At 42.2% G+C, this 144,179-nt stretch overlaps 4 protein-coding genes and 1 long non-coding RNA gene across 7 annotated transcripts in view; 3 read left to right on the forward strand and 2 right to left on the reverse strand.

Annotated features, from left to right (window-relative positions):
- The first annotated feature begins 449 nt into the window (after positions 1-449).
- LYPD1 (LY6/PLAUR domain containing 1) lies at positions 450-14,134 on the forward strand. The gene is made up of 3 exons (XM_026040884.1): positions 450-515; positions 794-931; positions 13,412-14,134. Exons 1-3 carry the CDS (start codon positions 464-466, stop codon positions 13,645-13,647), a joined length of 426 nt encoding a protein of 141 aa, XP_025896669.1. The 5' UTR covers positions 450-463; the 3' UTR covers positions 13,648-14,134.
- GPR39 (G protein-coupled receptor 39) lies at positions 13,972-72,553 on the reverse strand. Its single transcript, XM_026040883.1, has 2 exons — positions 71,401-72,553; positions 13,972-14,516 (listed from the first exon to the last, which is right to left on the reverse strand). Exons 1-2 carry the CDS (start codon positions 72,257-72,259, stop codon positions 13,996-13,998), a joined length of 1,380 nt encoding a protein of 459 aa, XP_025896668.1. The 5' UTR covers positions 72,260-72,553; the 3' UTR covers positions 13,972-13,995.
- On the forward strand, positions 14,412-15,629 carry LOC112948621. Its single transcript, XR_003249663.1, has 2 exons — positions 14,412-15,390; positions 15,490-15,629. It is a non-coding gene; the product is annotated as an uncharacterized LOC112948621 (long non-coding RNA).
- A 27,529-nt stretch (positions 72,554-100,082) lies between the features above and the next one.
- Positions 100,083-118,049, reverse strand: SLC35F5 (solute carrier family 35 member F5). 2 transcript variants are annotated; one of them, XM_026040851.1, is made up of 16 exons: positions 117,903-118,049; positions 116,162-116,234; positions 113,453-113,604; positions 112,487-112,630; positions 110,307-110,369; positions 108,952-109,033; positions 107,384-107,574; positions 106,248-106,329; positions 105,725-105,812; positions 105,069-105,133; positions 104,628-104,732; positions 104,005-104,164; positions 103,396-103,486; positions 102,267-102,421; positions 102,002-102,087; positions 100,083-100,806 (listed from the first exon to the last, which is right to left on the reverse strand). In XM_026040851.1, exons 3-15 carry the CDS (start codon positions 113,585-113,587, stop codon positions 102,009-102,011), a joined length of 1,440 nt encoding a protein of 479 aa, XP_025896636.1. In that variant the 5' UTR covers positions 113,588-113,604; positions 116,162-116,234; positions 117,903-118,049; the 3' UTR covers positions 100,083-100,806; positions 102,002-102,008. The 2 variants fall into 2 exon arrangements, with proteins under 2 accessions (XP_025896636.1, XP_025896637.1); XM_026040852.1 differs by having other exon boundaries at positions 101,967-102,087.
- Positions 118,050-120,520: 2,471 nt separating this feature from the next.
- The window catches only part of ACTR3 (ARP3 actin related protein 3 homolog), a 34,863-nt gene continuing 11,204 nt past the window's right edge, over positions 120,521-144,179 (forward strand). The window contains exons 1-2 of one of the 2 annotated variants that reach the window (XM_026040850.1): positions 120,521-120,539; positions 142,121-142,176. Coding sequence is in view for 1 of the 2 variants with exons in the window: in XM_026040849.1 (XP_025896634.1) it covers positions 130,114-130,157; positions 142,121-142,176 (100 nt within the window). In the remaining variant the exon portion in view is untranslated. Of the gene's footprint in view, positions 120,540-130,061; positions 130,158-142,120; positions 142,177-144,179 lie in introns of those variants that run through there. The other variant, XM_026040849.1, reaches the window with a different exon arrangement.

The raw sequence follows: 144,179 nt of genomic DNA on the forward strand, positions 1-144,179 counted from the left end.
CAGGGCGAGCCGAGCCCCGTCCCCTCGGAGGCGCGGGCGGGAGCGCCCGCCCCCRCGCTCGCGGATGTGTTTTTTAGGGAATAAAGTGCAGTTCTGGGGCTGAGGCGCCGCACAGACGGCYGGTGTCCCCTCACACACACACGAGCACGCGCGCCGTGGGACCGGGCGCGATTCCCCCTCACGCGCACCGCGGCAGAGCCGCCCTCGAGGCGGCGCGAGGGCAGCGCGGGGGTTCCGCGGGCGGCGCGACGGGGCGGGCGACTCCTCCTGCCCCTCCAAACTTTCTCCCCTCCTCAGCCAGGGGAGGAGGCGGGCGAGGTTCCTGCCCGCCCCGCGCGGCCCCGCTCCGCTCCGCTCCGCCGCCATCACATGGTGCTGCGGGAGGAGCGGGCGCCGCCGCCCGCGGCCGGCAGCGGCGCGGGGAAGCGGCGCGGCCGCCCATGCCCTGCGCGGCGGCGGGAGGATGCGGCTCTTCCTCCTCGCCGCAACTTTCTGCGGATGGTGCCTGCGGACAGGTGAGAGGCGGCGCGGCTTCCCCGCGGCTCGCTGCCGTCGGGGGCCGAGGGCTGGCGCGGCGGCTCCTCCGCGCGGGAGGAGAGCGAGGCGAAGCCGCGAGGAAGGCGGTGAGCGAGCCCCGGAGCGCGGCCGTGGGCAGCGGAGCGCCCGGCACCGCGAGCCGCTCAGCGCCGGGGCCGGCACCGCAGCCGCGCGGAACGCGGCCCCGGCCGCACGTGTTGCTGCCGCGCGGGTATCTCGCGATTATTATTCTGAGCGAAACTCGCGTGTGGTGCAGGCTCCGCGCTGCAGATCCAGTGCTACCAGTGCGAGGAGTTCCAGCTCAACAACGACTGCTCCGCGCCCGAGTTCATCGTCAACTGTACGGTCAACGTGCAAGACATGTGTCAGAAGGAAGTCATGGAGAAAAGTTTCGGTGAGAGCCTGGCCGCGGTGCCCCCGCGGCTTGTCCTGGGTCGGGGCTGGTGCTTTGGGCGCTGTGTGGGCGCACTGCCCAGCCTGGAGGCTTGTGTTGGTGTAGTCCCGCTGAAAGGGGCTTCCAGTGCAATTTCTCAGACTTCGGAGCAACTTTGCAACCTGATAGCGTTAATCATTTCCATTGAAAACCAGAAAAAAAAAAAAAAAAAGAGTTATCCAACCCAAATGTTGATTGAGCTGTTAATACACCATCTTATGGGTCTCAGGTTTAGTTTTCCAGCACTGGGAAATTAATAACAACAAGCTAGTTTAATCTCATTACAGTTAATTACGTGGGCTTTTTCCCCAAGGGATGGAAGGAAAAAGCATTAAATTAGTAATTCCCTCCTTTCTGTTATTTACTCTAGCAATTCACATACTCTAAAGGTTCTTCCCAAGAGAAGAAAAGTGTAGTCATCCTTGCTTTCATCCATAAAAGAAAACATCAAGAGGGAGACAGCTATGAAGAACTTTTTTTTTTTCCAAGGTGCACACTATTGATTTTTCTAAGTCAAGGGGCTTTTCTCTTACTGTAATTAATTTTAAGTTAGCATATCTAGAGATCAATGTCTTCAAGGGGAAGCAAGCTGTGATTCTGCTTCTCTCTGGTATTGTTTTTTGCGCTGTGCTATACATGGATTTTTCCTGTTTTTTATTTGTTGTATGATGGAAGGCATTTGAGATTTYGAGAGCATTGTTTTGGGTTTTAAAACACCCAAGTTAGTTGTTCTGCAATGAGTTAAGTGAGTAGAGGACCTCAGCATCATTGGAGACTGCTGGGCTGTGTSAAGTAACAAGGAAATTGTTGTGTGCTTTCTAGTTCATTTAGCTTCCTGCTCCTACTGCAGGAGCCCCTAAGATGTTTAAGGGCAAGGTGTTAAGTGACAGGGCTTCGCCCCTTGCACCCCAAACCTTCCCCAGTGACTTTCATAGGTGTAAATGGATGATGTGGCTGTCTGAACCACTTATCAGATTGATGTATAGACAAAGGTAAATAGTCCTCTGCTTAAAAAAAAGTCAATTGTTCTCACTTCTAACATCTTCCCTGATGCCCTTTTGTTTCAGAGCCACTCAAACTGCATCCGTTTTCCAGCAGCATATCTGTAATCTCCCCTTCAAGTGACTGGTTCAGTCGATTAAGCCACTCGTAGATKAAGGAGGTGCACATGTGCCCGCACCCACCTGGGCATGCCCTAAGCCCAGCCTAGATCCATTCCCCGGGTGCAGGCAGGCTGGTTTCTCAGGCTGGGAAACGTGGTTGCACATTGGCCAGTGGGACCATGAAAACCCTAACTGGAGCCATTCTAAACATTTGAGACATACAGGGCTGTGTAACTTGGGGCTTGCTCCTATGAGGAAATCGATTTGCAAGACACTAAATAAGTAAGAAGCCTTTTTTTTTTTCACGTGTAGCTTTTGTATTGGCTTAGGCTGGCATTTGGATTTTTCCCTTTAGGAGATAACTATCTTGCTGTGCATAGAAGGTTCTGTTTTCCTTGCCTTAATTCTGTAAATGCAGTTCTTACTCTCTTTGAGAGATTGTGAATTCCAGTTAGAAAATAAATGTTTTTTCTTAACCATTTCAAATTGAGCAATATTTACATTGCAAACTCAGTTTCTCCCCTACCCTCCATCCGTTCTAGAGAGGATTAGTTGTAAAACATAGATGATTCAGTTAATCTTTTTCTATTGCTTCCTTTTTTCCTAATTGATATTTAAATGTGTGTGATGTAAATGCCTTACTCTCACAAATTTTATTTAATAATTCATTTTACTTCTGCTAGTGCATTCCATAACTTGGTTCTTTGGGTTGTTGCTTATCACTGAAAGCTGAAGTGTGTCAAATATTGATTTTAATTTATAATAGACTTGAGTTTGAATTTTTAACTCACAATATGAATTTGCATTTATTCAAAACTACAGTCTCATACATAGAGGGTTTTCCTCTTGACTAGATACAGTCAAAGGAATGTAACTTGATTTTTATAAGCAACTCCATTTTTGCCCTTAATATAGCTATGTCAGTGAGCAAAATATTACAACTTCTCCTAAACCTAACTTAAAGCTAAATGCAGTATTTTTAGATTAAGTTAATGATCAGAATCAGTAACCTCATTGATCTAGTCTGCAGTCCTTTACAAGATACATTAATCTATTTGTTTTGCAATGAAGGGGATCACTGATTCACATTCTGTGCCTGTGATGTAGAAACCAGCAGGTAGTCAGTGATTTTTTTTTTCTTTCCTATCTGTTTGTTAGTGGTTGGCTGTGCAAAGCCAGCTCTAAATTCAGCTTAAATTTCTATATTAAATTTTCTGAATGCTTCAATGGAAAACTGCATGCAGCTTTTTTCATATATGTTGTAAACAGTTCCCTATACTATGACCACAGCTAACAAGTGGCTTCTTTTCCATTACTATAGAGTCGGAATTAGTGTTTCAAACATCTGTATTTTGTCTCAGAACGTTACCAGTTTATGGGGAGTCAGTCTTAGGAAATACATTCTAGTSCAGGTGAGATACCATCCCAAGCAACTGTTGAAGTGACAATCCGTGATGTGAGTAGCCAAGGATGCAGGTATTAGTCATGAATATTTTGAATTAGACCAGCAAGCAAATTATCCCAGCAGTTTATAATACCAGATAGAAAGTAGCTCCATTGCACAGCCGAAAAGAAAATGAACTGAGAAATGAGAAGTACTTAGGCATGTGTCTGGCGAAGTGATTATGTGGATCTACTACAATTCCGCCTCCCCTGCACACAAGCACTTTGTTATGGCAATTTACATTTCAGTTGCACTTTGGGGATCTATCAGTGTGCAGAATTGGAGACTTTGTCAGGTCAATGACAAAACATTCCTTTCCTCACTGTAAATAAAGCTTAAAAATGCTAGAATAAGTTTTATGCAGTTATATTAACATCCTGTACTAGTGGGAGATGCAGAAGAATGGTACTTTGCCTGCAGTGCAGCGGCTTACAATGTAATTTGTTAGTTTAATCTTTAAAAAACATCAGTGCTTCCTTCCTTTATAGGGAAGAATGGTTAGCATGGTAAGTGGTACTGAAGACTGCACTGGCTCATTTTAGTCCATTAGACAGTAACAGTGAGGGATGTTTAGTTCATACTACAGCTAAATAATCAGGTCTTTGAAAACTGTTTGTGAGGATGAGATGTTTGATGAAGGGCCAGAACTTTCTTATAAAAATGCCTCTTGAAAATACTTTGTGGTGATACAAATGGCAGATTGTCCTGCTTGCCCCTCCTTCCCTCTATGAAGTTTCCATTCTGAGACTTCAGCTCTGCTGCTTTTTAGAGTGAATGTAGGAACAAAAAATGCTGCTGTGTGTTAGGGTCAGACAAAATATCCCAGGGATATTTTGAATTTATAATATTTATGTGGTATTTAGGAGAGMACTATATGTGTATCTGTATATATATGTAGAGAGCAAAATACTGATAAACATACTAATAATACTCATAGAAACCATACTGATAATGAAGTCTGCCTTTTACTGAGTACAAGAGCAATCTAACTAAGCCTTAAGGCTGCTCTAAACCTCCCCGAAGGCAGAATGAAACATGTAGTATGAATAGTTCATAGAAGTATCAGTCGTGAAGGGGGAGAGAATCAAAGCAGAAGGTTCAGCAAATGCAAATGTTGGAGAACTTCCTTTAAGTAAATGTGTCCATGTAAACATCTTAAATGGTACSTTTCCTTCTCTGGTTATCTCCCCTTACGTAGTTGCAAAGTTACTTCTACAAGTATTTTTCTTTGTGGGGGGAAAAAAACATTTCCATGATAGCAAGATTGGTAGTTTAAAATTTCTTTTTTATGTAAAACTAAGGTTGTTCATGAAATTCACTTTGCRATTGAATTAGGAAACAATCTCGTTGTTTCTATTATTAATCTGCAAGAAGAAACTTCCCTTGTTTGGTTTAAGAGTGGCCTTTCTCATGCATTCACGTTGTATAAAATCCTGCAATGTAATTAGAGCAATTACTGTAATTGTACACTTAAAAGCAGTGCATGGGAACATCAGGAACAGGATGACTGTCTACCTAGTGAATTTTAATGGTGCTTTTTTGCCTTTAAGACTTCTTTTTCAGTACTAATTTCCTTCTTATTTGTTTTATCAAGCAGAGGAAAGCAGCATCTAAGCTGTGCCATGATTTGCACGGTATAAAATTCRTTACCTCTGATTTTGGAAGCTCAAGTTGCTTCATACGTGGCCGTTTAGGATTACAGGAACATATACCCTTCTCTGTTTACATGTATAGCCTCCATTAGTACTAATGCTAATTGCATACTAGCATCAAGGGGAAATTATACTCTGGTGTACATTTCTTGACAAAACGATTAAAACAACAAACAAAGTTTAATGCCTTTAGAATTACTGTAGGCATTAAAGTTTTATAGGTAGTAGCTGCATCCTCAGTATCCATTTCAAAAGTAGTAAGAAACATCACCTAGCCTGCAGTGGTTGTTTTTTTCCCTTTGATACTGACTTTCTTGGTCATAGCTTATTAAAATTGGGGAGAAGACTGCTTGTTTCTTTGAATCTCAGAACATAACAGAATAGATATTTACTGCCAGCTTAAAAGAAACTTGATGTGTGACRGTGGTAACAAATATTTTGCACTGTCAGGGGCCAAATGAAATGAAGACATAATAACCAATACTCAAACCAAGTAGTTCATTTTTGATGCTAGTGTGAATAAAACACATACATTGTTGATCTTCAGTGTAAGCTGAAAATTTAGACTAGTGTATCCATTAGTGTTACCATTTAGAAACTATTTCAGATGCCAAGCTGTACAGCATAGTTTCTTGCTAATAAGTTGCTTACATACTTTGMATTGCTCACAAAACTTCCGAACAGAGAGTGGATAAACTGAATTACATGCATTAGGTAAGGTGAAATTGTGGACAGCATGTAACAGATTGCTGTCTTGAGCACCTTTAAATACAGACAAGCAACAGTGGGGTTAACAGTTGACTCCATGCAGTTTATGACTTGGAAGTCACGACAAAGGGCTAAATGCAGAAGTGATGAAAGGCTGCGTTATTTTAAGGAAGTTGTGATATCTGGTCCAGTGAATTTCATTTCCCACAAGACATGGGCAATAGCTCTTTATGTTTTTCCATTTCTTGGACTTGTATGAAAGATATACAAATGTATTTTGCAGGGATAGTGCCCACAGCCAGCTGTCTCTTAAACCTCCCTTAGGACTGTCCACCTTGTCCTTTGTGTTTCACACACAAATGAATCTGAGTTTCCACAGACTTTTCTCTGTGACCCGACCATATCTTGCCTCAGCTTCTAGAGGCATTATCAAACTTCAGCACATGTGTTTTAATCAAATGGAAGTTGTTATCATCTCAGTTTTCCCTTTGTAGATTGGATATTTGTTGGAAAACKTGAGAGATCCTCTTTTGTCAAATTACCAATGATTCTTTCCTTGGAAGGGAAGAGTGTGTGCTTCCTTCTTGGCTGTTGGTCCCCATTAGTGAGCAGAGAAAGGGGTAAGGATGGTTGAAAATAAGAGAACTAGACGTAGGTGAAAGTTGAGTTTGACTTTTAGTTTGTAGCTTTCTGTGGCCTTAAAGAAAAATCATCTTATAATACCACCACTAGCAGCAGTACTTAATTTTCTTAGTCTCTGCTTTTTTAAGCAATTTAATGCTTTGCTTGTGATTTGTCATGATGTAACAGTAATAGACTTTGTTAGCATTAACAACAATGCAATYTTCCTTCTGCTTTCCAGTATAAGAACTAGGAAGTATGACTTGATGCCGCTTTCCTCAACTTTATAAAGAAATGTCCCGATAATCCAACCCCTTGTCATAGGCAGGGTGCTGTACATCCTATTATACTTAGTTGTCCAGTTTTCTAAAAAAATATCTAATTTCTGCAGGATGTCATGGCAGTTAGGATCTGAAGGTGAAGGCACTCTTGCATTGTCAAAAGCCATCTATTGGTTTCTGGAAAAATGCAGTTCTTAAAGTGACAAATATATGGAGCTGTGATCATACTGAGTAGATTTTTATAGGGATTTATGAAGAAAATATGCTAATATGAGAAGGTAATTTCTTCCCCCTTCCCTCCCCCTGCACACCCCCAAGAATTCTATACTGTATTATAGCCTAATTGCATGGATATGCTTTCATCTCATCTACTGAATGCATCAAAGAGAGAAGATAGCATGAAATAGCTGCGGTCCTGAAACAGGATTCRAAATCAGGAAGCTGTTACCTAGCTTAGATTTCAGGTTTGTCTACCTTAGATTTCGGGTCACTTAATCTGTGCTGTTTAGAAATTAGCTTGAAATTAGTAGAAAGCAACTAGTAATTTTTATGAGAATTTCTAGCAATGTGGAAGTTATTTAAATGATTGAGTTCCAGGGATAATGTTGAAGAAATATGTATGGGAAGAGTTGGCTTAGAATGAAACACAGAGGATGTCGTTGGATGCGGTTACGCTTTACACTGGCTTAAACTTTTTTTTAAACAATGCATTTACAGTCTTATATCAAAGGTGTTGAGAAAGTCTAACTTACATTTTAAGCCAGTGTAATATAATAAACCATATACCAKAACCCAGCCAATATAATAATAAACAATATAAACAAGATCTGACTTAAGAGCACGGCCATTTCTGGGAGAAGCGTGCAAGAACAATCATTTTCAATACTCCATTATCTCCTAAAATATTTGGGACCTTATCGGAGAAAATGTTTATAACCATTCTTTTTTTCCCAGAAGCCAGAGGGCAGATCCMAGTAGGACTTAACGCATCCTGTGACTGCATAATGATAGATATAAGCAGGGACTAGCTAAGGAATAGACTGTTATCAAGTGCCAAATTACGAAAGGTATAAAAAGATGGGTTACAAAAATCCACCCAGTTGGGAAAAGTCAGACTAAAAYCTAATAAGAGAAGTAGAAACCAGAGCTGAAAAGCCTGTTCATGTGTGGCTTGGAGCCCAATTTTTAATTTATTGATATAGTAAAATCTATCTGAACATAATCACACTGTATATTTTATGTACCTCAGAAAAGGATATTAAATGCTTAGCTAGTGTTCTGGTCTTGGAATAAGTTGTCGTATTTCAGTGGAATCACACAAAGAGTTTTTGTTACTCCTAAAGGGTACTGTATTTCACTTAAGTGGAGGGTTAGCTAGTGACACAGTTTAGGGGAAGAAATAAAGAATGACATATATTACTAAAACTACAGAGAAAATACAGCTAGACAGACAAGCCATCAAGGCTAAGCACATCAAAAAGAAAAACTCTGCAGACTTATCAGGACTTGAAAATTGAAGAGGTCATTAAAATAAGAAAAATATAAACTATTTGGGGTATTGTGACAAAGGTGAACTATCACTTCATATACACTGCACTAAAGTCTTGTTTTTACCAACAGCATTAAAATAAAATCCAAAACAAGAAACATGCAAAGCAGGAGAGCATACRACAGCTCGGATGACTGTGACACGTTTCACACGGGCTGTGTGTGCTACATTGTGAACTGCAGCAAATACTTACCAGATTTTTCTGAGGGAATACAGGCAGGCAGGAAGGGGATGGGAATGCCGCAAAGGAACCAAGGACTGAATCCATAGGAATCCATAGAAAGTTGGACTGTGGTCTGTCGTCTCACCTGTAGATGCCTTCTACATTTCCCTACAAGGTATTTGTACATCTAGCAAAATAAGACACGTACAAGGATATTTAGAGTATAAGGATGCTCTAAAACTTACAATCTCAACTTTCATCCTGTGTGGTCTAAAACTGTCACCTGTTGTTGAGTTTTCTTCCTTTTCCTTGGAGGAAACATGGAAGTGGGTTTTTTTTGTTGTTACTGTATTTTTTTTGTTTGTTTGTTATAGTAAACACTAGCTCCTCAGGGTAAGGCCACATCTCAGAGCTGTTATTGCTTCTGGCTGAGAAGCCCGGAGGACTCTGCACAACAGCAAGTGCAGCAGCTTGTCCTACAGCTCGYGCTTCCAAAACGGGCTCTTTCCCAAGACCCCGGCACTGGGTCACATTAAGTTATAAGCCTACATCCTCATCTTTGCTCACTCATATGCCCRGAGGGACAGTGGTTTGTGGGCAGTACAATGCTCTTTCGTTGAACCCAAAAGACCATAGACTTTGATAATCAGATCCTTGACACAGGAGCTGGTATCTTAGTTGCCTATTGCCAATATTCTTTGTACATTTTACTAAAGGAGCCTTGAGAGTACAGGTGTGAACTAAAGCTAGTCATTCTCAGCGTTACACTGGGCTGTTAGGTTGGAGTCATGCCCACACTTGCTCTGTTTTCCTTGTTATAACTAGAAGAATTTGAGATGCTTAATAAGGTTATTTTCAAGCAGTAAGAAAATCAGGCTGGATCTGCTAGTGATTACTCTGTATACACAGAATAGGAAGCATCTGTAATGTCACTTTTTTTTTTGGTTGTTCCAGTCACAAGCTGTTACCTAGTGTCTAGAGAACATGTACTTGGCTCAGCAGACAGGGTGGATGGAAGAAGTCTTGGGTTTGGGGTTTAAATAAATTATGGCATGAATTGTTTATTACTGTCAAGACTAAATGGATCTGCATGTGGCTAAAGCTGAGTGCCAGGGTTTAGATGCGCTAGAGTAGACAGTGGCTAGGCAGAGATTTGGAGTTTGGCAGTTCTGTGGAATTGCGTGGAATGGTTCTAGACAACTTTTTTTTTTTTTTTTTTTAGTAATAGAAAAGCTTTAAGACTTTTACCTTCAGCATTTCAGTGTATGGAATGAGATAGAAGTTGTGCAGAAATGGGCAGAAATGGTAGTTTGTAGGTCTTTATGCTCTCTAAATGTGTGATCCTAAATGGGGCAGAGAAAGGTATGAGGATGGCCAAGTAAATTTTCAAAGCTTGCTTTAAGCCCAAAGCTTTCTTAATAATGTACTTATGCTAGGTGCCTGGGGAAGAAGAAAAGGTGGAATACTACTGTATTTTCACACAGATGCCTTCCTCTGTTAATCCTCTTGTAAGAACTACTAGCATTTGAACTACAGCTTTAGCCAAGCCCACAAATGTGGGGACAAAATGAATAAAGGACTTCATAGMAAAACTTCTTTACAGTACCCATGCAGAGGCAGAACCCACAGTCCAGACAGGGCTCTGTTGAATCATTGGAAAAGGCTGAATTATTTGTTCAGTACTCGCCGGTCAAGAGACTGGGCTGTAAAAATACTTRGCGTTGGATGGTGAGGTTTCAATGATTCCATCCCAGCAAAATCTTAATGTGAAGAATACAGTCTGCTCRCCAAGCAAGCAGCTTGGAGCAAACCGAGGTAGGAGAACAGCTCCCAGGGAAGTTTGGCAACTATATTTCTAGGTGATGTATTAATGTATATGTCAAATTGATTGCACAGTCATAATGAGCAGTACCATCCATGGTATGTACCTCACGAGGCAGATAACCACTTTGCAGCGTTATCTGCAGGTCAGCCTGCTCRTGGCAAATAGCTGAGGAAGATCTCAGAAATAGATTCAAAACTGGCTCAGCAGCACAATAAACCACCTCCCTTTCTGCCACTTAAGCAAGGAGTCTKGAGGAAAGACACCCTCGAGGCATAAGAGAAATTAATCTTCTAGAGCTAGAAAATCCAGAAGCGAAGCTGCTGGCTTATTCCCCAGCTGAACTCGGTAAGCAGGGAGTATGAGCCTGTTTRTTGGAGCGAGGCCAGTGCTGCCCCTGGCACTGCAACATGGATGGCACTTGTGCTAGTTTCCTACCACAATCAGGATCCCAGGTTGATGGGGAGAAGGGGAGTGTCCCTGTGACTATTTAGTTCTTACTGTTTGGGGTGTCATGCCTTTCCAGCACTCACCATGAAAACACGTGAGGACGTGGCTGTTATGTTATAAAAATAACTAAGATGCTCTTCTGGTGATAACACTTTTTTTTTTTTTCCCATTAATCTTCTGTGTCTTTCTTCCTTATAGCTAACCATAAAGAAATGGCAGGGTCACAGGGGGGAAAAAAAGAGCACAGCCTTTTTATCCTGATCAAATACAGCTTATACATGATGGTTCTTATAATCTTGGAAACGCAATTAGTGTATAATAGCAGCTGATTCGCAAGCTCCAAAAGCTCCATCAGTACTCAAAGAAAAAAACCCTTGGATGTGGAGTGCCTTTAGTCAAGCAGATATCTCAAACCTGATAAAGTGCTGACTTTTTTTTTCCTTAATGTTAAAAATCTTATTACAAGTCTGATTACTGTAGCTGGGAATGAGAATAAACAATCATTTAGGAGTGAAATTTGCTATTAGAAGAAATATTTGTACAGAAAAGCTGCAGGAGAAGCATTGCAATGGGATTTGTTACTTGCCAGAGTGTTCTTTCAGTGTGGGCACAGACATGGTCCATCTGTGCATGAAAGTACAATGCAGAAGTTATAAAATATCAGTGTGTAAAGGAATATTATGTTTTGATTTCTAAAAGAGCTCGGGATTGTTCTGTGAAATTTATCCTGGAGAAGAGAAGTCTGGAAGGGCAGATTTGTCTGGAAGGCTGAGCTGGGTGTCTGTGCGTGCAGGGAAGTGCCCTGTGCAAAGAGCTGGGTGCTGCTTTGGAGAGGAAGGAACAACCACTGGGCTGAGTTTTATGGCATGCAAGGGCAAAGGATGGCTGCAAGCTAATCCTGGCCATTGGAAGGGTGACGTTTGTCTCTGCCCTTGGAAAACTGGGGAAGAAACATGGACAAAGGACTTTGTGGGAAATGGAAGCTGGGATTTCAGTGCACGAACCTGACGGTGTCAACGTGGTCGAGGCCCCTTGGCAGCGGTGGCTGGGCCAGAGAAACCCAGCTCTGCTGCTGCAAACCGGAGCCTGTGCCGCCATGTGCCCGCCTGTGCTGCGGAGGCAGAGCAGCCTGCAGCTCCTCATCCTCCCTCAAACAGAGCCTGCCTGCCAGGCTGATGGACTGGAGCTCGCTGGAGTCCGAGGAAGATTTAACACTGGCTCTGTAGGTGCCTTTAAATTTGAACTAGATAAATAGTTTGAACCACCTTTCAGAGCTCAGGTGTGGGGGGAGGAAGGACACACGGGAAGGAAGTCCCTGCACTGCTGGTATGGCAGAAGTGCTGCGACCATGTAAGGGAATTGCTTTAATTAAAATCTTTGGAAGCCAGGAAACCCTTCCATGCGCATGTAACCCAAATAGCCAGCGCTCTGCTGCTCTGCACAGCCATTAGTGACGCAGGGCAGGTGCTGCTGCAGAAATACAGCTAGTCTGCAGGTGCCATCAGGTTTACTTCCTAATTCCCCGGGGATTTAACAAATAAACGTATTATGCACTGTAAATTCAGCACTCACAGGGCATATCCTACCTCATTCCCTCCAAATCAGTCTTTATAACCGTGTATTTAAGAACTCAGTGGAGCTGTGCTGTGAGATATCCATATTCTTCATGGGAATCCTGTGGCCATGTCCTATACAAGGAAAATCACACTTGTTCTAGAATGTGGATTCTCAAAAGTTTTGTTATTACCCATAGAAATATATTTACCTCTCGGTGTCCCACTCCCTGAAGTAACATGGGCAAATCTCCCCTGTGTATGTGTGTGTTATGTACTGGTAATACACCAGTTTCTAGTGTATCATTTGCAGGAAAATTTCAGAGTAATGAGAGGTGGAACCAGCACAGCTAGTTCCCCCGGGAAGGGGGGAATACACCCGTGTTTTACAAGCTTTATGAAACATTTTAAAGCAACAGCTGTGTGCATTGGGAAGTGCTCAGTTTCTTCAGATGAAAACCATTTCAGAAAACAGATTTTAAAAGGGGCACTTCCAACTTTTAGAAAAAAAGGTGAGCTTTTTTGTTTATTTTGCTTTTCAGAACTCCAAAGGTAGCAAGACCTAACATTTCCTGGGAAAGTGTGTTTTTCCTTCAAGTTTTGCTTTAAGTTGTGCTGCAAAGGAAATATATATATATATACACACACACACACACACACACACACACACACACACATAAATCAACAGCATAGAAAACTGATTTTGTAGACATACTCTAAGACAACTCAGGTGTGTTTAGCAAGAGAAACCAGACTCATTTTCAAACTAATTCCATTTTAATTTTAGTTCCTTCAACGTTATTCCAAAAGGTAAGAGTTTCTGCTTATAAAATACGCAATGTGATAGAAGGCATATGAATCAAGTTTAGAATTTATTTTGGTTGCAACCAGACTTCAAAAAAAAGGAAGGGAAAAAAAGGAAAAATCCCAAACCAGAGTGGTTCTCCTAGCAGGGCAGAACTTTGTCATATGGTAACTAAGGTGTGTGGCTGAGTCCCTAGGGCTGCTAGACCCAGGAGCTTTCAAACGTGATTCCTATGGTAAAAATAAGAGCAAGTTTCTGCCAAGCTAAGTCACCTTTGTTCTGTGTCCCAGGAATCATGTACCGCAAGTCGTGCGCGTCCTCGGCCGCCTGCCTCATCGCCTCCGCCGGCTACCAGTCCTTCTGCTCGCCGGGGAAGGTGAACTCTGTCTGCATCAGCTGCTGCAACACGCCGCTCTGCAACGGGCCCCGGCCCAAGAAGAGAGGGAACGCGGGCGCGACGCCCAGGGCGCGCGTGGCGACCACCGTGCTGCTCCTCGCGCTGCCTCTTGCGTCTTTGCAGCGCTAACCTTGSAGCAGAGCGTGTGCTCTCACCAGAGCGTCTCCTCCTTTCCTCAAAGACACTGCAGCTATTTTCTATTTGCTTCCAAATCCCTATGAAAAAAGAGGGGGAGTTCGGTGGTTTGGGGAAGAGAGGGGCTGGTGTTTTGGGCAGCTGATGAATGCAGTTAGCAGATTGAATTTCCAGTGTGCACTGAAAAATGAGGAGTCCCAACAGCAGCATACAGAACGCCTGCTTTTTTTTGCATATTTGGAAACAAATCTAGCGGTGATAATACTTTTAAGATGCGGTCAGTTCCCAGTCATGTTAATTTCTGTGCTTTTCGGTTCWTTACTGATCACTGACGTTGCCAAGTCACATCTCGTGTTCGCACCGGCCGTTGTGYGCCTCGGCGCCGGGCTCCGAGCCGCTCTCCAGCATCGCTCGCTCCTCGCTGGGCTCCAGCGAGCCAGGRGACGGCTCCCGCTGGCCACATCCCRCCTTGGAAGCTCTTGAGAAGGTGCTCAGGAAGAGCCCGTTGGCGCTGGCGCTGGAAGAGCCGCCCTGGGGTGCCCTGCCGACGAGCGGGCGCAGCGAGCGGGCGCTGCTGGCGGCGCTGGGACGGGCCCGCCGCAGGCGCTCCTTGCCGGCGTGCTCGAGCGCCAGGCGGCAGCGCAGCACCTGCACGAAGACGCGGCGGAACTGCCGCGACGACACGTTGTAGAGCAGCGGGTTCACCACCGAGCTCAGGTAGAAGAAGGTGTCGGCCACGGGCAGCAGCGTGATGTACGCGTGGAAGTAGGGCACCGTCCAGTCCTGCTTGGGCTTCGCCGCGGCCATGATCCTGCGCACCTGGTTGGGCAGCCAGCACACGGCCAGCGTGGCCACGATGAGCCCTGCGCATGGAAAGAGCGACAAGGAGCGTGGGTGGGCAGCGGGGCCACAGAGAAACATAACACATCAAATATTTAGCATCACTTATGCACTTACTTGTTAGGAAATAGTACCGATTCTTCAGTGGTTTTGCTTGACAGTTTTTTCTGCCGGTAGCGTTTGGGATTGGTTGGGTTTTTTTTAATAATTGTTCCAAGGTCAGTGCAGCAGCGTGCTGGGGTGAAGACTACATACTGCTTGGATGGTGTTTCTTTGTACCTACCGTCRTTTATTAATTTTCCAAGTGTTCTTTCACTGGTACTTGTATCTTTGGAAAGAATGGATTTTTGGGTTTTTTGTGTGTTTTTTATATTTCTTATGTTTTACCCTTTATTTAAGAAAACAAACAAAATAAACAACAAACTATAGCCATATTAGATCAGRCAATACCCAGAAGAGATCAGATTCTTGTTTGTACATTACAAAAAAAAAAAAGTATGCATAATAATATATTTGGTGTTATTTTTGGTAAATTTCCTCTTACAGAAGATATTTTTAAGTAAAATATGTACGGATCTTTCTATGGTAATTAAGATATGTTGGGCTTTCTTAAAAACCAAATTCCAGTGGAATTAAATGATGAATGTAATTGAGAAAAGAAAACCCTAAGCCTAGCCRTGGAAGTGTAAGCAGCTTTAAATTATAAAGTATGCTTCAAAATGTGATGCCCGACCACTTTGTATTTCCACCTGCAAGATAACTGCGTGTCGCCGCATCACGGAGCGCGTTCCGGAGGGGGTGACCGGAGCGGACGGACGCCGGGACACCCTCCTCGCAGCTCCTCGTGCCATGGGCTACTCCAAAGCTGGATGCCGCGCAGGACCACATGGTGAACGAGTAAGTCCTGCTCAGTGCCCCCTCCCCAGAGCGCTACTTCCAAAGCAGAAGCGCGTTCCACAGGTCGCTCTTTCCACTCTGTTTTTCTCTCCGCAACAGCCRGGCCGTGTCCGAAGGGCCGGGGGAGCAGGACAGCAGGGCGCCGCTCACAGCCGCTRCAGCCTTTCCTGGCCCCACAACCGCCCGCACAGCCTGGCTTTGGTCACCGATGCACAAAGCCACGGCTACGCTTACCTGTCTGGARTAAGACAGGTTTCGTATCACACCCCCATTAGACAGACTATTAGAGGAACGCAATTCTTCTAATTCGTGTTTTTTTTCAAGACAGAAAATGATACTTTGCTGGAGGGAAGAAATGAAGGTAAAGAAGAGTGAGGGCAGAAGACAAAAGATGAGTTTGAAACTACCAGGCCTATGCTAAAGTTCCCTCTAATCTCAACCCCCATGAAGCAAAAACATGTGAAATTTCAATTATTTTTAAAAATAAATTTTCTTCCTGAAAGTCATAATGGAGTTAGCAAATATTTGGCTTAACTGTTGTAATACCAAACAGAAGACTTCTTACTGATCCCTGGCTTCCTCAGTCACGTAATACAACATTTCATTTTGAAGTGCATTATTTTAGATAATAGCATACTCTTTGGAAGGATGAGCAAGTAGCATTTGAACATATGACACTGGCATATCAGGCTTGGGGGGAAAAAAAGACCTAGAAGCCTGTTTTAGCAGGCTAAAAGCAAAGGAAAAGATAAATGCATTTATCTTTACCATTACCTGCTCTTTACCTCCTGCAATTCTCCTTAGCCCCAGTCCCTCTTTCATCCTCTTCCCTTGGCTTAGCTGAGCATCTCTTTGAGCTCCRAGTCCTGCGGGTTTTCCAGTCTTCAGAGGTTTTTCTCTGCCGTCAGCCTAGCAGACACAGGGGTGGTTGTCCTGGCATGGGACTGATGAGCAGGGAGCCAAGGGGTGCTCCGGGTTTGGTGGGGGCTTAAATATTGATAGCCACCAAACAGGCCTGCAAAAGCCTCTCAGGTTTTACTTGATTATTGCTTTCAGCGAGAAGAAAAAAGCTCTATTTTGTAAATAAACCTTTGCTCTTAATTAAAAGATATCAATATACACCTTCCTAAATTACAAGAGCTGTTGTGAAAAACTGAGCAAACTGTCCATGCCCTCACTTTAAGCCCAACTAGAGTGTGCTGAGAGGTCTGATTTTTTCTGTCTGGATTTTATTTTGCTGCTGACCCTCTTCAGTTCCAGTTGCCAGGTGTTTAAGATTCCCCTTATATTTTTGAAACATTTTTGTTGTGGAGAAGTTAGTGTTTGGCTGTGTGCACAGCCAGTGAAAAAATGGGTGCCCTTGCATAGTACAGGGGTGGGTGCTTGGTCCTCGTGGCGAGGGAGCAGTTGTCTTCATAAACGTTGCATTTTTTCCAGAGATGAGTAGCTGCTCATTTTTACCCTTGAAAAAACACTCATTGTTTTAAAGGAGCTGCATCATGTAAATAAACATGCTGGCAAAAAGAAGAAAAAGAGGGTTTTTTTTTTTCCTCCAACAGTTCCCACAAACATAAGTATATCAAAGAAAGGTCTTTCTGGTTTTACTCAGACCGTAGCATCTTACATACTTGGACTGAATCACTCTGCAGTCGATTGGAACTTCAAMGCAGGTTCTAGAAATCTTGTTTTTTGTAATATGCAGAAGATGCTAAAAAAACTTTCAACCCACTTGCCCAAAAACCAGACTGCGCCTTCTGCCAGCACTGACGCGTTCTCCCCTAGACCCCGGTGCCAAGCTGCCTGCGAGGAATTAACTCCTACACGTTTGTCTCACATCCAGCTTCCCCTTGCACTTCTAAAACTGAAAGCTAATGCCATTTTTTTTCAGTTTTCCTGGCGAATGCGCTGAAGTGGCACCAGCTCCTAGACRAGAGCACACATTTATCCTGCACGTGTTAATGCTGTTGATAAACACGGGAACGCCGGGGCTCCTCAGCTTCCATCGCTGGAGCTTGCAGTTTCCAACACCCCTTTGCAAGGTGTTCCAGCTCTGCAAGGTTGAATGTGCAAAAGCCCCTTGTGCTGYGCAGGCTGAAGCCAGGAGACCCTGGGTTATCCAAGTGAATACACCCCACCTTTAAGTAAGCATTGGAGCTTATAACTCACTTAATGTTGATGCGGATAGTTCAAGGTAATTAAAAAAAATAACGTAGGAGACATGAAGAGTGTTAAGAGATTGATTAGAACCATTTTTAAAGTTAGGTCATGAGGCAGCCATGAAATAGCTCACCCAAAACAGGRAAAGTCACATTCAGTCATTAATTTGCCTAAAATCAAATAAAAAACGCTCTTCAAGAAGAAAAAAAAAAGTACAAATATAACAATGATTTAAATTGGAACTGTTATTGCAGCTTCTCAAATGTGGGTCTTAGGATATTAATTCTTAATATGCGACAAAGGATCAGTTAGGTAGTAAAGCAAACCCGGCATTTAAGTGCCAATAATGTGAATATGCATCACTGGCACGGAATGGGCGTTTGGCAGTCATCGCTCCCTTAACAATACTTTTTTATTGCTCAGAACATTCCTCTGGGCCATAGGGGACTGAATTAAATTCATTATGAACTTTATTGGGAAGGATTTTAAACACATGCTAATGTCTGGCTGAGTGCAGAGGGCTCCTTCTCCGTCCTTCCYCGTTCTGCTGCTTCTCCTCTCAAGCAGAGTTTCAGTCTATTTTCCCTGCACACGAGCATGTACATCTGTCCCATTTTATAGTCCAGAATTCCCATACACCCTCCTAGCCACCCACAGGCAACCCAGGAAACGTGGGATCTCTCCAGGACACATAAGGAGCATCCCTGGGTGGCAGCACCCACACGTGTCCTTGAGGACGGGCTCCCCGTCACAGCGCCCACAGCCCTGCTCCCCGCTAGCCTCAGCAGGGTTAAATCCCACACTTTGTTTGTTCCCGCGATTAACCGAATGGTGCAGAGCAGGGTTCTCAACATCTGCTTGTAAACTGACATTTAAATGGCAATTGCTGGTGGAACAGGAGCATATGGTGAGCGGAGCTGGGAGTCGAGTGCGGCAGCAGCGCAGCTGGTTCACAGGGAGGGCTGCCCTGGAAGCCCTCGCTTCACATGAGCAGCCTGGGCCTGGCTTTGTGCTCAGCGGTGGAGTGTGACACTGATGCCCTCTGCTTGGCAAGGCCTCCCTGCCGGTCTTGCCAGCTCCCAAAGGAGGGAAGGGCCAAGCCTGCCCCGCCGCGTTGAGCTCACCCTTGCGAAGCAACGTGCGTCTCCACARAGGCCTTTTAGCCCTTCCAAAAAAGCAAATGGCAATAAACACGGGCAATACAGACACCTTTGTACCACCTTCTCTATGTCCTTTTGCCCTCATCTGTCTGGGACAGCTCTGTCGTCTTGTTCTCCACGCCCTGGGACCAGCACCACGGTGGGGACAGCACAGGATACGAGGGAGAGCCTCTCCCTTCCCCACAGCCACTTGCTGCCTGGCCCACGTGTGGGAGGCCCTGTATTCCCTGCGTGTTAGAGAACACCCATAAACATTGGATCAGAGGGAAATCAGATGCCAAAAGCTGMAGAAATCAGAGGCTTTCTGAAAGAAACGAGCATGACACAAGGTTCCCAACAATGTCACGATGTCGCTCCTCAACGTCAGCATCACCGTTTTGCAGGCAGTGACTCACGGCGAGACCTGAGAGTCAAACCTTGTGACGTCCTGCCTTGCACGTCGCCCCTGCGGTCAGCACCTGGGCGCATCCTTCAGCCACGCGCTCCCACCGAGAGCCCCACCAAGAACCTGGTCTGTAAAAGCCAAGCAATGGTTCCTCTGCTCCCGTGCTGGTGACAGCTCACCCTACATCTGCCCCCAGCCCCTCACTCCCGCTGTCCTCCTTAGCGCATGGAGAGCCGCAGCCGTCAGCAAGTCCTGCTCGAGTGAGGACTGCAGTGTGCTCCGAGAGGGATCAAGCATTGGATGAGGTCTGGAATACTAATGTAGGTAAGTCCCCCCCTTCTCCCTTTTCCCTGCAATTCAAGAACATAAGAAGATAAAGAAACACATATTGATACATGTTGAGGTGGATGTAAAAATGTATTAACCCGAGAGAGAAATATTGACGCTGCTTTGTCTGTGTCACTCTTCAGTTCAAGGGACAATAAATGTTGATGTTCCCTGAAACTAGTCACTATGTGCAYTGCTGCACACGTTCCATGTGAGCTCAAGGTATCTGGCAGCTCTGGCCCTTGTTCCTGCCCCTTTCAGCAGCACAGATTTGCCTCTCAGAACAGGAAGGAGGGGATTTGTGACTGCGGAGGAGGCACCGAGCAGGAGATGGCGGGTGCCTGTCTCTATACTAGGCTTGTTCTGTTCACCACGCAGATCTCCTGTGTCTCTGTGACCCCAAAGCAGATCCGAGGGGCAGCTATGTGCCCACCCGCTGCAGCAAACGAGCGTTCCCAGCAGTTACCCACTGTCCCTGCAGTGAAAGACCCTGTGCCAGCACCAGGGGGTTCCAGGAGCAACAGGAGATTGGACAAAGTCCAGCCCCTTCTCCCACTGGAGCCTGTAGGGCCGGGATAACAAGGGAAAAGGGGGTTGCAAGTCAACGGCTTTGTCACCAGCACAAGCAGACGAATTTCCAAAGGACCAAAGCCAATGGACCAGCAATTCCCACGGCAATCTCCAGAAAGCCAATGGTGCAGCAATTCCCAGAGCCTTCGGAGGGACACAGGTTCGTTTGGTGCTCATCTCGGTGGCTCTCATTAGCGCGCGATGGGGACCGCGCTGTCCCACAAAGCMAAGCAATAAATGAGAGACACCAAGAAGCACCAAGCTGCCTCCTGGTGCAACATATATAACAACAGTGCAGGGTTTTGGTAAACACGTTGCTGCCCTGCTGCATGTAAAGGTGTCTCTTGCCCAGCTGAAGACACCACTGGGGGCCTGGCGAAAGCACAAGTGTTCAGGAGATGCACTGCGACCTTCCTGTGAACAGCAGCGCTGTTTCCAAAGCAGCAATGTGCTCAAGTGGCCAGAAATGAAAACACAAGGGATTTATTTTTATCCCCATTCAAAGCTTCCCTAGATAAGTGGCGCCATCAGGGGCGCTGAGAAGAGCATCACGGAAGCATYTCCCACCCTTGGCAATCTGAGAATCACCCACAGCTGCTTTTGCTGCTTCATTTCAGAGGTGCCCAGATGCCAGCGTAAGAAGCCACTGCTAAGACCCAGGAGATGTTAGCACAGGCTGCAGTTTACTCGCTCACGTGGATCAGGCTCTTGTCCCCCAGCAGTTCCCTTGAGGATGCTACCAGATCGTTGCCACCAACCTGGCTCGTCAGGGGTCTGCACCAACCTCGGGTCGAAGCAAAGACGCATCCGAATGAGTGCAGACAAGACTCTCTGCTGGCAGCCCCTGGTCACCCACCGCTGCCCACCCGCTCGCCACACCTCTTCCTTCTCCTTGACCATCAAGGAGGAGCATCTCGAGGCTGGAAGCAGCACAGCAAGATCGGAAGAACCACTCAGAGGCCAAGGACAAGGCTAATTTTGCATTGCTCACAACCCCCCYGTCTAATACTTGCCCAGAAGCCCATGAGCTTCGCTGAAGAGCCAAAGATAGAAAGAGAGGTCTTTCCATCTCCTTTGTGCTTTAGTCAGGTACATTTCCTGCTCTGGGCATCATAAAAGCTTCTAGATGCCAATTTCCATAAAAATTTCCAGCAGATTGCAGAGGGGGCTGATAAGCACAAACATTGCTGCTAACCGAGGAGAGCATCAGCAGAGCCTTCCATGGAGCCAAGCCAAAGTCCCAAGGATATGTCCCACAAACTCCTCTTCCCAGCTGGGGCTCCCAGGACACGCCGCATACAGTGCAGTCTTTCCCGATGCACCATTAAAACACAGCAGCTTCCAGGGGTCCCTCCACACGCGTCTCCAACCACGGGCAGGCAGAGCTCTGAGGAGCAGGGCACTGGTTCTGATTCCACAGTGATATCGGAACGCAAAAACGCAGGATATTATTAATCAGGGCACAAGCGTCTACGGTTTTACTTCTCGGCAAGTTCAAATACTTGACAATTACCTTCAGTTCTTAACAGGGCTGAGTTTTGCTCCTCCAGTGTTTTTGAATACTGCCATTTCCCCGTGCAAGCACCAGCACCAAGCTGAAAATGCTCAAGGATTTCTCATGGCAGGAGGGCTGTGGCKGCAGGCGAGCCGCCTGCTTGCAAAAGGAGCTGTTCAAGTCCTTTGGAAAGACAGGCATGGAAAACACAGTACGTACTGGAAATACTTCAGTGGAAATCATTATATTAAAATAATGATGGGCCAGGTACCACACTTACTGTCAATGTTACACAAGTCTCCCCAACACAAGTTCCTTCTAGGAAGACTGACCTGATGGTGTCCACCCATCGCTCCTGCTTGTTACACTGGAGTTTAGGCTTGAAACAGGGATTTACCTGATCCCTTGTCTTCACCCTTCTAATYACCACCCTCCTCTTGGTGCTCGTCATCAGCTCTAACTCAATGGGCTTCCGAACCACCCATTTCCACCCACGGTAACAGAGGCCCCAGCAAACACACACAGGCACAAATTAATTCAAGGCGCCTTTGAGGGAAAAGAAGATCAAATGTGTTGTGCAAATACACATATAATCACCACCTGAAGGCATCCTGTGATATAATAAATACATCTTAAATTGTTCCTCTTTAGAAATGTGAACGTTGCAGCTGTCAGGAAATACATGTTTATCAGAAACTGTTATTTCTGCACAGAGAAAGTATTTAAAAAAGAACAGTAATGTGGGCAAATAATATGGACAAAAACCAYTTTGTTTTTATGGATGCTCCTTCCCTGCTAAACAACTTCTTGCACTGGTTGCTTTGACATCCTTCCAGAAAGAGCAAACACTTGTTTTCTATCTGCACTGGCGAAACAATGGAAAAAATACATTTTCCATAGAAATCTCATTTAAATTCTGGATTCTGACTAGCAAACACAATTTGGAATGGACGGTGGGGTTTTTTGTTTTTAAATTAGCAAACCAGCCCTTGCAACATTAAACAGCTCATCTACTGCCGTTCGGCAGGAGGAATCACGGAGGGATCCGCAGCGGAATACGAATACAGGGAGCCAAAACAGCAGGTGAGCAGATGCCCAGGCCTCTGGGGCTCTGCCGGCCGGGCAGGCCCCCCGTGGGACCCACGGTCCCGGCGGGGACCGGCCAAGCTCCCCTCGGCTGCAGCGATATCGTCATCTCCAAGTCACATTTTTGCACTGAAAAGCATCAAATGGAAAAAGAAAACCCTTGCTGCTCCGTAGCCAGCGAGCTGGAAACGGAATTGTTGATGCCGATCGCCAGCTGCTTTGAAAGCCAAAGCGAGCGGCGCTTGCGGCCGGCAGCCGGCGTGAGGCGGGAAAGCAAAGCCAACGGCCACAAAAACCACGTGGGCTGTTCCAACGCTGCACCAGGAGCCCCAAACGGGAAGCGACGAGGGCAGAGCCTCACTGCAGGTGGCACGGGGGGGCACCAAGGCTGGTGTGGAGTGGTTGTGCCTTGGGAGCAGCCTCCAAGGCCTCCCCAACTGCTGACAGGGGGACACTACGGTGGGCCCGGGGACGGTGATACCTCCTTGGCCTCGTGGGAGGCGGGAAGGGTTCCCTGGCTGTGTCCGTCCGACCAGCCCTCCCTAAGCTGCAACACAGGAGGCTCCATCTCCAGGTGAGGAGGAACTTGTTCCTGTGGGGGTGACAGAGCCCTGGCACAGGCTGCCCAGGGAGGCTGTGCAGTCTCCTTCTCCAGAGGTCTCCAAACCCACCTGGATGCCGCCCTGTGCCCTGTCCTCTGGATGTCCCTGCTGGAGCAGGGGGTTGGACTAGATGATCTCCAGAGGTCCCTTCCAACCTCGACCATCCTGTGATTCCTCCTCCGCCGTCCAGCGCAGCCCGGCCACAACACCCACACGTGCAACCCAACGAGGCCCTGCGGTGCTGCGGCTTCCTCTGCACCCGCCATAAGACAGTGAACGTCCCTTTATCACAGTTATTCCCATTGCTGAGGCCATCTGCGTTCCCGGGAGGCTGTGGCTTCTCCCAAGGCAGGAGGTGGCCGCTGTGCGTGGCTGGAGGGCAGCGGGGTGGCCACAGGACCCTGCAACGGGGCACGAAGGACTCCTGACACCTCCTAACAGCGCTTTTTTTCCGACATACCATCAGTATTTTTCCTAGCCGAAGACATCCCTCATCTTTTCAGAGGGAAACAAGCAGGGAAAAAAAAAAAAAAGCAGTAGAAATGAAATGTGAAGTTTCACATATCTTCAGAATCCATTTGTTTCAAGATTCCAGGAAGATCATGATCTGTGGGAGAGCTCCGAGGCTGGCAGCGCTGCCATGAGGAATGTGGCAGGTCGGAGTATTTCAGGCATCCTTCACACAGAGAAGGGAAGCAGGGGGAGCTGCCGTGGGCATCGCCAGGCTCGTTATGGGGGCAATTACAAACCTGCAGGCGAATGAAGACCAAACCCCTTCCAGTGCTGCCTGCGAGCGTGTGGATGCAGGGGACAGAAAGTAACTATTAAAAAGAACAGGACAGTTTTGTTCTTTAAGTTAGATCTATCCTTCGATGGGACAGATCCTGTGTCCAACCACAATCTTCCTCTTGCAGCTCAGCATTAGAAGCCATCAGCTCGGTCTACTGATTTTCCTAAAAAAAATTAATTAATTTATTTAAAGCAAATCCCCTTATAATATTTTTTAGCTTTAGACAAAAGCAGCAGCCTCTGTTCCTGTTCCTTTGTTATCCCAGCCTCACAGGGTACGATTTTGCTCCTCTTTTACCTCTCTCAGGTTTCCTGGAGAGGGATCCCCATCTTCTGCAGCACCTTCCCAAGAAACACCAAGGATTGCAGATGTTACTGCAGACTCGAGGAAACTCATTAAAGCTCCACAGCAGCTTCCTGCCCTCCCCACCCTAGGAAAAGCAGGATGGAGACACTGTTTCAGGGCAAATCCTGTTAACATGGATGAGAAGTCAAGACGCAACCAGGCATTTGACTCAGTTATGCCATTTCTGATGGAAATTCCAGAATCTGGTGACAATTACGATGATTTCCAGAGCACAGTGAAGTACAGGATTTTAGCAAGGCCGCGACACTCTTAAATATTCCCTGTGCTGAATCTACACTAAGTCACAAAACACATTTCCCCTCGCAGCCTCTGCAGCTGCTCCAGCTTTGGGCACACAGGACCACAGGGATGGAGAAAAGACTTTGGCAATAACCCTGTCACATAAAATAAACATATGACTACGAACGAGAGACAAAAAAAAACCCTAAACATCATTAACTGCAGCAACTGAAAGGACAGCATGTGCGCTTTAGATTAGATTATGGATTAATGTTCATAAAAAAGCTTACGGAAAACCTAAATCTAAAAGGAAGCAATGTTGTTGCCTTGCTCAGAAGCCTCTTTTAGTTCTTTGTTTGCTTGTTTCAATGCTTTCTGCAGTTACAGGTGCCAGGACCTACCCGTGTGCACAGACATCCCGCGACGCTCAGCGGCTGGGCTGGGCAGAACCGGGCGACGACTCCCTGCTCCCTATGGGATCGGGTGCTGCTCTGTCCCTCGCGTCACACGGCAGCTCCCATGGCCCTGTCCTGCTCAGCCCSCTTCCCGAAATCGCTCCAACCTGTCACACGCGTCTGCGCCCTCATCCCTATCACCTATCCCGGGCGGAGAGATCCCCCAGGTTCCTTTTAGTCCAACCTCGCAAGGTTTTCACCCACTGCACACCACTCTGACTCCCACGAGCTCATAGAAGGAAAAATTCTGAAAATATCCGGGATTAAGAGATATTTTCCTCTTCTCTCGTGAGCCCTAGGCAGTAGTGCTGCCCGTACGAACACTAAAACCAGGACAGGCTCCTGCCTGGGCAAAGCCTGTGGGGCAAAGCAAGGCATTCCACGATGGATTAATCTTAAAATCCTGCTCACAGTCAATCACATTACTGTGCTCTCCAGGAGGTTCTCACTAAGCACTTACAAAAAAAACCCTCCCATGCACAGAGCACAGAAAAGCACCGCRGCGCACTATGAAGGCTCGTGCTTAATTTTACGTTTTTTTGTTTGGTCAAAATAGTATTTGTTCTGCACTCAAACTCATATTTGTAATAAAAGCCCCACTCGGCTGCTCATATACTAAAGAAACAATTCATGACTGAATAATGTGCCAATTSAAAAGCAATCTCTCTAAGCTACGGGAAACCTCTTGAGCTGCTAGGCTGAACAAAATGAAGCCTCGACAAAAATGAACCACTTGGAAACTAAATGAGACTTTAGCAAATTGATCTGAACGGGAAAATCTTATGTACAATGCAGTGTTTGTAGCCACAATAGAAAAGCCTGTTAGAGGCTACCTTTGGATAACAAAAGAAATCACACTAATAAATCAGGAGACGGTGTCACCGCCTGTTTGCTCACACTTTGGAGGCAGGSTATTTCATCTTATAAGGTTGTGTTTACAGAGCAACCAAAAACGGCAGACCTCAAAAAAGACAGGAACAGAAATTTGGGATGTTTTCTTGAAATGGATGATCCCTCCTCATGTTCTGGCTTTGCTTTCTGGCTGCCTTGTGGAGCACGTCAGGAATGTGTAGGTCCCACAGACGCTGCGGGTGCAGAGCTGGAGCCCTTGGTCTAAAACAAGGCTGGTTTGGGCACTGCCAGGCGCCAGCACTTCCCAAAGACCGCGGGTCAGAAGGAGGCGGCTGCTGGGGCAGGGTGAGGAGCAGAGGGAAGGACGGGACGCAGCGGAAGGCGCCGCCAGCCCCAGCAGCGCGACGGGCCGCGCGGGGAGGGCGCCGCGGCAGGGCTGGCGCCAGCGGTCGCAGCGGGGATCGCCCCTTCGCCTCGTCTGTACTGGCTTGTTTGAGTAAACCATGCTGTTTTCCACTGAGGTGGCTTCCAGTAAACAAGGGGCTGCTGGAGAGGGCAAAGAACRGGACAACTTGCGAGCGGAAGGTGACTTGGGAGAGGGAGCGGAGGGAAAACCTTCTGGGAAGACACTAGCTGGGCTTCACTTAGGAAGGACCCCTAGGACAGGAGATGGGGCTGCTGCAATGTGGCTCTTCTGTTTCTTCTTCTTGCTTGCTTTTGGCTTGTTTTCCCTTCTTTATTTTCTTAAAGAAAAAGGTGCAACAGAACAGGCCATGGGCTAAGGGGCAGCAGGGCCRTTCCGCACTGCAGGGGCTGCTTCACAGACTGAGGCACACGCTGCGACTGGGCTTTAAAGAAAGAAAAAAGAAAAGAAAAGCTATTTTGCTGTCTGGTCTCAGGGGCAAAATTAAAATCCTGCTGCAACAAGGCGAGCGGCAGCATGAGGTGTGTGGGGCTCCAAGGGACATGTTCGCCCTCGGAAGCATTAGCAGGAGGAATTTGCCGTGCGCATTTGCAGGGCACAGGGGATTTTTCTCCCCGCTAACGAAGCGGGATGGATGCCTGCAGATCCCACAGGCTCCCCGCTCCACTCACACGCCTGATTTACAGCTTTACTTTGAGCTCCCCACCTGGAAGCAGGAGATAAATCAGTAATAAGGTGCCAGGGCCAGTGGCAGAACGGAGGGCTCTTCACCCGATCCGCGGCTCAGCCAGACTGCGGATTAACAGGTCCCGGTGCCAACGGGTGCCAAGGGGATAATGGAGGCACCGGAGATAATGCAAGGCTGCCCAAAAAACAACTTTTCTTGGTGAAAAGCACCCACAGCAAGTGCAGAGACACGGTGAGGGGTGCGAGGGGGCACCGGGAGGGACCGGCTGAAGTTGCTCAGAGGCCGGCAGAGATCCTGCGGGACAGAGGAAAACTGGRAAAAAGGGGGAAAAAAAAGTGTCTGTGGAACAAAACCCCACAGAGAAACCGGAGGCAGCAGCCGAGATCCAGCTCTGTCTCCTAGTAACAGCGGGAACCTCGAGAGGTGCCGATCCAGCCGGATCCTTCACCTCCTCCAGCCATCGGCCGCCCTGGTGCCCGACCCCTAYAGATTCCCCAAGGAACAGGGCTGGGAAACCCGAGTGTCTCAATGAACAGCGAAAAGTCCACACAAATAGAACAGGGCCACCTAAACCCAACCCTCTGCCATCCCGTCACCCAGAGGAAACCCCTCTCAGCAGCGCACGCAGGAGCGCCGGGGAGCTCTAGCCAACTTCTCCTTGTTTATTTTGTACAGGATGGGACAGCAGCGCCAAGTGAAAACACAAAACGTGAGTTCACCTCCAATTAGGAAAACAGTAGGCTCAAAGGTGGGACAGGGAATTTTCCCGCCTTCTTTTTTACTAATCAAGAGGAAGACACCGCTGGGGTTGAGACATTAGCCCAACATCAGCAGGGAACCTCCTGGATCTCCGAGTCCACCATCCATCCCRTCTCGGCATCGGTGCGATGGGAAAGAGCCACTGCCCTTTCCTATGGACAGCGCTTTCCTATGGACAACAGACTCTGCTCAAGCAGCTTGGAAAAAGAAAAACCACAATTGTGCCATTTAATTAACAAAAAAAGAAAAGAAAAAAAAAATCCTCCATAATTTACAGAAGAATGTCTCTGTGCTTGTTGGATTCTTTGCTAAATGCCTCACCACGACAATTAAGTGACTGGGAAACAAAACTAAGTGGCAGGTATATTTTTTTTCAACATCACTGATCTTTCAACTAGGGGAAAAAAAAAAAAAACAGCTTTAATTGCACAAAGCTGCGTATCATATTTCCCTCTCTTGAGGTTTCATTATAGGCCCGAAACCAGAGAATCGCATTACAAGCTCTTGCCTGCTCTTCCAGCTATTTCTGGGTTTTAATAATTATTCATTAATTGCACACTATGATAAGATCCTTGCTGTTTTGAAACATTTTCCCTCTGGCCCCCGTACTATTAAAGACTCTGATTGCCTGCCAGCAGCGTAAAATTAAAAATCAAAGCGCTACCTCCGTGAGGTTTCCCACGTCCCGGCAGCTCGCGGCGCCTCCCGCCGACACCGCGGCCGGGTGATCGCTCCATGGATGGACCATTCACCTCCGCTCACTTTTCCACAGCCTTCCATGGCTCTTTGCTCATCCGGCAGCTGGGGAGGGATGGAGGAGCTGGGGCCAAGCCAGCGAGATGAGATGCTCTGTCCCACGGTGAAGGAGGAGGCTGAACACCAAAAGTGTCATAACCAACGTCCCTGGAGCTCCTTGTGGCAGGTTTTCTTCTGAAAAGCCTTAGGTTTCAGTATTTAGTCAACAGCTGATGTATGGGAGCTACACCCTGTGCCAGCGGCCTCCCCTTGGAGGAGTTYGCTGTTGACAGGACAGCTCAGAGTCATGTTCCTCTGGTGGGAGCCCCAAGTCTACATGTGTTTGTGCTCATCAGACAGGTCCCACGTACAGGGACAGGTCCCACAAGATGGGTCTAACACGTGTGGCTCTACCGAGGCCTGCAGAGAGTTGTGCAGTTGGGTTCAGACAAGAAGGCCTCGTGGACACGTCTCACACTGATCGAGGTACAGTCACAGTAAAGATGCTGTTTGGCTGCCTTTGATATTCACAGTGCTCTTTCCCACAAAACAGCAATTTTTATGTTCATTTTGTGGACCTTGTGAACACAGCCAAAAGCTGTGTTCAATGCTTATAAGAGCGGGCCTTAGACCAGCACACCTCTGCAAGCCCTCGGATTAAACGGAAGGGTTATTTATATCTTTGCTCATGCACCTACACGTACTTTTTTCTAACTCAAAGCCTTGGATCTATCCCACTTGCTCCACTTCCCCTCCCAGTTACGGAGGCTTCACCTTCCCGGCATTTCCAAAATTAGCTCCTGGCAGCCTCCCTGGAAAGCCACGGAATGCGTTTTTCCCAAATCCCTCCCTTCCAGGTAACCGTTCTTCTCCGTTCCTCCCATACCAGCACAGCAGTTAAACCACAGGGACTCTTCAGGTTGCGCTCAATGAGCACGTTCAGGGAAGTACCAAAGAGGAAGATGATGGAGCTGCTCCATAACAGGATAACCATTAACTTGAGGGTACCTTAAGGTAGCATGAGGGCAACTTAAGGTTAACACCAAGGAGCTAAGGTCATCCATAAACCTCATCCACGCCGTGTTGCAAAGGAATAGAGGTTTTATTCCATGTCAYGATGTCAACTCTCCATTGCTGCAACCTGGTGCTGCTCACACAGATGAGCCAGAGGCACCAGGGAGCTCCCAGCAGGGCACACGGAGCAGGTTAAACGTGAAAAGGACCATTCCTAGCTGCCGGACGGGCTCCACAAGGACTCAGCAAGAGGAGTGACTGCTTTGGGGGCTGTTTCCAGGCAAGAACATTGGCCTTTCTTATGTCTTCTGCACTGCAGCGGCTGCCTTTTTTCTTCTGCCTTTTGACAAAGTGACTGTGAAAAGATCTCCACTAACTCCTTGTCACTACAGGATCATGAAGGGTCCCCGTTACCCAGCGGTACCACAAGGACTGCGCAGCCTCTCCTTCCTTCTGGTGGAGTCCAAGGAGAGGAGCACAAAGATCTGAGGTCTTTGGTGGCCGTCGATGAATAATGAAGGTCATTAATAAGCAGGTTAATGGGCTCCCACTGCAGCGGCACCTTCCTGAGCATTGAGAAAGGCTCCTCTGCCCCCATCCTGCAAGGGGSTTTGTGTCACGTACGAATAAAACACGAATCACCCCTTGCAGAATTAGTGAGGATGACACGGAGATAAGAGAGGACGGGAAAGACCACGGTGCGTTTTTCCTGTGCTAGTCAAGTGGGAATGTTTGCATAATCGCATTAACAAAAACCTCTACTGCACGTGGTGCAAGCAACTCTCTCTACGAGCCTTTATGCTGTGTGGAAATTAAAAACATTTTTTTTTTTAAACAACTAAAACTTCACCAAGCCCAGCAACATTTCCAGTTCGTGCAGGTATTCCCGTTCACTCAATAATTCAAAGGACTATGTTATTCTCTGGTCACGTCTCTGATTAATGCTAATGAGATTTTGATGAACTCAGAAAAATACCAACAGTTGTAACATGTCACAGGTAAAATATCTTCCCCTTTTTCCCCAATATGCCTGGAAATGAGCTTGAAAGATGTCACTATCTTAGCAGAAAACCATCTAATGGGATGTGTACGCTCGGGGAGCGAACTAGCACAGTTATAATTAMAGTTTCATTATCATTTCCATTAGAAAGTAGTTTCTGAGGGATTTGCCTCTACAGTACAAATTGGCTCCGTGACGGTGCTTTGTATGCCAGGGCTCTCGCCTCGTGTCAAAACCAGGCGGCAGTTCCGGGYGGGCGGCGCAAACGCGAGCGCGGGAGCCGGGAATGCTGCAGGGTCCCATTGGATCCAATGGATCGGGATGCTGCATCTCGGYTTTGCCAGCCTCTCCTTCTGGGAGCTCTTCTCGGGGCAGAGGCCACGGGCAYGGTACTCACCGCTGTGCTGTGGATATTCCTGCTCTTCCAGGGATAGATGGGGAGCCCTGCAGGTGCATCATGGCTTGGGAATTAAAGAGCACAGGAATGAAATTAAAAAATATCAACAGTTTGTAAGGTGGAGATCCCACACGTAATAACCCTCAAAGCCTCCATGTCCAGGCTCCCTAGGGAGACGGAGCTGAGGCTTYGGGCATCCCTCTCCCGGCAGCCCTGCCCACGCGCGGCCGGTTATCCAGGATCTGCACAGTCCCTGCGCTGAGTCCAACCGAGCGGCCACAGCGGGAAAGGGGCCTCCAGGTGAAGGATCTGGAATTTGCTCAGGATTTTTGCTCGGGATTTGCATTTGCAGGGTGAATCTGCTCGGGAGCTGTAGGCCTGACCCCACGCAAAACTAACTACGTGTATCCACGTTTAATGGGGATCACATGCAGGAAAAGCAAAGCATGGACAGGAACCGCGTGACAAATCCACACATTCTGGTGTGGACCTGAAGACTTTTCCCATGGGAATAAGAGGAACAAGGTGCCAACACTTCAGCCAGGCCGAGAAGGGTAAAAACCTGTTTTAATGTTAAACTGTGAAACCCATAGGTCTCCCTGAATAACCAGCCTCTTAGCACCACGTCCATCCATAAGTGAAACATCCCGAGCCGGTTGCTCCATGTTGTATTGGTCTTTTATTTTATTTTTACTATTCTCACTTCTTTCTGAGTGCTGCAGAAGACAGCGTGGCCATTTCACTGTCTCCCTCTTGCAGCAGCACCAAATGCTCCCACATCAGTGCTGTTAACACACGCACCAGCTCAAGCCGACCCGCTCTCCCAGCTGCCCGGTGAACCAGGCACCGCTAACGAGCGTCTTAATGAAGTTCCTCATGTGGAAGAGGGAGCCGAGAGGGGGGCGTCCAACACGCATCCTGCATCCTTGAGAAGGATGCTCAGCGAGGATTCATTTTATCAATTTACTTGCTCACTGCTTGGCCTCAAATTCCTGCTCAGCCCGTGACAGAGAGGTGACAATCCTGCAATCCGGTTCGAATTAAAAAGTGGCAAATCAAAGTTAATCGGGAAGCGCCTTCCAGGTGCTCCCACCAGCCCTGCTCTGCCCTGCCTCCCACTAGCTGTCCTCCTGCTCCCCTTTTCCTCTGGTTTGTCCTCAATAAATTGTTTCTTTCCCTCTTGTTGCTTCAGTAACATCATTTACTAGCGCCGTGGCAGATACTGTTTCTGCAGTTTAATTAGCACTGCATCTCATAAATCAAGCACGGAAGAAGTTTCTCTCATGCATCAAAATATTTAAAAATAATCGTAGACTTAGGCAAAAAGTCACTTAGAAAAAAYGTCCTCCAACTGGACGTGCCAGGAATTGTTTCCGTGGCTGTCTGCAACTGCAGGCTGCAAATACATACACAGGCAAGGCGATCCCTGCAGTATTGCTGCYGGGAGCCTCCTCTGTGTCTTTATGGAAGAGAGCGTTGGGAGAGGGATGAGGAAGCGAGGACGGGGCAAGCAAAGCCCCGTCGGCATCACGGTGCCCGGCGGCACCAGCGCTGCGGGCGACGGGGACCCCRGTGCTCCGACACCTTTCTGGGCCCGGGCGGAAGAGCTGGGCCAGGCAAGTGCTGGAGAYGGTTCATACAACTATCACGCAACGATCGTAAGTCACACGAGAAGCGACTCCCCCCAAGATGTTCTAAAAATCTAAAAATGCAAAATGAGTATTCTCGATCTCAGAGTCTTGCTAGAGATGGAAAATATTCCATGCCCTAAAGCAGCTCAGCCTTTTCTGATTCCATCCTTCCTTCTTCCAATCACTGGAAACACAAACTCCTCTTTTCCTTCCTGCAGGACCCCACGGATGAGCCTGGTGCCCCCTGTCTCCGCTGGCAGCTCAAATGCAGCTCCTGTTTCCAGGGTGTCCCTCGGATCCRCCTCTCCGTGGCAGCCCTGCCTGGATGTGTCCCCACAGGGGCACCCCCAGTGTCCACCTGTCCGCAGCGTCAGTGCGAGCGCAGGCCGGTGTCACCCTCTGGCCACCACCCTCGGTCACCGCCACCTCGCTGCCCACCACGCTGTGCACGTGTCCATCCTGCCAGCTCCCCCACGCAGGCCTCATTCCCGCGGGACATCCGGATCAGGGGCTTTATTTCCACCTGCAGAGTGGCCGTTGTTKCCCGTTGTTGCCCATCCTGTGCTATTTCCTTCTTCAGCCTTAACAGCCACCCCTGGATTCTCATTAGCAGCTCGCGCTGCTTCCCAGGCTGCTGCTCACACTGCAAACATCTGCAAAAGGCAGCTCAGCCCCTGCCAGCATCCTTCCGAAATCCCTACGGGAATTACGTACCTCTAAAACTCATCCCTGCACCTYTGCTGGGTGCACTCTGAGGTGCACSTCAGCTGCAAACTTTGGAGAGGCACGTTAGGAACAGTCCTTGGAATAAAGTCTTGTCTTTCAGGACTAATTCCGCATGTCGAAATCCCTCCCAGGCTCTTCTGCAAGTCCAGTTCACAGTCACCGTGTGGTCCGGCCCAAAGTGGATGCAGAAGCACCCAGGGGTGCTGCCAGCAGCACCAAACTGCAGTGCTCAGACCACTCCATTTTGCTCCAGTTGGCAATGAAAATGCTAGAGAGTTGAATCTACAATTAGAAAATATTTATGTTTCAAATCCTATGGCCACTGGGCTGCATTCGCTTTCTTACTCCAGAAATACAAACATTAAGTATTTTATTCCTTATTTTCATATCAGTTCCCACAAAACAACCTGAAGAAGAATTTGGCCGTGCACGGAGTAGGAGAGGGAACGGGATCAGCGAGGGATCAGCTGGGAAAGCGCTCAGGAGCTGCCAAACACGGCCYGGTTGGGGTCTTCCCTGCCGACCCTTCCCCTTGGCCAGAAGGAAAACAATTTCCAAAAGCAATAACCAGCAATTTGGTTAGGGGAATAGATCATTTGGGAAACCTGGGGGATATTCTCCAGGCATATCCCCTGGCCTGCCAATTCGGTGCCCGGCATCGGGCTCAAATGCAGAAAGCTTCATTATGCAACTGGCAGAACGATGCMCCAAATCTCCTAAAATCTCCATAAACCTGTGGTGTTCTATAGAGGCACATCCTGAGCCCAGAGGTTATTTTTCAAGCTTATCTGTGGCTGTTGTGTTTTGATTTCTTTCTTCTCGCACATTCTTTGATCTGCTTATTACACCTTTTCTAAAATAAAAATGAATTCGGGGACCGGTGTTGGGTTTTGCTGAAAGAAACCTCCTGTTCAGTGTAAAATATGCCACAAGCTCAAGAGAAAAACTTGTTTTATACTACTTATACAGTAATTATTTTTGGAATTTCAGCATTATAGTACATTCATGATAGCGACTTAATTTCTGAGACCTCTTAGCCCAGAAAGAAGGAAAGTGTTGAYAGGATTTTTTACATTTGATATATCAGACAGAGAATCAAGAAGTTGTCTTCTGTTATCTAGCTGGTGTTGTGAACTCTAAGAGATGATGAATGAAGGAAAAAGAATAGCTTTTCTGCACGGTATTGGTTTTCTGTAGGCATCTGATAGCCCCCTATCCAGTATGGAGGTCTCTCCTTGCTATATCAAGCGACAGATGCCAGTCACATTCAATTAGCCTCCAAGGAGTGATTCTGAACGCTCACATTTCCAAGTATAAAACTAGAGATTTTCCTTTTTCTTTTTTAGCAGCCAACTGCTTTTTCCACTGAAACTGTCCGTCAATCAATAAGAAGGGGGGACCTTCGAGTGATGGCTCTAGATGTTCAAAGGAAAAAGGGTAAAACAATTTGTAAGTAAGAAATTGCTTTCTCCACTGCTTGAAGTGTCTACCACCATGGGAAGTGGCAGGCAGTAATGATTAGTTCCTGGTCTTTTCGTGGACAGGGCTATGTTAACATCTAGGGCATGTGATGGCAGCTTGCTGTCCTTAATCATACAGTAACCTTGAATATTATACACCCTCCAACACCTCCAGTTTCGAGAAGGCAGTATTTTTTCAAAGAGCAAATCTCAGAAATGAAATTAGTTGCGGAGCAGGTGAAAAAGCAGGTTAAATAGGTGCCCAGCACTATCCTTATCCCAGCACATTTTCAGCTTAATATGCTATTTGAAAAATAACACTGCGTCAGAAGAACGCAACGTGTCTCTCTGCTCTGTGTACTCTGGCAATTCGCAGAGAACTACTAAATACAGTATGTAGGAACATAGCACTAAAGGGACATCTAGGTCAAGGAGCCCAGTCCCTTGATATTGGAGACAACAACATCACGCAATCCCTTTAATAAACTGATTAAGATCCATCTGCAAGCTAGTTAGGTTTTTGCCCCCAAAATCCCAGTGAAAGGCTGTTCCAGAACCTCACCTCTTTGCTGATTAAAAAGCTTCTTCTAATTTCCATCCAAAATTTATTCACGGCCAGTTTATTACCAATTTGTTCTTGTGCCAGCACTGTCCTTTAGCTGAACTAGCTCCTTTCTCTCCCCRGTGTTTACTACTCTGATGTATTTATAGACAGCAATTCACATCCCTTCTCAAGTTTCATTATGCTGGGATAAATAAAGAGGCGATTCTGATATCTTCTTGCAGCAGAACTGCTCTATCCCACTGCTCATCCCAACATCCTTTCAGTTGATCCCTCCCGTGAACACCAGGAAGCCCAGAAGTCCCCACACTATTCCAGAGATCTTACTGCCATAAAAGTGACCATTTTCCCTGACTTCCCTGGAGCTTTTACCTTGGACCACAATTTCCTCATTGCTGAGAAGCCTGAAGGAACCCCCTGTAGATGCAGCTYGCTCAGCTGTAGCTCTGTCATTTGCCAGCCACAAGGCTCCAATTTAAAGCAGACTTCTTGTTGTGGACACCTCTGCTCTCTGGACATGGGACATCTTGGGCATGGCAGCACATGGAGCATCATGGACCACTTGGGCTCCCCGAACTGAAATGAGCCAAGAGAGTCAGAGCCCTGGGCTGGATCCCCTAGAGAGCCACAAAGTGGCCTTTCCTCYACCCCAAAAATCCCCTGAGGAACTTAACACCCAGCAAAGGGCTCTCAGAGAGCATCTCCCTCCCTGGGCCTCAGGAAAGGCAATGCCAGCCCCTGCTGACCACGCTCCCTGCAGAGAAGGATAYTTCTCCTTAGGGCAGTGCACTGGCTATAGTGCCAGCTGGGGTACAAAATTCCCTCCTTTAATTGTAGGGTTTCCAGCTCACATCAATAACTCATGGAGAGACTGAGCTGACACACCTGTGAGCTCTCTGGGCTATGTAATGAACTGGGATTTTAACGAAGGAGGCACCTTGTGGTGAGGTCCAGCGAGCAAGGAAGGTCGCAGAGAGGAGGATGGGCCCAGCCCTACGGCTGAGGACTCGCTGAGGTTCCACCACAGCTCCCAACTCCTATTTCTGTGTTATTAAACTTTAAAGGATGCTTATTATTATTGTCAGACATCAAACGATGCAGCACAAATCGTCCCATTATGGCCTCTAAACTCGGTATTTTCATCTCTGCTGAACCCTTCCGCCCCAGCATCAGAAAGGCAGTTTCACTGAAGTCACAACTGTACCTACAACAACTTCTGTGGATGGGGGTCATCTTCACACAACAGCAACTCCTTCCTCCTGCTCTCTCTCTCTTTTCTTTTTCCTTTTTTGACTATCTTCTCGCCTCACATCCTTCATTTGGATGAACTTACTCTAACTGGCAGCAGTGTTACAGTTTGATTTGCAAAATGTGCCTCATTCCAGTCCACTACCATTTTTCACTCATGTCTTAGTTTGCATCCACTTTCCTTCCCCCCAACAAAATTAAGATCATGGAGAAACAAACAATGTCATCATCAAGAAAAATATTTTGAGAGGAAAATGCACTACTCTCCATAGGTCTTCATTCAAAAAAAGCTCYGATTCCTGTGACTGCACATGCAGGTTAAGACTTTAAGAAGTCTCTTATTGCTTATATACCTCTTATTTTCTATTTACTGCTCATGTGCTTCCATGCAGAGGTGCATTAGGAAGAAACTGCCCTTCTGGACTTGGCAGTTCCTCAGTGAGACCCTTGGTGCCCTGTCCCTCTCCGTCTTCTCTAAACTTTCCACACTTGTAGCCTTCACCACCATCACCTTGAACAAAAACAGCGAGGACAACCCAAGACAAATGAAGACAGACAGTGATCAAGACAAAGCGATTGCTTTAAATTCACTGTTAGACTCCCTCCAACACCAGCAAATGAAAAGACCTTTTGTGGCCTTAGGAAAATCTCAAACTCCAATCTCCAGGCCAAGTAGTCCGGCAAATTTAGCTGAAAAAGAAAATTGAATTGGTTTGGGATGAATCCTTGCGTGCCGGGAAACACTTGCTATTCTGCACCTAGGAGCACTGGAGCAGCTCACAGGGCTTCGGAGGGCAAGGATCAGACAGGAGGTATCTCCAGAGCCACAGCAGGGCAGCCGCTGCTGAGGAACCTTCCTCAATTCCTCTCTGCTGCCGTTATTAGCAGCGCAGCCCTGCAAATGTGCACAGCACCCGAGCTCACCTCRGCCTCAACACTGCCGTTCATGAGCAACGTCTTTAAACCATCACCATCTGAAATTATAGCTGCTCTCCACACACCTTGGAGACTTTTTTTTTCTTTTAACTTTTCTCCTTTTCTCAGTGGTATTTCAGATTCACAATCAGGTGGTGAGCAACAAAACAAATTGCTTCAAATATAACAACAAATAGAGCATTGAACACACAGTGTCTGTTGTCTGTATTTTCAGAAAATAACTTGGATAGGTCTCACCGGACACACGTTATTGGAAGATTTTATAGCAGGAATTATTCTGGTGGGAAAAAAAATMTATATATATTTTCTGCTGAAAATATATCTTAGAACTTGTCAGGATCTTCCTTGCACACCTCCCCCTCAGAAAAAAAAAAATACTTAATATATAAATATATAGCAAAATATATATTATAATTATATATTTTTATATATACACACACATATATATAGAAATAGATATATATATATAGCTTTAAACAAAACTTTCCCCGGAAAAAGATCATCCAGTCACAGGGGAAATTTCTGATGTAACCAGAGAGATTCAACCTCGAAAGAGGCAACAGTCTGGCAGTTCAGACTAGGTCACAGCCCTGGTTCTACCGCTCATCTCCAAGAGCCCTTGCCATCAAATTATGGGTAATGAGGGATTTCTTCTGAGGGATGGAGGGGAGGAAAGGTGGAGGGAGTTCAGTCTAGTGCAGAACGGGAGAAAAGCACTGATATTTTGAAATGGAAGACAGAAGGAAAAATAGGTACTTAATTTAGCCATCGCTCTTGTTGCTGCTGCTTGCTAACAGCCTTCGGTTTATAACTCACTTTCTTTAGACAAAAATGTCAGAACTACAACTTGTAACTCGTAGCCCTTTTTTACTTCAAACAAGTCAGATTCCAGGTTTAGCAGGTTGCTCAAGAGCTCAGAACGGCAGCAGAGTCRGGCTGCAGTAGGACAGACTGATCCTTCACAGCACCTTCAGGAAATGCTACCACGGAGGCTACATATCAACATTTCAGGAAAAACATTAAAATATTCACACAAAACAGTCACTGAAAACAGAGGCACTTCAGCATCAGAGTCTGACATCTCTCAATAATCAGAAGATCAACCTGAAAAGCTTCACGTCAGGAGAAGAACACCAGTGATTGGTGTTTGGGGTACTGGGCCAATTAGTCTCTAGCTGAAYCTGAATTCAAGTTTTAGCATCATACCCAAGAGTAGAGGATTTTTTATGAGTTTTACATTTTTTAGCATGTACATAAAACAAACAGTTAAAAGGTAATGGCTGTTTTAATATCTACCTCCTTAGAGCTATGTCCATTAAGCCTAACTCTCAAGCTGTCTGAAACCAAACTTCACATCTAATGCACTGGAGGAATCTTCTTCTGTTCATGAGATTTGCTACAGAAAAATAAAGATTAGGGATTTGGGCACTGTCTCCTGAGAAGTTTGTTTCCAAAACCTTTAATATGCACCTGCAGACTAAGCAGTTCTTGTCTTGATGTCTGTCTCCCACCGGGAGGGCTAGCAATGAGAAYTTCCTTCCAGTGGGTTCATAGAAAAGCCAATAACATAAGATTTGAACTTCCTTCACAAACCTGCTCCAGGTAACTGAGCCAAACACTGCATGAGGATTTTGATATAGGGGAAAAAAGGCAATTTAAAATTTCATGTTTTCACGCTAATAAGCATCTCAAGGGTTGTTTTAAGTGCTTAACATGCACTAACATAGGTAGAAATCTGAGTGTGGAAACATCCGTTTGGTAATTTTTTTTCTTGTTTTACTATCTACAATGACTTAAAGTAACTTAGATGCTGCAGTAGCCTGTCTATAAGCAATTTCTAAATTCATCTAAATTGCAGGCATTATACTACAAATGAACCCACTGATACTGATGTAACTGATACAGTTCTTATGTACTTAGCCTTGTTAAACTCTATCTCCCTCCATCAAGCAATTAAGGCCATTTGTAAATGTGCAAAGTTGATTTGGTTATTATAAAATAAAGCTAATGGACTCAATTATAATAAATGCATGGGTCAGTTACTGTAGCAATTTCCCAACTCTTCCTTTATTTCTAGATTCAACTTAATAACACTCTCCATCTCCCACTAGCACGAGTATGGCAGGGTACCCACGCAGTGGTCACCCCTTCCACTTCTGCCTCCAAAMAGACTCCAGAAACCTATTTATAGAGTAATTCCATATATGCTGACTGTTTATTTCTTTCTATTTTTTTTTTTTTTTTATCCTTCTGTTGCCTGGAGTTTCTTTGTAGATCGAAAGACCCTGGTGATTTTATTCTCCTAAACACATCTGCTTGTTCCCGGACTGAAGTCCTCAAAATCCTTTTTGCAATGTCACACTTGGTTACTGAGAGAGTGTTTTGAAGTGAGTAGAGGGTTTTAGCTTCAGAGAGTGAACAGCAGGAGATGATTAACACTTAGGGAGCAAGCTGTTTATTGTGTTTTAAATAGTGCAGAAGAGTTTGGTTTTTAAATTGCCTCTAATTAGTGTAATGTACTTGTGTGTGCATGTGCGCACCTGATCTCGACTTCACAAGCACCAAGGTCTCTATCAGACCATTGAACAGAAGTGTTGAAATCCAGAACATGAAAGAGCGGCTGCTTTTTTCTGCTATAAATACCTGCTCAGGTGGTCTCCACAGGTGAGGCAGGAGGAAAAAGGAGGACACAGAGGGAGTTGTTCATCCTCGCCAGTTCTCAACATATATTTTCGACAAAGAAAAGCACAAACAGCAGGTTAGATCTTCAATGGAGTGCAGCTGACAGCGTGAAACATCAACTGAGCCCAGCAGTTCTTCCTCTGTATCATACTTGTTCCTYGGACACGTCGCTCCAGGGATTCTGGAGAGTTTTCTGCATCTTGCTGCTGGGAGCAATGCAGCAAAGGAAATAGGAAGGGTTGGGATGTTCTGCTCCTCCCCAGCTGCGGCCAAAGAGCACTTGGACACCTAACTCACTGGCTGAGGGTTGGGAAGCAGGCTGAGCGYCAGGAGCCCCTCCACTCTCAGTTCTCCTTGTCCCTTCTCTGCCCCTTGCTTTGCTCACACCTTCTCTTTGAGAAGGACTGCTCTCCTTGCACCTTTTCCAAGAGCCACCATGACCAGGGATCACACAAACCAGCGGGATGTTAGGCAGGAGGAGATGCCACCACAGAGCCGTGCTTAGACCACCACGCACTGCAGACAAGAGCCTGGTGAAACCAGTCCCATCTCAGCTGCAGCTCTTGGGGCAAGAGGAAACTTGTGCTCACACCACGATCCAGGCAGCTTGGCTTAACCAAACCTGGCAGTTTAGCCAGGACCACGGTGCTGACCTACCAGCGCTCACTGCAGCAGTGCATCATTCAGCTCCCCATCTGGTATTTTACTGCAGATGCTGCGAGGAGAGGCAGCGAGCAAAGCCCTTACTCACAACTGCAGGCTGTTTGCTAGCAGCAAGGTCTGTAATCCATCCCGTCATGTCATTAATCAGAAAAATACTCCAACATCTTGCTACCAGTAATCCATGCAGCTTAAATCACATCTTGCAGCAAGCAGCAAACCATCATTATCGCTATCTATTAGCCCTACAGGTRCCTGATAAGAGGCAAATTAAAAAAGGGAGATCAAAGAAATGGAAAATGATATTTAGCTGGCTCATATTAAATAAAGTTTTTGACTTGGGCTCACTGGAGACTGATGCTTAAATTGCTACAAATGGAACTGACACAAAGACAAAAGAGATTATTAAATCTCGGTGCCAATCATTCAGGTACAGGACCACAGCTCTCCCTTCGAGAGCATTTTTCAAGAAGTGAAGAGTGAGTGAAGTATCGATAAGAACCAAATCTAACCTAGAGATTTAAAAGAGCCCTTGGTACCCATTCAAAGTATCTGGAAATCTTTTTCAGAGGTGCCCTGAATAAAAGCAACCTTAAGAAACACATTTCAGAAAGGGAGGCAAAACCTAAATTAGATTAAAAGTATGTATATGCTCATGAAAAACTCAWGCACATTTCTTAAAAAAAATACTAAATAAATTTAAAAAAAATCAAAACTGGTTTATAAAATGACCAAGACCACGATTCACCCACATAAGCATCAGTGGCCCCTCAGGTGCAAGTCCACGCTGTGGGGACAGCTGCCCCGTCCTGCACGTGGCCGAAGCTGGTCACAGACAAGCATGGTTAGATAGAGCCATCCCTTTCGTTGGCTCTAGGAGAGAGTGACAGGTCAGAAGACAAGTCCGTGTAATGCAGAACTGGTGATCATAGAGAGAATAAATGCAGGAGATGAGAAGGCAAGGCTCAGACAAGGCAAGGCTCAGCTCGGAGAGGGGTGTAAGCAGTGGTTTAAGAGGTGTAAACTGTCTCTTTTATATCTCTGAGTATATGGAGAGGGGTGGTTAAGTGTCTGGAGGGACAGTAAAGTATCTTGGCTGGTTTTCAGAAGAAAACACTTGTACCAGAAAACAAGGAAGGAAAAAATATCCCGAGTCTAGCGTGATGAATCCCCCTAAACTTCCTATACGGCACATGAATAAAATAGACATCATGGATAGGACTTGACATATGTTAAATTTCCTCCGTTGATGGAGACCTAAAGAATAGAGAACATCTGTATAGCTTCACAGTGGTGCTATCCTATCCTCTTAATGGTTTCTAATTATCCTAATGATCCACTTCTCTCTGTAGATTGGAGATGAACTACGTGATCAAGGCATGGCTGAAAAAGTCACATTAAATTAAAATTAAGAACTAAACAACAACACACTGCAGCTTGCTCTGCCGTGAGACAGCCTTCATCCCCGAGGCTCTTCATCCCCCAAATCCAGGCACTCTTGGCCAAGGGTTTAGACCTTGGAGGTGACTTCTTTTTAAAAGAGGAGAGGCACAAAAAAGTACAAACGACCCTCCCGTGTGACGGTGATGGGGCTGGTGCTGCAGAAACCCCTCGGTTATCTTCTCCCAGGGACAAGGACTCCAAGAGCTGCTCCTGTGAACGGAGCTGCCTCCTTCATTGCTCAAACTCTTGTATTTTTATGAAGACAAAATCATGGAGCCTTCTGGAGCTGGTGGCAATGGATATGGCACCGTAACCACTCACCCCGTGGGCCACAAGCGCGGGGCCTCGGGCTGTGCTCGCCATAAATCAGACCGAAATAAATCCACACCGTCTTCCCGACTGTATCAAACATAGTTATTCCTTTACAGATAAATCGCRGGTCTTTTATCTAGGGTAACATCAGGGTTAAGATGATTAAGTAAGTAATTTTATTAAGGATGATAAATGTTAATGATGATAGAGAGGGATCGTGGATACATTTGCAGAGGAGAAGGACCACTGATAACCCCTGCACGGGTGACAGTCAGATCTGCCACCAGGAGTTAAAGAACCGTCTTTTTGCACCCGGGTTTCGCTCCCAGATTTTACACTAGAGATTCTTCTACTCTAGAAGCAGCTAGAGGGGATCTCGGGGACAGGCCACCATGTGCATGGGGACAGTGGGAGGGCTGCCCTGTCCTGGCAATGTCCCTCTGTCCCCTCCCATTGCTTTTTGGACTAACTTTTCCTGTCCCCATGGACTAAGCTTCCCTATCCYGCTGCCCTCCTCCAGTGGGAACCTTCCGTCTTTCTCCTCCTTTCTCCTCTGGGGAAGATGGAGGCCTGAGGAGCCAAACTGATGGGTTAGAGAAGGGCAGAGAAGCAAAGAGACACAGAGTACCAGCCTCATTCYTCCTCTTCAACGAGAGCAGCTCTGGCTTGCGGATTATTCTGTGCAAATAGGGTTTTCCCTGCTGAATTTCCCACAGCCACCTGCTTGTGCTTGAAGGCAGTCACGGAGCAGCTTAGAAAGGAGGAGGGAGAAAAATMAACACTTGCAAGCAAGGATAAGGAGCACGACGAAACCCAACGCCTGCATTCGGGGCAACGCTCACATCCGCAAGGCTGCGGTGCGGGAGACAGGGATGGCGACGGGGCCGTTGGGCAGCGTCGGGGACACGGAGCCCCCGGACGAGGCCGGCGCTCCAGAGCATCTAGGCCAGGGATGCTCAAGGGCCGGGCACGAGCTTTACATTTAGGTTATTTTGCTGGTTGTTTCCAGCCCTCCAAGGCTCTATTCCCAGCGCTAACGTCAGCCGGGCTCCCGTAGTGACGGATGGGGGTTAAGGGCGCAGGGTTTGCGGCACGTGCGGGCGCCCGCRGCGCTGCTGAGGACACGGTGACAAATTGTGCCCCACAAAAAGGATGYCTGGTGCGTGGGGCTGGCCCCAGAGCAGCGCTCGGGCCCAGCGGGGCACCCTTGCAGATCTCCATGCACCTTTCTGGTACCCCAAACCAAAGGCCAGCTGCCCCCAACCCTGTGGATTTAAAATAAACCAAATTGGTTTGTACCATGCAAGCCTCCCCTTGCATTTTGCTGCCTGATATACATTTATTTTAAAGGAAAGAAAGTGTGCGACTTTCTTCACCCATGTGTGACCAAAGTGCTTTAGCAAGGCAACTTTAACTGAATGCAAGAGCCTCCCAGCGATACATCCTTAAATACTCAAAGCGGATTCAGGTTAAAAGTATTAGGGGAAAGGAAAAAACAACAACAAACCCGAAGCCACCTAATGTGCAGACACGAAAATGCTGCCTTCCAAGGCAGTCGCAGCTTAAAGCATGGCACCAATTTTCTCCAAAGCTTGGAACTCTCCAGCGAGGGCTATAAACAAGCTAATTTGACACTGCTGGCTACAGGCAGCTTAGGCTTACACGGGTGCACAGTTTTTATTCTGAGGATGTGGGGGAAAACACATTTTCCCTGCACTTGCATAAATCAGAACCAGCGGAACCAATCTTGCTTAAATTGAGCAGAGAGGAAGAGCAAGGAAAAGCCTAAATACAAAAGCTTCAATCTGTGGAAAAGGAGAGGCACATGGAGCAGCCAGGAAGCGCTCAAGGAGCACTCATGGCATCAGCAAAAGAACACACTGCTCTGTATTGTTTTAGTATAGGGTTAACATCTCAACGTCATTGAGAATCTTCATGTTTTCTTCACGTTACATGAGCAAGCGCCTAATGTGCTATACTAAATCTTCTCCCATTCCTGCATTCAGTTATTTCCTCTCCATTTCCCCCACTTATTCCCTGTTCCTCCCGAGCCTCCTGGCTTCTCTCCAGCTCTTCCCCTCTTCCTTCCTCTTTACCGTGGTGCTTTATACCCACGATATGGATGTAGGAGTCGGCTCTGTCCATGCCAGTCCAGGTGGATCTGATCCCATCTTTCCTCATCTTGYACAGAGACCTTTCTCCTTTATGGACAACCTTGCTCCAAGTCTCCTGTGCTCTTATGTCCCCTTTACTCACAGAGAAACCCTCCTCAGCCTGTTTGCAGAGCTCTGATGTGGCTGAGCTCCCCGATGTAGGCACCAGTTATTTATGGGGAGATATTTGGATCGTGGTCATTTATGGGAGATACTTGGATCATGCTCATTTATAATAGGTGTTTCATCTCTTCCCCCTCTGCTTTGCAAGCTTATTGCTAAATAAGTGTGGAAGGTGCCAGTTGCAATACTGCATCCAGATTTTAAGGAATTCAGTGCAGGAAATGTAAATCATTRAGTAAATGAAATATTAAGTGATCACAAGAAGCATTTTTTACCATGCAGAGTCAGTTGCATAATAAAAATGAGGGCCATAATCCTCCTTTACATATAATTTTCTGCAGGGTTGTGTAATTTACAACTTACACAAAGCCACAGAAAGATTAAAGACACCTTTTGAATTAAAACTGAAGAACCCAGCAGACTCCTCACAGCAGCAGCTTATTACACCCCACGTGGCTTTGAGGAAGGAAAGAGAGTCTGCCCAGGGCACAGAGGGAGGCATTGCAACATATTTCCTTGGAAAAGGCAGGCGCAGTGGGAATAGCCCCTTCCCAGTCTATCCCACACCCCCTGTCTTGGTGTTGGATATCTCCTGAATTCATATCTGATGTGGTATCCCTGCTCCCTCTGTCTGCTGCTGCCCCCTTCTGCCGGCGAGGACCRGGAGCCTCCGACGGGTCCCAATCCCAGTCCGGGCCCCTCGGAATGTTGCCCTTCCCAGTGGATCGCTAGAGCGCGCTGGCTGCTCCGTCTGCCCTACGGGAGAACCTCGGGCGGGTGAATTCAGTGGGATGTGGAAGTGGCTCCATTAAAAAACTGAGCCATGGCCATTCGGCCAGTGCAAAATCTCCCAGGAAAAACGCGGCTCACAAAGCGGGGGCTGCTGCAAAACACTGCGTCTTCACAGGCCCTTAACCCAACATCTTCCCCCAAATTCTCACACCTACTGATTACTCTCCCACTCTACTTTAAGGAAAARAAACAACTGCAGGAGGCAAGCTTTAAGAGATTCCCACTGGGAATACTACTGCCTGAACCTGCCTGGGACAGTCCCATTCACGGACATTCGCTGCAGCTTGGACACTTTCTCTACAGYAACAGCTTTTCTTTTACAAACATTTCCTTCACACGTGTTTAACAACAAACTAAATGAACTAAATGCCWCCAAGATGGCAAACTCCTGTCACTTGCAAGTAGGAGGATGCCCCAATCCCTCCCCACCAAAGCCCAGAGAGGGCTGATGGACTGAGGAGAGAGGGAGGGGAAAAAAAGGTATTTAAGGTATTTTCAGCATCTTCAGCACTGTTTGTTGCAAAGGTAAATAAATCATCAAATGTTTGAATAAAAATATAAATTCATATAATGAGTAGTTAGGGTCCAAAGTATAGATCACAGATACCCAGCGATCCAAGCAWAGTTATCTACTCTCATGAATTCAAAACCGAACAGATTAATTAAWTTTTTACGTGTCTCTTAAGTAAAAACATCACCTTACAAACCACGCGGGTCCCTTTGAGGCAGATCTAAAGGCRGTCGGCTCCTTTCAAAGCAGCTCAGGAAGCTCCTGGGAGCCGCTYGGTGCCTCGCAAAGAGCTTCCTCCAACAGGAAAAGCCACTGGATGACACGCTACCGTTTCCTCCAAACTTTAGTACCTTTGAGGAAAAAAAAGCTAAGGAAACTAGCCCACAGCACAGTGTACCATAGGCCTTTGCACCATAAAATATTATATTCAAATAAGGAATGAGCTCAGAGTCAAACACAAAGTTTCTGCAGACTTTTACCTGCCTTGAAAGCTTGGTGAGCAATACCCCAAGGCACAGGGAGTGGGAGGGTTTTGCTGAGCGGTTATTACCCTTGGAAACCTGTTTGGAATTCATGATCCTGCATGGMGGAAGCTGGGCAGAAGGTAGGATTGCAACCCTGAACTTTAGGAGAACCAAATTTGACCTCTTCAGGGAGTTCCTTGGAGGAATCACCTGGGCCAGGGTCCTAGATGGAAATGGGGTCCAGGAGAGCTGGCTAAYRTTCAAGCACCACTTTCTCCAAGTCCAGGATCAGTGTATTCCTGCAAGAAAGAAGTCGAGCAAAGTGGGCAGCAGACCTGCATGGATGGGCAAGGAGCTGTTGGGTAAACTTAATGAGAGAAAGAGAACATACAGCATGGGGAAGAAGGGCCAGGCCACATGGAAGGAATACAGGAATATTGTCAGAGAATGCAGGGATGCAACGAGGAAGGCCAAGGCCCATCTGGAATTGAAGTTAGCAAGGGATGTCAGGGACAGCGGGAAGGGCTTCTACATATACAGCATCAGCAGGAGGAAGACTAGGGAAAATGTTAGTCCATTCCTGAATGGGGAGTGTGCCTTGGTGACGGAGGATGCCTAGAARGCAGAGTTAGTAAATGTCTTCTTTGCTGGAAAGAGCTGGAAAGCTGCTGGAAAGCAGCTTCTTGGAGAGGAATCTGGGAATCCTGGTTGATAACAAGGTTAACTATGAGCCAGCAGTGCCCTTGTGGCCAAGAAGGCCAATGGGCTCCTGGCTGTATCAGGAGCAGCGTTGCCAGCAGGACAAGGGACTCAGCTCTGGGGAGGCCGCACCTAGAGCACTGGGGGCAGTTCTGGGCTCCCCAGCACATGGGGGATACAGAGCTTCTAGAGAGGGTCCAGCAGAGGGCCACAAAGATGGTTAAGGRACTGGAGCATCCTGTTTAGGCTGGAGAATTGAAGACAGAGGGGATCTGATCAATATGTGTAAATACCTGAGGGGAGAATGCAGGGAGGAAGAGACCAGATTCTTCTTGGTTGGTGCCAGTGACAGGACAAGGAGTAATGGGTACAAGTTGAAACACAGGAAGTTCCATCTGTATGTGAGGAAGAACTTCTTTCCTGTGAGGGTGACAGAGCCCTGGCACAGGCTGCCCAGGGAGGCTGTGGAGTCTCCTTCTCTGGAGGTCTCCAAACCCACCTGGATGCCGCCCTGTGCCCCGTGCTCTGGGTGTCCCTGCTGGAACAGGGGGTTGGACTAGATTATCTCCAGAGGTCCCTTCCAATCTCAACCATTCCATGATTCTGTGATATCCTCAACATGGAGCTTTCCTTAATGCTTTTAATCCACTTTATTCCATTTATTCTCCTGCACTCTATGACCTGAGCTATGTTTTGCTGTGCGATTGCCAGTGAGTGAGAGTGCCCAGATCTGCATTAATTGGTAACCAGTTGTCACCAAGGTCTTCTCACTCCAGCACATCAGGGACAAGTGTCCCTTGGATCCTTTGCCCCAAGATGCCTCTTCGCTTAACACGTGGCATTTCCTGTGCCATTGTGCTTTTCCTTAAATCATTAATTACCAGGAATAACGATGCATTTCATGAAATAAGATGCTTTGCGTGGCTCTCTCTCCAGCAGCATCCACCGCTGGTTTCTMCCAGCAGGAGGTCCCATCTGTCCTGCCCACCACAGACCTCCAGRAGAGCCCACGGTGCCACCAAGAGCCCAAAGGCAGCGGCTCATGCGGAGCTCCTGCTCTCGGAGAGAAGGACTCACAGAAGAAATAAACACAATATTTCTCTGCTTCCCATAACAGCTACATTCAAATGTCACGTGAAAACAGCACAAAAATGCACTTGTACTAGGGTTGCCTTCTATAGGTGCCTTGTTCTGGAGGTGAAAAATCAACCCAAYTACCAGCAGTTTAGTTCTAGCACAAATAATAGTCCAGTAAAAACGTTTTACTGGAAACACCTATTTAAGTTTTTCTGGAAACAGCTCCTGGACACAGAGAGCGAAGGTATAACTGCAAAGCTCTTATTTTCTTGGGCTTGTCATCCTTTTCRTTTAGGAAACAAGGACTGAGGAGAACAGAGCAAGAAAAGAGGGGGRAAAAAAAAAGAAAAAAAAAACATTATTGAGACAGGCTTTCCAGAAGTTGATCTCCACTTCCCATCATTTATTGCATTTTTTTTTTGCCAGCCTGATGACTGAAAATCAACCTGTAGCTCAAGAAGAACATGCCAAAAGATTTAACCTAAACCATCCACCTTCTCTAGAGTAGACAAGTCTTACTAGGGTTGAGAAGTCTTTTCCTCCCTCCTTTCAACGTCTAATCCCATCCTGAGGAAGCAGAGCTTAAAAGGCCAGCACAGCCCATAAATTAAACACAGAGCAATTGTAACAGTTCTTTAGTATTCATAATTATTTTTCAGGGGGGAAAAAAAAATCATTCTATTATAGATGTACACAGAAGAGGAAAACCTGTAATATGAATGAGGACACAGCACATTAAAAATGTAAATTAAGAATTAAATAGCAAAACAATGGAGTTCTGCCAATATTTTTATAATACAAATTGCTAATCAGTATCCAGTGTCGTGTTGGCAGACTTGTTCAACAGGGAGCACAAAGCTGGAGACAAGATGATGGACTAGCCTCTCCAAAGGACRCGCTCTGGGCGCTACGTCCCGCCTCATAGGCGCTTTCATCCTTCAAAGCAGAGGTGAACACACTGGTAGCGTGAGCGATGTGCTACAAAAGGAGATGTTTTTCCCCTCCTCCTTGTAAAAAATTGGACCCAGCGCTTTGTGGACATTCATCTGTGAGCTTTTGTCATCAGGAAAGCAGCAGTGCCCGTTACAAAGCCGCCCAAGAAGCACTGCTGTCAAAACATTAATACATGCTCAAAGACCTTTTTTTTCTCCTTTCAAATGACAGGGAATTTAGTGGATGCAACATTTTTATGCCAGCGCCATGGTACAGAACACAAATTCTTACACTAGAGGAGCAGAGTTTGCCAAAAACCTACACAAATAAAGTATCCACACTCCCAGGTCTCTTTCTTTTTCTTTATATAGTGGAGAAGAACTGAAAGCTCTCASGAGCCATCAGCTTCCTCAGTCACACACCTTCTTCACCAGACCCAGGTGAACGTTGGTCAGTCAAGCGCCCCAAGCGTCTTTGTCATGCAGAATATCAACACATCATCTTTACACYGTGGTTTAATAAACAGTGAACTGCCTCTATCCAGTTGCTCAGTAGTTTTCATGTTTTTACTATTGATTTTCATCTACTCGCTGAGCAAGTAAAGGGTTCCCAATCATAAATGCGGCCACAGGATGAATAACATGGCATGTGTCTTCATGCGGTTTGCTCTCCATAGGCCAGTTTGCCTTGGGAAACCCCCTGGTTGCTCTGCATATTCCACAACTTCCAAAGRGAAACTTCCCCCACTGCCCTTGCATGCACAGAATGATCTTTACTAGTCCCGCCTTGTACATGGAAAGAGAGAAGGTCAGGCAGAACCTGGTGGCTGCCTCACTTGCAGGGGGAGCTTTAGGGTGAAGGCAGAACCTCAGAAGAGCTCCTCACCTTTCTCCAGTCCTCTTCATGCCTCTCCATGCTGCAAGATCTCTAATTTTCCCTCTCCACAGCCTGCCCTTCACACRCTCACCACGCCACATGAACACGCCATCCTGATTAATTGGGAAGAGAAACACCACAGCGGCCAAAGCACGGGATGGGAATTCAGTTCCCAGAGAAACCACACATTCCYCATCCCTTTTTATCGGGGTCTCAAGTCTACCTGACACCGCAATTCCCCACATCATATCCCGTGCAAATCCAACCTGGAAACAGCCGGAGCAGCAGGTTTAAGGCAACTTCCGATTCCAAATCCCTCCCGATAACATCCAGCCCGCGAATCCTCATTCATTGGTAAAAAGGAAAAAAAGAGAAGGAAGTTCATAACGCATGACGGCTAAACAATTCTTAGAGATATACACTGATGACATTTTAAACCCCAACGCAAACACTACATAATTCATGATGCTCAGTATATCTAAGCACGCTGGAAAACGGATGTGCCGCATTTCTCTCAGGGACCTGAATTTCTATATCATTAAAACACTTTGGAAGGTGGGAGGAGGAACCTGATAGATTTAAGGTTTATACTTCTATCCTAGTACATTGCTGGGAAGATAAATTATTTAGTGGCTTCTTTTTCCCTAACCATATTTTTGACAATATGCTTCATGCTCTATTTGCCACAAAAGTTGTGACACTGCAGTCAGTCTTCAAAGAATAAAATATGCATTTTTCATGGCAAAAGATCAAAAAAATCTCATTTTTTATTACCCTGCCATTGGTTAAGTCAAGCTCTGATAATTAGGATATTGGATATTTATGAGGAGCTATTCTGCCTTTATTATTGCTTTAGGTGCCTGTTGACAGATGCAGCAAGACAATTTACACTGATGTGTGAATTTGCCAGTATTTCAATAATAATATCCAAGTCTGGATCTATTAGAAAAAGGGTCCATATCTCACTCGTGGAATATATATTTCCAATTAATCCTGTTTCCGTAGCATTTCCTCTGGCACGCTCTCACGGAGGGGCTCTATCACTTGCTCATGCTCTGATCAAATCGTGGTTCAAATTAAAGTGCAGAGGGTAACAGGGCACGAACACAATATTAGATTCCAGGGGCCACTCCAGCCTCCTGGTCCAACCTGCTCAATCCAGGCAAGCCATGGGACTTGCCTCAGTAATTGACTTGCTGCTGAGCAGCRTTTAGGGGCTGCTCAATCGGTCTCCTCTGCATCTCCCTCAGTATTTATTTTTACGTTTTTATTGTGTTTTTTAATATAATTTTATAACTTTTTATATATATATACATATTTTTACGTCCTAAATTTAAGGCTGAGGTCTGCTTACAAATACTTATTGCATTTAGAGGACACAAGCTGTCGTGCAGCTCACACTGAGCCCTATCGGGCTCCTCATAACTGCAAACGATTTTCTTTTTTAATCCCCAAGAAGTTTTCGGYCTTGCTATTGACACCGTGCGATAAAAGTGCACCGATCCGTCCCAAGTTAATCTATGTCTGCTCTACACACAAATGGCTCAATACTCCCTCTAATGATCTGTACATTTAAGATTTACTTATGCCCAAATAAACCCCGGCAGAAGTTATGCCTGCAGGACCACAAAATCGGGCACGGAGCAGTATATAATCGCAGCAGTCCATATGCTGGAAATCACCAATTTAAGCCAAGTGAAACCTTAATACCTGCATTTACGGCCCACTTGAAAGGCCCTGCCCGTCTCCAGCATTTCCAGGGAGGCATGAGGAGCAGGAAAGCCCTATCCTTACACCCGTGGTGTTCATGCCCGTCAGCATCACCCACCTTTCATGCCTGCTGTTCGGGATGTGCAGAGGTGCTGCCCGATGTTTGACACCGGGGAAATTTGTCCCTTCCAGCCGAGGTGCCCCAGGGTCCCACATAACGTGCAGAGAGGAGCTCGTGCACACAGAGACCCAACACGGCCTCCCCTCCTAGGCTGGCGCTTGCAAGCCCCAAGGGAAGGTTTCTCAGCACTGAGGATGCTGCAGAAGCGAGTGCTGACTTTTAAAGTGGGGTAAAACCTCAGGATAACTCATCCAGACAATGGCTTTTCTTACCGTTTTCACCATCTCACTGTTAAACAACCTCCTTATTCATGAGTATGCCAGAAAAAGAAAACAAACCCAAAGAACAACCACCAGCAACACCAACAACTACAAACTTTTTTAACCGCACATGCCGTGTGCATCATAGCAAATCACTACTAACTACTCCAAACCACGTTTTATAAATAGGGCAAAATGTGATAGTATCATTGACTGTTGTAAAAACCCTAACCCTCAACACTTCTTTTCCTTCAGGAGGCTTTTTTGTTTTGTGCTGGCTTCCACCTGAACCACTTTTCTGGGTCATTTCCAACTAGAATGATTAGGAAAGAGTCTAAAAGGAATAGGCAAGTTAAGAATAACCCTGCTTCTTACTTGACCTTTAATTGGTTTTCAGAGCTTTAATATATTCTCCCAGGTTGGATAGCAACTCTGCTCCTTCGGCCTCATTGACACAGCGCTCTGTCACTTGAGTTGGTATTGAGGGGAACGTACACATGGGGAAAGCAAAGAGCAATGCCTGACCCCAGCATACAAATTACATTTGAATAAGCTTTTCCCAGATTTCCTGAGCTGTCAAGTCAATGAAGGCTGTCCAAGCATCAGAAAGGACAGAGTAGGTAGGAAACRACAATTCCATGGCAAAAAGAAAAAACAAGCAGAAAAGCAAAATTATAGATTAAAGAATTTGATTTATTCATAATAGCCAGCCCTGGAAGGACCACACAAAGGATAATGAAAGGGCTCCGTTATCACCACTTCTCCATAACACATTCATTTTGCATGAATTTGCCTGATCACATAAGTAATCACAATAGGAAATCAGGTTTTTGCCCTTGTGCTGCCTCTTCTCCTTCAACTAACAGGATTAAATAGGTACAGCAGAAGCTCTGGTTCACATTACAAGTTTTAGTTCTACCCCAGCAGCCACTTAACCAAGCAAACTTCACAAAATTAGGGACAACATTTCCCCTTCTTTTGAATAACCAGGCTTCAGATGGGAGTTGTTAGACCCCAATAATACTACACCCAGCAGATCTGAGACATCAGTAAGGAATAAACAAGGGTCAAAGCAAAGTAAGTGTCACCATGAGCACCCACCTGGCTGTGACTGATGGTCACAGACCGTGGGGAAGATGCCTGATACCTTTCCAGGACACCGCAACCACCTCCCACGTCCCACATCACACAGCAACTGCCCAGACCGAGGGAGATCCGCGTTGGGATTAAGGTTGCCACGCTTCAGAGACGCAGGGAAGCGTGAGGATTTGAGGAGCTCGAGTCCTGAGTTGGGGCGTATAAACGATAACCTAACAGCTCACTGCAAGGACATCAGAAACTTCCATTAGGGAAGCTAGCAGCTAGGGCAAGATCACTCTATTTGATGTTCGAATTAGAGGTTAAGGGCGGAGGAAAGGAAGAATTTCCCTGCTTGTGATAAAACTCATCCTTCTCTCTGGATACTGTTAAGCCATCCCTGCTGGGGATGGACTTTTATCCCTGGCTCAGACTTCTGAAGAGCAAATCTTTTTGCATTTTCAATGCACCAGATGGCATGTCTTTACAAAACCGGCCTCCAGGGAAGATACCTCTAAAATCCCTCCCTGCAAGGGCTTCACTCCCTCTCCCCTCCCAAATTACTCTGTTCAGACACTGAGTGATGCAGGACAGAAACGCATGCCTCTCCTTTGGCAACTGCATTGTGTTATGCTATTAAGAAATATGCCCAATCTGCCTTCTTTTCAGTCCTGTATATTGTGCTTTTCCTAGATTGATGTGTACCTCAGACCAAATAGTTCCGCATGGCCTGGACTGGGGTAATTGGATTACGTTTATGTGAAACTCAAAGCACTAGACATTCTCAGGAGTGATTTTCTTTTTCAGACTGCCATTAGGGTCCCAAGGAAGCAAAGTACAAGAGCTAAACTAATCTCACTTTTTTTTTTTTCTTTCTTTCCTTTTTTTTTTTTCCAATCAGGATGCACAGGGAGCTCGACTTCTAATGGGAGCTTGACTTCTAATGGGAGCTGCACAGCTTAGAGACTAACRCGCAGGGAAAAGACAACCCGCAGCTCCTTGCCCCAAGGGAACAACTTCAAAACAAGGCAAGAAGTGTGCATTAATGTCCAGGCACGTCCTCAGGCTCACCCTGCTGTGCCCACTGCTGCTGCTGGGAGCTGCTAATTCACGCAGCAGCAGAAGACAGCGGAACTGGACAGTAACAAATAAAACATACATAGGAAAGAGTCAGAATGTGTCAGATGTGTCAGGGACACAGTGCAGCCATATGCCTTGTACAAGGTCACTCAGAGGGATCATAGAGGAGCCAGGACCGGAGTCCAGGGTTTAGATGCAGTAGCCACAGCATCACACAATCATTATGGTTGGGAAAGACCTTCAAGGTGAAGTCCAACTGTGCACCCATCAACACCATGCCTGCTAAATCACATCCCTAAGTGCCTCATCTACRCAGGTCTTGAACATTGCTAGGGATGGTGACACCACCACTTCCATGGGCAGCTGGTTTCAGTGCTTGACTACTCTTTATGTGCAGAAATCCTTCCTAATGTCCAACCTGAACCTCCTCTGGAGCAACTTATGACCATTTCCTCTGTCATGGGGCAACCCCATCACAGCTTGGATGGGCACTGAGTAAAACAAGATGACAAGAAAAAGGCAAGTCTGCTGTACTAACTTTGCTGACACAATGAAAGAGTAAGAAGTCTCCATGTTGATGTTAATAAAGCAAAATCCTTGTGGAATATTCTGAACGCCAGTTTGTGACGCATTTTGCATAGCTGCTACAAAAAGTCCAATGATGCATTTAGATGTGTCTGCTAGGAAACACAAGGAAAGGAAAGCACCTCTATCACTCCCAATTCGCAAAGGACAAGTACTCAGAAAGCGACTGGAACGGTGCCACGCGGATGGCTCAGGACCAAGGTGATTTCTTTGAACTGTATGAATCCCAAACTTTAAATAACCGATTTGGACTGTGACAGGATTTTGTTACATTTCCAAAGAAAAATTTTTGTTTTTTTGTTTTTTTGTTTTTTGCTTAGAAATGCAATTCAGAAAACCCTTTCAAGGCTACTTTGAAGCAGCAAGGCAAGCACTCTTTTAGAGACATGAGCAGTATGTACTATCTTCCATTATCTTACTGATAGTCTCATAACATCCCAGCAGCATTTATTGTTCTTAGTGCAATGCAACTGAATTACATGAGAAAGCGAGAGCAATTAGACTACTCTGGTCTTTCATTTTGCTCCCCTAGTGGACTCAGACCTAATTTGGGTTCATCATTATGCCCCTTAAAAGCCCAAATGCAASTGCAATGGTATGCACCATATCTGGGGACGAACACCAGGGAATATGGACTAGTAGTAGCTTAAGTTACAGGGGGATGCAAACAAAAAACCACATAAGAATCACAGTAAAGTGGATTGAGAAAAGCTTTTCTGGGTAGATAYGCACTTGCTGCTCTGGGGTGGGAATATCTCAGTTGGGAAACCAYGCATCCTCCTCCAGAAATTAGCTAATTTGTAGCCTTTTACATGAGTTCACAACGCACATCAGAAGCACAGACAGCATCTGCAAAATTAGGAAGTATCAGAGGGAAAAAAACAACGAATCCAGCAGCAGACACACAGATCTACAGCATTTTGCATTCAGCTACTAAGCAAACACAGCGAGTACGAACCTTGTTGGCTACTCGTATGTGCAAAAGTGCAGTGATCATGTAGAGACTTGGGTTTCTGGCAGGCAAATACCTGTTTCTTTGAAAGYCGGGCCTTGTAAATCACTGCAGAAAAAGGTCACCCCAACCGGCTCCCAGGCRCCAGAAAAGTGCAGTGTGACCGGAGGAGCATTTGTCCCGTTGGGCCTCATACCTCAAGCAAAGGCACTTTTTGGGTGGCTTCCCAACTGCACTCCAGAGCTCAAACAGCTCCTCACTTCAAAACTGGAACTAAGGAGGGCTGATTTGTCACCAACTTGCTGAACTGCATTGCAGAAAAAGATGTTAACGGGGGCAAGACGAGTTGCTGTGTAAACAGGGAGAAGGAATAATCCAGCTTGCAAGAAGCTCGTTGGACCATGCCTGCCTTATTAAAAACCGCAGATAGAAAGCACCTAGCCCAGTAAATTACTTTTGGCTTAAACGTTGTATTCCCAAATTTGCTCCAAACTGAAAAAAAATGCTAGTTCAACTCCAAAGCAATACAACTGAGCAATAAAATTAATTCAGATCTACACAGCAAGAGTATTTAACTTGCCCATTACCATTAAAAATATTTGCTGTAAGAAATGTAGCAATATGACAGCTGGATGTATCAATACCACATTTACTGATGCATCTATATTATGACAAGTGTAGAGATCTACCTGCACAGCAATAGAGATCTTCATAACAGGCCTTAATAGATGGGTTTGGAGAGCTGTCACAAATACCAATATGGGGAACATTTTTGTGTTATTTAAGTAATTTCATTTCTGCTGCTTTTTGAGAGAGAAGCTTGTTGAAGAGATTTCCCAAACTCCAGCCACATCTTCTTAAGTTCTTGTCCAGTTTTTCTTATCACAGAGAGCCTGAGGGCACAGACAAAGTCCCTGAGTGTTTAAGGGGCTACAAATTTAGCCAAGTTACTGCTAGTAAATATCTATTTCAAAAGGTATAAAGAGTCAAGCTTATTAAATAGCATCCAGGACAACTGAAGATGAGGAGGGGGAAAGATGTATTTTAAGTTTGTACTTTTGAATAGGAGGTAGAAGGGGAGAGGGAGAGAGAAACTGCTGCTCCTGAGCACCAAGAAAGCTGCTCTTTGCTCAATAACTGCAGAAGGTTGAAACTACTGTTGGTTTTAGAAATCTAATTGCAACCAATTTAAATAGTAAATAACCCTGGCCAGCCTCTTAGCAAAGTGTATGCACATCAGCTGTTGGGGCACGGAAACAGTATTTTAAAAAGGGAAAGCCTTAGCTGGTTCCCAAAAATGAGAGAAGACAGTTGGACAGTAGGATGAAATTTTAAAATCATAAAAGCCTTTGCGTGCAGAGTCCTGAGTTACGAAAGGAATAAAACCTTTAGTGCACTGTGGATGGGCAATTTCCTACCCAGAAAATCTTCTCCTGCCCACTGCATTCCGTCATTAATCGTTCCTGTGTTTCAGATTACCTTCATCTGTAATGTTTAACMAGGGATATGGAGCGACACGAAGCTGCCACTTTTTTCTCCAAAAGGAGAATTAAAAATTTCTCTTCCTCTGTGCCTAAATCTCCGGTCACCGCTGCTCAGCTCCGAGCAAAGAGCACAAGGATGAGGTACGCTGGAAAAGGCCTCTTATGTACGGCCAGGTCCCGAGAGGGGGGACAGGGCTTTTATGAACATGAGACACTCTGGGCTTACAGGATTATTTAAGTCACAAAGAGCAAGTTGTTTTAGAAGTGTAAAGTGATGGGCCCATCACAATTGCCTGTGGTCAAGCTAAGCAAGGTCTTAAGGAATTCAAGGGGAAAAACACCCTCTGTGAAATCACAACCTATCTAATCCTATTTTCCACRTGTATAAACCACCGAATTGAAGGCAGGGGAGATGCTCAGGCATAAGAAACTCGCTTTGCAGCCTCGTGTATTATCTGTGGGAGCCTCCTCGCAGCTCCAGCTTGCAGCGGGCTCCGGAGGCAGGGCTGAAAGGAAGCACAGTGGTCACCAGCCTGTCATGAGTCACGTCTGGTCTCCAATCTAGTACCAGCTGCAGGCTGCACACCTTATCCCTCCGTGTTTGCTCAGCGCTGACCGCGTGCCGACGCAAAGGGCCGTGCCAAGGTGAAGCGTGAGTCAGCGGCGGGGAAGGGGAAGAGTTTTTCCTTCCCAGACGGAAGGCGTTTTCCCCATGGCTTGACTGAGAAAACCCCTCAGTCCTCAGCCCGGCGCAGAGGGGGTTATGGCCAAGCAGGAGCCGGGCAGAGCCCCCATGGCGAGGGCRAGCGCTGGGCCCAAGCCCCCGACACAAGGATGAACAGAATCCAAATCTGCATCTTTCCACCTCAAACCCATCTCTCCCAACATTAGGAATCACTGCAAAGCTACTGATTTGTGCACCACAAGTGTGAGGCAAGGAGGAGGATGGGGAGAAGAGGTTTCAGCATCATTTCTTCACATCTTCATATCGTGCACTCAGAAAACCTGCACTATTAGCACCAGGCACTGGCTTCTCAGAAGTCCAAAATATTCACCTGTGCAGCGAGCATTAACGTGACACTTGCATCTCTCACACAAATTACTGTTCTTGCAGAGTGATGTGGGCCCGAATTAAACCGTACAGTTTCATTGCTCCCTTAATTTTTTTTCCTACACTCCACATAATTCTTTTGCACGTGAAATTGCAGACCTATTAGAAATTATACGTCTACACCCTACACATCACTGGAAACCTGCCAGCCTAAGTGCATAAACGTGGCTATTTAATGCACCAGCAACAGGAATGCTCAGGACTAGGACCAAACAGGTCACTACCAGCTGTCCCCATGTTATTCCAAACGGACAGAATAGACTCACACCAGCGAGGTCACTTGCACCTCAAATCCCTCTGCCCTTGAGCACAGATCATTTTTGTCCAGCAAACCACGATAATTAACTCAAAAAATTAAACACACGTTGAAGCTGCTGATAAAAAACAGATAATGGTAGCTCTCCAAAGAGAAATAAGTGTTTATAAAGCAAACACTCCTGCCAGCGCATTTTAAGGAAATGCAAAAACTAGCTGAGCAAAACCATGCACACAGTTCATGTAGATAGGCCACTTTTCTTCTGTAAATAAAGGTATTTCTTAACTAGTTTCAAAATATTTGATACAAGTAACTAGTATGCAACAAGTGTGTTAACAAAAAACAAGGGACATCAGCTTTATCAGCCAGATTTCCTTCCCACTACTCTTTCCAGTTCTAACTCTGAGGACAGTATATGTTTTGGCACATTTGTCTAAGTCAGTACTTACTGTGTCAAGTCAAGATTGGCTATTTAATACCAACGCCCTCACTAGATAGCAGTGATTTTAAATGATCAGAATCCAGCTGCTTTGGATTCTTTAAGCTGCGTGTATAGCTGTAATAGGCTGCTTGTAGAATTACATTTTATTCGTGAATTGTCTGCACATCTGCAGTGTAGAAGATTTGTTTTAAATTTATTTATTTATTTATTTTACAACTGCTCTGGGATAAAATGCAACTCTGCCATAAAGTTTACCAGCTGCAGAACTCTTCTCTGTCCCGTAATGCTTTTTAGATGAGGTTCAAGTGCCTTGATGAGAAAACGTCAAGATTCATTTTGATTTTCCCCCAGCCTGTTTTAAAGCAGCATATGCTCCTCCATGGGTGCAAACACAGAATTTGCAAATATTAATGAGAGTTATGCATGTCTTCCTGTGGGAAGAGTCTTACTGCTGAAACTCTGCTGCTCACGTTGACAATTTCATTGCTGAAATGCTGCTCACGTTGACAATTTCATTGATTTCGGCTAGAAGTGCCTAAGATTTAGTTATTAATCCTCAAATATAATCTTCATATTGAAGCGATAGCTAATATAAGGTGGTGTCAGTTTAAAATAGTAATATTGTGTTTAAGAACCTCAGTGTTCCTTTCCTTCAGGCATGATTTTCCATGACCTGACAGGCGATTATCATGCAGGGAGAATTAAATCACTCCCAGCACCAAGTAAGCTACTACTGATAATATCTTAAACTATCTAAATATCTAAAAAAAAGACCTGGAGAACAACTTTTAGCCAAGTTCAAGGGATTTCTGTTCAGCAGCTAAGTTATAAAAACTTAATCAGGGGCTACAAAGAACAAGCCCTCAAAATCTTCCCCACCACACAAGTCCTGGTAACCTCTATCTGCAGCCGACGTTCATGCACCTCTCCATCTCAGTCCCAAGGACGGATGAGTGGGGTGAAAGAAAGATGCAATTTTATCAAAGAGAAGCTTAGGCAAAGTAACTGAATCTGGCTGGCATAACCAAAAATAGGGGAGAAGCGAGCAGTGAATAAATTCTCATTACGGTAACATAACAAGAACGGCCCCGCACAYGAGTCACTCGTCATGATGAACTGCTGGAAAACAGCTCTCACCCAAGGCACCCTGATCCACACAGCAGCACAATACAGCAAGGCAGGTTCACCTATTTTAATTCTCTTTATTAAAAACAAACTGTTTTGTTTTGCTGAAGCTATCAATTTCTAATGCAATTATGCTGAATATTGAATTCTACTCGTATAACCCCAAACTGTCAATACAGTATTTCACTCCCAAGCATTTCAGGTTCTTTCCTGCAGGCCAATTTATCAGGGTTTATTGAATTTCTACAGCATTGCCCATTTTTTCTTCTTTTCTTGCATATCCAAGTTTGCCATTATAAAATACTTACTTTAAAACTCCATTGATGAGAGAACTGTTGCCTCAGTGTGAACAAGAATAAACACACACACACAGAGCACCACAGAGCCTTCAGGAATAAATAAACTGCATGTTTATGGGATAAGAAACACAAAAATTACTCAGCTTCTTTAAATAAATTGTGGAACCTGCTTTAGTAACCTGAAAAAAACAGAAAGTGAATGTGTGTTTGTTTAGATTCATTAACTAGGCAGATTTTCTATTTTAAGAAAGATGAAGAGTTATGAAGAGATGGTTGCTATTCCTACTGCAAAATGCCAGCCTCTGGATCAAAACCATCATGTCTCACTTCAGACAGACCTTTTCCTGTCTCAGAATTTTCCCCTCAAAACCATATTGAGCAAACATGATCAGAAGTATTGATATATTAAAATATGGAAATTAAATACAGAAGATTCATGCCTTGGGAGCACTAACTTTCTCAGCGTTGCTTCAAAGGATAAAGAATTTGAAAATAGTGGTGTAAAGGCAGCAATTATCCTGACCTGAAAAAACTTGAAAGTCAAAGTTCAGGAACTTCTCAGCAAAATTTTGGACATCAAAAAGAGAAAATGCTTCCACCTCCTGCTGAGTTTGGTGTCAAGACCCCCACGCTGACACACACAGGACAGGTCTCACTTTCTAGTCTTTGGGATTTATGTTGAACGTGGCATCTTTCCAAAATGTGATGTCTTGGGCAAATCAGATCTAGAGTCCTTAAGCTGAGTCTCCTTAAATAAAATAATATAAATAAAAATCCCACAGACTCAAAATAAACCTTAAAAAGTTCCAGGTACAGGAAGAAAGGGCAATTATTCCAGGCCCAATTACTTTGGGCTGCTTGGTTGTCAACCAAGAGGGCTCTGGGCTGCAGCAATTCCCAAGCATGAGGAACCTGCACGGCAGAAAGCGCACAGCAGGACCAGCCTGAGACAGCTGATGAATGATTTGGTAAGAACAGTGTCTCTTAATTAGCCATTACAACCACAAGAACCTCGTATATTCCTCCCAGATTGACAGCTGATGGATTAGATACTCAAAAGAGAGCCTGGGAGGGAGGGAGAGAGGAAGACAGAGAAACGGTAGGAAGAAACTTTACAAATTACAACCCGGACAAGGATGCTCAGGACTCTAGTCATCCCATCAGACTTCTTTGCCTACAGACCAACATTGACTTGAGTGCCCCTTGTGTGATCAGAGGCAAATAAAACATCAGGGCAGCTRCTTTTTTTCCATGACCTTCCCATACCAGTGCCTGGTGCTTGATACCCAGGASGCTCCCCCACACCAGGAACTTTCAAGAGATCTAATTCCAAAGTGCACATACGTTTCAGTGAGGGTTTACTAAACAATTACAGAGAAAATCTTCTTTTATGACAGGAACAAAACCGAGGACGTCATGTCTATTTTCTTTTCATTAGCTTTTCACTGCCACTTACTTTYTACTACTTTTTGTTGCAAGAAGGGGCTGGCTGAAGAGGCAGAGAACACACCATAAATTCACCAGTAATGAAGAGAAGAAAACCCTCCCCAATGCATAATTTGTGTTCTAAGACAAAGAGATGCAAAAACACTAAGAATCCCAAATTATCATGAAAAATGTACTCTTTTTTTCCTTTTTTTCTTTTATTTTTTCTCTTTATTGCTCTCTCCATTAGAACACCACAGACCTTCCTGTTGATGAAAGCACTGGGAAATGTTTGAGAGAGGCAGAGTGGCGCAGGGAGTCAGGCTATCAGTTTAAAMTAACATAAAAAAAATGAACTGAAAACCGATATATTTGAAAGAGAGAAAGTAAAATGCAGAGCTCTCTTTCCTAGAAGGTAAGTCAGGAAATAGCAAACAAAGATACCTGAACAACTGAGTCGAAAGGGGTAATTCTCTTGGCTCTGCTACGGACAGAAGCCCAGCTCTGCAGATAGGAGTGCCCAGCACGAGGGACTATATCCTACAGCAAGATTAGATATCGAAGGTTAAACTGCTTTAATTCTCTGCAGATGCTTATTAATTTGCTTTAATGAGGTGGAGCTCCCATGCCCCAGCAGGTGCCCCAYAGAGAAAGGGGCACGGGCTCCCGCTCCAAGATGGGATCCACAGCAGAGCTCTGATGTCTCAACTGTTTGTGAGCAATTCTTCACCTTGATCATTACAGACCAAAAGCAAAATCAGCATAATCAATTGCAGCACACAAGACTCAGGAGGAAATTTAGAAGCCAGCTTTCAAGGCCGGCGTTCCAGCAGAAATAGATCCTGCTGCCAAGGGGCCGAGCTTTGCGGAGCCGAGCTTTGCGCTGCAGAATGACGATGCCGGGTACAGAGAACATGAACCCTCTGAGCTGATTTGCAGCACACTGAAGGGTTAACCTACATCTCATGACCAAAGTTAACCCAAATAAGGTCTAGGCTATTCGGTCTGAAGGGAAAAGAAATCAATTCTGGTTCCCTTGGGTAGGATTTCAACACTTGATTAGAGAAAGAAATGAATCTTTAAAGTGTGCTTACAGGAAAGGTATTTGCCATTTGCATGAGAGATGGGAATGGCTGCATCCCCAGTTAATGAAATCCGGTCTCCTGTGCCTGTTTGAGGATTWCATCTATTTGAATTATGCAAATATCAAATATAACTTCATTGTATAAAACTCCAAAATGAGAATGCTGCCCAGRCATCCAGGGAGGCCAACATGATCCCCCCAACTCTCCAAACTTAACATTGACTGCAGACCAGCAAGAGGTTGTGATTCGGTCCTACAGTCCCATGTCCACGCTGTGACGGTCAACTTGGAGAGCATCTCTGCCTGTTAGTAAATAAACATTAAGTCATTTTAAATGTGCCTTCCATCTGATAAGGTTAAAGCAATGCTCTCTTGGGGAAAGGCACTCGGACAGCAGGCTAGCCCCTGCATGGGAGGAGATCACTGTGAGGTGCCCAAAGCAGCTCTGCGGTGGACAGGGAGCTTGGCCCAAGCAAAGGGGCAGAGCAGCACACGGAGCCCCTTGCCCTGCCTTCGGGTCACAGATCAGGAAGCCGGTCCTTCATCTGCAGGTCAGGAATGGCATGTGCGCATCCCCATCCTGAAGGTCTCCCTTTGGCAGCAGGTTACTTGCCAAGAAAGTGTTCAGCTTGGGTAAACTCGTGGCACCTTCTTTACAAGATCAGATCCTTCCACCCTTGACATCAAGGGAGATGTCACCCAGTAATGAATCACAAAGTGAGAAACACAGCGAGCTCCTTGCAAGCCARTGGAGACCTCCTATCACAATCAACCACCTCGCAGACTTGCAGAAACTATCACAAACCCTGGGAACCAAATTCAGTCCAAGTCTCCACTCTGAAGGATGCCCTTCAAAATGTCTTTCCCATGATTAGAAATTTTCTCATTCCTGACTCTACTCACTTATGGTCCCCATAGACCTATTACTTCTTGTGCTGACACCATCATTTAGATCAAGTCAGAGAACACAACAATATTTTGTAATATCAGAGTGTTTGCACTGCAGGACAATGTTTCCCAAATTGTCAATATGCACCTTATAATGGAAAAGATCACATTTATATGTTGGCTTGGACCAGAAGACAAACAGAAATGGGACATTTGAATCGCCAGTGACTGTCGGGAAGCCTTTTAGAATTCAGCAGCAGCGAATGCGCAAAGGAGCAGGACCATGGAGGAGAACCCAGGCAATGGAAAACTTCAATCTCCCATTTCAAACAACGAGCTCCCAAGGCTGGCTCAGAGTAAACCAGGTAGAGAAAATATTTTAGGAAAGGACAAAAGAGAAAAACTGAAAGAAAAGGGGACACACTCGCAAACCTCAGCAGGAACAGAGATTAGACCTGCTCTGGCTTCGCTCAGAGGTTGCTGTCCCTGCGAGGTGGCTTCAGAAGAACCACCTYTTTGAGCTATTTCACCTGTTGCACRTGCACAGCGAGATCAGACTTGCTGCCTTTGGAGGCACTCTGCACATCCCTGTTACTGAACCAGTTCAGCACCGTTTTTAAACCTGGGTACAATCCAGACTTTCTCTCTCTTCTTTCCTTCTCCTCTACTGCCTCAGTGCACTTACAGGAGGGCCAATGCAAGCTAACATTTTAACTGCTTATCTTRAGTGGACAACATCACTTTTAGAATTCCTGCTCCCTAGTTATCCAACTGTGCTACCCATTCTGTAAAATCACAGGCTTGGGAATTAACTTGTGAACATGAAAGAGAAGAAAATAATCTTTAGCCTGTTAGTTGGCAGGATAGTTAGTACTCAGTTTTAAGATAATTTTTGCCTGCTGTAAACCAAGAAGCTACACAGAATAAAATTTGAAAGCTTCACATTAATAAATGCTCTCTTCCATTAAAATTCACAACCTAGCAATCATTGTTTAAAGATAATRGTCTTAACATCAGCTAGAGAAAAACGAAAGATTTAATTTTGTGAAATGTGGTATAATTGGAATATGAAACAATAGAGGAATAGATAATGCATTTAATTTTCCACAGGTGAAGACTTCAATAAATCGTCTGAAAACTTGCCAGAAATAAGTCTTATTTACTGAAACTGGGGAGTTGTAGGAGTAGTTCACATTTGAGTCGGTATATGGCTCAGAAGAGATGTCAAGAAAACACAGATAAAGTGGAAGATTAATGGTTAAGGCAATAGTCTCTTGACCAAAGGATGAAGGCAGTAGTCCAAAACTGAGGGGGTGCAGTTATCAAATGCAAGCAGACTTAGTTTTAACTGGGGACTAACTCTGTCATCTCATACTTGGAGCAATTCATACTTGCAGCAACACCTGTATTTCTCCACTTTAAAGGATATAAATCTTCTTGTTTCCAAGGCAGCTTCTAAGGTTTCTACTAGTGGGAAAACATGTTTGCTGTGAGCCGATGCATTTTTTGGAAGCTGAAYTTGCACAGCCAGACCTCAGCTCCTCAAACAAGGTGCACGTCCTCATGGGTTTCATGTGCCAGAGGTGAAGGACATGGGGGATGTGTCCTCAGACAGCATCTGCCAGGGTAGCATAGATGGGGAATGACATGGACCATGCCAGTGATACACTTGGCTCTCCAACTACTCTATGCACAGGGCTGGGTTGCTTCTAAAGCTGCAGGCTTTTCATTTTGGAGCATTTTTAAGTACTCTAATGCAAAGTATAATCACACATTGATTTTTCCATTAAAACTACAAAAGTCTTAAATACCCTCAGGGTGCTGGCTTCAATTAGTCCCTACTCATCTATTCTTTTTCTTTCAGTACCATTTTGCCATCCCTTGGTGCAGGCGGGAAGAGAGACCGTCTATTTAAGCTACAGCACAATCTTCTATTATGCGAGTCCAGGTAACAGGAGCTGTAGATAAGTTGCTTTCTGTATAATGGGGAGGAAAATTATGCTGGTTCTGGTTATGTTCATTTTTAAATTACAGTGTGGGAAAACTGAACATACAGATACCTGAACTGGGRAGGTTTGCTTCAGGTCTAATTTACTGTGAATGTGTTTTGAGGTTTTTCTTAAAAATCAATGCAAGTCCTACAGCTCTTCYGAGGAGGTTGGTTGTACACTGACACCCTTGGAGCGCTGTATCCCTAGTTGCATTGTTGTTGCTGAATTGCACAGCTTAACTTTTGTGCTACCAGCAGTCAGCAGCATTGATCAGCTTTGTCACTGACACCAGGTTAAGGCTTCTGTGAAGAAGAAGAAGGCAAATTTTACTGAACACCAGCAGGAAAATCCTTTGCTCAGACTTCCAGTTGCCTTTTGTAATTAGAAGCCCTGCTCGTGGAAACATGGATATGGAGACACCATATAAAAAGCAGAGATGAACATAATATCCAGACTAGAAGATAAGCATCTTCAGGCACCTCTCCAACAGTCTCTGAAGGAAAGCAGCCGCGTGGAACGATGAAAGAAATGAACTGAAAGGAGTCAACGAAGCTGAGTCCAAACTACACAGGTCGGAGCTGTGTTTTTCTAGAATCTAATCAATTAGGTAGTTCTTTCAATTTTTGTTCCATCCCAAGCCTTACCTTTTTCACTAACAACAACAACAAAGAGCCCAGTCAATTTCCAGCCTATGAAGAAACATCTAATTTTCCTGTAACAAAAGTCCTACTGTTGTGAAGTTACACTGTGCCTGAGTCATCTCCCGATGACAACCACATATTTTTAGCAGACTACTTCAAGTAATCTGTCCTCCTGAAAACCTATTTGCCAAGTGCCTTATGAAATACATTTTCTTAGTGATCTTCGGAAAAGCTATTTCTATACACAATACCTTTATTCTGAGCAAAGCATTAATCTGCCAGCACCAGTGCATTAAAAAAAAAAGAAGAGAGAGGAGAAAAAAAAAGGGGGGGATGTTCCAGCTTAAGTTCTAATAAGTTTTAACTAATTTCTAATTTTCTATTTTAAAGAAAGATTCTTGTATGGTCCCTCAAAGTTTTATCTAGCTTTATCTTACAGCCAGGCTCAGCTGTTTGCATGGTATTTACAGTGGCATTTAGTGTTATTATAGCATAAAACAGCTTGCCACCATCGTAACAGTCACTACCAAGAAGTGGCACAGGAGGGGCCAGGCAGCCCAGGGGAAGGGCACTAGCCCAAGGCTCTGCAGATGCTCCACAGCGTTTCWTTCATGTCATTTGTGGCCTTGGACCTCCACCTTGCACCTCCTTCTGTCTTTCCACCCCTCCCTTTGCTTATTATATTTGAATTTAGGGGCAGGGACTGCCTTCTATGACACCTGCTGCAGTCCTAGAGTGTCTGGCTGCTACTGTGTTCATAAGAGCAGAAACGAAGCTACCTGCACTATGTCAAACCACATGCAATCAATTTTGCTACTGTCTTCAGGTGGAGACTCATCCTGCATATCTGACAGACATAGTTAGGGGTTAGATCAAATCGAAACTTAGAAAAAGTTAGTTTTTTAAAAAGGACTTTTCAAGAAGAGGCAGTGCATGCACATTATGACAGGCAATTCCCTTTCCTGCTTATTAAAGAAGCTGGAGGCTATTTGCTGTCCAGGCACGTAGGCGAAATTCATCTTATGGGCAGAAGGTCCCGAAAGCAGCACAGCTCCAGTTCGCTTGTGATGGAGGGAGTCAGTGCAAAGAGCCGATCTGCTCCGCTCGGTACGGAGGGTCTGGCTCTGCCGGCGGAGATGGGACGGGACCAGCAGGGTCCCAATTAGGTAGCTCCAGCTCCAGCTCTGGCCGCCGCAGCGGCTCCAGCAGCGCATCTGCCGTAATGGGCAGCTACCTTAGCAGCTGGAAGACTTTGTTCTTCCTTGCAGATGCAGGAGATCAGGATGGGCAGAAGTCTCATCACGTTCRGGAGACAGAAAATCCGACAAAAATGTGGATGCCAGCAGGCACGCCATCAAGCATGCAACGGTTCCTTGCAGCCCCCCTTAGCAGCTCCCCTTCTGCCATGCAAGCCAAGAAAATCATCGTTCCAAAGGGCGAACAGGAGGTGTCCACAAAGAAAAACAGAGGGAATGTGGCCATACTAAAGGGCATTCTTATTTCAACTTGTTTACTGTAATAGGTCTGAGGTTGCTGCATACGGACTAATTAAAGTTTTTAGCAGAAGAATAGAAATGGAATCTGCCAAGGGAAATATCACAGAAGCTTGAGAAGCAACAAAGTTTTCGTCTGGCTTAGTCATAGCTCGCTTCATCACAGGACCTAAGCTCAGGTCAGTCAGATGTGGTTTGATGACAAGGCACATAGTTGCCCTTGCATTAATGCAGACCCATGCAGCCCCGCAGCAGAGAAGGAGAAGGAGCTGCACAGCCTGACCAAGGACAAGGATAATCCACATGGTGTAAATTGGACTCTGATCTGTTCCATTCACATAGACAGACCCGCTGGTGGAGTTTCTCCACATGACTCAGGAGAGGTTAAGTAACCCACATGAACAGAGAGTGCAGGAACTATGTCACAGCCCAGCCGAAACCACAGAACATCTCATTTTAGGAGCTGGATCACTGAGCAGAGACGGGATCTCAAAGCCCTGCACGCACTCAAGTGTTGCTCAGCTGTGCCCCCAAGCTCAACAGACACCACCGAGCACCYGATGCCTGCAGAGAAAACAGAGCAAACCTGGGGACACAATAACAGGGCAGGATTTGACCCTCCTCACCATCTTCCTCGAGAGTGAGAACAACCTCAGGCTGCCCCAGCACAGAGGTGTCCCCGTTGCTCAGTGCCCCTTTGCCTCCCTCCTTCATGACASTGGTGTCACCCCCAATGTGACAATGGGGATGGGACAATGTGTCCCCCAAGTCGCCTACTCCCTTCCCCAGCARGGCAGGGAGCAGGTTCGACCATCATTGACATTCACAATTCATTCCCACAAATTATGTCAAATGGCGCCAAACAGCAGGGCACTAAAAAAGCACCAGTTCCTGCATCTTTTTCCATTTATCTTTTTCTCATCGTCTGCAGATTTATGAAATTAATCTCTGTTTTATAGAACTTGGATTTTTAACAACTACAAAGCAAAAAATGCTAAATTGCTTTTATTGCTGTTGGATGTTCGAAGACATCTTGCTATATCCTGTCATTTACATTTCACATTAAATGTGAAATATGTCGGAAATGAGCAAATATTTGTTTTAATTTGACCCATCTGTTAAATGAAAAACAAAGAGGATTTCTAAATCACTATATTTAAATGCAGCAATTTGTAAACAATTTATATTGTCTTTTCAGCTAGGTTCAAAGTGCCCTAAAGCATCACTCTTACGAAGTCTACACATGACACTGCTTTCCACTCTTCTCCTGGATTTTCTACTCTTCAGTTTATTAATTTATCTCACAACCCCAGTTAATTAGCAAGGCTTATATTAAGTGCCATCTGAAAAATGCCACAGAAATCATGTTGGAGAATTCACAAAAGTATCTACCAGCTCCAGAGAGCTGACAGCACACAGAAAGCGTCAGATATTGGTGCCTAATTCCCTGAAGATAAGAGAYGAAGCAGGGGCTTTCATTTAGCTCGTGAGCACTTCTGCAAGCAGCCTGGTCTGACCTGTGCCACTCTGGACCTCCATCGAGGAAGAGCAGTAATGAAGGAAAGGAAGAAACGCTGCAGTTATTTTACTGTCTCCTCGCAACCTGTCGAGAACTTGCTCCAGGACTGGGATCAAGCCTGTGCTTTAATGTAGCCAATAATTTACAAGGAGAGCGAGTTCCACAGACATTTAAGGATCCCACAGTAGCTCTTAACTTAAAGAGCGGAGCCCTATCTCTTGCTCCACTCTGTGCAAAGTGCTTTGTTTAGCATTTATCAAGCTTCAGCCCCAGCAGTCAGTGYATTTCAGTGGACTAATATTATCAAGAGCCCTTTTAATCACCCTAACATGAGGCTCCAGCTCCAAAGCATCCCCATGTGATTTGCATTGCTGGCAGACAGGAGCTAGGAACAGATTTCTTCTTCAGCACAGCCCGGTTCACAAGAAATTGCTCCATGGAGCATCAAGTGATGTATCTCCCACTTGAACCCCTTGTCATCCTATATAGGTCTGCACTTTTTTTCCCTAACACTCTTCAGGTCTAGGCCATATCAGTCTGATTTTTCAGTGTCTTCCTCCAGATATGTGTTGAAGTTGGGAAAAGGGGACAGATGCACTAAGTCTCCTTAGCTGCATCTTCATATCACAGCCACAGACCTTGACAAGCAAGACTAGCTGAAAAAGCACAGGATGCTCAAAAATCAATTTAACTGAAAGTCTTACCAGTGGACAGTGCCATGAGCTTCGACTGCCCCTCTGGAATACGAAGCAGAGCACTAAAAAGCTACACAGAAATCCTAGGTCTACTGTGCGCTCTTACGGAAGAYGCTTCATTTATTATATCCAAGTATCATATTAAGCAATCCAAAAAACCACGAACTAGCTGTAATTTAGCCAGGGCATGATGAAGGGTACCTCAAAGAGCATCAACAAGTACAGAGACTACATGGATCACAGCCCGGAAAGATTCCAAGCTAGTGAAATGACAACTTGATTAGTTTTTGTCTGACAAATGTGGTGAGAGAGATCAGAATCAAACATAATTCCAAAGTTATAGGCCTTCAAATAAAGGCAGGAAAAAATATCAGAGGGCAGCAGCAAACTGCAAGACCAAAGCAGCTCTACATCCCAGCTTTGGTGATGCTTGAGTGCAACACAGCCACAACTGAAGTGCAGTAAGTGCCCTCCTGGGAACACCGGGAATTAACAGGGACAAGCTTCAGATYTTCAGAGTGGGACAAGCTTCAGATCTTGCTCCACATTCTCTCCCTCATCAAGAGCCTTACTAAATATGCACATATTTTTAATTTAATGGGAAAAAATGCCAATAAAGCTATTTTATAATCAGGCTTCAGGGCCTGTCGATATCCCAAAGGTCAAGCAGCAATGCCTATTACCCATTCGCGTTTGTTTGGAGGAACGGACAGGCAGGAGCGCAATCTGACAACAAAAAATAGAAAGCAAATTGTTTTTTCCATCTGCCTCTCTTCTCACTTTTTCTAATGACAAAACAGAGAGTCAAACGCATGCAGGGAAATCAGACTACTTGAAACACCGTTTTTGATTGCAACCAAAAGCATCCCTCTCTCTTATTTTAACTCAGTTTCACACCCTGCTGCCCCTGTTTGGGTGCTCGGTAAGAGGGCAGTTTTCCTTCCAGTCTGGGAAGGACGGCATGAGAAGGAGGAAGGGAGACAAAGCAGGACACAGCTCTTACCAAGGAATATAATGATCTGTCTCCTGGAGCTCTTGCTGTCCGAGCTTTGGTTTTTCCTCAGCGGCTGCTCCTGGTGTCCCTTCACTGCAACGGTTCCTTTCTTGTTGATCATCAGGGTCTTCATCATGCTGCGGCACATGAAGGCCACGGCGCCCAGCACAATGATGTAGACAGCAAACGCGCTGAAGATGCTGGCCTGGAAGACGGGCCATTTGGAGGAGAGGTTGGTGCAGATGGTCATGTTGAGCCTCAACTCGGGGATGTGGTGCCGGGGCATAGGCTTAACACAGGCCGTCACGCCTTGGTAGCCCTCGATGATTTCCAACGGATACTCCGTGCCCATGGCAAAGAGCAGGGGCAGAGCCACAACGACAGACGTCACCCACACAAAGGTGATGAGCAGCTTCACCTTGCGGGGTCCGGAGACGGCCTTGAACTTGAAGGGATGGCAGATGGCCACGTACCTCTCGAAACTGAGAGTAGCCACATGCAGAACTGTGGCGTAGCTGCAGGCTTCGAAAAGGAAGCAGTAAAGCTTGCAAACCACGTTGCCGTTGGGGGTGGAGAAGGGCCTCCATATGGCGCTGAGGAATTCTCCAGGCATGCCAAGCAGGATCACGAGCAGGTCGGAGCAGGCCAGGCTCACCATGTGATCCGTGACCTCCTTCTGCAGGTAGCCCTTCTTCTGCAGGATCCTGGTGGTCTTGATAGTGATGCTGTTGCCCAAGATCCCCGCCACAAAGACCAGCGTGTAGAGAATGGCCAAAGTGATCTTGATCCACGGGGAAACCTCGAACTCAGGAACATGGCTGTGATCAATGACCTCAGAGCAGTCCGAGGGGGACGTTTGTGCTGCCATGAGCAGGCCCCCTGCACCCTCCAACACTCAGAGCCACCACAGGAGGATCCTTCCTTCCTTCCTTCCTCCACCCCTCTGAACACAGCCAGGTACGAGGCAAATCCCTCAACCAGCCACACCTGAAGCTTTCATTAGTTATTAGTTATGGTGGCTGCGTCCTGACACCCAGCGCTTCAGCTGTTACCTGTTTTCACAAACAGGCTTTGCCCCGGTGCCGTTCTCCTCCTTTCCTCTCGACTAAGCGAGGGAGCCGGTTTCCAGCGCGTTGTGCTGCAGAGGGCTCTGCTTTCGATCTTCACTGCTTGTCTTCACTACTTCCTCCCGGCGCAGCGGCAGCTTCAGCCCCAGGCGGGCCAGGAGGAAGCAGGCGCTCCACTGTGGTCAGACTGCTCAGTTAACCATTAACCTAAGTCTTTGCTRTCCCCAGTCACTGTGAGCAAAGCAGGGTTAGAAAGAGAGGGAAAAAAAGTCCTAGATGTGACACTCATTTCCTGTAATCAGATCTGCTGCTCGGGGACAAAAGGAGGAGTTTCTCTTGGAGCTCTGGGTTAGGGTGAGGCCTATTACGTGGCCTGAGCCTGGASGGTGACTATCTGCTTATGCATTTAACCTTAACCTGGCTCCATACTTCAGCTCCGGATGTGCTAACAGCAACGTGCTCTGCTRCTTTGCCTATCTTTAAACAACATCTCCACATCCGCTGCAGCTTCTGTGGCCACCAACTGCTATACATCAGTAGGAGGTTCTGATTTTTCAGCTGCTGCTGCTGGACTGGTGGCTTCTTAAACTGCCTGTTTAGACCATAATGAATCCTATAAGAACTTTTAAAACAGAAAAGCTCTAGATTTAGACACATTAATAGTCTGCCTTTAAATTTCCATCTCCATGTTTTAGCTGATACAAATAAGGAAGCTAGCAACCCTAATCATGCTCATCCTTTCTAATAGTCAGGAGCAGCTGGGAGTGAAAACATACTGCCCCCTCCTGTGTTGCACCCCTGGGGGAATGAATTTAATACACTCTTTAGTTATAGTTTCAAACCACAGCACTGAAGGCTCCCAAGGTAACCCCTGGGAACATTTAATTAGAGGGTGTGTATATAGATTAGGAAACCTTWAAATTACAATGCAAAATGGCAGAGCAGCCTCTGCAGTTACAGTCAGAGAGGGGCACAGCGCAGTGATCTGCTCCAATAYCAAGCCTAAGATTGGGTTCATAAAGAGATTGTTATTAATTAGACAAGCTCATGTGATGCTTTCCAGCTCATGATAAAAGCAAAATATTAGAAAGCTGTTATTAAGCAGTCTCCTCACATTCAGTGGTTACACTGTACCTCAACAGCCCAAGTATATAACGAACAAAAGAGGCCCAAAACAGGATAATCAGCACCTGTTTCAATGTATTATTTATACAGTCCCATTTCAGAGAAACCACCTCAAACCTTGCACAACCTTAAGCCCTGTAGTCCCAGTCATTTCTCCTTCTGTTTGATAATTCACATTTGTTCTGCTCAGACAAGCTTTCTATTATTACCCAATTCCTTTCACTTAATTTTACTTTATAAAAGTGTGAACGAAGATTACATATGCATGACTGAATTGTGGAAATGAAGCTAATTAAAATTTGCTGCTTAGCATCAAAGGGGAAAAAGGCAGAGAGAGAGCAAAAGAGAAAGAAGAAGGCCCAGTAGGATTAGATCTCCTCCTCCTTTTTTTTTTTCTTTTCTGCGCCAATTATATAAAAAAAAAACAGAACACAATTTTGGAGTTTTCAATATTATCTTTAGAACATACACAAAGTTTATTAAGTTTCTAATAAAGAGCTGCTGCCGCAAAGGAGATTGAAATGAAAGAGTCAATTTTGGATACTAATAAACTGAGGCGATATAAAAAAAAATAAAGATCTTACTGGGCTTACTAGACTAGATAAACCAGCAGTGAGTATTCCAGAGATAGGTATAAAATCCCTATCATGTAAAATGTAAAAATGATGTAAAAATGTATCTTCCTGGAGGGTGACRTTTCTCCCCAACTAAATGTGCATAATATCTCATTGTGGCATGAAGGTTGAGGGCTCATAGTTATCCTAGTTGTATGACAACATTTTATAGTCTTATCACTTGTGCAATTGTCCCTTTTAGGATTTCACTGTGCTTTGCTTGGTTGTCTTGTACCAATGGTACCAAAGGTTAATGTTAGCACCCCAGTTAACCCAGACTACCAGGTGCAGTTGTTCGTAAGACGCTACAAGTGGTGGGAGCCAAAGAAACATAGATATGTAACATGGCTTATTGTTGCTTTTTTGGAGATAATAAAGCTGCTGTGATTACCTGCTCTGGTCCTTATGCAACAGAGACTGCAAAATTTCCTGAACAGTTCACTTGTTTTTTTGGTCTGATCCTTGCTTAATGCTGTGGTGAACCATTCATCCCCACRGCCCTGACAGACCATGGCTGGTGGACAGAGGACAGCACCCACTAGCAAGCCAGAACAATGTCCCCAAAAGATGTGCCCAGGCTGAGCCCCTGGAAGCAGCAGCTAAGCTGAGCTGCAGCTCGAACTAACCTCAGATCAACAAGCACATCTGACGGGTGCTGTTCATTTTACATAAATCAGCTGTAGATGAATATTTTCCAGTGTGCAGGGACATCGCATCATTCCTGCTGCATTATCTCTGCAGAATTATGTCTCGATGGCTGCACTGTGAAAATGCAGGTCTCCCTCAATGGTTGTGCTTGTACTAATTGAGCTGATCTGAAGGATACCTGTTCTCAAACTTGAGGACAACAAAGAAAATCCTTTGCTTTCTTGCTCCCTTTGGTTGGAAAAGTCTAAAACTGAAATGGAAAAGGAGAGCTATCTCAAAAGAAAAGAAATGTGGCTGTGAAAAGGATTATTTTTTTTTTTTCAGGTGCCAGTCTTTGCCATTCTCCATCCCAACAAACCTCTTTTCTGCTGGAATAGCTGTCATACCTCTGTCTTTCTGGGGTTTGTGCAGAGGGGGAGAATGTGTGGCGTGTTCAAGTCTCTCCAAAATGCAAATAAACAAAAGGAGATTGCTGTTCTGCAGCTCCTGTGATCCGCTCGGGCACAGGGGACAGGACTGGGGGAATAAAGGGGAAAAAAAAGAAAAAACAGTGCAGACAACAGTGAGGAGCCTTAATGCTCTAAAACATTTTCAAAAATCAATTTGCTTGAGAGAGATCATGTTGACTTTTTAAATTATTTTTTGTTAAAAATTTAAATAATTAAAGACCAAATTCAACTTACTGAGGGTTTCTTTCTACCATCGCAAATCTAACAAGCCTATTCTTTTCTGGCAAGATTGCTCTATGTTTCTCTTAAGATTTTTGGGTGTCGTTTTTCTTCAGAAGATTATTAGTATTTTTACTAGTATAAATGACAATAAATCACTGCTTCTAGCATAAAGTGATCTCTGTGGCAAATAATATAATCGAAATAAGCTGATCGAGTCCTGCATTTCCCCCAATGTATTTTCCAATCAGCAAGCCATAAATGCAGCTAGAAACAGAGCACTGACAGAATGGGTTAGCCAAGATGCAGCAAACTGGGAGCCCCTGGGCCTCTCTGCCAGTAGCCTGGTTTTCACCTAACTTCCTCACATGGCTGGCGGCATAAAAAAGAACAGAGAAGTTTCTTGACACAGCTCTTCATTAGCAGCTCTGGTGGTTTTATCTGACACTAATTCATAATCAAAATACACTTGCAGCAGCAAAACATGGAAAAATTGTACTAAGACAAAATTAGATTTTTTAACCATGTACCATCTGTTTTCTCATCACCTTTGTAGAACTGAAGATATTAAAGCTGTTCAAAGCCTTACTCAAATACAATGTTGTCTGAAGCAAACCAAGCACACTACGGTGCGTGCAGGTTGCTGCCTTTAGGTGCCTGGCAAGAAAGTGAAGGGTTAAATCCCCACTTCCTCACAAAGGAGAGGGGATTTCTCCCCTCTCCCCTTTCTTTCCCCTGATACTGAACCCCTGAACCCTTTCTTTCCCCTGATACTGCAGTAGCTGCTAGGGGACCAAAAAAAAGTAGGCAGCTGTGGTCCCAAACTGAGAGAATCTGATTAGAAAGATTGGGTTTGGACACTCGCTGAGAAAAGAAAATCCCTTCCCAAAGTGAATCGGTCCTTTTTGCATCCTTGGGGAACAAGGTACCGAAGGAACTGAGTTCATTTATACTCCTGGCTTGACAAAGGAGGGGTAACTTTAAAACAAAATTAACACATACTCCAAGTCCAGGTCTCTGCAGTCATGAATAGACTTCATTGAATGTTTTCTTCTTGAAATAATCCTTTCAAAATCCCCTTTGCCTGTGACAGTGGCATCAGGGCACATCATCTGGCTTAAGAAATTGCCACCTTTAGCCTTGTGGTACAACCCCCTAGCAAGCTGAAACAAATCTAATTTTCTCTGTGTAACTTTTGATTTGTCCAAATAGATGCTTTTAAAATCGGTGTCAAAAGTCCTGTTTAAGAGCATACTTAGTTTCTTATGACCTATTTTGAAGATGGCAGATTAACCTCTTATGGACAGTTTACTTTTCCAGCCAGTCTTATTACTTTGCCAGCCCAGTTCCTTCTGGATATTGTCATGCTATTGCTCTAGGAAAAGCCTCATATTTCCTTCTAAAAATGTAGCTAGTTGCTTAAGCTTACCATGTATGAAAAACTTGTGTGAAAATATATTTTCTCATAATTGGAATGCTCCATAATTTTTGTTATGAATCTGTAAGACTAATAATCTATGGAAATGGCTCATACACACAGGGGCCAACACTACAATTCAAAGTACAAGCACTTTGTTTGCTAACAAACCAACAAGGGTTGTTCTAAAAATCAATGGTGCTACGCACTTGGTGTCTTGAAAATGCTGTTTATTGGAATATTAAGCTTCAGCAGCGCCAGGAAAAGCAAAAAAATATATATTTCTTGCTCCCTTCTTGTGTTTGCCATCTCAGCACCACCAGGATTGCCCTTATGCCCAGCTGAGCAGTTACAGAATCATTTTGCTTCTCTTCAGAACTCAGCTGATTGGTTTTAACCTGGAGCAAGCTAATGAGAGGGCTTTTTGACCTGCTTCTAAGTAGTCCTAGCAGCACGTCAGCACAGCGGGAGCCCTTCTGTCACCTTGTTCTTGCGTGTTTATGATTTATACCTAACACGTAGACTTAAAATATTCAACTTCTCACTTAAAGAAAATGGTATTTTGCCGTTACATAGTTCTTTTCCTCACAGGGGCTTTAACAAGATAAATGCTGAATAGCTTGTGAGAAAAAGAAAAGGAACAAATGCTTCATATGCTGCTGAAATGATGTAGCTGCATTTGCAGAGAGGGGGTGAATTAACATTACATAGCAATTTGTAGGTGTATAGGGAATCACATCAGAGTCTGCAAGTAAAATACATAGAGTTGGTCAGATATAAAATTTGGCCAAAATGGAAAACTTCAGTTCTTGCCACCAAGAGAATTTGAGGAGTTTTAGCTGCAGGGTGTCATCATTATAGGGTTTGTCAAGCGCTGAAACCTCAGCTTACTTCTCTAGTTCTTTCCAATATTTAAGCTGCCACTGAAATACGGAGGCAAATACAAACAGAATAATGGGGGTTTTGTTTGTTTGTTTTTGCAATTTAATACTACAGTGGTAACTGCAAGCCAAGCAAATAAAATACTCAGTAAGCAACCATGAAAGTGAGCAGGTCTAAATGTAGAGCGCAGCGGTTACCTCGGCGCTGACATTTACCTTATTTGCAGTGCTTATTTCCTATATTTCCAAAGGGTGTGCGGAGGGTTTCCTGGTCTGCTCTGGCCATGGGGCTAGCTCTTCTTTCTGGTGTAACTTTCTTTACTTTCGAAATTCTTCTCCTGAATGTTGATGTAAGAAGCAGTTTGCTCACTATCCTGCAAACTGGAACCCTGAAATGAACAACTAAATAGGAAATGAATTCCCAAATTGTTTTGTTCGTTTTTGTTTTGTTGTTTTTTTTCAGCAACACTGGAGCACAGCAACTRCTATTATACAATGTTTGAAGCATAAGTTTTATATCAAATTAATGTGGAAATATTTTAATTTGCACTTTTTTTTCCTCTTTGCTCTCTGAATTTGTAATTCTCTCCCTTCACTCCCTCCTCTCTAACCAACAGTTTCCTTCTCTGTTCCGTAGTGTACTATTAAACATATATTAAACAGCTAGAGATGTTAATCTCCCGCCACCAAGAATACTTTGACATCTGACAGATCACTCTAGGATTGCTTTATGCCAATGAAGATCTTGCTCAGTGAAACCAAGGCCTGGTGCTACCTAAAGATGTTCAATATACGCCCGAAGCCCTTGGAATATCTATTTTTCTTTGTTGACAAAAGGTTTCCTAATATGAATAGCAGCTGTAGATATCTACACTGTACTGACAGCACGTAAAGGCAAGTGAGATAAATCCAATCTTTGTGTATGTATCAGTTGACCAATCTTGTGTGTTTTGTTATTTTTGTCACACTGTTGAGTGACTTTTCTTTGTTGTTGTGGCTTCAATTCTTAACTTCACTTTGGCCTAAGAGCTACCAGGAAGWATCATTGCACCCAGAAAAGAGCTAGCAATAGAGGCTACTCAAGAGTCATTAGTCTTACAGGACAATCATTCAAATACATACAAGACTCTGCTCTAGGCCAAAGGCAATAATTCTTCCATGACAGGCTTTTCCTGGATTAGTCCTAAATAACCTGTGATTGAGGAATAGAAGTTCTCCAGAGATACCATCCCAGAAAGATACCATCTACAGACAATGTCTCCAGATAGTGCTGGGCAAGAAGGGATTGGAATTCATAAAAATATAAAGCTCTAACTCAGATTTATGTTCTAGCTGGAAGAAGAAAAGCCTGCCTAGGAAGAAGGAAATCTGGAGCTATAAAACATCAATCAAAATCCTTAAAGAGTTCTAAGAATCAAGAAAATATCATAGGAAATATATTGCATACAGGTGGTTGTAATTTTAAAGTCTATCTTGGCTTTTGTCTACATGCAAGTTAGATTTAAAAATGCATTTGCAAYATCTGAATGAATCTTGTAAGGAAATCTCCAAATGAATGATGGATTCAGGGGCCCTGCAGCTGCAGGGCAGTTCTTCCAACAAACTTCCAACGAACTGCATTCCAATTTTCACCATCTATCTGAAGTTCAAGGTAGGTGGTCAGTACACAAGAATATTCTTAGAGAGACAGACCCCAAAACATTTTTTTTTAAAGAAAACACAGAAAAAAAATGGRTAGGATAATGCAGTTTTATAAGCATTATCCTCTCCAAGGTGAGACATGTTAAAGGCATTACTCATATAACTTGGTAAAGAAAAGGATATAAGTAGTGAGACTATAAGAACAGGAGAAAGAGAAAAATGAGGCTGGCAGGGTGGTAGAGATTTTTATCTTCTATTTAGACCATGCTGGACAGATTTACCAATAAGGGACTCGTGCCTTTGGCCTCCATCTCTCGTAATCGTGGGCCTGGCACCCTTGGGAAGTGGTGCTGGGGCTTCTTCTCTCTTCCTTTGGGTTGTGCCTGTCACTTTGACTYCTGAAACCATCAAGTCTGGCTGCAGGGCTGATAGGAAGTACCAGAGAGAAGGTTGCTCTTCTGGAAGTTGTGTAGTGCTGCAGTGAAGATAAATGCCAGCACATAATGCAAGTACTTTATGCCTTTAACACCACTATGGGAAGAATCTAGTGAGGAGCTGAGGAAACGCGAGATGTGGTCTAAACAGCCATTTCTTTTTGTTAAGTGAAAATGCAAGCTCTTTTATTTGCTTACTTTGTTGTTATTGACTGAGATAATTTGCCTCCCACATGGACACATTCTGGCACACTTCTCAGACCTCTTCCCTTTTCCTTACTGGGCAGCGTGAAGCTCCATCGTTTCCCACTCAGCTTGACTGCAGCATCACTCGTGGAGACTGCTGCTTCCAAGGCACTGTCTCTCCTACTTCTATGCTGTGAAAAATTACACATCCAAGGGCTTCTCAAATTGAGGAGAGATGCATCCTTCCCTGGGATGCAGTCCTGAGAAATGGCCCTTGAGAAACCTCAAAAGCAGCTCCTGACATCCTGAAAGGCTCYCATGGACTGAGGGATTGCTCCCTCTGAGCAGACAGCCAAGGATCCATTCCTCCTTTCTCGTGGGATGTTTTATGGGACGGAGGCAGGAGTCAACTCAGTTTGCAGGTGCCGAGGGGAAGGTTGGAGCCAGAGGCAGCTTAGAGCAGTTGTTCCACACTGCCCATGGGRGCACTTTTTCCAGACCTCTTCCCACCAGCTGAGCTCCCGGGTCTACTGGCAGCCCCATTCAATACTAATTCTCACAACTGAAGTCCACAGTGTTTTGCTAAGGACCTCAGTCTGAGCAAAATTGCACCTTTTTTACAGCAAAGTTTCCAAAGTGGACTTTTTTCTGTGAATTTGAAATTTACAGCATTAAAAAATAAGTGTATTAGAATGCTTTGGTTGCCTTAATAACCCATAGAAAGAGTGTAATTCCTTTTTATCTCCTGCAAGATTCTTCCTGTAAGGATTTCTCAAAATTACACTGTCTATCCCCTCAATGTTGTGGATTAATAACAAAGTGAAATACTGCACTAATGAGGATTAGATAGCTCAAGGATTCTGTGATGTGTTTAAGGCAGCGTTTGCATCCAGAACCGCCAACTTTGCTCACTTTTCAAARTAACAGAATTATGCTGCAGAACTTCACCAGGCAAAATTTAGTCATCTTCCATTAAAGCTCTGCTTTTTCATTCATAGGTTCTTTAAATTTAAGTTCAGAACTGAACAGGCCAGATCCCACGACAGTCACYAATCCCTCTGCACTGAGTACATTCACTTATGCTTGGCTAAAATACCTAATTCCAGTCTTAGGCTGAGGACCTCAAGAGAAGGAGACACTGACACTTTTTTTTTTGGATGTTTCTTGAAAAACGTGACTACAATTTTTTTTTTTTGCACTTGTCTTTTTGTCTCCAGACACTGCTCCTTTATGTGATTCTAAGTTAAGTTAAATGGCGCTTGCAAGAATACTTACAGTCTAGTCACTTATATATTGTCACCTGTATGTGGTCTTTCCAGTCCCAGTACCTGATCCATCTTCTGCTGTCTGGTCCTGGCTCCTAATTCTCTCTCCTTGGCTGTGGTCCTTGATTTATAATCCTATTTCCTCTGCTCAATCCTGGTGCCTGCTCCAAGCTGTCCTCCCCTRCTCTCCAGCGTGACCTTGCTCTTGCTCCCTTCCTTTACAAGGGATGTCTCATGGCTTCTGGGCATCTAGTCTTGGCCTCTGGCGCCCCTATCACTTGGACCTTCAGCCAAACCTGTAAACATTTATTTCTCATCTCCTTGGTTTAACATACATCCAAGCTTTCCTGTTTGCCAGCTGGGAAGAGAGGCTGCAAACCCTCCATCATCACTACCTTTTAAGTCTGTCTGCCACATTTTAAGATACTCTGAACTAATCTCACTAGAGCACTTYAAGAATTCTGTAATAATTGTCACTGGTACCTTATTTTTAAGATCTATTCATTAGCTCATTTTTAATGCAAATTTTAATGAAGTTGTAGAATGCAAAATTCTCATCAAAATGTAAGGAAAATATTATCAAAGTCTGCACAGCGACCATCATCAACCACATTTACAATCTCATTCAGAATCAGGTTTGCTGGATAAGCTATATTTTTCAGAAAATAACTGTGCTGATTAGCATTTATTATATTTCTGTCCTTTAAACCTCTATCATTTAAATCCCTTATTAACTTTCCAATTATTTTGCCAAGGATTGACATCAGGCTAAGAGCACTATTGTTATGTCAGGCTTTTTAAGCTTTTGGAATATGTTATTGCCCTCACTATACTATCCCACATTTCAAGATGAAATATATATATACACACGCACACACACACACACACACATGCATATATATAAGATACACGTAATTTGAATCATAAGGCCAGAGAAGTCTCTCTTTAAAAACTTCTTTTTAGTTTTGTGGAGTGTAAGATACCCAAGTCAACTGATTTAAATCTGTTAGGCATCCTTAAGCAATATTGATCAAGAAACTTCACACTGGACATTTCTAAATCATTACGACCAACTTTACTGTCTTTGTCTGAAATCAGCCTAGTGCTTGAAGAGGATCTGCAGGAGGAGGCTGTGAATTCATTGGGATATGCCAATGCATCAAGTGGCTTTATTTCATTTCTAAGCTCTTTGTTTCTGTGCCTGAATAGTAAAGGGCTGAAGAGCACAATCCTACTGCAATCAACTGCAGCAGTTCCTTGACAGGTTTAGGTCCAACCCCAAATGAATTATGAATGAAAACTGCTGTTGAAATGAGCTTTTCCAGTGCCCCCATATCTCCTTACTACTTCACTTTTCTAAATTAATAGTAGGAAGCCAGTGCCTATAAGAGATGAATCACTTACATTTGCAGTTTTAGCAAATTGACATACTTGGTATGATTTAGATTTTCTTGTTCTTGTAAGGGTTTGGATAGTTTTTTGGGGTTTTTTTTTTGTTTTTTTTTTTTGGTGGTGAAAATGCAAATAAATGTAGGTTGATGGGGAGAAATTTTTACTTCATGTCTGACAGATAGATGTATGTTGATGTACAAGTAGGGAGTGAGGACTGGTTGCCCCATCAGGGAAGGTGGCCCAGGAGCAGTAGTGACTCCAGCAAGAGAGAGCTGGGGACCAAGTAACAAGTCTGGGTGGGAATCAGGGCAGAGACTCAGAGCCAGACGCTGCTCAGACAGACGTTTGCTGAGCCCCCAACCTTAGGTGCCTTCTCCCAATCTGCTGGCAAAGCCCCACGCAGGGCACAGGAGCAGAGGACCTCAAGAGGTGCCCATCTGGGACAGTGACACACACTGCCCTCCACAGCTGCCCCTGCTCCACCAAGAGCCAGCTTCTCCTCTCCCGCAGTCAGGGCTGGGGCTTTGCTTACACCAGATACGTACACAYGGGACAACAATTAAGCACTTGTTTAACTAGCTCACTTTGGGTGAGATCCTTAAAATAATGCTGCTCTTCAGCATTGATTGAAGAGCCCYGTGGATGGCAGAACTGGCACATCCCCAGCTCAGCTATTTCTGGGACGCTCCATGTAATCCAGGGCACCAGGCTCCTTATAACATGAAGATGCAAGGATGAAGGAACAGCTGTCCTTACCCTCTAAGGACATTTGGCTTGTCATGTTGATACTGTCAGCTTTAATGATCCTTATCTTCCCCCATCTTTTCCCTTCCTTCCTTCCTACAGGAACACCGATCAGCTCAGTGGAGATTCAGAAGTGGTCTGAGAACAACCCACACCAGAATTTCTGAAATAGATTAAGAATATGATTTACCTATTGAACAGCAATTTGACCTTAAACAAGAATATGCAGATTCAATTTTCTTGTCATCTAGGAAAATACCTGCCATCTATAGCAGACATTAGATTTATACAGCCACGAAAGAGCTGAGCAAATTGCTTCCTTCACCTTTGTAGTGGTGTAGCCCCGTGCTCAGCTCTGTAGGCATTTGCTGCTCATTTTAGACAGTTCTTGCCATTTCAGCTCGGGAGAAATCTCACTTTTTGTACCTGTATGAAGTATTATTTAAAAGTCAAAGACTGCTGGTTACCTGGCAACCTATAAATGAACTCTTGGAAAAGGAACCTGAAAGGAGGGACCTATTGAGTATCAGTGCTCTTTCTATGCTGTAAATGAAACTGTTTCACAAAAGATRTCAAATATAAATGGATCTTTCCACTCTGAGACTACCTTATAGTCAAGGGTATTAGCAAAATACGGAAATATAAATATGCTTATATGAATAAAGATGGTAAATGTATTTCACCGTCCCGCCCTAGGCTGTCACCCAGTACTAATTTCAGAAAACCTTCAATTCCAGTGCCTGGAAATGTCTAAGCAACCTTATTTAATACTACTGGCTGGACAAGGAAGTCTGGGAACTGGAAGCAGACATTTCCATCAAAGGAAACTGCCAATCTGCCTTGACCTCCCATCAGAAACACATCAAGTCCTTGCAGATCATTTCTGTCCAGTATGCCAATAAAACACTTTTTCTTTTTAATTGCTCTCATAATTCTGRAGCATAACCTTGGCTGGATGGGAGCTGTGGCTATTGGAGTAAACAGGGTGATATCTTAATGGTGAAATGCCAAAAAGACCTTTCTGAACTGGGTGGTGAGCACAGGCATGAAGTGGAAGGAGCATGAATGAAGATTTTCTTCCTTTTTGTTGCTCATTGCTCCTCCTGCCCCTTAAAAACTAAAGCAAGAATAAAGAAATACTGCAATAAGCTTAAAGAAAGAACAAGCAACCAAACAAAAGAGTCAACACCACAAACAAAAAMCAAAATGGACTAAGACCTCAGAGTCGAGTGCAAAGGCTTTTGCAGTAGGTGTAAACAAACTGATTTAATCAGCCACTTTGCTCAGCTAGCTGAGGCCCAGACTGCAGTTAATGACTAGTCTTCTTAGGAAAAGAGGTGTCTGAAGAGACTGACTGTTTCTTTTCACAGTTGCCATCAACAGCCATCCCTCAGCCTCCACGGTGTCTGCTGGCTGCGCTCTTCACCACACACTGCAGGAAGGAAGGCGTCAACAAGCCCTTTCTACAGTTGCTTCCCAGGGATACAAGGGGTGAAGCAGAAATGATGAAAGTTAGAGACTGCTCAACCTCCTAGCACAATTCCACCATTCAGAGCAGGGCAGGAGGCCTGTGCTCTTCCTTAATGCTCACATCCTTAAGAGAAGAACTGGAAGTAATTAGAACATGTTTTGTACGTGTTCCCTTTGAATCACAGGAATCACTAGGTATAAGTGCATGTAAATAGGCTGGAAGGGCAAAAAAAAACCCTCTCTGGCTTAAGCTCACCTGTAACAATCTTCTGAATAATATTCTTCTTGGAATAATACCAAATAGATGATTAAAAAAAAAAGTCTCATCCTGCTACTTCTTTTTTTTTTTCCTATATGAACAACAAGAACAAAGAGAGTTTTGCAGCAGTGCAATCAAAATTCATTCTTCCTGTGGCTCATTCTTTGAGGCTGGCTACAGACGTTCCCATGCTGGAAGGTGCTGACAAGAAAGAGGAGTATTGTAAGGTTTATTATCTACATTATAACAATGGCAAGTTCATCAATACAAATAGGAGAAAGATTTGTTGGAGCTGCTGTTTATTATACAGAACTTTGATCTCTGTCAGGGAAAGAGGACTAAAGAATCTTGTGGGAGAGTAATTACAATAACGTCAGACTCTATTTACTCATCCAGAAACCCCCCAAAACACAGAGTCGTTTTTCCACAGAAATGTCACATCCCACAAATATCATAATTACGCTTCTTGATGAATAAGAGCTAGGATGCTGAGTTCCTGAGATCAATACAGTGCTGGTCTGGGCTGCATTACTGGTGAAGAGATGAGAAACAATCGGATCACTCRCGAAGACTTGAGAAGCTTGGCAGGAGGCTTTGCCTGTAGAAAGGAAAAAGCACAGCAGAGCACTAGGATTTTACACTCACCAGGGCTACGGTGATGGACATGTTTTACTTAGCTAGTGGGGAGGAAATACCCGGTCCTGAATGATGGACTACGTTCAAGTGGATACACTGGTCAGATCCAGCAGACAAACTATGCAGGAAAGGAGGGTAATCAATGTGGACTACTGAAGTTACAAGTTAAAAGGCCATCAAATATCACTCAGCCTTAAAAATACAAAAGATGAAAGCAGAGTGCTCAACCAGTATTAATGAAGGTGACATGCATAAACCCCAAAGACCTCTTATAGCACTTGTGCAGCTGAAATAAAAACACTCCAGTTAATTTTAGCAGAAGTCCACAGGTAACCCATACAGTATGAGTCATATGGAAACTGAAGGAATAAAGGGAAGGGAAGATACTCTATTATAATAATTTTCATTTTCCAATGCAACAAAGCCCAAGCAAATTACACAATCATATTTCAAATGCCATCAGGTACACTTCTTCACAGAATCCAACGAAAAACATTAACAGAATGCAGCTGAATGCCTAGAAGATAGTTCTCTGCACCATGCAGTGCAATAATTATGCACAATTAAAACCCACTGTGCAATTTTGTTACCATAAGCACTGACTGACTCRCACCAATTTAAAAAAACTAAAACAACCTGTTACAGAGTCACTTTCCATGATTAAATGGCAATTCACAATTTCATCTCTGTAGCCTYGAAACATTTCTCAGTTTGGTATGATCTTTTCACAGTTGTGGTGTTTAAAGCTCAAGCGTAGAAAAAGAGGAACAAGAATTAGCATTAAAATAGCCTTGGGAACACTTCCATGTTTCATTTCTAGGAAATTCACTTCTGGCTCCACTCTTGGAGTCTCATAATAGGTACTGAATAATTAAGACAAGCAGGATGCTAAGTAAAAGAAGTCTTATAAATACAGAAAAGCCGTGTTCACACTGCAGAACAATGACGAGCATATATTTACTATCTGCTGCMTTCATGCTGTATGACATTGAACAGTTTATATTCATTTATCATATGAAATCCATAGTGTTTAAGGGCATTCAAAAGAATAGCCTACACACTCACTTGGAGTAACTATACTACAGCGGCGAGCTGAATATGCTGCCTTTTRGAATACATCACGGAGACCTAAAACATAAAAAGATAACCCAGCCACATTACAGAACTTGCTATTAGGTACTAGAATAAGAGGTGGAAAGGGAGAAAAGCCTTGAAGACCTAAGAGGTGCTGTAGCCTCTCTTAACAGGTAGTTCCTTAGATCTCAAGGTGATGCATAAAAAGAGATGTAATATATGCACTTATATTTATGGATGCCCAACATTTCCCAGAATGGCAGTCTTCTATCTCTGCCTCAAGAGCTGTGTCCTCCTTCATGACTTGSGACACTGAGTTCTGCCCTGTCAGAGATTATGAGTAAACAAGCAGGAGCAATTCCATGGAAGAAGAGACCAGAGATCCATGTCTGATGCTTCTTGGTACCTCGAGTTGGGTGGATTTCTAGCAAAGCAATGGCTACAACCAACGCTCCAAGGAAAGCCTTTCTTTTTATACCCCTGTGCAGAAGCCCACCTTAGACCGGTGCTATTGACTAAGATTCAGGTTCTAGCAGTTTGGGACAGAGGCAACCTCGGTTGTTGGAGCACCTACCTGCAGCAGAGCCTAAGGTAGAGCTTTCAAGCACAGGTCAGACTCATTGCTGTCAGCAGCCCATTGCCTGCCAAACTTTTAAACGAGCCAAGCAAAGAAACTCTGCCAGCGCTACCATCACAGGTGCTGGAGAATATCCTGAAGGTGAATTCTTAAGATTTCTCAAAGAAAGCACATGCTTGCAAACTTAAGAAATGACTATAGTTCCTAGTCTATAAAAGCGCACTCATTATGTAAGCTAGTAATTTTTATGTTTAGCCAATTAAGTCTGTTTGTTTACATGGTTATGTCGATTGTCAAAGTGATTACAGCTTGAGAGCTGTATGGGCTAAAGTCAGTGGTAAAATAAATTTAGCAAGCCCGTATGCCTGGCACATTATAATGTCCACATGAAATAAAGACACTGTCAAAGGACGTCTGTAGGGACCACATAAGTAGATCAGAATGAAGTAGCATCAATATGAGCTTATGTTAATAAGATAATGATTTCAAGGCAATATTTTGGCGGGTCCTTGAGAAGCACTTCATGTCATTAAGGCAGCAGGCAAAATACAATGTCCTTAGGCATCCGTGGATATGTGGTTCTGACTACAAGGTCGCAGAACAAGGTTATAGAAAGACTGTAATACTGCATGAGGGAAAATATGCTAGCAAACCAAGTGTCTATTCAGTGGCCTACCCATCTCTTAACTCCAAGCTGTAATAAAAATCACCTTGTATCTATACACGGAAGTCTGTAACAGGAGTCTCAAAAATTTACCAGCCCCTCCAGGAACATGAGGCTCCAACATTCTCAGGTGCTGAATCTCTGTTTCCTTAAGTCAGGCTAATTCCTACTTTTAATAACTTCTGAGCGTGGTGCCAAACTCAGCTTCAGAAATCAGCCTTGGTGGTGGCTCAAGTCTAGAATCCTAAAGAATTACATTGTACTGCACAAAGGCAAAATATAGATATCACTCAAGTCATAATGAAGACTTAYGCTCAGCTGAGTCAGCTGTAGAAGAAAGCCACCTGAATGACATCAGTGTGTTCCTAACTATCTATAAGTGCACGTAGAAAGAGTGAGCTGGATACCAGGTTTTGCATCAGCCAAGAGTTTATACTTCTTGTGTTTGTCCTGTAATAGCCTGAATATTTCAATAATTGTGCMTAGTATGATATTCTTGCTTATATAAGTCAACCAATACAGTATGTGTTTGATGATATGATCTCCAGGTGGTAATTAAACATCTGAAGAGTGAATCATCATCCTAACTCTTGCTTTGCTGGAAGGTGCCTTCATCTTTCTTTCACTTGGGACAAACGATCATTCAATTGAGTGAAAAAAACAAGAGTCTAAACACCAGATCAGCCTCCTAGCCCCAGGAAATCCTATATTGCTCTATCTGAGAAAGAATGAATTTTACACTGACTACAGCCAAAGGAGACCATCAGTTGTATACCCTTAGGTTAAGAAACCACAGGCAAATAAGTTTGGCCAAACCTGTATTTAAACAGCAGACTGCCGGGAAATGACCATCTGTAATAGACACGAACAACCAAGMACATTTAATTTAGAGTAAATACTTCTTAAATGAAATTTCTGCAGATAAAAGAGCTAAAGTATTGACAAATACTTACTTATTTTACGAAAGGATTAAGACCACTGACTTCAAAACAAATTTACCCTGCAGGAAAACTGACACAATATTCATATAGGTGAAGTGCAGTCYGTCCTTCTGCTCTCCTAGCATACTTTGTTATATATTATAATATACAGAAATTCAAAGATAATTAAAAATTAAAACCTTGCATTGCTTTTGGGGGATGGACAAAGAATTGAGTGCAAAYATTGAGTGCAAAGGATGAACTTGTGTGATCCACTCTGTCGCATGCAATCAGCAAGGAGACACACAAAATAATCTGTTGCTGCTACTCTCATTTTCACCGTAACAGGGAGCCCCAACTGTGTTTCCCCCTTCCAGTCAGATAAACTTTGATTTGCTAAGATAAAAAAAAAAAAAAGAAAAAAACCTACAGAAAATGAGAAATCAATCTTACAGAAAATAGACATAAAGGCGATTTCAGAGGCAGTTACCCACTGTAGGCCTTAACTGCGGATTATTCCTTGAAATCAGATTTTTAATTGTTGTAAAATATCACTGCTCCATTCAAATAAACAGGGCAGAGTCTTTTTGTGCTAGTTGATGATCCACTCTGTAACTCTMGTGGATGAAGTGGGATTTTGTTCACCTGAACAGAGACCCAGTGGGATGCCTCTAAGCTCAGCTTAAGTCATTGCTCACAGCAAGGAGAGTTTTGAGACACACCTGCTGAGAGCTTTCAACTACCCTGAATTCTCCAAAAGCCTACGTTGTCTGGAAAAAGAGTAAAAAAAGAAACAAAAACAAAATCCCCAAACCTTCCAATACAGCAGGAAAAAAAATAAAAAGGAAAAAGAAGAGTTTTTTAAAGTCCATAAAGCGCAGAGAAGTCTCAGCTCAGTGGGRACGTATGTGGGCCTGGGGTATTTTTTGAGATGTACTTCAGGGAGCCCCAATTTACACATATGTCACATATGTAAATAGACATACATGGTTCTGGTTCGTGGTCTGTGCCCAGTGGAGGGAATAATACAACATTGTTAAGATCRTTGAGTAGCCTTAGAATGCTTTTTGTGCTGAGTTTATATACAGTAACCTTTAAACTGAACCTATTAACCCATATTAAAAAAAAATCAACAAAAATAGAACTGAGCAAAAAAGTACAATTTTCTTTAAAACCGGGGTTTAAAAACAAACACTATTATGTGAAAACAAGCCATGTTATTAGGAGCTTTCTTGAAGATACACTTCCTCAAGACAAATGTACACTTCTACATTCCAACAGTCTAATATGTCAAGGGAAATATTCAAAGCTCACATCCCTGACTTCTTTGTACCTGTGTCCATATGTTACTGCTAGGATGCCTCCGTTGCYAGGTTAATGCACAAGAAGACACCAAACCACCTTTTTTCCAAAGGTATCTGGAGGGGAAAAAAAAAAATGGAAAAAAAAATTCATAAGAGGAGACACAGAATCCACAAACTTTGCAAACAGAGGAGGCAGATCAGCAGGTATTGGCAGTCCAGTACCAGCAGACACACATAATATTAAAGGTATTAATTAGTTGTTTAGGAGGAATTACTCTGCATAGAGCCAAGGCAACATCAGTATTATTTATGGTAGAAAACASTTGTCACCAAGGCAAATACATTTTTTTTTTTTTAAATAATGAAATGTTTCTACCATTTGTTTTGCTGCTTTTCTGTGCATCCATGAGAAAAGACATAAACTTAGTGGGTGACCACAGCCTCGGGAAATACTTTTGAGGGGAATCTTTTTCTTTCATCCTATTCCAGGAACAGAATACTCAGGAATGATCCTACAAGTGAAAGCCACTGTGGTGGATACACTTCTGCACGAATACAGGAATCAACCCAACTTCATTTTTAAGCGCTTCGTGCTCACAAGAACGAGCCACTGGCAATTAAACAGGATTGCTTATGGACGCCAAGACTTATTTCCATTCACTAGTGGCCGATCCTATGCAAATTCTCCCTGGGAAAGATGGTCACAAAGGAGGCTGTGGCAGATGGAGATGTATCAGCTTTTATCCAGCGACCAACAGGCGTGGCAGAAGCGAGAGCCGGCGCTTTTGTTAAAATGCATTTTTAACAAAACACATTTGTTTAATTACCAATACACTTACAGAATGCTTTTAAATATTTATACTATGAACTAATGATGTCCCCTCAATTAGTGAAATGAGCTTTCTGCACACTCYGCTGGGAGCAGGGGAAGGCATAAAAAGGGGAAGAAAGGCTCGGGGAAAGCTGCTCAAGAGACAAAACTCCGTACATCTGTGGTTCCTTCCACAAACCGCCTTCTCTTCCATTCCTGCCAGACCACAAAGTGCCCCATAGCTAGAGACCTGTCTCATGAGACACACACGTGGCTTTTGCTGCCATAATCCCATATTACCTGCAGCCCCGTGAATTCTAACGCTCCACAAAAAGCCTCAAAAACCATCTGCACAGGAGCTCGTGTCTGTCCCATTCCCCAGACCCTCCTGGCAGAGGAGCTTCTGGGCTTGCTTTCCCATTGGAACTGTGCTAGGGAGTGCTGAACACTCCTCTACGTTTATGAAGCTTCCTTTGCATTGCACAAACACACACACTTGCAGCGTAATCATGGGCTTTTCATCATCATTAACAGCATGATTCCAGTAATTAAATCAAAGCAGCCTAGTAAATGACAAAGGTTTCCCACAAAGAAYGGCCAATTTAGGTAATTAAGGAATCTTTATGGGATGAACATCTTCATGTCGCAGTGATTTGTTGTGCGGTGGGTAACACTCCCCCAAACCTCCCAAAGCCTGCAGTCCTCACAAACTGCAAGTGGATTTTCCTTTACCTGAGCTTGAATGAGGTTTGTGAGTGGAGAAGRAGGAAGAAGAGTTCACTTGGGGGTAAATGGGGAGGGTTCCTCCAAAACTTGAACCATTGTCACGTGTTTCTAATCAATATAAATGGCATGCTCTTCGGTTGCAGATGAAAGTCATAACCAAGCAGAAAGTCTTTGTCTTTCCAAACATCAGTACTATGCTTGAAAAAGGGGCTTAAATCCTCTTTCTCAGAAGCTTTAAGCCTCATCTAGCAACAAGTGACACTGAGCTGACCAGAGGCAGTTTCACATATGAAACATCCCCTTATTTTTAGGGGACATAGAAGTTTAGCTCATACTAGTCTCATCAAATATGAATCTAAGACTCCAAACTGCATAGAAACAGCTTTCCATCTCAGGCATTTAGGTCAGTGGCTTCGCTGGTGCTAGAGCAGCAAACAGAGGCAAAACGCTGGCACCCTACAGCTCTTACAGACCTCTGCACACACCTTCAGTTGAGGCTTTTTATGATGGTTCTGTGACCCGTAGCCTGGGACATTTAGGCAGCCAAGTCTCCACTTCATGAACTGTGAATAGAGCCTTAAGGAAAAAAAAAAAAATGTTAAAGAAAGAAAAGTCAAAGTGTGGAGAATATAGGGTCTGGGGAGAGAACCAACCAATAGAGGAACTCCTCTATGTATTTATATCTGCTTGACTTAACGGTGGGCCTAAAACCATTAATTAGGTTTCCAGAAAGTAGGACAGATGCATTGGTGCAGAGTTCCACTTGGAAGTATAGAGAAATTTTGAGAATAAACTTACTTCAAGATCTTTAAGCTGAGTTCCAGAATTCCTATTGCTTGCCAAGCAGCCATAAGAAATGAGCTATGTCTTAATTAGCTAAAAAGGTCTCCCCAAAACTATATAATGAAATGCACTATAGCCTTGACTAAAGTTCTGCTATGTTAAATATCTTTAAAGTTCTTCCCCTAATGAAAGGCAGSGCAAAAACCTTTCCATATTGCAAAAATGGTACATATGATAGTTAAGCCTCTTTTATGCAACAACTTATGCCAAAATGACAATTTCAGTAGAAACTTATAAATCCATTTTAGAGTAGCAATGTTACCCATGGCAAGCAAGAAAGCTTATTGGAAAAGCAAAATCAGACCAAAACCCCTCCAAAGGATGACWCATACGTGCACACACAAGCCTACTCTTCTCCATTTCATTTTCTTCTTCCATTTCCTTCTTCCTAGCCATGAAACAAGCACAAGGCAGTTTTAGTTAAAGCAACTCTCACAAAATACTCATTTGGATGACACTGGGCTTTTTTCCATTATATGTTTTCATTTTAGGCTAGGACATGGCAGTGGCATGTAAACCTATGGCTCTTCCAAGGGGATTTGGGAAGGTGAYGTTCTCATACTGGGGCTGTGCTTTCATGCCTGTGCTTTTTGTTTTTTATAACAAACCCTCATCTAAAGTTTTATATTAGTGAGTTTCTACCTATAGTGTCAGAAACATCACTGTCAACATTTTGCCTATTTTAGCAGTGTCACAGCAAGCATCTACTTCCATCCTTCCAACTAATTGGGGCAGCAACATTATCAGAACTGTGAAAACAATTCTAGAAATACACAGAGTTCTGCAGTAGGTAATTCCAAAAAAAAAAAAAAAAAAAAAAAAAACCAGAAAAACATTGGAAGCAAAATATTTTCTTATTTTTCTATTAAGTATTTAGGTGACTGCTTTCCTAGAGATTGTCAATAAATAATTAAAAACATAAGTTCAACCAGATAAAAAAAGGTCAGTGGTCCTGGGATTTCTAAGAACCCAAACTGATGAACAGATGAGTTAAGGTCTTTTCACTGCTTATGTAATTTCTGAAGTTGCAGTTTGGGAAAGCAGTAAGTAGATGGACACTACAGTAGCTCCCCCTGCTGACAAAAACATTACATTTCTCCTCGATATTTTGTACCTTTGTATTTTAGTAAGTAAAACCATCTGCAGTGAGCAAGTGGTTTAAAAACTTAACACTTTTTAACCAATTACTTGAATGAGTTGACCAGTATGAGAACAGGTTATCATTCTGCATCCTAGATAGCTTGGGGTAAAAATGAGACATCCTTAGACTTGCTTTTAAGGAGAGAAGGGTGTTAATCAGGCAAATTCTTTTTAAGACTGTGTTATCCACCCAGGGTATCCTGCCCTTAGAGACCATTACATTTTTCTTARTCAATGATATACAAATACATTAAATATCAAGCCAAATCAAATACTTATTCATGATATGAAAACAAGATTTATTTTTATTGTTTTACTTACATATAATAAATATGATACAGATCAAAAACATCACRCCCATTGATTGCATTACACAAGCGGTTCATCAGAATACATTACTTTTTTTTCCATTAGCCCTTTTATAGGGTTTTGGTATTGGATATAAAGAGAATTTATATTTTTAATCTATCAACACAAGAACAATCTTCTCACTTTCATCTTTATACATGTTTCAAATAATCACACACATACTGATCTTGTTAAAAATATAAGCAGTGTTTGATATCTGCAATATATGCCTATATTTTCTGTTTTTTAGACTTCTGTTCATAATATCAATTTCAAAATAATTGATAGCTTAAATCTGATTTTAATTAAAAATACTTATTCTATACTTTTCATTTAACTGAATCTCCCAGAAAACAAAATGACAGGACAAAGAAACACCATGCAGAAAACGCGGCTTGCTATTAAAAATGAAGTGTAGAAGCACTGGTCTTCACTTCACCAGTATAAATCTGGAATAACAAATACCAATTTGGTAGAAAGAAGAAAGGAAGGAGCCAGAAGCCACAGTTTCTGAAGAGATCCACATCTTCACTTCAAAGTTATTACTGCCRTCCGGCTATTTTTCTTGATTTAAAATATTGTGTCAAGCCACGATTGTTCTTCTCTGCATTATGCTCATCTTTTAGTGCACAAAAAGATTTAAAAGTTGGACAAAACAATCAGTAAACATCCAAGAATGTTTCAGAAATGTTTTGTTTTACTAATACTCATCCCAAAGAACTTGAGGACCCATTTAAAACAAATTTTAAAACCATTACATGACAACAGCTGCACAGGACCAATGTCCGTATTGCATATTCCAAACACTCCCTTAATTCCACTCAGATAATGTCAATTTGAACAAGTGGCTAAGCTTTCAATAGAGCTTTATCTAAGTGGTCTCTCATGATTTTCAATGAATAGGAACAGCATTTATTTGTAACTGGATTGTATGGACTTGAAGACTTCACAAAAAGAGCCAAAAATACAAATAAACCACTTAGCATGTACATTATTTCTATAAATAAAAATCTTCCCTTAATTTTTTAGAGACTGATTCACTTTTAATATGAAATGGTGACATTTAAAATACCTACATTCTGTATTAAATCAAGATCAACTACAGASAGATCAAGCCAGTATATAATTATTGCAAAGTTAAAAGCAAGCATTTCCTACATGTAGTTGTGCTATAAGAATTACTCCTATAATTTTATAGCTGATCCCATAATGCTATCCAAKAAGATTCTTCATTTCCATTAAGAATCCTATAACCTTCTTTTCCTCCCCCTCTTGTCCCATAGAAGAGGGAGACTGTCTGGACCCTTGCTGTTCCCATAGCTAAAGGGAGCGTGGAAGAGGAAAAAAAGAAAAAAGGAAAAAAAAAAAGGAGGTTCTAGCTGCTTTTTACATAGTTTTTAGAAGAGGAAAGRTGCTTTTAAAGAAGAGGAAAAGACAAAACTAAACAATGTGGGTGTTTCACAACAGGGCCGATCACTTACTGCGCTCAGCACCACAATGTGGTTCTGTGCCRTGTTCAGACCTGTTCTAACTCTACCCAAGGTCAGGTGGAGCTTCACACCTGTAGTTTTTAACAGACAGTGATGCCATAGACTATTTTTTAAAGCCAGATTTGTAACAGCTCTGAATCAGATGGTCAGAACACAATCACCACAGCTTTAACTGGAGAGGAAACGCTCTGCTGCCTTTTGGCTAAATGAAAGCAAGTGGAAATGTCAAATAAGAAATTGTGAACAGGAACCTCATCCTCAAGTCTCTAATCCTTGCACTGTTGTCACTACTATTTCCCCTAGAAATATTACAAGCAAGTCAAGTCATCAACATCTCCCATAATTGCTGCTTTTGAAGGAGTTAGATAGTAAGACAAATTCACCATTGAAATAACCAAGCCGCATGCTGGCTAGAGGGAAATAACCTTTTGTGGCCAGGTACAGCTTAATACACTTTATAGTGTTTGATCCCTACATTTATATAAAGAAGTTTACATCACTCCAAACTTATCGTACAGTATTTCTATTGTGCAGATGGAATACTATAAAGTCTTAGAGATCAACCTGACTGCTGAGTTTCATCTCAATATTTCTATTTTATTAATGCTGTTGATGACTCTGGTGGGCCTTRGATCAAATCCTACTCTAGCCAAAGTAACTTTACTGGAAAAACAAACAAAMACCCACAAAGTTAATAGACTTCATAAAAAAATTAATGATAGATGTATATATTTATGCTAGCAGATTTATACTGCCACTCTACCCCAGGATTAGATTATATTTTACTACAGCATTGTCTAACCATGAAAGTTAATGTCATGACATATGCGCAGCTTTGAAATCTGCAGTGCAACTATGAATTTATATGGTGCATGGTACAGGAAAGAGGGAAAAATGCACAAATTGCAACMTCAATTGTGAATAAAGCGTTGTCTGAAAAGTAATGAAGTATTGGGCAAAATGTATTTTATTGCCACCTTKAAATGCTCTAATACTCTCATCATGATTCACCAAGTAAATCAAGGGAAATTCAACATGTAGTTCATGTGATGCTYGAGTGAAAGCTGAAAATGGTTTTAACTTGGTTTTAAAAAAAGAATCACAAATTAGTTATCGACTCATACATCGCATAGTATCATCCACATTCCCTGAGAAGGCATGCCATGAGATAACTATGTAAAACAAAGTCGTGTTAATGCAATCCTGGATTAAAAAGGAAAAATCATGCACAACAAACTAAGAGCCATCAACATTTAAATGCACTTTTAGCTATTAAGTTTCAGACTCTTCAGATGTTATGACGTACAGTYGTAACAGAAAGGGTAATTACCTAAAGAACTTCTAAAGAATAAAGAAAATGGATTAAMGTACCATCCTGTAGTTAGCCTTATCAGTTGATGCTGTGATATTAATATTAGTTTGTGCCTTGATTTTTGAGCATGCTATTTCTTATCACTTTATTAACACACGAGCACTCTGCCTTTTGGAGCACTCAGCACCACGTCAAATTGGAGACTGTCCACGAGCTCACTGAATATCTGAATTTAACTCCTTTTTCCCCCTCCTCATGGCTGCAAGTTCAGTAACTTCATTTCCCCAAGATAAAATCCTTTTAGTAGGGAGCAGACTTTGAGGATGAAGACAGAGGAAGTCAAGAATTGAAGAAATCATTTTACCACATCATTTAAAAGCCAATAGAAGAGCAGTACCTATAGCCACAAGGCCCAACAAAGCAGCATGCCCTATCGCCACAGCACACACCAAGAGGAGTGATTCACAGGCTTCGCTGCTGCTATATGTTACATGAAGGTATGTGATGCATACAGCAGCATATGGGGTCAAGCATCACGTGCAGCACCACAATTTGTTACGTGAGGAATCCCAGTGCCACCTGATTTCAGCCAGGTTTCCTTGACACACCTGATTTCAGTACATGCAGCCTCACAGGGAACCACAGGTACTTGTGTCCCTCGCTGAAGCGGTACGAAGCCCACGGCAGCTCCTGCTGATCAACACACTTTTGCCATGAGCAAATGCTAGCAGTAGAAGGCCAGAAAAACCACCCAAATCCTTGGTTCCGGCAATGCTGGACTGCAGAACACAGTACACTGAGCTATGAGAGATGCAGCTGTACCCCAAAAGCTTGGGTTTGCTAGGTGGCTTTTGGCAAATTACTATCATTTCCTCCACACATAAAGAATAAACAACTCCAAAACCTGGGGCAAAAGAAAACAAACTGACTACTCAAACACAGGAAAAAAAAAGCCAAAAAACAACCAACAAAACACACACAAAAATTGCTTTATAGGATTGCAGAAATTCATTGAACTTATTTTTAAAGTATATGCACTTCCTCCAAAAATGAAGCCAGAATTGAGACATTCCCAACGTGAAACAAGAGCAGTGCCAGGGCAGGCGAGCAGAGGGGTAACAAAAGCTTTAACATCGGAGAGCTCCTTCACATTCCAGTTGTAATTTGGGATGGGGAGGGGATGGGGGAGAAAGAAAAATAAAATTAAGAGCAAAAACAAAACCACACCACTGTATCAGCAGTACCTGAGAATCAAAGCTAAAATCTCTTGTGCATCTATCAAGCACCCATGAGAGAGCTACACAAATTGCATTTCAAATAAGACAATATATTTATAAAATATTAGTGTACTAAAAATCACAAGATTTTATAGAAAAATCTCATCACATTCTATTAAATGCAGGAACAACGTTACACGTCTTAACTTCAGTAATTAAAATTATAACACATTTCTCGTAACCACAGGGGCACCGCTGTTTAAAAATCTAGGGCCTTTCAGAAAGGGTAATTTATACATTTTTCTTTCTATAAAGCACTGCAATTAGGTGCAAAAGGACAGCCAGAAATCTCTTCCTGCCAAAAAGATTTCATTTTTTTTTAACCAAAAAGACAAACAAAATAGAGTGGGCAGGCCTTAACTTTTCCAGTTCARCTAGAACTCTAAAATGATTCAACATTCGTGTAGTGAGAGACAGAAGAATATTCTCTAATACTTTGTTTGTAAAACTCTGAAGCAACAATGCCACTAAASATACATAGAGATTAAGATAATTTCTTTTAACTTGGACATAGGGAAACTTTTAACATGGACATAGGGAAAAAATACAGATAGCAACTTCCTTATGTTATAGCTCCAAAGTTATGATTCCAGTGATCAGCATGACCAGCTGCAAAAAACAGCATGGTGACATTGCCCTAAAAATACTGCAATTGCCTGTCTGAAAGCAAACTGAAAGCTCTGACAGGTTGGTTGCTGTAAGTGAACCCATTCAAATTTGCTTATTAAAGCCTAGTATTGTATATTCAGGACAGATCTCATTCAAATATAACTGCAAAAAGGGACATGAACACTCGCCATTATCCCTTAATAGCATTTCTTCACAACACACAGACAAAAGAAGGAAAAAGCCAACAACCTCCAATTTGTCAGAATTTAGAAAAAAAATAATAGTAGAAACTCCTTCTACCAGGAGAAAACTACAAGTTCCACTGAGGTTAATATAAAATGCTCTACATACTAATTTAAAATGCTTTGTTTGTAGTTTCAAGGAATTAAGAGATTTTAAGTCTTAAAAAAAAAAGATAACTTTTTTTTAATCCCCATTTCAGGTTTTCAAAGAGGGACTTACTATCTCTCTTACCTTAAAGCCTCCTACTTATTTCAGACATTTTGAACAACAGAAATACTGAAATTTGTAACATAATACAACATTAAGAATGGTAGGGAAAAAATTATGAAGATAAGGTATTTCTCTCTAAGCAGAATCATTCTTTTCTCTCCATAATCAACCATCATTCCTTTTCTCCATCTATAGAAYTTTGCCTTTAAATTCTATATTGCATAATCAATCCTTCTAAACATACAGACGGATAAGCTGCTTTCCTGCATTCCCTCTAGACCAGCAGTTGTATCACCAAACATACTGCTGTTATAAAGATCAAATTCATCAAATTCAAAATTATTTTTTTAAGCAGTGCCTTATAGGCCAGAACCTGGAAAATGATATTGACTAATCAAAAATATTTTTAATATAATTATTCACAGCTTTTCAGACTCTAATAGAAGTACTGCAGTAAAAAAAACATAAAAGATAAAAAATATAAGATTTAGAATAAATTTATTAAATACAGTTGAAAAAATAAACATCTTTAACTTTTATATTTTTGGCAGATTATTATTGGCCAATTGTACACTATTGTAGTGAATTGAAAACATAAGATCAAATTAACTGCTGAAAGATTTTTTTAACCTAGCTTTCCATAATCAATCATTTCGACTAATGATGGTTTAACATAACCAGTCTATTTAAAATAAGTGTTGATTTTATGAATCTACACCAGATTTACTGTATTTAGAAGTTTTAAACACTCCAGATTGCTAGGTAATAAGAGATTTTTAAACATGGGCACCCATTGCAATTACAAAGCTTCTCAAAATGGAGTAAGACRATATATATATTTGTAGTGTTCCAGAACCGTACAAAGATCCTGCCTGCATAATTACAGGAATGCACTTAATAAATTACTTTTCTATTTTCTTCTATTAATATGCAAATAGATTTTATACAACATAAAAAAGTTAATTTGTACCTACTACAGGTAACGAATCTATTTCGCTTTTCACCTGAAAGCCTGTAAGAAATGATGACCTGCAAACTTATTTACATAACTCATTTGAAAGTATTTTTTAAAAAAAATATATTCCAGCATTTAACAAAATTGTGAGTTTAAAAAAAAAAAAAAAAGAAAGAAAAATCATCTAACAGCATTCATTTTTTGATTTTGTCAAGTAACTTCACCAGCTCAGTGTTGTAAGGCAGGTTGGTTGCTTAGATGGACTAAGACTCCCTATAGCAATATGCATGTAGTAAAGTTGTCTCTTTATAAAACCAGATGAAAGCAGAAAGAGGAAAAGTTTAGAGTTTCAAAAGAACTGAAACTTCTTATTTTTACTACAAATTCAAAATAGGCACTGAAACATSATTCCTTAGGGACTTTCCAGAAGATTGTCTCTTCGCTGGGCATCATTCCATTTTTAAACTAAAGGAAGAAAAAAGAAAAAAAAWAAGAATTACCAGTGCTACAATACTAAAGAAAAGGCTATTGCTATTTATTTTTTCAGTTATTTACAAATGTAGAGGGATATTTTTAATTTCCTTATTGGATGTGGGCAACCTTAGAAAATAAAAACCTTCTTCTGATCAGGTAACTCTTGAAAATTCAGAAAGGGACTTGAACTAAATCCATCTCCATGCTCCAAGACAGCATTAACAAATTACCTACAAAATTCCTTTTTAGAGGTTTGTGCAACCTCCTCTCAGAAAAAGAAATTTTGCCAACACTCCAAGTAGTCTCCTCTAGTTTCCCTGTCCTTATCTTAGGAACTATCTTCCCTAATGTCTAATAGAATTTAGACATTAATTTTTGGTCTGACACTCACAAACACGAGGACTCCTCCTTGACAAACCCTGTTTTCAAGGCCTATAGTGATGGAGACCATTGATCTCCAAATTTCCTCAAATGGCCCATACTTTCTACGAAGAGCAAGACCTTGAACTGCAGCCTCAGGGGCATCAGAACAGAGTGAAAGGATTACAGCACATGTCCTGCAGACCCACCACACATCACAAGATATTCTTTGCCTCTTCTGCAACAGCCTGGCTTTTCTGAACKATAAGAGCTGTTGTAATGTACTGAACTAAAGGGAAAACCTTCCCTCCTTTCCCATTAGAGATATTACTTGGGGGTGATGAGGGAGGGAAAAGTAAAGCTTATTCAAAAAAAATCACAGTACTGGGAAGAAAAATGAAGTTTATTGCAAATATAAGTTTYGCTGGAACTTATGCAAGGTACAGAGGCTCTCTTTACATCACATAAAGAGAAATCTCTCTACCCCTATCCAACAAAAGCAAAACAATAAAGCAAATCACCAACCACAGAAAAAAATCCTACTCCTCTCCAAAAGGTCTTGTCTCCAAAATAATAATATTATTTAAATCTTGTTAAAAACCTTCTTTACATTTTAAAACCATCAACTCAACTAAAAAGAAAAAACAGCATGAGGAATGCTTTGTATGAAGTCATAATTTAAATAATTATGAAAATACTATTCAAAAGTCTACCAATCCATTCAGAAAAAGAGTGAACTGTAGGCTCTGTCGAAATGTATAGTATACACTGCCATAAAACCTACTGCTCACCTTTCATCACATTGTCTGAGTTTTGTTCAGCATACCTTTTGCCTATGAGCAACCTTCTCCATCTTGAGATACATTATGCATAGGAATGAGACTTTCACACTGCTCACTTTCTTCTGGCATTCTTAGAAGAAATAGATTTTTGTTAAACCACACAGCAATAATAATTGAAAGCTACAAAGCAATAACAGTAATAGAGAAACAAATATGGCAGGAGTATTGTTGTTTTTTACTGTTTTTTTAAGAGTTCAGAAAGGCAATGAAAAAAAGAAGAGATGGGCTTATACTTTGAGACTGCCCTACCTCTGAATGCGATGTTTTCTACAGATAAAGGCAAAAATTCTTCTGATTCCCACCATCACTGGATCCCAGTTGTTATAATGACACAAGAGAGTTGCAATGAAAAAAGAAAAGAACACAGGGATTGCCCCTGCAAAAAATAGCCAGGAAAATTGCACCTGGAATTAAGAGAAAATCATTGTTCGTTCAGTAACAGAAAAGTAACRGTATACTGTATATTTGGAATAATTATTCATTATTATAAAAATGATTTGTAAGTTTGAGATGCAGTTTACTGCAAACTTAAATTTTGTTTAAAGCTAACAGCACAATTAACCACAAGCAAGGCTCCCTCTTGTGGAAGAAAAAGATCCAGAGTTGAAGACTTGATGTTTCATTCTCACAAATCTAGCAAACTACAGCTGCAAGACTCACTGATTTCTAATAGAAGTTAATCAATACAGAAATTGCCAAACGAGATATTTAATCAGTGGTTACAAATYGGTTCATAAGCTTCAGAATTTTGTCAATTATTACAGATAACTTTATTGATTTATTAGGTTAATAAGTTGTTACTACTCCATAATTACCAATTTTATGAATATATACAGTCTTCTAATATTTTCCTATTTTTTCCTATATTTTTTGCATTTCTATTTGCACAGAGCTTACACTCCAAGCAAACCTGTATTTGCAAGATGACTCAGAACACCACCAAAGCAGTGCAAACAAGCAGCAATTGGCAGAGCAAGGCCAGCACTCTCCATTCAAAGTTTCCAGAAGTGTACCCTTTTCAGCCCAGAAAATACTTATCTGGCTCAGATAAGTATTACTCCCTATACTCTAAAATTTCCTGCATCCTTTCCTTGCGACTCTATTGACACCTGTAAAACTATTGAAATTAATTTTACTTTTCCTTCAAGCTGCATCTCAACCAAATGTATCTGAAGTACCGCTCAAAAGCTATCATACCTATGAATACTAAGAGAGGGTGAATTCCAGTGCAGTTCAATTACTAACAAGTAGCACTGAAGGCAAAATACACTTCATTGTATATATTATGATCATTGTCATTGAATTATAAGAAACACCTGCCCTAGCATTTTAATTAAGCTTAGTATGTTACCTTTTTAATTTAAGTTTAGTATGTTACCTTCTGCATGCACATGTCAGCGATGATGGACAGAGGTATCGTAAGGCTTAGAGCAAGTGTGCCTATCAGTGATGAGGTAAGAAAGCAGCCCCTGCAGAGAGAAAAAAAGTAGTAATAGTCTTAATTCAAAGATTAAAAGGCAGCTAGAGTAATGCATCAAACCGCAGAATATGTTTCAGCAATCAAAAATTTCAAGTGAGCTTTAATTTTTTTGTACACCTTTCAAGACAACTGAGAACTCACGACTTCGTAGTGACCTCRCTTAGCATAACCTTCATTTTGTTTTTAGTCTTTAGTTTGAAATAATTTAACGTCAGCTTACAGCAATTAAGTCTGGCTGGCCATAGTCTGGTCCATTAAAAAAACAAAAGAAAACTTACGTCCAGAAATGACTCTGCATAAGAAAATAAGTATTTTTGGTAAGGCCACATCATCTGCTCTTTAAAATTACCTTACACAATACATTGACATGTTGGGTAACACTCTCTAACTCAAAATGTRCTTACAGACAGCTAGACTGCAAAACTAGCTAGATATTTTGACATCTTAACATCTGAAAAACAAGTAAGACAATGTATGGGATATATAGGCAAAGTAAATTTCACGCACCACAACCAGAGGAACTCTGACAGAACTGTTCCAATAAGGCCATTAATGACAATGCACATCCATATGAGTTTGTTGGGAAACTCAAATGCTTCAAACCCAGTATAGTGAAGCAGGAAAAATCCTGGCCATAGCAGCAACAGGTTAAACAGCCCTACAAAACCTGAATGCAAAAACAACGGGTAAATCACAAAAAAAAGACCTTTGAGTTTCTTCAAAACTATAGGTTTTTACTAAAAAACGCTATTTTGACAACGCGCATATTTTTATATTATTTTGTTACCACTTATTGGTGTTTTAGAGGAAAGAAATTAAGAAACTTTACCAGAAACTGCCAAGAAACACTTTGGTCAGGTATTTACAGTTTTGATATTCACAAGATCCTTGGATCCAGGAGAAGTGCCTACACTGTGATGGATAATGTTACCTTTTGTCATCAAGGTTGTAAACAAAAAATAATCCATACAATCAGTCTCTAAAGCACGGAAAATGATAGAAAGAACTGGGTATTCTCTACTTCCATGCCTTTTCTGGGCCCTCAGACACTTAGTATATAGGCAAGTGCCTGAAAACAGTTCAATCACATGCTGAATTAAAGCTTTCTTCATTAGCATTATTAGTCTTACCAAAGAACATTGGTATATCAAGCTTATCTTCTCTGTCTACTTTCCTTTTTATCATTACTATGTACACAGCATACAGCATTGCTCCTATAAGGGACCAAAGGGAACCTGTAAAGATGAGAAATACAGACTTTAGATGTGTCAAATGTTATACATTTCACATTATTTTAAACATAATAAATCTCTATATGACAGTTTCAGAATTGTTTATTACTGAATCCATTACTACAGGAAAAATGCTTAAAAAGGCAGAGAGCTTGAATACCTAAAAAGTCTCATAAGTTATATCCAGAAAAATACATCATCATAAATGCCTAGTTTCAGGAGCTATGAGACCAAAATGCAAGTATGTATCTGTCTATATAATCTTCTAAGTATTGTCAAGTGTTTACAGTGGCATCCACCACTGCATTTTTCAGGGTAAAAAACAAACAAACAAAATACCTATTGTATCTCTTCCAGAAGATCTCTCAGATCCAGAAAGGTTAACAAGTACTACACCACCAATGCTAGCAAGAAAAGAAGAAATGCAAAATGCTACTTAAGTCAATCTATTTTTTTTTCACAAAGATGAAAGTAAAAACACAGGGGAAAACCCCACAAAAGTACTAAAACTTTAGATATTTTTCATTAACCCAACACACTTCTGATAAAGCCAAAAGGAATTTTCTCTTTTTAATATCTAATTCAAAACTTACGGTAAACTTACTGACTTCACTGAACAATGCCTCATGTATTTAACGAAACAGGCTGACAAGATATCAAGTGTCAACCTCTTTCTTCCCATCTGTGCAAAAACACCCACCATCATTAGACAACAAGCACAAGAATTTCCTATAGAAATTTCATTATTTTAATTTACAATAGGAGCATGAGATTGGGCAATCGTTTCCTATATGGAGTATTTTAAAAGACTTGTTCATGCATTTGTTCAACTTGTCTTAAATACTTGATTCACAAACAACRAAAAAACACGCGCCCACAAAAAGGAACAAACAAGACTGACGCATMCCATACACTGTCACAAATATTGTAGGTATATTTGCTCCCTCACTGCAATAATAAGATTTTTAATCACATGTTCCATTCCATATTCTTACCTTAAAACAACAGCTAACAATTTGGAGAGGGTGAACCTATCCCCACTGTTACTGGGAAACACTGCAGCAAGGATTAAAGTAAAAAGTCCTGCAATAGAAAATAAGAAGTGTTTATACAACCAAGCTTTGTTCAGTGTAAACTGCACTGATGTTGCTCTTCACAAAAAACACAAGCTTACATTTCCAAATAAATAGCAAGAAAATTTTTACTGAGGATCAGGGATGGGGAAGGTGGAGATATCATCTTTACTTCAGGCCTATTACACTCCACATACAGCTCTTTACTATACAGACATAACCACAAAGCTATAGCAAAACAAATAAATCTGAGTAGCAAAGAGGATGGCATCATGATAACAGCCCAATAATAGTGCAATTTTTAAATACACATATTCAATGGTTTTAAGCATTGCCTTCCCCTGGAGCACAGGTAAGACACACAAGTCCAACGTAAGCCAAATGCTCTTATGCTATAAACAACCTCATATCATAATGTACATCTTATGGTGTAAATAAAACTCACCAGAGGTTGAAGACAAGATATTAACTATGGCAACCTGTGTATCCGATAGAGCTTCTTGGTAAGAAAAATTTGCCAAGAACCACTGGAGAAAAAGATAAATAATTCAGTGAACATATGGATAGCAATACAATGGATGTTTGTCAGTGCTTTAAAAAGCTATTTAAAGAAGAAACAGTTTCTTCAAAAATATAAGCAGATCATGGCAATGAAATAACAAACTTCAGAACTGAAACTTAATTAAATAATTTCATCTGAATGATTTGACTTTGAATTATAATAGCTATTCAGCAGCAACTAAACATTTAACTTGTTCTGGAAGTGCTTTGAGATGATTATTCCACTGGGGTTGTAAAGAAATTTCTAGAGAAGCATGAGACATTAATCAATCTAATGAGTTTCTTGCTTTTCCTTCTTAATAAAAGGAGTACTTTAACCTGCACTGCTTTCCACTCTAAAAACATGATATATCTCCAAGATAYTTTGAAAAGATTCATGCCTGTAAACTCCTTCATAAACTAAAGAAACAGCAACCATTTAAACATTATTTTGATGAAGATCTCATTATGAAGATCTTTGATACAGCCCCAGGAAAGCTATCACTCTGCAGTTTAAAGCAGGATTATGTTGCCCAAGAAATACACATACACACCAGTAACAGAAGGGTACTAGTAGCATGGGTTGTGAACCTAAAATCATGATTCTAGAAACAAACAGCCAAAAAATTCCTACATCATGCAGCCCTCATTGGAGCTAAAGGACAGTAACTGCTGTCACTTCACAGCATTTAAGGGTACAGTGACAGTGAGGCATGAGGTGTCACTCTTTATATGATGGCCACAGAAGGGATTCACAGTGACATTTAAGTACAGTAAAATAATTCATGTAACCTTAGACCTTGCTACATACCTGCTGCAAACATACCTACAATGGACAGCACAACACAGCTTACAACTGACTTTATAGTTAGCTTGTGCACACAGGATCTTTTTGTTTTACATTTCATTTCTGGATTTAGTTCATAGAATGTTTACAAACTGAGGCATAATGAACACAAGGCATCTCAATACTGCACAGATGAGAATTTTCCTTATTGATATACATTTAAATTTAGTTTTTTGAAGGAAAAGAGCACATACCACAAAACAAAAGAAAAAGCTGATTTTTGCTACTTGAGCTGCAGTTAGTTTCCCTACAGTTTTTAATATTGATTCCTGCTCCTTAACGGTGGGATATGACATGCGAGACAGCTTTGCTTCCAGTGCATGGCTTGCTGGGAGTTGTCGAATCTCCATAATGTTACTGAATCTTACACGAGGCTTTTTAGGAGCTTAAAAAAAAAAAAAAAAAAACAGTTGCACATGATCATTAAACTTTTAAAGTCAAAATAACACAAAAATAAAATTATTTTAATACTACATTGATGACATTACTGCATAAACCATAGCAAGCTTTTATACAAATTAAAGACTTATTTTTATTTACGAAGGCAGTGTTTTGCTATTTTATAGACTGYTAACAGGACAAAGTACAATTACTATTTTAAATCAGTACTGTTGCCCATACATAAAAGCCTCACTGAAAAGTATCATCCCTCCCACCTCCCTGGAGGAAAAATAAAATCATTGCTGCAAGGTAACAACCAACTTTTGAGCAAGAATTAATCTGTATGGATAACATTTGCATTTAAGATATGCACCCAGAAGCTGCACACAGCTGTAGCTAACTGCAASGACAGCATTTCATTGAGAGGATCAGGGTGCCCAACAGACCTCAAAGCTTTGCAGAGGCTGTGAAGTCACTTCCTCATTCGCAATCCAACCTCTGTGAATAACTACTCTGCGCACCAGGACTGAACTGCTGCTGACTTTATTTATGAGAGTATTGCAGTGTTATTAGTATCCTGTGTGAAGAAAGAGCTGCATGCCACTTGCAAATAGTAGCCTAATTTAAAATGAAATAATACTTCATTTTCTAAAAGGGAAAGAGGAAGGGTTCTAGCTCAAAAAACCCTTAGGTGTTCGGTGCGTGTTAGCAAAGGGGGATAACAGAGTCTATTAAAATGGTTCTGATCAGGTAAGCTGTCACCTAGAAATTAAAATAAACAGAGACTTTCCCGTTCATAAGCAGGGACTTTTTTTTTTTTCAGAATATAATATAATGAATCTTTTGGACAGCCAATGTTTCATTAGTCACTCAGGACAGTTAGGCCTGTTTCAGCTACTATCACAAGATAGGGAAGCTTAAATAAAAATGGAATGCACATAGACTGTTAAAATTCTTACTTTGACTGCTTTGCTCCTGCTCTAAAAGGGACAATAGTTTGCTTTTCCAGAGGCTGACTCACTGCTGCTGGTCATACAAGCCCAGAAGGAAAGAATCACAAGTACTGAACCCAGTTGGTCCCTTGAGATAAACATAGGCTGGATCTGTAGTGACCAAGAAAGGTAAACTGAACAAGAGGCCTATGTTTCCTCTACCTGAAAGTAAATATACACAACTGCAATGCTTGTAATAAAAGATATAAAGTAAGGGGAGAAAAGAGAGAGAGAGAGAGAGAGAGAGAGAGAGAGAGAGAGAGAGAGAGACAGACAGACAGACAGACAGACAGACAGACACTTGCAACATGATAGAGGCTACACCAACACACAGGAAAACCCTTTCACCAAAAAACTGGCATTTCAGCATTCCAAAAATCTTTACTCACTTTTCTCTGCATCACTATTATTACTGCCATTTTTTTCAGTTGGCAAATCATGAAACTTTACAGGAACATATAAAGGTTCACTCTGAAATGAATCAGTATAAGTAAAATACAGTTAAGTAGGATATTTGAATTATAAGCAGAAGAATTAATTTAGCATGTTAGAAAACTAAATACAAGAGAAAAGCTTGGTGAAACATTACCACAACTGAATTTTAATTTGACACACTTGATAGCCTTCTTGTACATTACCTACATTTTAYGTTAAATAAAAAGGCAGCATTCAGTGATATTTAACTGGGTGCTTGTGTGCATATGTTCATGAACACAAAATTCACCCCCTGAAAATTCAAAACTTGAATGAAAATGAAAAATTTTTAAAAATATCACAGAAGTTTCAGTAGATCTATAGCTTTTGTTCAAATACTAAATTAGAAACATAAAATACAGAGTATGTATGTTTGTATATACAGATATAAAAAGAATCATTCCACACTTATTTTCTTCTTGTGATCCTAAGAAGCTGATGGACTATAGCTAAAGTCACACAAACTTTGGGAAAGGAACTCCAACACGCTTAGCAGATGTTTTAATTGTTTAAATACTTCCAATAAAACAAGTATTAAACTGCAAATACTTCCAATAAAACAAGTATTAAATTGCTTATTTAAATTAAAAGAAAGAGTTCTCTTAGCTGCAATCTTATTAGAAACCAGAAGACTTCTGAGTGTAGCCTCTCATTCAGGTATGCAGATTAAGCAGCAGTCTGACCAAGAGGCATAGCAAGCCATAATTTATGGACGATGAAAAACACTGCAAAGCTGCAACGCGGCACCCCAGTTTATCATCGGCAGAACGCCAGCACTGATACTTGATTCAGTCAAGTGAAACCCCTCCCCGTGCACTGGCAGGAGAAAGGCAGCTCATTTCTCATTCAAACAGCAATGAGGATCCCAGTGTGCAAGATGCTCAGCTAACTGAATGGTGCTGTTGTACGCCTCAGTCTAGAGGGACGCTTGGCTTTGCCACTAGCTCACCACACACTGCTTGGGCAGCTASTGAGCGGAACATGCAAAGGCTTCCTTTGTGTGCCATAAATATTTCTTTCACAAGCTATGAGGGAACAACTCAAGCAAATATTTTATTGAGCTGAAAATCTTATTTCTCATGAGCAGTAGTGCCATTATTCTCAACATTTTTTTTTATTAACATTAAGTTACTTATTTTCACTGTGTTGAAAGCAAAGTTAAACTAATTCCATTTGCTGAAAAAGATTTTTTAAAAAAAAAAAACAAGAAAATAGGACAATGATGTTCTATTACTTCAGAGCATTAACGTTTGCAAATTATGGAACTTACCAGAGAACTATTCACAGTGTTATCTGTTGCACACGCAGCAAAATATCCTTCAGCATCTGCAAACTAATAACAAAACCATTAAATGTAACCATGTATCAAGACGGAATAGAGTTATTATCAGCTTCTTAAAAAAAAAAACTTCAGTTTAGTAACTCCTTGTCCCTCTTGGAGAACACCAGTGGCTCAACTGCCTAACCACATATCAGTGTATGTTAGAATGCCAGAACCTGAAAAGTGCAGCCTTAAAAATTACAACACTTTTGTGCACATATTACAACAGCACTCTCAATTGTTCATTCAAATGAGGCAAGTGTCCTTTTCATGAAAGCCTGGAACGCTGCCTTCATTTTAAGAAGGCTTAAATCCGGGTGAGCTCACGTAGAATACRTTCCCCTGTTCTTTGATCTGCAGCTTGCTGTTCTGCTATGTTGGCAGGAAAGCTTTTAAATAAGTTTAAAGGTATTGAAACTAATATACAAGAACTTACGCAGGTGATCATTATTGAAATAACACAAAAGATATAAACATCTTTGTTTCAGGTTGACAAAACACCTAAAAGCATATACATTAATTATAAAGTTGAATATCTAAACGTATTCTTTAAGAAAGAAAATTCCTGCCTTATTTCAAATTGCAAACAAGAGTCCTCACTCATACTGTTCCTTCAAACTATGCTGACAAAGTTATTGGCCATTTCCTATCACTTATTAGAAAAAATACAGCATTATTAAAAAGAGGAAAAACTCATACTGGAATCCCCCAAATGCCACACATGCCCATGACAGATGCAGCAGCCTGACTCACTGCTGCCCAGTTAACACAGAGGATCCCGTTACCCATGTGACAGCACCGTGCTGGGTTCGGCTGGGCAGGACAACCCCTATCCCTGCTCCAGGCACAAGCTACCCCTCTGCTCAGATGGAGCCCTCCTGGCTTGCTGATGGTTTTATCTGCATGTATTTTGTTTACATGGCCCTACTTTAATTGAGTTGAACACTTTACATGCTCTGTATAATTCACCATCCGTTAAGCATTTCCTTTTGCTACTGTTTGTCATTACTGCCAATTATTTCAACGTTATCCATATTATCTAAAATCAGTAAGGACGTTGAACCTAACACATGGGCTATGCTACCCACAAGCATTGCATATTAAAGACTGACCAAGTGAAAACTATTTTGAGGTGTCAAACTCTAAATAGCGTATTGCATTTTGTAAAAGATTGTTTTTAATACAGAAAGTTGTGTGCTGCAACTGCAATGTTATAAGACATTATATATAAGTTTATTATTATAAGATTTTAAGCATGTTACACCTGCAACTATCATTATTAATAAAACATGCCATACAAAAGAAGCATAGTCAGTTCCTTTCACATATGCTATTTCTAAAGACATATTTATTACCAGCATGTTCTTGGATCATTTTTCCGGTCTATTTTAACGGAGATTAGTATCAAACTAAATGTCTTTCCATTTCCTGAGTCCTGCTGTTTAGCATTCCAAATAACTGGCACAGAACAAGTACTCTTCCAGGCATCTTTAATTTGCTTGGAAAATGCATCTCTTTCTGTGACATGCCAATAACTCTAGGCACCAGCATAAGATATGCCTAAGCCTAGGATGCACAATATGAAGTCACTCACATGCATGATGTCYGTCAGAAACACAATACGAATGACGAAAGTGCTTATCTACCACTYTAACTCAAATAGGACTTAAAATATATAAATAAAACCCTCAAAACCTTTTAGCACACAATGTATAGYTCTTCCTGAGAGAAAATCTTCACCAACTACCTAAGTACTACAGAGCATACTGACTGCATTGCTTACAGGTGTTGCTGAAATAAGAGAACACACAGCACAGGCAGCAGTTCTGAGTTAAGGCTCTGAAGCTCTTCTCAAAAAGAATCATCTATTCTTGGACAGTTGCAGGAGATAAGAACACAGGTCTAGAGGCCTGGCCCAATAGTGCATTTCTTATGATTCCTGCTATATTTCATAGTGCTTTTTCATTTTTCTAATACCACAATCACTATCTTTGCTTTGGCCATGATTCAGCTTTTATTACTTCACAAGTATCCAAAGTTCATCTGTCTATCCCCCTCCTACATTATTCTATATTATGGCATAAACACTTCCACAAAGATCACAACATTTATGAMGTTAAAATACTTACAAAAGCTGCATGCCTTCCACGAAACCCACGCGTGCACTGTTGCCTCCATGGTTTCCAAACAATAAATCCCAAGAGATAAAGAACAAACATGGATGTTTTTGCAAAAGTACTGAAAAAAGGTTTGTTGTACTTTGTAAAAACGTACTGTGGAAAGAAAATAATTACAGTACGCAAAATTACCCACAAATTAGGTGAGAATACACAAACAGTTTTAATTCATACAGTCTAGAAGAGCCTGGTTCCTAAAAATCAGAATGTCACAATACTGGCACATATGACCAAGAGACGCAAATGGCCCCACCTATTCTGCCGGTGCCCTCTCCCAAACCATCTTCAACATCAACAAGAAGGCATTGAACCCACTTTATAAGATATTCTGCCACTAGAAGAAAACTGTGTTTACTTCTATTTGAAGAGGCAACAAATACATTTGCTGTAGAACTAAAAGMGAACTGAATGTACATTTACATACAAATATTTTATAAATAAAAATCTGCATTTGTAACAAATATTACAGTAGCCATARCCAAAAAGAAAAAGAGGGACTTAGCTCCTCGGCCTGAAGTAAATACAAGATCAGTTTTAAGAGGGCACATACACAAACTAATGTATTTACAATATAAACTTGTCTGCAATTACATTGGTTAAGCCAGTGACTTCTTAGTCCTTTGGTCCTATAGTGTCCAAAATAAAAATGATGGAAACACTACCATACTACCTAGCTTTCAGTGCTACAACTCATTTACCTCTTCTTAGGAAAAGCTTGTGCATTATTATTGTCACTGAAATGTGCTTGGTCATGACTTCTGTAACCTGACTGACACTSTCTTTCCCTTATCCTCCCACCAAATACTGAAAAGAACATTGAATGTTATGCTAAAATACTTTATTTTGAAGTACTATTACCCTGGGATCCTCTCTTATATAGGCTTTTATTTTCTTTATGATGTGTGCAACAATACTTACAGAAGTGAGCTCTGAAGAGGCAACCCATATCACATCAACGAGGAGAAGAATGACAATTCCTAGAGCCATTCGCCTACGCTGAGTGGATGAATTGCTCTGGGAGCTCATTCGATTCATGATAAAAACCCACACCATTTGTGATCTATTCAATACTAAAAAAAAGAATAAAAATTAAAAATTAAAACAAGAGAAATTGTGTGCACACGGGTATGTGTGAAACCAAATGTTTCATGTATATGAAATGGACTCAACAACATGTCAAGAAACATGGTCAGGTTTGTTAAAAGYAGACCTTTAACTGATCTGGCCTGAGATCTACAGACATTAGGGACAATTAAAAAGTAAATACAGACTTTTCAAAAGTACATTCACTTTGAAGAAAGATTGCCACGAAAGCAAGCAAAGCGAGATAGAACATGCAATACCTTTTTGGCAAGTCTATACTGTAAGTTTGGTATATTTTGAGACTACTGCATTTTGGTAGATTCAGATACTCTGAAACTGCAGTAGGAATTAGTTTAATGAGCTGAGCGGAACATAATTCCACGAAAGATAGTCAGAAGCCTGCATTCTTAAAMTTCAGAATTAGTCAAATATTTCTGAAAACAGAAAAACACATTTGGGTGCTGTTGGGGAACTCCCCCCATCGCCTCAAGGAGAAAGAATATCCCATTGTAAGCTCACAAAACCCAATTGCACATGCCAGTGAACCTCAATAAGATACAGATCTTCCTCAGTTTTATTTTTCCACKACCATTTCTACATGGATGCAATTTAAGAATTCAGCTAATTTGTTGAAAAATAGCAAGGAATATTATGTAATCAGCATAGAAAACTCAAGAAACCCAAGCACTTGCTATCTCTGAAAGATCTCTAACAAACTAAAAACTAATCAGCTACTATTTTGCAACAGAACATGACTGCCAAAAAGATACACCTTGCTTGGTTAAAACAGGTTCATTTAAATTACACTTCATAATTTCTGCTGTACACACCAACATGCAACCATTTACTATGTTTCTATTATTTACAAACTACCTATGAAGGAGACTGTCCTACAACGTCTTCAGCGAGGAAGTAGCTGTATGATTTTTTTAGTACAGATCAGCCTGTTCTTTAGACTATTGATTAAATTTTTTAGAAATGCATAAGTGCTTTTAGAGATTGCCGTTTTCAACCTTTGACTCATTGCTCTCCTTCASTGTGCAGTCTTTGCCAAATTCAAATCTTGCCACTTTCTCCTCCTCCACACTTCAAACAGCTTCCTTCCAAAGATCAACAGAGCTACTGAAGCTTAATTGTATTGCTAGAGCTATGCTGATATATTCCATGTGTGGGCATCAGTTCTGGATAATTATTCTACTTTGCTGATAAATGAGGAGTTTGACAAAAGAAAACTTATAAGTAGGTAGGAGCAAAGCTATGAAAAACTCATCAAGGAATAGCAGGGTTTTTTAATATGGAATAAAGAAGAAAACACTTGTTCTCAAAAATAGCTATGGATATTAACTTAAGGCCGAGCGAGCCAACAGTTTTAATACTTGAAAGCTTATGTGGATTTTTTCTTTTTTYAGTTTGTACGAGTTGGTCTAATGGTTGCTATGTATTTTATATATAAGCACACATCCTAACAGCCATTCATACGTTTGGATTGCACAAATTGGAATTTGTGCACAGATGAGTTCCAAAAGAGCTAGAAGAAAGAAATCTCTTCCCTTCTCTGGCTGCAGAAACAAAAACCGCTCTAGCCTTTGGTCACTGATGTGCTGCGAGGTAAGAGCAGCAGAGGTGCCTGCAGACAGGGAGGAATCCCAGCAGTCTGATGGATCTGTTTGACTTTTCCACATTACGTATCAATTCCTCTCTTCATAGCAGCTCTGTACTGTTCTCCACAGCATATAGCACATGCAGATTGCTCATGGAGTCTGTGCTTATTCTATAGTTACTTAATATCGTAACTGAACCTACATTAGACTTGCACAAATTAGGATCCCTCAGTGAGAGAAATATGGCAGAATTTCAAGTACTTTGCAAATAACGAACTATGTACGAAATTATTCGATGTGTAAGTACATGGCGCAGCTCTTTTTCATCTATGATCAGTAGAGTTAAAAATTCCAAATAAAGAGGCCATACTTATACCCCGAAAAAGGAATACGAGCTGCAATTTGTTACTCTGACTGCAAAGTATCTGCTTAAGATTCCAACTTAATATATCCCATTTCTCCTCCCCCGCCATCCCCTAACAAGGAAAAAAAAGCTTAACACGAAAGGATGAAGGCAAGTCTACAGTGTCTTGCACAGACAGTAAGAGGTATACCTTCAAGCTACAACTTTTTGCTATAAAACGCAAAAAAGACAATCAGAAAAAAACCCATAACAGCAAAAAAGCACAACCTAAAGTCGCAATACTAAATCCAACTCACAACTAATCAAAATAAATAAAGCAAAATAACCCCCTCCACATCGAAGCTTATATTCCAAGTTTTAGGATAGAACTAAAACTTGTAAAGCTTCATGCTGAATGTACAGACAGATAAAAAAATATTTTGAGTTTTAGACAGCCATGCTATCCCAATTATTGACAAAATATCAGTATAATTAGAGAACTGTGTGGTTTTATTTTATTACATTTGGCTTAYGCACATTGCAAGTAACATGTTCTGATAAAAAAAAAAAATACAAGAATAAGATCTTCCTTGTACATACCTTCCAGAGTAAATTCAAAACAAAACAGAAAACTAGCAAACTTCACACATCACGTCAAAGTGAAGGCAGTCTCCTAAAGAAAAAAAGAAAGAAAAAAGTGTGATAAATAATACATATATATCTTTGTAAAACTTTTCAAAAATTCAAAATCAAAGAGAATCTGCTACAGTTCAGGTCCTGATTGAGAAAGACATAAAGATATAAAATCTTAACAATTTGGTCCATGTCAAAAAGGTTAACAGGACAAGTGCAAGGGAACAAGATCATTCACCAYTCCTGCCACCTCAAAGAACACAGCCCTTTCCTCATTAATTAAACAGAAGACGCTCACATGAGAATGAAGTTGATCATGTTACATAGTTATTTTTTAAGTTGAACAGAGGAAGAGATGTAACCTTTCCAATAGAACAGAAAGAACTTTTCTCTTGCCTGCATTCCCAAGCAAACAATGTAACTGTTAGATTCAAGAACAGAGGAGAGAACACATRGGTTCTTTGGCCTTAGGAAGAAAGGAAACACTTCTGTGTCATTTCTGGTGCAAGTCCAGTATCTTTCCTTAATTTGACACAATATTATCACATTATTAAAACAAAACCACTAACTTTCATAGAGGGCATGAAACACTACACATGAGGAAATGAGGAAAAGCATGCCCATRCAGTCCAAGTACTGGCAAATACATAAGGCTCAAAAAGGAGGTAAAACAACCCTGCAACTGTCATCCAAGAATAATACAATTATATGTTTTAATGCTCGGAAGTGCTGGAAGTTTTTTCTTTCTTATTCATGGAAATGTCTAATGTTTTCGAATGCTGCTAAGCCCTTTTAGGGATGTTCTATATCAACAGGATTCACATGCTGCATTAATGTTTATCCATTTGAAACATCACACATCCKAGGMTCACTGTAAATGTTGAATGCTTAGTCAGTTCAGYGCCCTTGCACATAAACAGTAGCTGCTGTCATATTTTCCTTATATTCCTAGCCTAAACAGAGATTAGGATCAGTACCTTAGATGATTAAGAACAAAGAAAAGGGTCATTTACCCACACAGCTTGATCAGCTTGTGCATGTCTAGTTTAACACACCTAGAAATAAGTATGTTAACAAAATAAACAACAGAAAAAAGATGCTTAAAAACTCCTCTCACTATCCACATTGAACTGCATGTTGCTATATACCATTCAACTATTTTCAGCTCTGCTTACTGCACATGACTCGTGTAACTAGGTGTAGAGTTTGCACCTAAATTTCATTATTATATAAAGTGTGATCGGGCCCTCTRTCAGGATACTGACTAAATGGGGGCTGAAGTCCTCAGTGGAGCTCACCAGGAAAAAAAAACTTCATTCAATGCTTAGCATCAACAAAACCATTTCAGGATAMGTAACTGCAATTATGCAAGACATTTTCCCCAGAGAACACGGCTGCATAATTACTGCACATCCAATTCAAGTACAAACAGAATTATGATAAGTTTACGCTACCAGAAGAAGCACACACTGAAATAAGAACACTGATTTTAAAGTAAGAGCAGTATTTTTACTAAAAACAGTAGAAAGTTTATTCTATGTTAACTCTTCATTTCCATTATTTGGAAATGATGATTTCCACATATTATAATTTCTAATATACAAGTTGAAAGCTAGACTTTGGGATTTATATATCAACTTAAAACAGTATTTCTCAACACCATTATGATTTTCAACAAATGACACGGAGGTGTTTTTTTCTTGTTTACCATTTTAACTTCGTTAGAGTTGGGGTTGTCATCCTGGGGAACCATTTTTCAACCAATTACGTGAAGATCATCTGCTGAAAACAAACAAGAATAAAAATCCTTAGCATTCCTTTTTCGCGACACTATATTTTGTTTTTGGTTTTGGTTTTTTTCTTCCAAATATTCTAGAGTATCATATTCCTGATAGTTTCAAGTCACTTTGATCTTTTGGGAGTGGCATAGAGTCTCACTATGTAGAGTTGTCTAGAATAGGTGATCACCCAGCTGATTACACTGAAATCAGCAGGCTGAGTAGCTTCTCCAGCTCCAAGTTTATTTTATTATAATCAATATGTAACAGATGACTTCTGAAAAAAGGGCATATAAAATCTCACATTTCATACTGCATGTACAATTATATTTCTATAACATCAAATGTTTCTTTGCAAATCATCACCTTTTTCAGGTTAAGAGCTTAACACTAGTAGAGAAGATTATAATGCATTCAAAAAATATGAAATAATTTTTGCTGTGCTGATGATTAGGGAAGTATAGTTATTAGCAAAGAAATTACCAAATTATTACAACATGAGAACTGCCTTTAGCTGATTTATGAGAAAAAGGAAGGGAAGGGAGGAGAGAGAGGGGGGGGAAAAAAAAAAAAAAAAAAACCAAGACCCAGAACAGCAGCCCAGTCACAACAAACAGTGCTGCAACCTACTCAGTGTGAAATCCTTCCTTCTATTTTCTCAAAGCTGCTTAATGTTAGATTTGAAAGCTAAGCTTTCACACCAAGGCTGGTTTGCCTGTACAAGAAATGGCTTTAGCTTTTCCAGTTATACCGGCTGCTCCAATAAGACGAGTTCTGGAGCACAAGCCCCCTCCTATGAGCATACACTGTGAGCAGGTGATTCTCATTTCATACCGGATTACTGAGAAAATAAACATTGTTTTCAATTGAGTTTCAGCTCAAAGGGGAAAGAGCCTGAAAGGAAACTGATGGATCATTTTAGATCTTTGAGTCCTTTGCTTCATTACACAGAGAAGGAAACAGAGGATATTTTTCATGACAATATTTTCTGAGTATTACAGGCAGAGATCACCATTCCACACTTATTTCAGTTGCAAGATAAGAAAACTCATCTTCTCATAAGGAAATACTCTAGGAATCCCCTAATAATACCTCCTTAAAAATACAAGTCACAGTACAAACTGCCATGGGACAAGCAGTTCCTGGTATCTAAGGAGCAGCAGGAGCACAGCAATAGCTTCCTATTCCGCACTTGCTCGGASGGTTTGCTTTGGAAACACGGCTCTCTTAGGCAGGAACAAGAACGCCTGGCGTTAGCCTGCGGCCGGCGGGCCGGGATTCGGCAGCTGCTGCGCTGCCTACCGCGGATCCCCAGGTCAGCCGCASCGCAGCCCCGCGAGGCCGGCGCTCCCGCTCCCAGGGCACGCTGGAAGGGCAGAGGGAAGCCGGCCGTGACCTTGCCCTCCTTCCCACGTTCCTCTAATAACGTTAGAGGGGAAAAAAGTCCCTCGATAAGAGCCCGCAGCCTCTTGGCGTGAGCGCACGGCGCAGCGGGCACGGCAGGGAGCGGGAAGCCGAGAAGCCTGCCCAGCTGCCCGAGGGGACGGAAACGCGGCCCGAGGAGGAAGCGCGGGCCCGTCCCGCCGGGAAAGGCGAGACCCGCCGAAGGGCAAAGCCGCGGAGGGAGCCGCGAGCCCCGGGCCGCGCGCGAGGCGCCGCCGCCGCCTTCCCCCGTGCCCTCCGGCCCCGGRCAGGCGCTGCGGTCCCGCTGCCCGCGGGGCGGCCGCTCGGGGCCGGGCCGGGCGGTACCTGGGGCCCCGCGCGGGTACCTGAGGCCGCGCCGGGCCCGCAGCTCCGTCCGCGGCGGCGCCGCCCCCTCCCCCTCCAACACAGAGGCGGGCGCGAGCGGCGGCGCAATCTATCCCCGAGCGCCTGAGCGAGGCCCGCACCGCCCCCTTCTCGCCCCGCTCTCTCGCCATCCAGCCGCTCGGGGAGCCGCTCGCCATGCCTGCGCGCTGCGCGCTACGGGGGGTGGTCCCGCCGCAGCCGCGGGGGGCAGGGGAGTGGCACAGCCGCGTGACGTCACCGCCGAGGGTTAACGGCCTCGCGAGGCGTTAACGGTGAAGCGGGGTTGGTGTTGACGTCATTAACCGAAACGAGGAGTAGCCTCTTTCTGAGGGGATTTCTCCATCTTTGCTCTCATCCGCTCAGCGGCAGCCTAGTGTGGGGTCTAAAATACCCGCGGTTTAAAATTCCCGAGATGGAAGTGCCCTGTCCCGGTAACTACCGTTTCCCCCTCGTTTTCCCATCGGGAAGGGCGGGGGGATGGCGGTGATGGTTCTCCCTTAACCGGGACACCCCCTGACGGGCAGAGAGCCCCTAAGTGCCCACAGACTGAGGGCTGCGAGTGGGAGGTGTGTGTAAGGAGCCGAAATGGGAAATAAAGGGTGTTAAGTAACTGCATTTGTTATGCATATTGGTGTAGTGCTTCTGGAAAAATTGGTGATTTTTTTTTTTTTTTTTTTTTTTTTTTTGTGGTTCCAGTGGTGTTTCAGCAGCTCCATTGCAGTTTTCAGCCCAAGCGTTCAAGAAGTGTAATAGACCTTTGAAGAAAAATAATACCCAAGGTTTTTGCTGCTTTGACTACTTTGCTACTTTTTGCTGGTGGGGAGACAGGTGGTCTCCTGCTTTGCAGGCATCTAATCTTGGTAAAAATGAGTTGCATGTTAGTGTTYAGGTAGGGAAAGATCAGCAGATCTTTGTCCTGTCCCAACTGCAGTAGCATTAAAAGACATGGAGCAGTTATAGATGGTAGTTTGATATCAGAGGCAATGAAGTTGCTTTTCTTAACTTCGGCTGGGGTAATTCCCTTATAAAAGGTAGCAAGAACTTTCATTCATCTGTTGRTATTAGCTTTTTAAAGGCAATTTATAGCATATGTGACAAAAGCCCTCATYGGAACAGAACTGAGGGGATGGGTGTATTCAGCATGCCAAGAACACTTATTTGGGGGAAATAATAATTTAAAAAAAGTGATAGTAAAACTGGGCTTTTGTTTGTTTTGTCAGATGTAATGGGGTAGTTCTTTGTTACCCCATGAAGGATAGTGGTAATTATGGTCCTCTGCTGAAGCATAGTCTTCTAAATTTAAATTGACATCTTTTTAACAAGAGAAGGCATAGGATAGCTTKGACATAGGAGAATTTCCTTTGGCTGGAAGTAATTATTGACCCTATATATACAGTTATCTTCAAAGCAATGCAAAGTGGAGGGAGATAAGCAGGTCAAAAAAGAGGAGACGAAAAAAAAAAAGAGAAAACCTTGAGGAGCAGCACACAAACTAAGGAACTAGAGAACAGAGAAGTAAGATGAAGTTCAGAACTAGCGTATTGTAAGGAGAGAACCAGGAAAGGAAAGTGATGAAGAACTGAAAAAGTGATGTATGTCCTAAAATACACTGAGATTGTGAAACCTTTGTTTCACAATTACAGTAATCTTCACAGTTTGTGATGCAATGTCTCATAGAACCAGGAAGTAGTAACAATTGAATGAATTCTAAAATTCTTAAATTACCTACTTTATCAGCACATTTTTTAGAACTGYAATTTTAAAAAAGTTTTGTAAGCATATGAACTGCATTAAAACATGGTTACCTTAAGCTGATTTTTGACATGCACAAATTGTTGTCTAACCAATCTGCATTTTAAGGTAAATTACCCTAGGCCTAGATAAATTTGCAAACTCAGGTTATTGTTTACATTGTTTTTGTAGTCCATGTTAGCACCTTGTGGTCATTGTGGATTAGTATTTACAAACTAGGCTTGTAACAGCAACCTACTTATAGMGAATGATGTATCTAGCACTTCAGCTTTTTAAAAAAATGTAAGATAAATGCAATTGTAAAATTCAACTGTTACGCGTCTGGGGAATTTGAAAATAAAAATGTTAGGAAATAAGAGTAAGTCACATAGATGAGTGGYAAGCTCAATAACATTTAATTGCAATTAGGTAATGTATGTGATGCAGCTGTAAAGTGAATTTCAGTGCCATTTACTCCTATGAATTGTTGAAAGAATGATATTTGTTGAAATACAAGATATTTGTACTTCAAGTTATTGATTAAAGGYATCTATGATCACTTCTATAAAATGGTCAGATATGAACTATTTTAAGTCTTCTGGGTGAGTGTTACTGTTTGACTTGAATTATTTCCTATATAAACTCATAAACTTCCTCATGAAGTGGTTGTTAGAAGTAGTAAAATGCAATCCCAGGCCTTGAGTGTTTATAGTGTAAACAATACAAGGAAATGCAGTGGATTATGCTCTTTTTGAAGTATTCTGAGCATATATTAGGAACTATAGTCTATTGATACAGTGTCTCTCTGTCTTCGCTGCCTTTGAGTCAAAATATGCAATATGATGCTTTTGTGTAAGTTTTTACAACTGTGGAAAGAGATTAYAGGTTAAATGAATTTCTTAGACAAAACTGAAGGAAAATAGCAGTACTCTTGAAATGATGCTGTGTTGGTTTGAGGAAGTTGAAACTTACATAAAACGAAACCACAAAAATATGTATGCACCTCACAGCATCTAGTTTTCTTTGGTCTTGCACATCCTTCCTTTAAATGTTTATACTGAGACAAACTAGCGAACCAAAGACAGCCAAAGACTTAGGACTACAGTACTCAGGTCTAGACAGTATGTTACACTTATTTATAGTTACAGCTAATGGTGCTTTTAGAAAACAATAAATATTTTGAAAATTATTATGGATAATTTATATTAAAATGGAATAATTGTTCAACCTATATTAAAATCAAGCTCCCTGTGTGGACATAGAGAAAAGGCAAAAAGGAAAGTGCAGATCCTTAGGCTTTCCTAAAACTCTCTTAAGCTGCCATAACTGTTTATGGAGTGAGATAAAACCTCTGGAAAAGGTGAATTCTTCTTAGAGGGCCTACCATAATAAAGGTCAAATTAGTTTTATTGCACTCATCAAGCACTGCCCAAAAACGAGTGGCACTGGCTAGTGTGAGGGATAGCAAAATGTCTGAAGATGCACAATTWAAAAAATATTTTCTCTCAATCTCCTTTGACAGTGGAAAGCACCTGAAATCCAATCATGGAAAAAAAATGTCTTCCTAAGGGTAGTTCCACACATCCTGTCCTGTATKTGAGCTTTCTTCTCTATATTTTATGAGGCAGCTTGCATGTCAATGCAGCAGCACAGCTAAATCCAACCTGTTTATCTTTTGATTTATAACATTGTCACCGAGAGACAGAAAACTGCTGTTTCTTAATGCAGAGTGCCAAACTTTCCTTCATCACGGCATGAGGCACTTAGGCTGTGGTTCTCGAGGCATGTGAAGAAAATGGGTCAACATTGTAAGAAGACCACAAGATTGTGTTTTTAAACTTAAAAATATCACAGGACTCCTGTATTCTTAACTCTTGACAAACTAGTTTGCTTCCTATTGTAGAAGCTCATGTGATGATCTTGTGTCTTTGAAAGAAACTGCTGTAAGAGTTTTTTTTCTCCTCTTACACTTGCTCTTTTTTTTCAGAATTAGAGCTCGAGTCTGTCACGTTGAAATAGAATTACTGTCTATGTATRTTACAAGTTATACATATTGCATAGTTTATCTTTTGTTGCTGTAAATAACATTTAGAAATAATAGGCTAAATTTCTAGGCAAGGCAAAATTTTATCTACTTTCCAACAGCACTGTCATATTTTCATTGAAAAAAACTCAGTTGTATTTTACAAATATGATTATTGTTTTGTATTAATAAAATCAGAAATTGGTTTCTGCTCACCTGTGTTCTATTTATGATAATGTAATTGCTGATTTGGATGAAGTAGATCAGATCCCAGGCATAAAATTTAATGCTCTATAGACCACATAGTAGATGTCTGCATTGAAGTGAATCTGCTGCTTTTAGAGAAATGCTCCCTTCCAAAGCATTTGGATCATATCTTCAATAAGCRAGAAGTAGAGAGCAAAGCAGAAGAGACTGTATTGGCAGTTAAACCAACAAAAAAGTCAGATTTGAACAGCTTGTTTAGTCCTTAGGGGAAGGGCGTAATCCAAGTGCTCAGGACGGGATTTATTGTAGAGTGTGTGATGGCAGAGTTCGGCTGGGTTAGTGTGAAAGTCCAGCTACCCTAGATCCAAGTCTCCACAGCAAGTAGAAATGAATGCTGCAGAACTGGAGACAGGAGAGTTGCACAGGTTGTTCCCAAAGTATTCCTGAATGGTTCAGAGATGTCCAGAAATCAGCCAAGATGTTTAATAGCTCTTGATGAAACTCTGAATTTGTCTAAGCCTTTTTGTGAGTTCTGCTGTACATCAGGTGCTATAGATTTAGTTTGCAAAAGTTTCACTGTTTTCCTATCCACTTTGGCTGTTCTTTTGGAGATGATGAGGTTAAAACATCCCAAATYGGATATATTATGAGTAAATCTGATGATGCTTTTGATTTCATGTACAGTTCTCTTCCACATAGTTGCAAATGTTTTGTTTGTGATTTTGACTCGCACTGAGCTGGTTAAATGGCTGTTTTTATCTGTTTTATATGGTAAGGTTCTAAGAAACTTCAACAGTTTATTTTTGAATAAAAATGCTCAGTAGTATGAAAACGGCCAGGACTTACAGGAAAAGAAAATGTTATGCTGCAGATGTCTTACATGCAGAAACCACAAACATTTCTGCAATGTAGCTTTTAATCAAGCATTAATCCTCATAGCTGTAAGAAATAAACTAGGATCCAGAGCTTTTTATGCTGTGCTTCACTGAACGTTACTTATAGCTATTAACTAGCAATAAGATTACAAGCTAGTAAAAAAACTTCTTTGAGAAAGTTATCACTTATTTGAATCTCTTTACTCTTCTTGTTTCTGGAATCTTAACTGGCAATGGATTTTCCTAGACTGAGGATATGACTGAGTTGCTACCACTTATTTTCAATAGATAAAAAATGATCATCATTTCTTAAAAAAAAAAAAAAGAAAGAAAGAAAAAAAAGGAAGCCTACCCCAGCAAAACTGAAAGTAAGTTAAAAGGAAATCTTTAAAAGCATTCTGACTCCAGATTTACAATCATAAGGGGGGACTGTGCCTGTAGCCTTGATACATGTTGACAAATAGGAAATCATTAGAATATTGTAGCTAGCAGAATTGTTTGTAAATGCTCTTAGTACTGAGATTCAATCYAGAAAATGGGCCTCGATGTAGTGTCTAACATGATTTTTACTTATATTGAACAGGCCTTTAGAAGTATCTCCATATCGAATGGGCCTGTAAAAGTATCTCCCTAAAAGTTGAGTCAGGGAGTTTGCTCAGCACAGGACTATATTAGCATTGGATGCAGTCTGATCCTGTATAGCCAGGAGAACATAGAGCAACTATTTGTGCTTGGATACATTAGGGTATGAATAATCACAGTGATTCACTGAGGCTAATTGCAACATAAGGTACTATTCAAAGTCAATTGCAGTATTCTCCAATATGGTCATAGTTAACTGATCCCTAACTATAAATGCATAATATTCAAGATAAATCAGGTAGCCTTATGAGAAAGGCATAAAGCAAAGAAATAAATGTTCCCATRTTGTTTCTTAAAGTATTAGCAAGGAAGATGCTCTCTATATAGGTTTCAATATTTAGAACATGGAAATGGAGTCAAGTGGAAGCTACTCCACAGGGAAATGCRGGAGGAATTGTCCTTTAAGTGAGTACTGTTTTTCTCATCTTGTAAAAGTACCTATTGTCTTTTCAACAGACTCTTAAGTCACATCAGAAAAATCAAAGTTTATTGAGTTGGAAATTGTGCTGACAAAGCTATTGATTGTTTTCTTTTTTTGCTAGTGCATTGTGTATAGCTTTGAAATTATACCCATTTTTGTTGTGCATACAGCATCACTAGAAACAGATTTTTTAAGKAAAGCAGTGTTTTGAAATGTTTCCACTGTTGACTGGTTTCACCTATAAAAGTTMATGGTTTCAAATCAAAACATGCATCTTGAAAGAAATTTGAGTTCCAGATAGCTGTGGTGATTGAAAAAGATACTGCAGCAGCTGTTTCTGCTGTGCCCCAGCTCTGCTAGAGAACATTGCTAATTCTGCTAGAGGGAATTATTTAAACCRTGAAAGAGGATATTTTTAGTTATCTGTCTCATTCTGTCTGGAACAAATTAGGAAGTGCTTATTTGCACTTCTGTCAGTAGAAGTGTGTGTGCTCTAGTATCCGGTAGATCAATAAGGCAGATACCATCTTCAGCCACTACTCTGCTTGATGCAGAAGACGACACTTGTCTAGGATTACGTTCCAGTTTCACGTTCCCATGAAGTAAATACATGTCATGAAGTAAATAAATTTAAAAAAAAAAGCTAGTCTGAAGAGTCAATATTTTAAGTTTTTCTTTGTGAGATGTTTTTAAATGATTTTTACGATTATATAGAATGATTCCTAATCCATAAAATAGAGAAGTACTGATTTGATTTAGCACATGAAAAACAGTCATTTTTAAATAACAGAAGAAAATCCATTAAATAAAAATAGAGTTTTTACATAGGTTTGCAGGATATCATTGGGCGTATTCATGGWTCATGACATGGTGAACATGAAGGTTGAAACCAAAAGTATAAGCATTCAGCACATGAGATTCCTACTTACACTTTAACATAACTGAGAACCTACGTCAGCTTTAAGTAGCTGTATAGTATCTAGAAGATTTATTGAAAAGGTAATACAAATTTGTTCCAGCCAAGGAAGTAAATAGATACATCTCAGAATATGTAAGAATATTTGTTACGCAAGAAAGCATGGATTTTCTGATCTTAACCAAATCGTTATTACCATGATTTGGCTCCAAGTTGCCACAGTGTCAAATGAGTGTGGTAGATGCACACAAGACAACGAAAAGGAATAGCATAATGTTTTGCTTTTCTGGGAATACTGCTGCCATCATTCTATTAATCTACTCATAAAACCATAAAGGAACAAGTAGCTCAGTGGGCTTTAAATGGAAATTCAGTGTTTCTTTGGACAGTGTGACTTAACCTATTGTAAATTTTGCCCTGTACAAAACAGTASCAAGTTCTTTAAACCATCAAGTTTTCAGACAAATCTTCTTATATATATATATCAATATCTATATATTCACGGTTCTGTCATTCCTAACAAATATAATGGATGACAGTGGTGTTGTCTAAGGATATAAACGAGTCTTAAKTTCCTTTCCCCTAAAAACCTTGCTGCGGCATGTGAGATWATAGCTGTGTATCTTTTTTWAATTCATTATTTCAGAAATATGGTCAGAGCAMTTATATTTAGAAAGTGAATGTTTTTGTTATCTGAATCAGAACTCTTGGAGAAAAGCCACACCAAATGAGAACCTGCTAATATGCCACAATTTCACCATGCAGTGAAAGACAGCCTATGCAGCTCCATTAAATACATGCTTCCCATATGGCTGTTACTTTAGCTGTGCCAAAATTAACCAGTAATATTATAATTTTCTTGTCATCCTTCTTAGAAAAATCTACATATGTCAAATATCAGAGCAGATTTAATCTTTTTTTAGATCTGTTGCGTAATTCAAGTTACTTTTATTTAAAAGTACTCRGAAATGAGTGATGAGTAAATTAGTCTAGGTACTTTTGATATTCATAGTAAAACAAAAGTCGTTCAGTAGATGATCTAAATCCAATTTTCCTTTTTCCCCTGGCTTTTATTGTCAGTTTTAYCTGGGCATAAGGGATGATCAATGTGCTGTAGYAGCAGTTTACTCATCTTTTACATTTATTTTATACCAGTCTAAATTGCAACATGATGACCCGGGCATTTATTTTACTCTCTTCCATTTCCAAAATCCCTCTAGCCTTGCCATTTTGACTTCCTTTTACTTTTCTTGCTTGTCACACTTGCCTGTGCTTCCCGGGCCTTGATCCATGTAGGAATTCACAAGGCTCTCTATGTGCTCAACAGCAGGTCATTAACTGCATGGAATTAATCCAGAATGAGCAGGATTCTGAAAAGCTTCCTGTGCTTCCTATCTTAGCAAGTGATTTGCAGCCCTTTCTTTCTGTGCATGYGCTTTGGGCCAAAGCGCTAGAGAAACCGCAATGTGTAGTGTTGCTTTGCAGGAGATGGAGACTGATATCTGGCTAGATTGGGACCTTCAGAAAAGCTTCAGAGCATTAATYGTGAAAAACACGCACAATGGTTCATTTTTTTTAACTGCTCTTCTGAAAAAAAAAAGTTGGAAAACATTTCAATATTACAAAGTCTCAAAATAAATTACTTGACCCTGCAATCCCTCTGGATCTGGTTGAGTTTTAACGATATAGACTCAATTTTGTAGTTGAAGTGCAAGATTCTTCTATTAATAATATCAACCAAGATAATCTATATGCTACTATATGAAATGCAAAGGATTTATAGAGGAATTGATTTGTAGTTTAAATTTTTTGATCAACTTGAGTTTTGAGGAGGAGTACCCCGAGCTTGTATGTATGATACAACAATGTGGGACAATGTCACGTAGAGAGGAATCTTGCACCTCCAGCAGACTGTAGCTTCTGGCAGGCCTTGTGAAAATGCAACATGAGACCTCATGGCTAGAGAGTCTAGTCTTTCAATTCTTCTCTTTCAAAATGTTAATTGACTTGGCATCTCTGTGTTGGGAGAAATCCTATGCCTCCTGAATTCCTTGAACGCAAACTCTGCTGCAATTCAGTAAAATGAAATGCATCATTACTGCTCTTTTCCATATCAGTCTTAATGGACTGAGGTCTCAGAATGCAACCTGATAGGATGAGATCGCAACAGAGTTATTGACTAGATTTGTTTCACTTTCCCTGTGAACTGCAGTGTTTTCTTCCTATGAGCACACTGGAGACGCTTGAACTCATGAGGCTGAGGGGGATAAAACCTGTAGAGTACATAAAACACCTGCAGGTTTGATTTAATGTTTTGTAGTAAAACATGCTATGGATAGCAAGAAGTCATCAGCACTCTTTTATGGGGCTTTACTATTGAAGTTCAGCTAGACTAAGCAGGAGTATTAGTTGGAAAAACCAGGTAATAGAGAAGAGGCAGCCACAGCACGCTAACGGGCTGCCCAAGCTCAACGTGGCTCCAGTAAAACACGAGCGTTGAAGGTCTCAGCACCACCTCTGCGTGCCCACCACTTGTCCAGTTTGCCTGGACGTGAGGCAAGTTCACGGCAATGGGGCAGGTCCAAGGTCAAGCCAGGAGGTCAAGCCAGGAGGTCAACCTGCAGATGAGCGGGGAGTCTGGCGCGGGCAGCCTGGATCAGGCACATCCCACAATTACTCAGCAGGTCCACAGGCTGGAAACCAGCCCATGGACCAGCGGTGCTGACCTGAAATGGGGTCCTCGGCCTCTGGCAGAGCAGGTGGGTGGTCCCAGGTGACTTTCAGGCCCACGTGTGCACCTGACACAGCTGCTTTGACGGGTCACCAAAYATATCTTAGCTGTGATGATACCCCAGGCTCCTTATCCTCACATTGCTGAAACTGCAAGGGAAGTGCTGAGAAGGCCTGMTGGTGACCTGAGCAGTTTGGTATTGGCCCCATGAGGTGCCTACTGCTTTTCTGCTGCAGCACTTGATTTACCCGAGGAGGCACCCAGCAGCTGAAACGCACTGGAAGAAACCCCCTAGATCATTCCGCTTTTCATCTAGAAACAGCCAAAAAATCAGAAGGAGAAGTAACTACTTCTGCGTTTGAATCTCCTTCTGTGTTTGTGGGGTGGTTGCCCTGTTCCTGGAGAGGGCTTTCAGGGTGCTGTGGGCCCCCAACCCTGTCCGGCACATTTGACCCTGTGCCTTATCCCAGATCTGGGACAGAACACGACTCCCAGCGGGAACACGAGATAACACGGACAAGCTGAGGGGAAAAACCCGCCCGCCCGCCTCTCCCGGCGCCCCCTTGCAGCAGCGGGGCGCGGGACCGGGCGAACGCTCTGCTTGGCGCGCCCGCCCTCGGCGCACGCGCGGGGCGGGTCCCCTCGCGTCAGCCATCTTGGGCCCGCCGCGCGGGGGAGGAGGGAGCGCCGGGAGGCGGGCAGGGAGGGAGCGCCCGGCTCGCGGAAGCGCCCTCAGTGCCCGGAGCCGCGCGGAGCGAGCCCAGGGGCTGCCCGCCCGCCTGCCTTCCCCCAGCGACGCCGAGCAGCATGGCCGGGCGGCTGCCAGCCTGCGTGGTGGACTGYGGCACGGGGTGAGGGCCCTTGACAGCTCGGTACCGGCGCGGGGGAGGGGCTGGGCGGCGGCCCCGCTCATGGCGGCGGCCGTTGGGGCTGAGCGGCCGATGCCGGGTGCCCGCTCCGCTCCGCTCCGAGCCGCCCGCGCGCTGCACGCGCGGGGCCGGGGAGGGCCCCGTGCCCGGCCGTGCCGCGGGCCCGGGCGCGTGCTCCCCGCCGGCGGGCCGGAGCCCTTGGCGGGCGCCGCGCCGCCCCGGCGGCCCCGCCGGCTGGACGGGGGCGGCCGCTCTGCCTCGCTTCTGCGCCTCTGGGCAAGATCTGAAAGGGAGAAAAGAAAAAAAGAAAAATTAAAAAAGGAGAGGGGAGGAAAACGCACCCTCCCCCTCCAGTGAGCAAGCGCAGAGGAACTTCCTTAGTTTTGTCAAAGCCTCTTCCTGCTTTCAGGCTTTTATACCTTATAAGGCAGTTTTCGGTGTCAAACCTGAACCAAATCCTCCCTGCAAACCGATTTTCGTGTGTTCAGCGGCTGCCGGGTGGTGAAGAGGGTGAAGTGCCGGGGTGGGAAACGCGGGGCGGATTTGGGGGGCGGGCTGCGGGATTTGGGGCCCGTGTCCGCCGYGGTCGCAGGGCTGTGCCGGGCCTGGGGAGGCGGCCGCAGCGCGCCGCTCTCCGCACGGTGCTGGAGCAGCACCGAGGCGGGCAGACCCTCCCCAGCCTGCCCGYGGAGTGGTTCGTCTGGGATAGTATGCAGTTTTTAMTTTATTTTTTATATTTTTTTAATAAAAGGACCGGTACCTTTCAGAGCTGCYTGCCTCGAGCTAGCCCAGTCGATGTCCTAATTCTTAACGCTTCTCTTTTTGCCTCACTTCTGGTCAGTACAATTGAAATACTGGAAGGCATTTCTCAGTTCGCGTTAGATAGGAGTCTTTACAGCATTCCTAGCTGACTCGCTGATTCCACGTTTTTGGATTCCAGGTGTTTGCAAAGTGACAGGCTGTGCTTGTCTGCCTTACAAGAGCATCCACTTGGTCTATGATGTTAATAACTTATTTTTTGTTATTTTGTTTAAATGAACAAGAATGCGTCTGCGTCTGTACTGCCTKCATGCTTAATAGTTCTGTGAAAATTTCACACCTGTAGTTACCGCAAGCACTAAAACTTTTGCATTTTGTGGAGTGAAGGGGAAGTTAGCACAGGAGGAGCGTGTGTGGTAACAGAAGTGTACATCAGTGTATACATCAGTGTGACATTGTATATACATTATGTACATTCCTTAAAAAAAAAGGTGTGAAATTTGTAATGCACGCTGCCATAAGCACAAGATGTTTCCCCCCATGCTAGAAGTGTGTGTGTAGTTCCATTAAAGTCAGTGATTATGTCTTTATAGATTGGCAAAATATGGATTTTTGACCATGGGTGCAGCTTGCACAGGCAGAAGCCACATAAGAGAATAGAGCTGGATATGAAACCACTTTGTCTTTCTAATGTGAGAGGCCTACCAAGGGACCTTGTGTTAAAATAAATGTTCCTGAGGAAGGTCAGTGCATGAGTGTTCCATTAATCAATTTCTGTGCCCAAGGGCATRTGCTGTAATGTTCCTTCCTGTGATGCTGGCCAAATCTTGCTTCTGTTTTCTTCAGTCTTCAAAGATCTGACATACCATTTTGTTCTGTGTTTTTACTCTGAGAGAAAGGAGGAAAAAAATGTAAACAAACAAAAACCCTTAGGCTCCTCTGTTCTCTAAATTTTCTTTTCTGATGCACTTTTTAGTCTGAGGTTCTTTTTTTTTTTTTTTTTTTTTTTTCCTCCTGAAGTTCTGATTCACAAAATTTTGGACAAAATTTTTACTGTTGGAAACACTAGCAATTTGGGTTGCTCGGATTCTTTTTTTTTTTCCTCTCACCTTTTTTCCCTCATGCCCCCCAGTAAATGAAGGCGTAACGTGGTGAATTTATAAAGGGGGAAAAAAAATCTAGTAGTCAAAAACAAATAGGAAAAACTAGGCAGCTGTATGGTGGAAGGTGACAAGTGTGATTGCATTTGTAGCTGGGTGTTTTTTTTTAAATCAGAGTAGCCTCTCTACCCTTTACCCCTTAAATCTGACCTTGTGGATATGAGCAGGGACACTACTTACAGTTGATGCAACTCCTGTCCTCTGAGCAGCTCTATTGAGGCCTCAGCTAGAGTGCTTTTCTGGGTACCAAAACTGAAGAAAGCAGACAAATCAGAGATGGTCTGCAAAGACAGGAAAAGAAAGCTAGAGGTTTAGAAAATCAGTAAAGAAAGATTGTTTAAAATAGACAAAGCTGTAACAGTGCACAAACATTTCAATAAGTACAAATTTTAGAGGATGAATTTTCTATATGTTGCCCATTAATTTGCCCATAAATTAATTATCTTAAACAGCAAAAGGGAAGATGTAGGAGAGATAGGAAGGGTGTCTTTCACCACCTCTTGCACGTGTAACCAGGTTCAGTTGATTCACTTTGTTGATCTTTTTCTTGTTGATCTTTTTCCTTTTAAATGTCTGCATTTTTTTTTCTGCTAGCTGAAGTTGAGGGGAAAAAAGATAAATGAGAAAAGTGGCAGATGGCTGAGTTACCCTTTTAAGCATCAGTCTGTCCTTAAACAGATTGGACAAATTTTAAGAACTTGCAATGTACAAGAGTAACAAAGCACTGGAAAAGGTTAGGATGGAGTAGTATTTCCTACTTAAGGTTTTAGCAGCAGGTTAGTAAAATGTTTTAGGGTTTGTCCAGTTAAATGTAATATGGAGTTCGAAAATGGACTAATTCAGTTACACAGCAATCAGATTATGGATACAACAAAGAATCTTCCAGTATGATAGTTATTATTCTGTAATCTGCCTTCTTGAAAAAATCATCTTGCTCTTTGCTTACCTAGACCTGCTATCTAGAAAGTAAGATAATAGGTATACTAAAAAGAACTTAAATATTTAATAGTGAAAAAAGAGCTCTGCTTTTGAAATAGTTTCCTCTTAATTACATGATAAAATTGTAGATACACAAATGAAAAATCCGAAGAATTTAATTAGTGAAATACACTTGCTGAAAGCGGATGTATTCCTTTCTAGAATTGATAAGTGTCGTTCAGTTAATTTTAGTCCAGTCCTTTCTTTGGGAAATCTATTTGACAGCATCAATATTAATATTTAATTGAATTCACTCTGCTATTTTGTTCTCCTTCCCTTTTCCTTCTCCCCGCACAATTGAGACACTGTGTCCCCTCAAAAAAGAAGTCTGCAATAGTAACTTCCTGATGTTTTTTATGATGCTCATTGATTTGGTATGTACACTGTGAGAAATATTACTTTAAACCATGGGGTGTTTAAGGACGTTTTGCTGTAAAACAGAAATAAAGAAAAAGAAAAATAATGTGGAATTATATCCATTAAATGTATGTATAACACACTAAAAAAAGGAAAAGCCTCTTACTCATTTGTTAATATTAATAGGCTGTGATCTTTAACTCTGTGCCTTTTAGGTGCTTGAATAGTTCTTTTTGCCTATTGTATTYGTGAACGTGGGACGGCCTGAAAGTCACAATTAAGCTCTCTTCCTACGCTATTTCAAAATTTAGCTTGGTTAGCTTGACAGCTACATGTTAGCTCTGTCTTTCTGGAATGATTGTGAATACGTGCTTTTCTTGGATTAAAGTTGCTACAGTACTGAAATAGCTCATTTGYGATGGCAGTCTAAGTGTTCAAATTAATGGCTCTTCGGCTGAGTTTTTGAGTATGAGTGGCTGTGTATTTCTAAGCTACTGCAATTCCAAAAATAAGAACTTATTTTAACAATGAAAATGTTTCAAAGCAATATATTTGTTTTATCAGTAGGGTCAAATATGCTGATAAGCCTTCTGTTGAGTAAGTTGGTTRTGTCAAAAAGTTTTTGATCTCTCTTGTTGCTTTCTCTGGTATCTTCTCCTACATGCTGAGATAAGTCCTTCTTTCACTTCAGTTTTTGTAATTTGGGTAAGCTTTTTCATTTGTCTGTTTTCCCTCCCTGAATAATAAAGAAGAATTTTAAGGTTTTGAACCAAGCCAATTCCGTGATGGGAGTATAAAGGCCCCTAGAACCCTAATGGCAGCCCGAGGCCTTAAAGATGTCTAGATTCCCTCTGATCTGAGAACCTGGGAGATTAAGACCGCTCAGGATTTCCAAGCTTTCTTCACGTGAAGCTGCAAGGTGTTCCTCAGAACTAAAGACATCACTGAGACTTTCCTGGCTGCTCAGTTTCTGTAACCACATTTGCTATAATTAAGATGGATATGTATTTCAAAATGTTAAACCTCAAGGATGCTGAAATTCTCTCCAGCACTTTTGAGTGCTGAGGTTGTGTTTGCTACAGAACAGACGTTTCATTTGGAAACTCCTCAACTGATCTTATTTTCTTCTTGATTTTTATGCAACACTTGAATACTTTCATACTGTGAAGTGGAGCAAAGTACTTGTAGGTTGAGTGTCTTTYGTTATGAAGTTTTTACAGGATTATAATGTTCTGTTTCTCATTTGGGTTTTGACCTGATAGTGGAAAAGAGTACAAGATATTTTTAAAGCTAGTAGTCTTCACTATACAGCAAAGACGCATGAAAACAACAAATCCAGTGTAATAAATAAGGGAAAGCAACAACCTATGTTTTATATTGTCTACAACTTCATAGTCTAATCTTACCTGTTGTGAATGCGTTTTATTTTTTTTTTTTCTAACTTCCCAAACATGGTATTATTCCTGTCAGATTTCAAAGAGTATCTTCTATTTAGTGTGAACTGTTTCAATGCTGTGATATTTTAATAGTTAATAAGTCAGTCAGGCTTTTTGTTATGACTTCTATTAATGGATTCTAGTCTTCATGAAAACACTCTCTTTTGAGCTGAGACTTTAATGTTTGTGTCATTCCAGGRGTAATTTTTCATTATGGAAAACATGAATAAAAATCTCCTGGCTCATTTCTTAATGGAATATGAAAAAAAAAAAATCTTGTTCCAGGGCTTAAAAAATATCTTTGGCTTGCCGATAACTGAAATGGTTGGGGAGTGATGAGGAAATAATTCATSCTTAAAATGAAAAAATAAGTTTTGTTACATTTGGAGTTAGGTTAAAAGGGAAAAAAAATTGTGCAATAATTTAGGGAATTGTTTAATAATTGAAAATAAATTCTGAGGACTCATGATGACTTATAGACATCTCCTAAATGCTTTTATTGCATCATCACCAGGTTGTAACATCGTGTAGAGGAGTCTGTGCATTTATAGTGTTGTCGGAATTAGTTAGCATCTTATTGAAATACACGTCAGGATCTGTGCCACCTTACTGCCCTCACTTTTTTTTTTTTTTTCTCCCCTCCCTAAGGCACTTCTCAGTATCTCAGTAGAGGGCAAAATCACTCACATCCATGGGTAGGGGCTGTTCAAAGTTAATGATAAATGAACCCACTCTTATGCACGACAAAGCTCCTACTTGGGCATATGTGGGAAACTTGAAGAATAAATGAGAACAGAAATGGCCCTGGTAGTGATTAAATACTTGGGGGGAGGATATGGTTTGTGTGTGTGCGTGGGYCATATAATACATTTTTGCATCTTGCTTCTTGGTGGCTTATTGTTATTTCCTGGCATGAATGTTCTGCCCAGAAAGTCTATTGAATGCAGAAACCTGATGCACATTGGTCACCTAAATAACCTGAAAATATTGCTTCCAGGGATTCAGAAATATTGCATTAGTTTTTCAAGACACATTTAATATTTTATAGGCACAGGTAAGAAACATCATGTTTGCTCTGTTAATTCTTCCTCTTTAAGGGCCCACAAGATGGGAATTGGCAGTGTCAGGTGGATATGTATTCATAAAAGTATAGTCTTTAACTTACAAGTTTCCTCACCTTCCAAGTAAGCCACTGACTTTCTATTAGATAGAATATTGTTCATTTTTTTTCCTGTTTGGTCTAAGCATAAGTTTTCATTTATAGGACTAGACACTGAAAAAAGTCTAGTTTTATTTAGACATGTATATGTGTGGGGTTTTTTTTTTTTGTTTGTTTGTTTGTTTGCTTTTTTTTTTTTTCCTAGGACTTCCTTTTTGTCTTTATTCCCTTGTGGCCATTGCAAGTGTTTGCAGCTGTGCACAGGGTATGTTTTGGAGTGATCAGTCTGTAGAGAGCAAGATGCAGACAGGGAGGATGTCTGTTGAAAATCTGTTTTGATTGTACTCTGATATTGATGAATGAATCCACATTTTCAATCTCTTGTTTATATGGTATCTCTTATCCATCTTTTTCAGAGAATACTAGCATTTCACTWATCATGACTTGCCTTAGATATATTGTGCTTGTGTTTGTCATCTGCAATAACTTTCACAATCCTTATTTTTTTATACTCCTTGTATTTTTACTGTCAAATTTCAGAATCTGTGTGGATTTATTAATCTGACCACAATTTAATAGCACTTTATTTCTTTTTTTTTTCTGCATGACAGCTGATTCTGACTTGAAGCTCTTTTAATTAGAAGTATGGTATAACTTAGTAAATATGTAAACTAGTGTTGCAATGCAAGGCAGTTTTTGATAGAACACATTTGTTTACCTACCAAAATGCTAAACTGTCAACTGGTGTACTGGTTGGGCTGGAGATGTGCCAAAAGAGCTTCCTGTTGTGCTTGCTCTTGGTTCCTTGTCTCCCGATCCATCATCTGTCTGTCTGGTTTCATCTGGCCTTCTGGATTGTAATGGTGTGTTTGGGGCGAGGGGTGCTGTTGCCATAGCCACTGATTATGCCTGGAGCTCTTGGGTATGAAAAGAGTACAAATAGCAAGTGCAAAAGATCATCTCTGTATGTGTGTGTATGGATGTACATATGTGTGTGTATATATATATATAGAGAGAGAGAGAGAGAGAGAGAGAGAGAGCGCGCGCATGCGAGCGAGAGCATGTGAGAAAGCGAGCATTGCCTTATATTTTTAGACAGTATCTTTTGTATTTAATTGGAAAAATCTCAAGTTAAATGAGGCTAGTCTCAGGTTAGTTAACCTTAACTTCAAGTTAAATGTGCCTTTTACCGCGTTACATGAATCAGAGCTTTTACTCATTTGGTTTTCCATAATAGACCCACTGTTGTGAGGAGCTCCTGGTAAGCTCAAGCTGGAGATTGTTTGCTGGAGAAGTTCTAGTTCCTTTTCCATTTATAGAACTATGTCATTGTTTCTTACCRTTAGGTGTATAAGACACTTGTTGATCAAAAATGTTTTAGGAATTGGTATAAACTGATACTAATGAAAAAAAGGCAAAGTAGTGATGTGTAAAGGATAAATATGTTTACTGAAGATATGAAATACAAAAAATATGAACCACCTGAAAGTTTCTTGCTCGTGATTTTTCAAGGACATGCTGGACTGYATCAAGGGGAGTGTTGCCTGCAGGTTGAGGGAGCTGATCCTGCCCTTCAACTTGACTCTGGTGAGGCTGCATCTGGAATATTGGGGGCAGTTTAGGGCTCCCCAGTACCGTAGGGACGAGGAACTTCTAGAGAGAGTCCAGCGCAGGGCAACGAAGATGATTAAGGGACTCTCTTGAGAGGAAAGGCAAAACAAGCTAYGCCTATTTAGCCTGGATAAGAGAAGATTAAGAGGAGATCTTATCAAAGTGTACAAATACCTGAGGGGAGAATGTAAAGAGGATGGGGCCAAAGTCTTCTCAGTGGTGGCCAGTGACAAGACAACAGTACAAACTGAAATGCAAGAAGTCTCATCTRCATATGAGGAAGAACTTCTTTATWGAGCCCTGGAACAGGCTGCCCAGGGAGGTGGTGGAGTCTTCTCCTTTTAGAGTTCTTCAAAACCAGCCTGGATGTGACCATATGCAATGTTCTAGATGTCCCTGTTTGTGCAGGGGAGTTGGATGAGATCATCTCTAGAGATTCCTTGGAAACCTCAACCATTCTGTGATTTGAGAAGAGATGATAAATTAATATGTTATGCAAATCCCACTCATATAATCAATTCCTTCAGAGATTACTGGTGATCTGCTGCTACTGAATCAGTTTTTACTTCGGTATTAAGAGCTGAGAATCYTTTGTGAAGAGGCTGGGATGTCTTTACTCCTTTTCACCATTGTTTTCCAGTTACTTCTCATCATGGAGATATGGAAAGTAAATCTTCCCTGAGCTTTCCAGTCTTTTTGCCAAAATAGCAATTTTGCTAGAATTAGGTTGCATWTTTGGAGAGAATGTGTACACGATGACATATACTGTGGACAGGAAAGAAATGGAGTAAAGGAACAGTGGTCATGGTTTGTGGYTTGCAGACTCAGTTCTTTAATGGCATTCTCATTAAAAGTTCTTGCTATAAATGCTATTTCCTTTTGGCTTTAAAATTGTCTGCTTGAGTGGTAGGTAACCTTCAAGGGAATTTATTATTGCTCTCATGTCATCGTTTTAGAAACATTTATTCTAGGTGAGAGAGCATATATAAGAAATCACATTAGTGCAGTTGAAAGMATTTAAAAGCCTTTTGGACATCCTTCCAGAAATCTCTTCTCATGCATATCAGTACAGAACTACTTTTTAATTTCACGGTGTGGATTCAAAATGAGTATAACTTTGTAGAGACTTTCCTGATAGTTGAAATTGGCTTAGTAGAGTTAGATCATAACAACCTTCCTTAGCACCTCGTTTTGTGGTATAAATACCTTGGACAAAATTGTGTTCATATCTGTCGCCTTGGTATTTATTAYCTGTGCAAGCTGGTAGCTAGGCCAGCATTGAGAACTAACCTGCTTTTTGAGGAAGGTGCAGGGAAATCCCTTGGGAATCACAACCCTCTGCACAAATTCTGTGCAGGGGTCTGTGTATTTTCTTTCTCTGTGTCTGTTTTCTGTTTCTCAGATCTATCAAGATGTTGCAGACTGGTTTGGGATAYTTAGTAATTTACCTTGCAAGGTAAAATGAAGGGAAATGATCCTGCAACAGAAAACGGTTTTTCCCTATGCCTTCCCCCCCCCTTTTTACTTAAGCTGTGGGAGTTACAGGAACACATTAGAGGAACTGGACATGGAGATAAATCAGAACATGGAAGAACAGAACCAGAGTGACTAAGTGACCAACAATGCTGTTTCTTGTCTTTGGGATTTTATAAATCATTATCTATATTATAAATTTTAATAGAAATCCTGGCTTAGCTGATTTTTATATCCATCTGCATACTGCCTTGTTCTGTTAAGTGCCTTAAATTGTGTGTAGAAAGGTTAAGTTGACCGTGTTAAATTGTGTGTGTACCTGTTGCTATTTAAGTCACTTGTGACTTTTCAATATGACAAGCAAAAGATGCAATTTACTGGAAGGCTGAGGTCCTGTGTTGGTACAGTCAATGTGATATACGATATCCTCAATATCAGAATCTGCTTCTCTAGCGACAGAAGCAACTTAATTGCTGCTCTGAATAAGCCTGGGTGTGTCTTACTGCCCTTATGAATCATATGTTAGTCAGACGCATTTTGCTATGTATGAACTGCTTTGTGGAAGTCTTCTATACGTGCAAAATCCAGCTTGCCCAAGGTATCACTRTTTTTCCCTTAGTGGTTTAAATATTGTTTACTTCGTGGCAGTGGTTGGATTTGATCTGTATAAAGCCTTGTCTTTGCAAAACTTCTTGGTTTTAGAACACATTTCTTTTAGGTGCTGCCTTTGAGGAACTGAGTGTTTGTATMAAGGGTGCAGGACCCTGCAGTTGTCCTYGTTGAACCACATGAGGTTCCTCTCTGCCCAACTCTCCTGCTCGTTCAGGTCCCTCTGAATGGCAGCACAGTCCTCTGGAGCGTTGGCCCCTCCACTYGGTTCAKTATCGTCCACAGACTTGCTCAGGGCACCCTCTGTGCCCTCGTCCAAGTCATTGATGAGCAATTTCAACAGCCCTGGACCCAGTACTGACCCCTGGGGGATACCACTGGCCACAGGCTGGGCCCCATTTACCACCACCCTCTCAGCTCTGTCATCCAGTCAGTTGTTAATCCACCTCACTGTCCACCCATCTAGTCCACGCTTCCAGAGCTTTCCTGCGAGGATGTTATGGGAGGTTGTGTTGAAAGCCTTGCTGAAGTCAAGGTAGACAACATGCACRTCTTTCCCATTGTCCATCCAGCCAGTTGTACATCAAGAAGTTGGCTGCAGAGTTCTGCAGGAACCTCCTGGACTGTCTGTGCCTAACTGTGTTCCTACCTTTTTCATCTTTTTTTTTTTTTTTTTTCCCCTATAGACTTAATTTTCTGTTTATATGATTATTTATAAAAATGAAATTTACTGTTTTATTATGTGTATCACCATAGCCCCTAACAGCCCTAGATATTCTTCAGAATCCTGTTGTGCATCACTGTATAAATATCACAAAAAGATTGTACTCTAAGAACTTCAGAGCTGAAGGAAAGGCCTTAGAAAGCAGTAGGTAATACCAGGTTATTGCCCTGACTCGTGGGTAGGTGGTGTTGTCATTACTGAAGTGGAAGAAAGAATATGGCAAGGAAATTCTGGTGTAGTAGTAATGTGAACCCTTGATTTGGAGGATAGTTCAGACATTGGCTGCTACAACCCTCTGTTATTCAGAAACCAAAATCCATGTGTTCTTTTTTTAACTTCTAAAAATGAGAATTCTGCTCCATCCATCTGTGAGTCAAAAGTTTTGTATGTATTTTTTGTTTTTTTGCTGAGTTAGCCATAGTATTTTTAGATACTCTTATTTTATGCCTGAATACAGCTTTGTGTGTGCGCGCGTTTTTTTTAATTTTAAAATGCATCTTTCCTTTGATTATTTTTCAGTTTGCTGGATGTGTTTGTATATGCTGGATGATTTCCCACACCACAAGCAACTAAGCAGCATGTTACCTGCAACAGTTTAATTTTTATTTCTTTGAAATAAATACTGAGTTTGATCATCAAATGATTTTTAATTGCGTTGTGATTTTTTTTTTTTTTTTTTTTCCCCCCTCCTTCTGTTAGGACAATTCTGATTTATTTTCAGAGCTCCTAACAGCATGCATAGCCCTCTGTTCAAATAGTGTGATGTTATATATTTATTTTATTTTTCCTGTTCACTTTATTTTTCAATGAACATTAATGTTGATCAGTATTAAAAAAGAAAGTATCTTTTTCTTTTCCCCTTGGTTACTCCCAATTGTTACAATGCGCAATAGACCAATGCGCAATATTTTAAATGCTTCTTTTACAAAGCATACTGATGTTAGATGAGGTCCTGAGCTAATTGCTTTGTTATTTAGAGATAAATRTATCTTCCTTTTCCTCAAAGATGGCATTTCTCCTGGCCCAGCACTATTGTGTACCCCTCATGTCAGCAGCTGACGTTGTATAGACATTAGTGATCGTGTGAGCAAATTGCTGCATCATTAGCATCCTGGCAAAGCCTCCTGCAGCAGCTTCCTCCTGTTCTTGCCTATAAAAAAAGAGAGAGAAAAAAAAAAAATGACCAGCTGGCCTGTTGCTGTGCTCCTGATGTAGACTTAGGGCTTTTGCTACAAGTCTTAGGAAGCGTATTTCTGAAATTATCGTTAYCACTCCTCCCTCAAGTCCAGCTGGCAGTCCATAGGTAAGGGATTTTTTTTTTCTCCCTGTAATTAGCAGTTACAGAAACACTCTACCATGGACTTSTGTTACGTGGAAATGTTTCTGTTGAATTGTTAATTATGGAGCAGGGCATTTGCACTAACTCTAAATTTGACTCGTAACCACTGAATAATTGACTTACACTTCATGTATTTTGTAGGGAACTTTAACTTTAGAGGAAATTGTACCTGATACCTGCTTTGTGGTAGGAAGCAGTGCTGTTACTTTTTAAAAAGGAGACATAATTTAAAAAATTTTTTTTTCTTTTTTTTTTTAAGGTGGGAAGAGGGATACATTCATTTAAGAAATAATAAAATGTATTTGTAGTATTAAATACTATCATTTTCTTGTTTTAATAGGTATACAAAGCTCGGTTATGCTGGAAATACTGAACCACAGTTTATCATTCCTTCATGTGAGTATTTGTTATTTGTATATGAGCGCTGAAGTTACACTTAGTGTTTTTGTAATTTGCTATGCAAAAGAAGCAGTTAAAAATGAGTGGCTTCATAAGTCTTGCATCTCATCCTATTTTTGCTGTAAGCGATGACTTTAGAAAGGTAGATTCCCTGAAATAATAAAGGAATGTTTCAATATTTCTTGAAGTTGAGACCATGTAAATGTAGAGTAGCATTTATRTATTTACTTTTTGGAAGGCTTCTTTCCATGTGGAGCGGTACACCAGATCAAACTTCCGTTGACTGGAGCSATAAACATTTCTGAAATGTTCCTGCTTTGTACAGCAATAGAGCTGTAGAATAGGGAGTAGAACTCAACCAGCTTCCTCTAGAAATACTTCACCTTTTGCCCTCTTAGACAGCTTAGCATTTTATCTTTGTTCACCTGGGCCAAAGTAATTAAATATTATACTCCGGTAAAAAGGAATAATAAACACAATTTTCCATGTGAATACAACATGAAACCCAAGCTTTAAATAGTAACAATTAAGCGTAATTGCTGCAAATTAAAACTTGATACCTCAGCCACTCTTTTTTTTTTTTCTTTTTCTCTTTTTAAACACACTTCAAAGGCGGTTTGCAGGGAAAACCAGAGTAAATTCAGAAAATACATTATCTTGTTTTTATACAGCTGAAGAATACTCTCATTCTCTTCTGCATTGGCTTTTAATGTATAGTTCATTTGGTCTTCCAAATGAATTTCGTTTGGTTTGCCTCTCTCTCTTGCTTTTTTTATTGCTTTTTTTATTTATACAAAYACAATTTGCAGTTTTGTTTTTCACATAAGAACTCTAGCTTTGATGTCTTACATATTTTATTAAAGAAAAAAAACTACTGACTAATTGATAACAACACTCTGAACAATTTTAGGAAATGATCTGTTAGATCATTAAGCAGAGAAATTCATGCAACAGATGTGCTATTAAAGTATGGGAGGAGCTACTTTTGTTAGCTGTTTTATTAACTGTTTGATAGAATGTGATGTATTTATAAACAAACAAAGACTCCCCAAAAAACAACCCCAGTAGAGTTACAGTTATCATCTAACTGCTACTGCAGCTGAAATGGTCCGTGCCTGCAACTCTCACTTAACAAGAAGGTGCGTTTTTCTCATTTGCACTGTGGGCAGCTCAGATAATTACACGAACTACATGAATTTACACTGATCCACTGCCTCAAATGAAATAAAATAACACTACTGTAATGCACACTAGAAAAATGAGGAATAGAGTACAATAGTGGTTACTTTCAAGCTAAAAAATAAACCCTACTTCCTGTTAAAATAATTCTGTATTTTCTTTATTATCCATACTTCAAATTAATACTGTAGTTTTTATTTTCAGTAGTGGTGGTTGAACTTTTATCTGTCAGGTTCTCTAAAAGAAATGTTTGCCGTTAAACAGGTTCAAGCAACATTCCTTCTCTGTTGTTCACTTGTTTCTTATCTGTTCACTCCTACTCTTAAACTTTTACCTCCCACTTCTCTTACTTAGTGTGCTTGGTTTAATTTTGAATGTGCTTCTGCAAAAGTAGCAAGTGCTCTCTTGGAGAATGGAGTAAATAAGAGTATATATAGGGCCTGTTTTCTTCAGGGACTGCCTCATTTCCCCTGCCGTGAGCGCTGCTCTTGCCGCTTTTTAGATCACTTGGATCATTTACCTTAGGTGTTTTTCATTCATTTATTTTAAACCCTTTTTTAGCTTATATCAACACCAGAATCAAATTATTTCCAATCTGCAGGCATTCTGATTCTTTTGTTGTTTTCAGATTATCTGTTATAGTTGAGATATTAGATGACCTTTTCTTTACATAGATATTAAAAAAAGTCAGTGTACTAGTTAAAAACCAAAAATTTGATAGAAGTCTGTCCATTTTTTTCTTCTTTTTTTTTTTCCTTTTTTTTATAAACCTTTTGTAGTTGTTCCAAGAATTCTGTGCCATTTTTGGATTGCTTCTTATT

Source organism: Nothoprocta perdicaria, unplaced genomic scaffold, assembly GCF_003342845.1.
Source record: "Nothoprocta perdicaria isolate Ctin4 unplaced genomic scaffold, notPer1 scaffold_27, whole genome shotgun sequence".
NCBI classification, from domain to species: Eukaryota; Metazoa; Chordata; class Aves; order Tinamiformes; family Tinamidae; genus Nothoprocta; species Nothoprocta perdicaria.

Coding starts and splice junctions, on each gene's coding strand:
- LYPD1 (XM_026040884.1), top strand. CDS start 464: ATGCGGCTCTTCCTCCTCGCCGCAACTTTCTGCGGATGGTGCCTGCGG. Junction 516..793: donor CGGATGGTGCCTGCGGACAG/GTGAGAGGCGGC, acceptor CGTGTGGTGCAG/GCTCCGCGCTGCAGATCCAG. Junction 932..13,411: donor AGTCATGGAGAAAAGTTTCG/GTGAGAGCCTGG, acceptor TCTGTGTCCCAG/GAATCATGTACCGCAAGTCG.
- SLC35F5 (XM_026040851.1), bottom strand. CDS start 113,587: ATGGTGTGGGTTTTTATCATGAATCGAATGAGCTCCCAGAGCAATTCA. Junction 107,575..108,951: donor TAATAGTGATGCAGAGAAAA/GTGAGTAAAGAT, acceptor TTTTTTTTTAAG/CTCCTAAAAAGCCTCGTGTA. Junction 104,733..105,068: donor TTCTGGAAGAGATACAATAG/GTATTTTGTTTG, acceptor TCATCTTTACAG/GTTCCCTTTGGTCCCTTATA.